Below are 115,612 nucleotides of genomic sequence, written 5' to 3'. Positions count from 1 at the left end.
AGCATCAGCTTCTGATACAAACCAAAACTAAACTACTAGTGCTGCTTCTAGACAACTGTCCTAAGCACCTGATGAATTTACCTTGCTGTGGTGCCACAATCAGCAATTAAAACCTGTAACTGAGAGGCTGCTGCTGTAGAAGGCACAGCTGCTGAGTCTCTTGTCCAGAAGGGTTTGAACACCCAGTGGCTTCAATGTCTCAGATTTGGTGTGGGTGCAGAGGGCCCCTCCTTACCTGGTGGGAACAGCTGCCTGTCCTTGGCTGTAGTTCAAGATCAGAATAGCAAAAAGCAACTGTTGAAGGGTATTTTATTTTTAATTTACACCACCCAGGAAACAGAGTCAACTATGCTTCTGTAATTGACTGTAAAGGATAATTACTTGCAAATCAATGTGCTGTTTTAATTAGCCTGGTTTACAAACAGCTCATTCTGTTTGTAGAGCAGGGTAGGGCTATTTGCTGAGGCATCAGCTGCTGCTGGGTGTTTGAGATGTCACTGCAAGGGAGCCAGACGAGGGAGAGCAAACTGATGGGACATCGTCGTTTTATTCTGTACATTTACATACAAAGTTCTTCTCAGTAGGTACAACAGATGTAACATCATGCAGACATTTAGCTTGTAAGACTGTTTTCAGTACTTGATTTAAGCTTGTGCTATGAGGAAGCACCACCAGACTATTCATGATCAAAACATACAGTAACAAGATTCTTTAAAACTTCATCAGAAACTGAAATGGGGAGGGAGATCTCGCCCACTAGACAAAACACACCGTACTCCTTTCCCGAAACATTTTACACAATACATTTAAAATGAGGTTTGTAATTCAATTTTTTCTTAAAAAAAAAAAAAAGTTACAGTGGGGGAGATCGTCCCCCCACTCAATAGTGTTGTCTTATGTGCCGGCTACAGGCGCAACTTGACTTGACATTCACAGAGTTCAGTTAATGGCACTTCTGCTTCCAATTTGGTGACCAATAAAGTGTTTGTCTCCAGGAAATGGCAACAGTTAAGTAAAATACTTCCACTAAAAAGGACAACAAAAAAAGCCTGCTCAGTGAAACCCAAAAGTAAATCACACAACCCCCTTTCAGAGTGGCCACAAAACACTTGCAAACAGATGTTATCCATTTGCAGTGTGTCCAGCAACAAAAGCAGTAGTGAAACCTTACAAGGGGGACAAAGCCCCCAAGATCAAGCATAATGTCACTTCACATTTTTGTTTGAACTTACAAAGATGGAGAAAGCCCTTAAATGGTAAACGCAAAGAAAAATCTACTGATGGGCTTAGAGGTTACTGAAGGTTCACAGAAAAAGGCCAAAAATGGACAAGACAGCTTGGACTGCTTCTCCTGTTGTGGTGGCCAGAAAGAGCCACCTGAGAAAAGCCTTTCCTGGTGATGGCTGCAGAGGAGACATGGCCAAAGAGCCAATGGTGCAGCAGGCTGGGACCCCAGCAGAGAGTCCTGTCCTGCTGCAGGACTAGACAAGGCAGGGCAAGCATCCCCACGCTTCCTTTCTGCCCTGCTGCATCACCTGGTACCTGGCTCCTCCACAAAAGATAGGTTTAGTGAAAGCTTTCCAACTCCGTGAGCATGTGTGGAAGAACATAATCATCCCAGAAGTGTTCATGTTTTCAGGAAAAGGAGCAAAACTAGAACTGCCAAAGCAGAAGTTAGTTTTTACTTTATTGTGACAGAGGCAGAGGGCCAGACTGACTAGAGAAGCTGGGGCTCCCTTCATTGCAGATCAGTACCGACTACCTGGTTTCAAGCAAAAAAGCAGCAAATCAAATCAACTTAATAAGATCTTTTTCTTAACAAAACAAACAAACAAACAATCAAAAATATTGCTGCATTTTCCTGTCATCTAATGTATTTATTATCTAAATGTTGATATGTTTAAACAAGTATTCTTTTCCCTGTGCCTGTCTGTCATCGGAGAGCAACCACCAGAATAGGAAACGATAAAGCGCTGTGGACAACAGCGGTGAGCTCACCAGGACCACTGACAGTGCTGGAAGCAGCCGGGTTTACAGGCCTGTGGATGGTCTGCAAGAGCTGTACCACAGCTTGAGCACATGGGCCACGAAGAAGACCATGAAGGAAGGAGCCACTGGCTCCACAGCACGATGGATGGCAGGGTGCTGCTTTCTGCCTCTGCGCTTGCACCTTCTCCTCTCTCAGGCCCTTTTTCTCTTCCCTGAAGCCTTGCTTTGCTTCTTCAGCTTTTTGTCGTGAACCCATTTCTTTCGTCCCCCGAACATGTGTGGCTTGCAACAAGCATCTCACATTGAAGGCAAAAGGTACTGCACAAATTTGGTGTGTGAATACTGCACGAGTGGGGAAGGGCTGGGTTCTTTCCTCAGGTGAACACAGACTGCAAAGGTCTCGGCACAGAACAAAAAGAAACAGCTGCACTCAAGCCTAACAATAAAACTTGAGTGTAAGGAAGATCAGGCTCTTGCTGTCACAGCAAGTTTAGCAAAGGTGAAAAAAACCAGTAGTTTAACCCTGGGCGAAACTACCATCAACTGGTCCAGTGTTTCTTACCAGGCTCAAGAAGAACCCAAATGTCCACATCATCCTCTGTAAAAATTAGCAGCTTTAGGACAACATTGTTACTCTGAACACAACCACCTCTGTTGCTTCTGTAGGTCTGCCTGTCCCCTTGCATCCGTCAGCGTCTGAGGCTGTGCTACTTTACTGCATGGCCTGCCGGGGAGCATGGCTCTTTGATTTATTAGGAACTGTAAGAGGACATCGGCAGCCTAATGGAGGATGGAAATTGTTAGGTACAGCAGTTAATCGACAATATATACAGCAAGGGAGGAAGGGGGAGGGAAGGTAGAGGAGGAGAGTGCAAATGAGCACTTTCCCTGCATACGAACGCAAGATGTACATCAAACAAAGTGGCAATCATACGGACACTCAGTACAACACTGACATCCTGCTTCTCTGCTTGAATGTCTGCACTACCGAGCAATCACAAATGGATGGCCTGAATGGGAAAGGACAAGAGGGAGGGAGAGAGGGGAGAGTTAACTACAATTCAAGAAAGCTGTTTACAAGGTCCTTGCATTGAACTAGATCCTCACGTTTGAGTGAGAACCAAAAGCCAATGGCCAAAGGAAATAGTTTGGGGGCTGGAGGAGAGAAGTCAAGTGGCCACTATCGAAGTGCCATCTGCACAGCAGGAGGTAAACTGGATGTTCACTTTGTATAGAATTAATAAAATTTAAGTAAACTTTTTTTCCTGAACTAAAATCTTACAAGAGCAGTTGGGAAAGTGGGGGAATAAGGGTGAGTTCATTGTATATTCTTGGGTCAGAACCAGAACACATAAGAGCCCAAGACAGTTCAGTAAGTCATTATTCACAGGCTACTAATTAATTCCTTTCCAACAGTCATTTAAGCAGTTTTTTCCACTTAAATTGAAAGCCCAAACCCTGATTCTAAAAACATTTAAGACAATAAATACCAGGACACTCATTTCCCAGGAGCAGAAATTCCAGCTATGCTGCCTTTTGGAATAAAGGTATAGATCATTGCCCATGCTCCTTATTATTTGTCACTGCTGATCTGTGCTTTTTTCCTGGAGCAGTCAGAGATCCTGGGCCTCCTGATAATTGTAACCATTCTAGACAAAACTAATTTTTGCATCATTAGTCAAATCATTTGCATCACCTACATTATAATTAAGGACCAGTGGCAACCACCTAAAATAGATGAATATATTCTTAAAATGCAGAAAGCTGATTCTTATTGAAAAACCAGCTTGTTGGGGTAGGATTTTCTCCAATGCATTTAGTGAAAACAAAAAGGGACTAATTTAGAGAGTAACTTTTAGGTGCACATGGGCTATAAAGACAAATATAAGCTGCCTAAAATGCAGTCAGAGTTTGAGTCACAACAGTTTTTGCTTTGCTTTCTCTTTTTTTTTTTTTTCCTTTTTTAGTGTATACAAACACAGCAGGCAATCTGGGCCTTTCTAGACAGGCAGAAGAATGTTGCACAAGTCTAAGTCAATTCAACTTTGCAGTGAATCCCTCTTTCCTTTAAAGAAACACAAAAACAAAACAGAAAACAACACTCCCCCTCCCCCCATGGTTTCTTTCTTGGAATGGCTGCACCTCTTAAAAGATGGCTTCATTTTTGTGATCTATGAAAGGAAAAGGAAATAAAGTGCTTCTTGAGAATAAATCAAAATAAATATACATATTTAATGGCAGGAAAAAACGAGTTCTGAAGGGCTACTGCCAGCCAGGTCTTTTCTCAAATGAGTCTTTTCCCCCAAAACTTTTCAAGAGTAATCTGCACAACTGTTGAAGATGCCAAAATTTGCTTTAGTAGCAGAGTTGAATTCCTCTAAGTTTGTGTCTGCTCCATCACTGGTTTGTAAAATCTGTGCAAAACACCTTTGCCCGAAGTGCAACTCCTCCCGCACAACAGCATCAAATAAAATACAAAAGGAAGAGAAGAAATATAAGAAGGGGAAATAAAATAATTAAAAAAGAAAAAAAGGAGAAGGAAAAAATCCACCCAGTTACATCGACTTCATCCCGTTGGCAGTGGTGTTCTCCGAGATCCCGTCACTCACAGCTGCTGAGTCATGGAGGCCAGAGTAATCCTTGAGTTCAGAGTTTGTCAGGAGCAGGGGCTGCTCCCCCTTCTTGTGCGGCAGGAGGGGCTGCCGGGTGTAATGTTCCCCATCGGGGATGTTCTCAGGCAGGTTCTGGTTCTTGCTCTCGGGCAGCAGTAGGATGCAGATGATGCAGATGAGTGTGCAGCAGGCAAAGATGACGTGGTGGAGGAAGTAACCCTTCTGGTTGTGGAGCTCCATGATGGGGGCAGTCAGGCGGCCGAAGCCCGCGCTGGCCAGCACCAGCCCCAGCCCGCCTCCCCTGCAAACACAAGCAGAGGGGAAATAATTACACTAAAGTATCATTTCACACCCATTTAACTGCCCCCATATAAGAAGAAGAGAAGCTTTACCATGTGAGTGTGTAGCTCTAAAGTGCTCCCAGTCCCAAGTATTCCCATGTTCGGTGAGGGAAAAGCAGATTTTGCTTAGCATGCCACCCTTCTCCACTTGGACAAGACACACCAAGGAGCAATAAGTGCAGAAGTCAATTTTGGCTGCCTCTAAAGTATCTGGCACCATTCAGCAGTGGAGGCAGGAGATTAGACTTTACAAGCCACTGCCTTGATCCATTTTACCAAATACTGAATACTGGAATATTTTTCTACATAAAATCATGTTATGGCTGGAACTTCTCAAACATTGGAGATCTAACAAAATGCATAATTTTCAGAAAAAAAAAGAAGTGTGAAAATAGACTCATCTTCCTCCAGCTAGAGGCACAGAATCTGCTTGTGAAAGGCTAGTTCAGTGCTCTCTCCTGATGCTTGGCTATGCAAGCAAACTCTCTTGCAATTCCTAGTCTTGCTCATCAGCATCTCTCCAGACTCTGGTGCAGGAGGCCTGGCACACCTCACAATCCTGGGTCTATCTCTGCTGGCTGCCCCCGCAACAGAAATGGCACTGTAGGTGTTTCTTTGGGGTGGGCCATTCCCTCCTGCTGTGACATGACTGAGGTCTCCTGCCAGCAGAGTGTCATCCTTAAATCACTCATTTTAACAAAAATCTGTAAGAGTGGCAGCTCGTCCTTCATTTTCCAAAGACTCTGCTGCCTGCAGAGGGAGACCTCCCTGTGAGTTTAATCACTGGCACCCTGCTTCCCTACTAAGCCTGTGAGGGCAACACACTTCCTCAGGGAGATGCCATCTATTCCCAAACCCTCTGCAGATCAGAGGGGTTCAGTTCCTGGCCCAATGCAGAACTGTTCCTATCAACAAAAACTGGCCCTTACAGAAGACCACTTGCAGAAGGCAAATGGACTGCTTTATGTCAAATATTTGGGAGAAAAACAGTTTCCCTGACTATTAAGCATCCTGGAAATCACTGTACAAATAAACCTAAAAATGCCAAATTCACTCAGCCAGCCATAGTGTTAAAGCTAATCTTCACTCAATCCTTTCCAAAATCCACTGCTGCTTACTTGACAGCTGAAGTACAGCAAACATAGGTTTCAAAAGATGCTCTTGGGACGCTGACTGGATCAAAAATTCACGTATGTATGTTCCAGTTCTTCACACTCAGTAGAGCATCTTTCACAGACAACAGCGACTTCCCCAAATGCTGCAAAAGCCCTTATTAAAAACTTGCCAGCTTTCTGATGGCAATTTAGAAACCCAGCTGAATGCAACTATTGTGCAACTGGCCTCCCTGCAACTTCATTAATACACTCACATGAGTAATTGACACAACCAGTCCCAAATGCATGGCAAATCTCTCTCCAAGTTGGCTCTGGAGCAACAAAAGCCTGGCTCATTTACATCAGTGATTGCAATGGCTAAATTGTATCTCAACCCCCCTGAGAAAGACCTGAGGTGAGTTTTAAATGCTGCTGTAGAAGGACATCAAGCAAGCTGAAAGAAAACGGGAAAAGGCAACAACAAAGACGGCTCTGTCATTTATGGGTCAAGTGGCTTCAGATTTACAGGGGGGGGGAAAGTTTTTCCATATGACGTCAGTAATCAGAGTAGGCATTACTTTTTCCAGTGCCATCAAAACCTGGCAGAGGAAGGCTTGAAAATACATTTTGGAGTGTCCTAAAAGGAGTTTCTTTAAGGTTTAACTGCACTGTAGATGTGAAAATGTGAAGGGAGAAAAAAAAAAAAAAAAGAAGAGAAAACTGAAAATACTGTCAGGAATTTTTTGTTGTTTCTGTGCACATCAGGAAAACAGCTATAGGGCAAAAGAGGCAGCACGCTCATGATTCACACTGTTTTTGCAGGTGACAAGGGGCAGCAGGTGGAAAAGAAAAACATTCTGAGTGCTTTGGGGCATTGCTCCTCCTCAGCACAAGGAATCCCACGGCAGGGGCCAGTGTCTGTACTGCAAACACTCCAGATGCAGAGCGGAGCCTGGAGAGGGAGTGCGAGGGCTGCTGGCACCCATAGCGAGTCTCAGCTTTCTCCCTTGCACCTCTGCCTGCCAGTGGCTGCTGTGGGGGCGCTTTCCTATGGCATGGCCCCATGGATGGTCAATCACACCCACTTTTCCAACTGCTGCCCACTGACAGTGGGGAGGGATGGTTTGCATGAGGTTTATGGTCCTAACGTGGGCAAATTGCAAAATTTAAAATTCTGTCCTCAGAAAGGTCCTGCTTGTTCATGGGGTAGAATTTCCTTGCTTGCTGCCTCAGTGTTTTGCCAGAGAGCAGCAAGACATCCTCACTGACATCCTAAGGGAAGGGTCTTGTCCTTCTCAGCACTCCTCAGGAGAGCAGAGAATTGCTACTCCTGTCTTCAGACAGCATGTCTGCATTGAGCAAATGGGTCAACACACAACATGGCTCAGAGTACAAGTGAGCCGGAGAGATGCCCAGGCTAAAGGAGGCTTTGGGAGAGCTCCTGGTCCAGCCTCCTGCACAAAGCAGGGCTAGCATTGAAATCAGATCAGGTTTTCCACCTCAGCCACTACTCAAAGTCAGCCTGAAAACCCCCACAGCTTTTCCCTGCCCATACATAAGGGACATTTTGTGCACTCAGTCCTAGGCCAGAGATTCAAGTAATACACCAGCATACCCTTGGCCTCATGGAGCAAGCACCACCTTTGAGCAGCCAGGCCTTATTCAGGTCCCAGTAAACAGCTCTGCATTCCACTGTGTTGAGGAATACATTCAGTGCAGGTAGCTGGGTGGGCAAGATGTGGTGTCAGCTGCAGATTGAGCCCTGGGGGGTGGGACTCCAAGATGAGAGGCTGTGAACTGGTGCAGAGCCTCTGTGTGAATGTGAATGAGCAGAGTGGCTCCTGGATGGTCAGACAGGAAAGTTTCCTCAACAACTGGAAATTTGGCTTGAGGCAGCTGTTGATGGGAAAAGACCCTAATTCAGCCATTGCTGCCCAGTCTTTGGCTGTGTGGGCACAAAAGCAGGAGACTGAGAGAAAAAGCCAGAACCATCTTCTACTTGATAGTAACTGAGTATGTGGAGGATGAGGAGAGGACATGCTATATTTTGTTTAGCCTATTCCTATTTAGTAGACATACAGGCTGTAGTGGTGTGAAGATTATTCCATGAGGATTATCAGTGAAACTTGGTGCTTCAATTCAGCATTTGCATGGAGGTCTGCACTGAAGTCCCGGGACAAAGAAGGGTGGCTCCTGATGAAGCCCCTCTGCCTTCTGCCAAGAGACTGGGGTGCAGGGCACAGATCCCAAGGACCTCTCTGTGACACATGACAGTGTGGAACGTTCATGTTGCTGGAGCAGGTGTCACCTCTTGGTGATGAAGATCTGGCTGTTCTCCTCCTGGAACTGTTCATCTCAACACTACAGCAGCAGAGATCCATGGGTGCTGTGGATTTGCTATCATGCCACTGCTACCCCAGGTAATGGTAGTGTTATTTTCCACTCTCAGGGATTTGCAGACAATGGATTTGATCAGGGAAACCCCAGAGACAGCCCCAGTGCTCTCTTTGCCTTCCTTTTCCTTAAGGTTGCTTAAGATCCAACCAAAAGCATATTAGTATCATACAATATTGGGTTGGAAGGGACCTTTAAGATCATTTAGTTCCATCTGCCAAAGGGTATCCATGGTGGCATTTTGGAAAGCAGGTTATGAGGGAGTAGCCAGATCCCACCAAAAGGCAAGACAGAAGGCAGCTTAAGCACACCTCTGCATGAGACAGATTTATGCACTGTCCTGAGTTACACCTCCTAATTACAGTCCTCAGGGGATCATATTGTGGTGGTAGGATCACAAAGCAGTGCAGTGTGTCATCATTTCTGTAAATAAACAGGGACCCTGAGGCATATCTAGCTGTTGTCACTCGCCTGGTGTCACCCAGCAGAGTCAGGAGAAGCAGAATTTTGGCTCCCAGCCAGGATTTCATCCCCCTCCCTGTAGCAACATAAGTGATTTAGGGGAAAAAAGCTTGCTAAGTTCAGACTGCACATCTGACCCTACTTGGCAGATTCTCTTCTGGCTGACATGGTCAATTCCTTATCTGTGTGTCTTTCAAATAGAGCCAAGAAGAAAATTAAAAAGGCATAAAAACACCAAACTGATTGACACACACATAAATAAATAGCTGTTAGTGTTTCAGGCTGCTGTATAATCTCACTCCTCACACTGCCTTTTCCCATGGAAATAATGTTATCCGTAAAATACATTCACAAATTTAGATAGCCTGAAAAAAAAGACCACAGAGCAAGGAGACTCTGGCTACTCAGATGACAGTTTTGCAGTCATACTTTTGTGAAGTTATTGAAAAGACATATTATTTGGAGGAGACCAAAAAAAAGTATCCTCTTTCCTTCACTCTCTCTCCCTTCCACCCATATGACCTACATTCCTGAGAAATTCAGTGAAGTCAGAGCAAACTCCTGAATTGCTGTGGCATTGCTGAAAGCATAATCCAGGACACAGAAGCACAAACTTTGTGCTGTGGAAGATAACAGTGCATGTATAAAATGATACAAACCCCTGACCATACAAAGATGTGTTATGGGAAACTCTCCAACAAAGACCATTTGTCTAATTTTTCCTATTTCCCAGGATGAAAGTGCTCCTCTTTAGAAAAACTTTGAGCCTCTGCTAAGATAGGTCTGTATGTGAAGAGAAAGATAGTTTTATCTGAAATAAAGGCAGAGAGGCAGGCTTGCAGAGGATCTCTATGCACAAAAAACATTTATACCACATGTTTGAACACCTTCCTTCCACTGAAGCATCCCTGCAGCTGTCCTGGTTAACCTGCCCTATGGAGTCAGGGGTTGCTGGCACCTATGTCCTCCTCTGCACAGTCGTGGAATTTCTCCTTCAGTATCAAGATGCAAACTAACCTGATTGCTGCTTGAACAAATCCCGCAGAGTTAGTGAAGCAATGACAATGTTCAACTGCACAAACTGGTTCAGCTGAGTATTTTAAGACCCTACCAAGCTGCAATTCATGTGCTGCCAGGCCTGCTGATCATCACCACGATGGGACACAAGGTGGAGCCATGGAAAACAAAGCCTCTCTATACACAGACACGCATTTACTTTGCACAGACTGACTGCAGCCACTGCAAAAAGCAGCCCCTAAGTTGCTGTGAGGTCTCCAATAACGTGAGGCTTCCCCTCCCATACAATGTGTTAAGTCACACAGCCCATTATGGATTAAATGAAGATAATTTTGTCCCCATCTTTTGAGGGGGGCTTCAAAGTCTCACCTGATTACTGTGGGTGTGATTTCAGCACAGAAGAACACGCTGAGGCTTCCAACAGCATGCGAAGAAAACATACCCACGATGGAAAACGCAACAGAGAATTTGTCTTTGACACTGTCACTCATACCTGGCAAGACAAGTGTGTTCATAAAAGGTAAGAATGAGGTCAAACTTCTAAGGAAGAAAACAATCAATGAAGTTTATACTACTCTTTTCCCTCAACAGGAATTTGAGTAATTTTGTAATATTAATTTAAAACTGGTATTTATAAAATCCGTTACCCAAACACCTGAGATACAAACACACATGAAAAAAACCCATAATGTCATGCCAAAAAATGGCAATGATCTCTGATTTTTTTAGGTAAAACCCATGAAAAACCAAAACCTTTGGCCAGTCTTTTAGGCACCAGCCTCTTCCCTCTCATGTTTGACAGACAAGTGGAGGCAGGTAGTGTTCCTCAAGCTGCCAAACATCTTGTACAGTGGGGCTTGGGCACTGGAGAGGCTTCCAGGACAAGAGAGGAAAGAACTAGAAGTGCTCCCATCTCTGTGCTAAGCCTCTACATGTGATCAGTCTGCAACCTCTGTTGTAACTCCCAGCTTGACAACTCCGGGTGAGAGCAGCCGATGCCAAGAACAGGGAGGCACTCCTTAAGTCAGGACTGTTTGCTCAATCATTTCTTGGCTGGATGGCAACAAGGTTTCCAGGAGCAAACAGTGTCTATCAAGCACTTGCAGAAACTCCAGTAAATCTAAACAAAGCTCAAGGAAACTGTCTCTGGCCATGATGACAGTACATCTCTCACTGAATCCCTGCTTGCCACCTTCTGTGGGCAGGGGTGGGATTTCTGACCAGGGTCGTACAAGCTCACGTGGCCTGTCCTGGCCAGTGAGGAGGCCACATCGCTCACAGACATTATTGCGCTATACAGGGGGAACACATCATGCCTGACAGGAGCACTGGGGAAAGGACTGGAACTTTGCAGCCAATGCTCCCTCACCTTTCTACACACATGTCCCAAGGTCTGCCTGAAGAAAGAACTGCTTTGTGCAGTCCCAAGCAGGCATGCTGTCTGGGTTGGATCCAGTGAAAATTAACACCTGCTTTTGTTCTTGCTGAATATATCAGCTGTCAGGAGAGCAAAAGGTATTTGGGAGCTCTTTGGTTACATCTTCTGAAACTACTAGCAGGCTACAGCCTGCTCAGGGCTAAGCTCTTTCTGCAATGCACCCCAAGTCTGGGGGAGAGAGCAAACTCTGCCAGTTGATGAGGATGTGGGCACAGCACCTTGCAAACCATGGGTCTCTGGCCACTCTTACATAGCAGGTGAGGCTACACCATTGACCCCCTCAGAGAGTCATGGCTGCTCAGCAGAACAGACCTTGGAAAAGCTGGGCAAGGACAGGTCCATCAAATCTGATACACAAAGGTAAATTTTGTTCCCCTGTAGTTTGTTACTGCGCTGCTCCTACAGTACTTCATCTTGGGAAAGTATTTTTAAAGGTGTTTAACTCCCCTTATCTAAAGAGTCCTTAAGGTGTTTTAGTTCCCTATTCTTTTCTGGAAAAAAAAATTCTGAGATTCTTGAACTGGGAATGTTGCTTCTCAGGAGACTTTCTGAGAAAGCCTTACCCTGCATATCAAACCTTGGGGGACCTCTGCACCCTCTCTTGACATGCAGAGGCGAGCCTGTATGGAGGGGATGCTACACACAGAGGCTGTGCATAGATGAGCAGGCCTGCCTGTGAGTGGGGTCTCAAGGCACTGCACAGAAGTGGATTTCCCCCTGCGCCCCTTTGTGGCAGCAGCTTTGCTCTGGGTGCTTTGGCCCAGGCCTTTTGGATCTACCTGTTCCTGGGGGAGTGCTTCCCACGTGATGCAGATTTGTCTGTAAACCATACCTGAGTCTGGAAGTTGACTGTATTTTCCAATCACTGGATCCAAGACCATGGAAGTCAGAAAAGGATGAAAAAGAGAAAAAAACCCAAGAAATATGGTTTTTATATGTTTATTCATCTGAAAAAAAAAAAGGGTAAATCCCACATGCCACCCTAGCCCCACCCTCTGACTCCAAATCTGTTAATCCATGCCAAAACCATCACATCTTTCCCTGGCCACCAGATAGGACAATCTGTTTCCAGGCACATCTCAGCTGGAGGACAGCATGCTAATGAGACAGTGATAACAAACCAGCAGTAAAGCATATTTAAAAGCCCCAGAATTACCACTGGGATTAACACAAAGGCCTCTTTGTTGTTAATGAAGGGGGAGAAGAGAAAATGCCCTCCTGCTGCAGCCCTGAGGGAATGGCCAACAGAAGCTTGGGTTAGAGAGCAAAATCTGAGCATCAGTGCTGTCAGACTGGTGGGAGACCTATTCCTCTCCAAAAACGTGAGCTTATGGTCCATGTGTCACAGTAGCTACCAATCCTAACCACAGAGGAGCAATGGCAGCACTGGGCAGCAAGGGGAAGGGCATCAGCACAAGCTGGGCACAGCTCTGCTGGTCATCTCCCACCCCGATTCTGTGACTTTCCAGGTGACACTCCAGAGTTCAGAGGAGGGGTCAAACAAGGAGAGCTTCCAGGTCCACTGCAGGTTTGTGGCTGGTGAAGAATACCCCTCTCTCTCTCTCTCTCACCATTCTCAAATTCTGATTTCATTTTCTGAATACACCCAAATTATGCTAAATTAAAACATGAAAGATGCTGTGACAGGTTTCATAATAAACAGGCTCACTGCTTCTCCCCAAACGACGTCTAGTTCTTCTGAGGAAGAGGTGGCCATGGTCAAGAGTGGGGAGAGCTGCTCTGAAGTTCGAGGCTGCCTTTGCCTACTCTTCTCACAAAGAAAAGAGTGGAGTCAGAAAGGCTGACAAGGGCACTGCATTGAGAGTGCCAATGTAGCATAAGTCACCTAAAGCCATGCCTGATCTTAGTTCTAGCAACTTGTCCCATGAAACCACCTAAACCTGTTATGGAAAAGGTTGTAATGAGTCCTACAGGGTGCTGCCTCCCACCTCCCTCATACATTGTTTTTGAAAAAACGCAACCAGATTTTCATGGCTCTGGAGCAGACTAAGGGCTCTTACACACTCTCTCAACTAAGCAAGAGCGTGTTTATTGCCTTGACATCCTCAACAAACATCTCCCATCCTTAAAAACAAAAATTAAAATGGGCAAATTCAGTGTAGAGACACCCTGATGGACACCCTCAGAAGAACATGGAGTTTTGGGAGGTAGCACACATGCACAGTGCGAATTTGCATGTGAATGGTCTCAGTCCATCAACAGACATGGTAAGGTGCAGCCATGGGGCTTCTTCCACTCTCAGCTGGGATTGCTGGACATGGTAAATATGTGCTCAAAGGGAATGTAAATATCTGTGCCAAGCTGGGAGCAAACACACATGATGCTGGAGTTTCCTCCAGGCCATGAAAGAGGATTCCTGTTTCCCTCCTACACTCCCACAAATAGTTTGTTTGCTAAAGGCGAACTTAGTAAATGCCTCTGGGAAACAGAGTCTGTAAATATGAACAATTCCTGTTGGCTCGGAGCTGCCCTCAGTATGCAAGAATGTGAAAGCTTTCCATCCTCAATGCAAAAGGTCTTTCTTATTCAGGCCCTCAATTATTTCTAAACTTAGAAATTAAAACCAGCAATAACCAGTGTTCTGGTGTTCGTCTCACATCCAGTTTGTCCAAAGTATGTCTCAACCCTCTTCCCCCTTCCTTGGGGTGGGGTTTTATGGGACAGGGTCTAATGATTAGACACTGTGAGAGTGGCAAAGCACATCCCACATTCCCTCTGCTTCAACACCTCTCTGATTCTTTAAGTTCAACCTCCTCCACCAATAAAAAATGAAAAGAATGAAATAAAATTGAAAAAGGAAAGGGAATATTTCTATAGCAGTTTTAATAGCTGAAGCAGCTCAAAAGGGCCAGATGAAAGTTACTGCCTGCAAAGGAAGAGGTGGGACACTCACTTTTTGCAGGAACAACCATTTGAAATGCTGTGTCACTTCCCAAAATCATGTGTATACGTTCACATGGACTATACATACACAGCGTGTTAAAAGCAGGGTCTTTCATCTGCATGATTTCTGTGCTACCTTTTTATTATTTGTTCATAGCAAGATGCTAAGAGCAGGCAGAGGACATACACCTACTGCTCTAACTGCATGGTTTAGAGGCCACTTGAGAAGTAGACTCGAGTGGGAAAGTTTTCCCTTCCCAATCTCGATACAGCTCTTTCCCTGGCCGATGTTGCACAAAAACAAAATTGAAAAAGTTTCTGGTTTCCTTGCTTGTTTTTTTGGTGACTACCCCGGGTACAGCACCAAAGTTCAATAAGCTTCGCCATGGGAATCATCCAGAATACAATGCCTTTAGTTAATGAGCCTGAGAAACAAGTGTTTGGGGAAACCTTCAAACAAATTCAGATTCTAAAACTATGCAGGTGTATCACATGACAAATCTGGGAAAGGCAAAGGAAATGCTAGTATTTCCTGGTCCCTTATTTGCATGTGAAGCTTGCATGGTCCTGAAAAGCTCTCATCTCCAACTTACAGTTGAGAAGGCCCAGCTGCAGAAGTGATGCCAGAGCTGTAAGTATCATGAAGAGTAGGAGTCCTCCTCTCCTCCCCAGAAACCCGACCACAGGGCACATGGCCAGGCAGGATGCCAGCGCAATCCCAGCCATGGTGTAGTAGTCCGCATAGAAGTTGTGGGTAATCGCCATCTTCGCTTCATGCCCCATCATACTTTTTGCAAAACAGTGGTGTATGCCATAACCAGTCAGCCTGGGGGAGACAGGAGAGGGCAAGAGAGACCATTGCTGAGAGGGCAGAACACACACTGCAATGTTTTTCAGTGTGGGGAGGCATTAATGCAGGAATACAACACCTTAAGAAACTTATCTCTAGGTGCCACTGTGAAAATAAGCATTGACAAAAAGAAGCAAAAGAAAAAAAGGTTCCGTTCAACCAAATATTTGTTGATTTTATTCATATAGCTGCTGCTCGTGGTATGATCAAGGCACGGGGAACTTTAGAAGAACTCCTAGTGCGTGGTAGGTTTTCCCATTGTATTTGAGAAATCCCATTCCCAGAGCAGCACATATCTCTGTTCCCAGTGCACCTGCTGACAGCTACAGAGCCAGCACTGCTGTGACAAAGTAGCCTCTGTGCTTGGACAGCAAAACACCAGGAACACCCACCTGCCTGTGGCATTTGGTCATACTAAATACAAGCATTACACCTCACTTCCCAAGCTAGCCTGTTAAAACTGAAAGCCCCTGAGAAAGGAGTATTTGAAGTTGTATGTGCTGCAATGATTATTGCAATTATGAAACAATAAGCTCTAATTCAGTCTACACATTTACACCACCCTTCATAGCAATGTGTCTCCTCCTCTTTAAAAGGTTTCTTTGAGATGCCACTGATCAACATCTTACCGTCACATTTCACACATCTTTCTCTTGTCTCACCCTGTGCCTCCAAAAAACAGAAGAGGGAAAAAAAAAATAAAGGGAAGAAAGAGCAGGGGGCTGGATGTACAAAAGTCAGATGAGAAGCCCCAGCATCACCCCTGATATGGTATAAAATAGCTGCAGGGGTGCTACAGGAGAGGTCAATGCTCTCAACTGCACCCATCACAGCTCAAGTACCTCTGTCAGGAAGAACCTCCTGTCCCTGGCACCTATACAAGACAAATCTCATGCCACAAATTAACAGTGCCTGAGAGAGTGGGAGGCACAGATCCAGGTCTCAAAAAAAAAAAAAGAAAAAAGAAAAGAAAAAGAAGAAAAAAAGCAGGTACATTACACTGATACATTTCTATACTTCTGAAGGTCAGGAATTTGAAGCTCTGTCAGTGTAAACTGGATACCAAAATAAGCATAGAAACAGTGGCAGGGATATGCAGTCCCTGACTGCATGACAGCCCACAGGGATATGCAGTCCCTGACTGCATGAAAGCCCTGAGGAGCTTTTCTTGCAAACTTATGAATCAATGCTCCAGTTCAAAACCCCACCCTCAATACCAAACATCTTGCCCCTGATAAAATCCTAATACAAGCGCTTGTTGTTACACAAAAATGACATTTGCTTTGATTAACTAGATTATAGCTGACTCCTCCCATAAGAAAACTATTAATCAGCAAAACAGTAGTAATAAAAGGGCAGAGTTAACCAGCTTTTCTTCTGTATTTCTCTTCTATGCCTGCAAACACAGTTGCAGAAGTTGCTATTGAGGCCATGACCTATAAAGTAAATTATTGTATCATTTGGACTTTGCTTTCCAGCCTGTTCCCTAAGAATTACTGTATTCTCTTCACTTGGTGAGCAGCTTAGAATAGTTACTTTTAAAACTAAATCCTTGTCTTCCTTAATTTCTTTTTGTTCCCTGCAAAAAGTTCCTTCTCCATGTACTAAAAATTCAGCACAGCCCTGTCTAACAGGAATAACAGAAGTAAAATTAAATATTTTTTCCACCCCTTAAAAACAAACTAGAAATCTATTTCCTCAGACATATGTCTGCTTCATGCTCTGCTTGGATGGCAAACAGCCTTCATGTGCTAATGCCAGAAGTTATTTTTTTGACTGCCTAGTTCTGATTTAGGGAATTTCCAAATATACAGATTAATGTGGGTGAGGGAAAAGGGGAGAATTCCCCATGTAAACAGTTTTCACAAATACATTTAACACTGTCTCTTAAATGTACTTGGTGAGCTTAAGGAGAAAGCACTCTTTCAGAACAGAGGTAGTCCCTCACTTGTGGGTGGAAGAGAGACACAAAACTCATAAAACCAGAGTTGATTCTGCAGCCAATAACACTGGAGACTGACCCCTGAAGTCTGTGTGCTTCTGGGTGACTACTTGCCCAGCATGGGGGCTGTTCCCTCTGGGTGATGACTGATCCACAAGCCTACTAACAGGAGTGAGAGCTGCAGAGTAGTGCCCCGAAGTGAGGAAGAAAAAGCCACAAGAGGCCGACATACTTTGAAACTTAGCAGAGAAAGGGGATTCCCAGCCTTCTCCAGTCCCACCTCCCATTTGAAAAGAAAACCATGAAAAATTCAAATGGGCATTTTACAAGACGGAAAAATTAGAAAATGCACTGCTGGTGGCCTTCCAGAATTTTCAAGCCAATGTATTTCCTCTTTACAAGGTGTTCAGTTCTGGACAGAAGGTCTCAGAGCCTGTAACCTGCAAAACCCTCAGGCTGATGCTTGTTTTTTCCCATATTAGCATGCCCAAACTGAAGCCTTAAGAGGCAAGCATCACATCGTTTCGTTGGAGACTGCACATTCTCCCTGTGACCCCCTGCGCATAATTTGGAAATGCTGAGGCACTTTGTAATCTGCCTTTGAAGACCCACCAAGGACAGCTGTTATACGAGGGAGCAACTTGTATTTACTGACAAGCAACTTTTTCCTCTGCACCACAGCCCTATCAGATATAAACAACTTGAACCTGTACTCCTGGGGCATGAATGGTTTCAAAACTCCCACCTGGGATGCCAAGCAGATGTCTGCATGCATGAGCACCTATCAGCACGTGGCCACACGAGACCACTAGTGACAGCAACAAAATTGCAGCACGGCACCTGAGAAGATGCAGTTCTGCTGCCTGAGACAGCCAGTGAGCTCCTCCATGTTTGCCGTAAAAAATATAGTTCCCTGCAACTGTTGGTGTTTTTCCAGGATCATTTATCAGAGATGTTAGTGAAGGGTCCCACAGTAGGAAATAGTGGAGCTCCCTCATCACTTCCCATTGCTGTTCTAGTTCACTGACCACACAACTATTTAAACAAAGAGATCGGACTTACGAGTTGACACACAACACTACGATGTTTTTCCACAGGTTCCTTGTTCCCACCACTTTAACAATGCAGACTTTCTTTGGTCTCCTGGTGATTTCCTTTTCCAGCTCTGAAACAAACCAAATCAGAATTATCATTTCACTGAGGATAATGAGAAGGTTTACTTGTGAACTAAGATATTCTGAGGGATGTTCTGGAAAGCAGAACACTATTGATTACATTTACAGGAGCTATTAAAATTCTGAACTGCCTGCCTAAAGTCCAGCACAGGTTCCTCCCTTTCTTCCAGGCTTCCCTTCATCTTCTTGGGGCAAAAGAACTAAGAACTCCTTCATACTCCAAACCTTCTCCCAGTTAAAAATGTGTATGTAAAGTGGGAGCAGTATGGAGCTTGACCCCAACAAGCATGATAGCAAATTTCTTGAGGAGCTTCAGGATTCTGTTAATTTTTAAAGCCCTCCACAGAGAGGACTGCACTCGTGCAGCTACAGGCTCTGCTACCTTTGTGCAATGCATACCTAAAAAGCCATGGAAAGGACTGGAGCTCAAACTCATTTTTCATGGATCATCTTCTGAAGTTTGTTCAAATGCAAGTTTCAGAATGAAGTGGCTAGGACATTATGTCAGCTCATCCATCTTCCACTCCACTCCCTTTTCAAATGTTTAAAATTTTTCTGATGGATGTCCTAAACTTTAAGAAATTTCCTTAAAGAAAAATCATTGGGCATCAGCAGCTGTGGTGTCTGCACTTCAGAACTAAAGCCCCACCATGTCTTTCTAGTGCTGGGCAGCTTCAAGTGAACTTTTCATTGCAATGCTGAAATAACACACAAGCCTTACAAATGGTGCCTCTGATGCCCTTGTTGGCATGGGACAATAATGAAGGGCACTGCTTATTTCTCAATTATCATTAAGTTGGAGCTTGAACACCTAGCTAAGCATGCCAAAGCAGCCACTGTTTCCAAGCTACCGGATCAGTGAGCAAGTCCAATAAAAGCAGGAGAAGCTGCCGCTATAAAGAAGCATCACAAAAATAATGCCCACCAAGAGCACAGACTAGGTCTGTTTTTTGAGGTAAAGGCTTTCACTGCTGCTTTCTAGCCTGACTGTGTTTAAAGGCAGCAGCGTGGCCCTGTTGCAAAGGGCGCACAAGTTCACTTTGTGCATACTCAATGAGCTCCGGTGTCCTCAGTCGCCCACACTGGCCTGCCCTGACCTCTGCCTTACTCTGCTGAATAGCAACTTCCTAAAGAGATGCAAGACAGGAGAAAATAAAAGCAAGCTGGGATGGAGGAGGGGGTTAAAAAAAAAAAAAAAGTCACCTAAATTTACAAATGAAACAAAAACCACAATTGCCAGCTATTATTTGGAAAGTGGACCACAAAAATAATAAATCAAACAAACACTATTTACATGCAAATACTTTATCTATTAACTGCTCACACGTCACTCCTGGTCTTCTCTCTAGAGTAACTACTGGGAAGGCTTCCGACAAAAGCAGCAAAGGGTATTTTACATTACTGATTGCATTTAGGCAGAATATTGCTATACTACTTTCCTGACAACCTGATAATGGCCATTTTTCCCCAGATTCTATGCAGCATGAAGCACACAAAAGCAGAAAAACTAAGGTGGAGCAAAAGAAAAAATTTGTTAAATTAATATTTGTTAAAATATAAATTTAAAAATTGCTTATATTAAAATATAAGCAATAAAATTTTAATTTAACCAATAATTAATTAAATTATTAATTAATTAAATTAATAATTTAATATAATAATTGCTTATATTAAAATATAAGCAATAAAAAATTGGAGCCTAATCTCAAAGAACAAGGTCAAAATAATTTTTGTAGCAAGATTCTAGGAAGAAATAAGTGAGAACAAAATAATTCAGAACAATGGAAGCAGTTAGACAAAACATAATTGTAAAGGCCATGATTGAGCCCAGGCCAAACCTTCTACAACAAAAAAAGTCAAAGCAAGCACTAGAAGAAGCACAAGGGTTTTGAAAGGCTGTTGGTGGGTGTTTACTATTTCAGCTGAAGGGCAACAATGAAAATCACTACCCAAACAACACATATTGCACAGATTTCATGTGGACAAAAGGGTTCACTCTCAAACTAAGAATAACCAGATCTGGCCTGTAAAGTAAAACATCTCATCATCTGTCAGCAGAAGATACATATGCCATATTCTTCAGATTTTCTTAGTCTGATATGGTTTTTTGTTTGTTTGTTCCTCAGAGAAATTTTTACTTTTTTCTTTCAAGACAGAGAGTAGACTTGTAAATACTTGCTGTATTGAGCCACAACTTAATAAAATCAAGAGAAGAAATGATCAACTTGGTTACACTTTTCTTTGCAACGAAACATTATTTTGGCCTCCACTCCTCCTTTGTTCATATAGCTGGGCTTTCTATAATCCATATGTTCTTTGTTTATTGTCATGCATCCTTCTCACCTGCACTCAGATCCCCCCTTTTAACCTTTCTTATAAATCAGTGCTTCTGAACTAGTTCCCTCCAGTGTTTTTCACTGAACTGCTGTTCTGCCCTCAAGTTCACTTGGTTATGTAGACTGTCAAATAGCTCCTGTGTCAGCTGCAGTGAGGATCACACATGACAGGGGAGCTCACCCCTTCTCTACCCTACTTGCAGCAGTCTTTCTGCAGTGGACCCTTGCTTCTGCTCTCATGGGGGTTATACTCCATGGATACATCGCAGCATTATACAAAAATGTCTCAATTCCAGATGTAACAGCATCACAAGCATTACAAAAAGGGGGAAAAAGGGAGGGGAAAAAAAAGAGGGAAAAAAGAATCTGGTCTCAAACCTTACACCAAAGAATGTAGACAGAATCTGGCTTTTTACTGAGAGCCTTGTGACTCCACCAGCTATTTACACCTCCATCCCTCTACGACGTTGTTAAAACTCCAAGTCTAAGTTATCTGCTTTAGATGAATGACTTGTCTCCAAGTCTCTAACAGAATCCCTTTTCTGATGGCTTTCTCTCTCCCTTGCTTCTAAGAATACTAGTGAGATATTCACCAAAAATCCCCACTGCACTGCAAAATTAATGACCTGCAATAACCAAAATATAATTCTAATAAGAAAAAATAAGCTATGTGACTTGCAAAAAAGTCACCAGCTACAGAACTGCCTCTCACTTAGGTGACCTGCTGTCTTTGGAGGGAGCCTGTCTGCATGAAAGGACCTGCTCTGACTTTGATGAGCATCAGGAGAGTGACAGCTCTCAAGCTGACTGACTTCATAAGTCAAAGTTAAGATAGTAAAAGTCAAGCCAAAGCCTATTAAAACCTCATAGAAGCAAACTATTTTGCTCTCAGGACTAACACCAGAAAAACTCCCTGTACCCCAAACTTACTCTTCGATTTTACACAGAAGTCACCAGTACAGAAGGAATTTGCATTAAATGTTTCAGTTTTGATCTACCAAAAGGGAGAGTGTGGAATATAAAAATATTTCTACCCATTTATTCAGAGGTTCCTAGTAAGTTTTCCCATACTCCAGAGCCTACACACACTCTAGGCTTCCTATTCAGGGACTCAGTAGGAAAACTGTCAACAAGCTAACTCTTTATATCTCAGTGGAAATTAGAACTATTCACTGGCAGACTTTAAAAGTCTCATGGGAAGGGGAACCCTACCAGCTCCCAGCTCGCAAAGCTGCTGAATTCTCAAAGGACCCTCTGCATTTCAGGAGCATGCCTTTCAAAATCAGAAAGTATCTTTAGAGGCTTTAGATGAAGCCACCCTTCTCTGCATCACTTGGCATAGACAAAACAGACAAAAGCCCAAATCAAGCTGCTGAAAAATTATGTCCAAAATGACAAGTGTCCTGTGGTGATGGACTTCTGCTGGATTTTTCTGGCTGCTAAACGATACTGTCAGTAGCTCTTTGAACATGAAAAGATCTATGGAAGCCTAGCACAGAGACTCAATCAATCCCTGGAGCATGACAGCTCTGCAGCAGGAGGTGGACCAGTCTGAAACACAGAGGTGAAGCAATCTATTCTCAGGCAGGCAGAGTTACTGGTGCACAGGTTTATTTATACCTTCCAGGACTTTTGTCCAGCTCTCAAGCCATATACAGAAATTATGAGGTAGGTAAAATACTGACTGATGGGCAGAGAGCAATAAGGGATAGAAAAAGAGAAATCATAAGTGGATGACAGGACATTAGTAGTGGGATGACTCATTTTAAAAAAATTCTTGTTTAATTATCTGAGTAGTGAGCTTAGTAAAAACCTCAGAAATGTACCAATAAGATCTGCTGGTGACAAAGTGAGGCACTACCTTACTATCAAAGGTAAGTACAATGCAAATGGGGTGTCAGAGGGAACTGGGTGAGCTTGAGATCCAGTGTGTGGCAAAAGCAAGTGAAAATGTGAAATACAACGCAAATGCAAAATTCTCAGTGATGAAGGGGAAATGTTTCTGGTGGAAGATAAGCAAGACCTGTGTTGGACTTGGTTATGTACTGCTTGAACACAAGTGACTACATAGCACCAGTTTAATGCAGCCATGAGGTATTTGCAATTCAGACAATGAAATACTGGAATTCTTTTACAATTCTGATCATCAATATTTGAGAAATTAAAGCTCCGGCAAGCTGGAGTATTGTGTTTATAAAAGGAGAGGAGACAGAGGAGAACTTCATCTCAGTACAGGAATAGGACTGCTCTCTTCTCATATAGCATGAGGAAAAAATGATTTAAGACAGGACCAAATGGGAATGGGAAAAAACAAACCCAGACAGCTATAGTGTATTTGAATTGAATGCTAAAATGTATCTGCAGTACAAAAGGAATATAGAGACTGGAATGGCTTTCTAACAAAAGCACTGGACATAAATACTAACAGCATTTAAAATGAACCTCCTTTCAGGAGAGCAACTCTGTAAGTCTAGGGGTATAACAGCTAAGGACTGATTGCAATGATTTAATTCAATGCTCTATTTCTAATTACATTCAAAAAAGACCGAAAAGTCAGACATAAGGTTGCTGTTGCAATCTTCAATTGCTCATGTGCATTATGGTACAGCATGTAGATCATCACACATTAGTTTTCCCCCCAGAACGTTCACTGCAGTCATCTAAGGGGCAGGTATTAAAGACATCTCTGCCTTTCCCATTCAACATGTATCCCTCAGCCTCATTATCCAAACTTCCCAGTGAGTCAAAAAATCATAGATTTCCTTAGAGACATTCCTACAGTGCTGTCAGAATATACGTGTATTTCATAAATGCAAATGAAATAATCCCTACCACCTTCTTTTAAGAGTAAGGGCAAAGATTACTCCTGTTTTGGAGGCAGGGAGATAAAACAGAGAGGACTTGTGTCCAGAATGAGAAAAAACCATGCAGCAATATCCCTTGTAGGTGTTGATATAAATCCTCCCATCTTTCTGCAAATCAAGCCCCAGAATTACATGCTAGAGAAAGACACTGAAGAAATTGGGATTAGTGACAGCACTGAAAGGGCCTGATTCCAGGGAAATCTCCATCATCGTACAAGAACATCCCTAACAGACCCAGAGAATGAGTACAGCTCTTTGGGAGGTTTTCAGCTTCATTTCCCCAACACTGTCCTTTTTCTTTCTGCAACCCTCTGCCTCATTCACTACACACCTTCCAAATTCTGCAACAAATGAGGTACAGACAAGAGCTTCATTCCCACATCATCGTCCATCCTATGCACTGATTCGTCCATCCTATGCCCTGTGGAAAAAATAGGTTGTAATCATGTTATTAAAGGCTGTATCATCATGCTTTCATGCCAGGAGGCCAAGCGGGGGTTGCCCAGGCAACCTGACTTGCATTTCCCAGAGCAGAGTTTTCTAACATCATCAGTGTTAAAAAAAAAACCCAACAACAACACAAAGAGCACCTCCAATGTCCTTGTGTGGACCTGTGGCCATCGAGAGACTGCAGATACCCACACATGCATTGCTGCTCTCTGTTGTGGGAGCTGTGGAGGGAACCTCAGCAAGCTGAACAAGTGAGTTGGGTAGCAGGGAGGGGGGAAGCAAACATTTTAGGAGTGGATTTTGCAAAAGAAGAGCTCTGAGAATGAATCCTTGGGCTTGACAGCTTGCTCTGGCAGGAGGGGGAAGCAAATGATTGCAGTCCCTTTGGTCTCCATGCTCTAGCATGTTCTTCCTCTACAGAATGTTCTTCCTCCATTGCTTCTCCCCAGTCCCTTGCTGCCCTTGCTTCTCTAAATCCCCTCCAACTATCTTTATTCTTTGTTCCCATAACTTTTTAAAGTCTCTTATTTTCTCTCTTCTCTGGCCACTGGTTCCCTCTTACTGCTCTCCACTTCCACTTGGTTCTCGAGGTCTCCCTCCTACCCTTCACATCCAGTCCACTCCCCTCTGGTGCCCGTGGGCTGGGGAAATGCCAGCAGCACCAGGGCTTGCTGCCAGCCCTCTGCACTTGGATCCTGCCCTGTAAAGCTGGCTCCTCTGGGAGCATAGGTAGCACTGTGCACAAAGAGCCAGTGTGCCAGCAGGGCACAAATCAACAGGCTGGAGTGCAGCCAGCCAGAGTCTGCAGAGGACTCAACTAGTGAGAAAGAATCGTTCAAACTGAAATAGAGGCTGACAGCCCCCTCTCCTTCCTTTCTTTTTTTTTTTTTTTTTTCCTTTAAGTTTTCTAGCATATTTGGCTTTTCCCAGTGGCATCAAAAGGCACATTCTCACCCTTTCCCCCCTGATCCCCCTAAAACCTGATAGTGTCATATATCACTGCTACCTTTGCTAAGGATACAGTCAGGGCATGCATGTGCTCTCCTCTTCCATTACTATAGACCCAGCCAGGAGAAGAGGACCTAACTAACCTGTTTTGCTCTTGTTAATCACTATCATGTACAGTACACCCTGAAAGAGTTGCTCAAACTCCACAAGTTCCTGCTACTGGACAACAGGGGCCCAGCAGGAGAAACGCAGACCCTCCTGAAACTGATTTAACATACAAGAGGAGAACAGAAATCACTGACTGGGTATTTTTTTTTTTTTTCATTTTGAGATAGAAATCTCTGTGGCTGACACACAGCCTTCAAGCAGCACCTTGAACTGTTTTAACTACATTTCCCACATTTACCTAACCACCCCCTGGGAGCTCCATTAAGTTAGCACCATTAAACACCCAAGAAACAGGATCTGGCAAAGGAGCACATCTGGCAGGTTTGTACTTCACTATTGCATGGAATCACCTGTATTATAGAACCAGGAAACTTGCTTTTCTTCTCCAGCTAATACATTCCTCATCTATCACAAGCTTTAAACCAGTAGTGTAGTGATAGGTGTGAATGGTCTAAGGATATGAGTAAAGCTTTATAGGGAAAGAGACTGACTTTCAGACATAAAGCATTTTCACCCTTTCCCCTGCTATTTACCCAGTGGAAAAGGAAAATACATATAATTACATAGATTCAAGCCTCATGCTTAGGGAAAAACCATATATGTAGCAAAACAAAACAGAAAAATAGCTTATGTTTAAAGAAAAGTAATGGCAGCATGTTGTTCAGCAGCAAGAAAGGTGAAAGATAATTAGTTTTTTTCTTCAAAGGGAAACTCCCCGAAAACCACAGCTTTCCTCACTGCAATCCACACACATACACACACAGAGTACTTATCACCACCATACCCCTGCACCTTCTCCATGTTGTGCCCTGCATGCTAAAGTACTGCCATCTATTTGGCTGCTTTACCTTTGCTGTCCACCTTTTGTGATTACATCAATACAATTTCTCAAAGATTAGAAGGGATTTTTGGGAAGGAAGAACTATAACCTCTCTGCCCACATGAGCATGGCTAGTTTGTGTTTCCATCCAGAGACGAGCAAAAAGGGAGCTTTGTTTTTTCAAAGCTGGCCAAGCAGTTATTTTCATGTTAAGGAACACCTGAAATGTCTCCTCACACAGGGGAAGCCAAAGAGAACTGCACAGAGGTGGGTTTCCATGGAAACATCATGTGTGACACTTGGGTAGCTGCTGATACGGCAGTGTCTCGAGTGGAGCATTTCCAAGCTGAGCATTTCCCAGGATACCCAAACATGGCAGGGCTGGGTGCTGGTGCAGCCAAGGTCAGCTTGCAGCAGAAAATCTGTTCCAGGCAACAAACAGACCCTTCAACCCCACACAAAGAAAAAGAATGCATTCTATACATATAATGAAAACCACCTAAAGTGTAACACACCTTCAAAAGGTGTAAGGATGGTTGGTGCTTTACGATTTCCAATTCCCCTAAACACTCTTTTCTCCTGTTTGTTAAACAATCTTCATACTTCCTTATAATTTATGACACTAAGGTCAAAATGACTGTCCCGCAGCTGCACTGTATTTTATGTTTGCTTCTTGTTCTACAGGGAAACAAGGAAGAGATGGTGAAGTTGCTGGAGAAACTGGTAGTGAAAAACCTGTACTGAATTAATATTATCAAAATATTTAATTTGCTTGTGATTGAAGCTGACTTTTTTTGGTAATGCTTTGAAACATTTGTCAACAAAATTCAACAAGCCTGTTTTAAAAATGACATTTCAAGACACAGTTGAATAAAAATAATTTCCCTGATGCAAAAACAGATTTAAACTTTTATTTCTAAAAGAGGGCAAATTTTAAAGCCAACTGGTGAAATTTTGAGTCAAAACATACTAGGGGTAATTTAACCAGGTCTAATTCACCTGTGTTTCTTAAGCATTAAAGAAGAAAACACAACCACATAAACCCAAAAATCTCATTATAAAGGCAAATTATTCCCGCCCAAAATCACAAGGTACACCAAGCACTCTAAAATAAAGCCACTTAAAGCTGCTAAGGAAAAAGGTCCCTTTATGGAATCTACATCAGCCCTGGGACAGGCTACTGAAGATAAGGGCAATGTAAATTTACAACACCCTAGACTGCTATCAACACCCCTTGTCTCACTTTAATTTGTTTCCCATGTAAGCACACTCCCACTCCATCTTGCTGTCTGGGCATTGCCCATCAGCTTCCCACCCTCATTTTCTCCTGGCAGGGGTTGTTACAGCAGCTGCTGGACCTTTCAGCTGCAGCTGGATCACTGTATGGACTTTTAGTTGTTGTCTTTAGAGACATCTCCCAGGAGAGCACTGGCAACCACTCCAACCCAAAGGACTTTCAAAAACAGCAGATAAATTTTGCTTCCTTTTTCCCCCCTCCCACCTCACACAAGGGTCACCTCCCCATGGAGCAAAGAGACCCTACAGATGGTTAGTGGCACTCTCCACTATAGGCAGTGTAGCCAATGGACAAGCAAAAGCCTTCAGAAGGCAGCAGAAATGGTGCAATTCTTCAGAAAGGAATATCAGCCTGCTCATTGCTCAGAGTGCAATTCAAAATTAAATTTTCTTGCATCCCAGAAGTACTTTGAAATACCTCTTGAACACTTCTTCTTTTTACTATGGGACTCATATTAAGTGCCAAAATAGGTATATATGAAAGAAACTCCTGTAACTCCTGCAATGATCTGTTATGTCGGATACACTAATTTGACTGGTATGTATGAGCAAAATTACAGTGGGATTTTCAGTTGGAAGGGACTGCAAGTGAGCAGTTTGTAATTTAAATGCATTGGGAGTAATTCAGTCACAGGAGGCTGTTACAACAATGCAGCGAGAAATAATAAACAGCAACACAATGGCCCCTAACTAGAGCAAAACAGTTTCTAGCCTTTCAGATGGAAAACAAAGAATAAAACAAATCACAAACAAAAATCCCTCCACACGGATAGGAAAGCTCAACAATGGAATCAAGGGAAAACAAGGGATATCTTCTTCAGGCTCAATGGCACCCTTTCTCCCACACAAGTACCATTTTTTTACCCATTCCATGCTAGAGCAACTATGGGCATGTTATTACAGCACACAAGAGCAGAGAAAGGGTTCCTTCTCCTCCCTGACCCACTGCAAGATACAAGGCCTGCAGCTTGATCACATTCTTAATTCAAGAATCCTACTGTTTTCCTGTCCTCACTCAGACCATCAATACCCCCACGCACCCAGAATGAGAGAGGTGGTCCTTCCTTCAGTAGTTTGTAGTTAATCTTATTTAATTCTTTTGATACTGCTCCTCTCTTACTCTTCCTACAGAAACACAGCTTCCCTCCAGGGCTGCATCAGAAGAGCCTTTAAGTGTGGGGCCGTAGAAAGAATTTAAAGAGAAAAAGTGAGGGAAGAAATAATTAAAAAACCCAACAATGTCATCATCAACAAGGAGGTAGAAATGACCATGTTCTGAATAATTTATGAATTGCAAATGGTGTTCTACTGACAACTGCTATATCTAAATGTATTTGCAGTTAGAGGATCCATAGTATCAAGGGGTGAAATAATGCTCTGTTTTTCCACATGGAAGGAAGTCTCCTCCTTAAACAGGAGTGTACTCCTACCATGAAACTGCTGAGAAAAGTAATCAGTCACAAATAATAGTCATAAAGCCATTTTGACATTTAGCATTCCTCCATGGGCAATATCATTATACACGGCTTAAATAAATCCCTCTAGCACACAGTTGTGTCTTTATTATTCTCCTTAAAGGAAACACAGGTAATTAGTTTTTTCTTTCCCCTAAAATACATTTTATTACATCTGCAAATTCAAGAAGCTGACTGACAAAAGCCAAATTTAGGAATTGGTTGGGAAACCGCAAGGCCAGTTGTTGGCTCAGAGACCCATCATTTCTCAAGATCCATCATTTATTCCAAGCAAGACCTGCAAGAATGAGGTGGGGGGCATATCAGCAGGTTAATGACAGCTCTCACACTCCTAATGTTTTTCAAAACTTTACCAGAAAAACGGCATTTACATTGCAAAGCCATGTTGTGTGATGCAGATCTGTAACCCCAGATGCACAACTACATGCAAGCCAGCTAATTAACATCAGTGTGCTGACTGCATCAAAAATCACACCAATGACCTGGATATGTATACCAGAGATCCTGAACTGGGCTTTCCATCTGTCATTGATGGAGATTGCATTATTCATTAGGCACTGATGTTAATGGTGACAGTTTCTGTCCTGGATTAAGCCTGTTCCAGTGCTGACTGATGGAAACTACAGTTACCCCAGAGACCTTTGACAAGGATCAGACAAGTATAGGAGCATCACTTCTACCCACTGGCACAGCTACTGGCTGAGGTTCCCCTGCAGCCCCTGGGGTCACAGCAGGTAGTGTTGGAAAAGTGAGGGAAATGTTTCCACCATTTTCTGACAAGTGGGTAGTCCGATACAGATTGCAAATGGCAGTGCAAAATGGGTGTTTATGGGTAGAATCAAGCCTGTGAGAAGGAAAAGCGGAGTCTGAACCAAATCTGGCAGGTGCACTGGGGAGATAAAGATCCAGAAGCTCTTCGCCTTTGTTGTAATTAGACAAACACACATACACACACACACACAGAGTCTCTTCTGCACAGTAATCTGCAAGACAGGATCTTGGCTATTTCAGTGACAATTTTGGTGATGAGGGGAGCCAACTCTTTCTAAAAGCATCAGTAAACCAAGGAATTGATACTTTAGACTCTCAAGCAAAAACTGCACCCTACCACTGTCACTTGCAGCAGCCCTCCATCCCTAAAGCAGCATCACTCAGATGATGCAGGAGAGGAAAGCAAAACAGCTCTTGGAGCAAAGCTTTAAAGAGAAACTCTAATGTAGTTTAAGTTTCCCGGGGGGCTGGCACTTTAGAAAAGGGGGATTGAGTGCTGCTGCTTCTCCAAACCAACAGAGTAAGTGCTGGGTGATGGGCAGGATCCCAGCAAGCAGCTTCCTCAAAACACAGTTTCCAGAGGCACACAGAGCTGAAGGCGCACTCTTGTAGCCATGGTAAAATTCTTCAAGAGATGTCTCTAAAGACACACGGCACTGCAAGACAAGACTATAATTACTAGGACTGTTCAACAGGCCATGTAGTTTTTAACACAATGCTGGAGTTTGGAATGGATTTTCCAGAGCAGAATGAATGAATGAATGAATGAATGAATGGATGAGATGATTTACAGGCAATAAATAGATAATTTAATTCCAGGCAGTAATGCCATGTGCGGCCCTTCGAGAAGAGCTGGGGGATTTGCAGTTGTCTGTCCAACTCACCGGGCACCACTCCTTTGATGTCGCTTTCTGTGTTCATCCTGTTCTTGTGCGTGAACTGAAGGATCAGCTCCTTGGAAGCCTCAAACTGTTGTGTAGCCATCAACCACCGAAGAGACTCTGGGAAAATACTTTAAAGAGGGAAAACAGGTTAGGGCTGCTTCCAATTTTCTGTCAGAGGATGAACTGGTAGAGTTTTAGCTGCTCATTTAACTACTCAGAAGCTATGTAATTCAAAATGCAGAAGAATAACTTATGAAGCAAAAAAGAGGGAAAACAGATTCAGAATGTGCAAATTTATGGTATTTTCTTTTACCCTGATTCACAAATCATAGAGCAAGTATCCTATCACATGGAAATATGACACATTGGAATTTTATAACATATTACAGGTGCTCTGTCCATTAATATAACTTGAAAGAAATGAGAGGAAGAGGCAGTGCTGTCTGCAATAGACATTTGATGCCAAGAAGGGAGTGAATGAGATGAGCAGATCACACATGGTAATTCAGACCAAAGAAAGGAAAGAGCTGACAGAAGTAATTTGGATTCCCTTTTAAAGACAGAGGAAAGACAAGAACTACTTTTTAGGATGATAAGCTTCCCTGACTAAAGATAATTTTTTTTTTTAGTTGCCTTAAAAACATATACATGCATGCAGTTTAAAAAGTCCATTTTCCATCCAATTGTTTCTTTCAAGCACTCATATTAACCAGATTAATGAGCTTAACTGGTCACTCTCCCTTTTTTTTTTTTTTTTCAAATGAGTTTATTTTTAATGCAAAAAAATGTACATAGTTCTTAGAACAAACCCCCAAAACCTCCCATACTTCTATGGACATGAAAACTTTCAGCTCTCACTCTATTTTTTTTTCATGTAAAGACCTCGTTTTTACTACTCTTTCAAAAGACCTTACTAAAAACAAATTTAACAACTACTTTTAACTTCAAATACATACTAAACCCTCAAATTTCCTTCACAAAGCACTGATCTTTGCTGCAGATGCTGCCCAGTTCTTGGCCTTCTAAGAAGTCAACTGCACAATTATCGTACTATCTCTTAGGGCTGATACAATTTGGAAGACACCTTAGCAAAGCCTCCAACTGAGACAGAGAAAGTATTTTTGGAAGAAGAAATAAAAAGGAGGGAAATTAGGCAGACTGCAATCTAAATGATATCAGCCAATAAAAATATACAGCTATGATGACACCCATTCAGTTTGACAGCTTATTTACCACCCCTTGTGCTGCACAGATAATTTGGCACATCTTCCAGCAGAAAGTCTTGTAAAGAAAAAGCATTTTTTAAAGTACTAAGAATTTTTTGAATGCAAAATCTCTGCATGCTTGGCCCTAGTGAGGGTACAGCCTCAGCCACCAACCTCTAAGTTTTAGATTTTCAACAGTCTGCTTACAGGTTTTAAACAACAAGTCATGTGATGACCACCCACACCTAGGGAAAGGAAAGGAGCCACAAGGATGGGCTTCACAGGCTGGGGACAAACATGTTTCTTATCTTCTGGGTCCTGGACGTTTCTCAGACTTGGAAGTGCTGAAGCCTAGCATCTTTCAGGTGCTCCATCACTCAGTGTGAGCAGCGAGACTTAGGGACACTTAAAAATCTGTGGGCTGCCTTGAGTCCAGGTCATCAGTCCAGTTGCATTCAATAAGAGTTCCCATGGTCACAAATTCTCAAACAGTGTGACACACTAAGTCTGATTGCACACAATGGACTCTCATGGCCAGAGCAGAAGTCCACTCATGTTCAACAAATCTCATGCCAGATGCAAAAGTGTCACTTACTGAGCAACAGGAATGCAAGTTCTTGGGTTGCTGGTGATAAATATGTTGTCTGAGAAAGCACACACCAATAATACTCAAAGTATTGAGTACACAAAGAATAATACAGCCATTGACAAATGCATTAAATTGTGAGATGATGAAGTAGCACTAAAAGTATGATCACAAACACAAGCTTACTTTTTGAATTTCCTGAGGAAGCACTCACTATTGCTGAGTGTTCGAGTCTTACACAACAGGTGGTGAGAAAGGAGATAGGTATAGACTGTCAACGGTCCCAGGATACAAAGGTGAAGCCACCTCTGACCTCCTTCCTCAATTAAGCTACATTCATAATGTTTTCTTTGAGGGAAGGGAAAAGGTAAAGTTACAGGTGATGTCATTTCATGTTTAGGCTGGAATTTGGGTGACTTCAGTCATTAGCATATGGGGGGTGTGAAAAGTAATACATATTATTGAGTTAATGTCACAAAGTTCAGCTTTTGGTCACCTTTTGGGTCATTCCTTTGGCTTACAGTTCCCATCAGCTGCATTGTTTTAAACAGAGCATGACCACAACCCTTCTGTGCCACTCCATCCTTTGTTTCCTATCTCCCTTAGAGCAGTACACCAAGCTCCCTCAGTGTTCCTGCTCCAAGGTGTGCAGACAGTTTGCTCCTGGTGAACCACAGCCAGTGCATGCACTCCTTCCTGCTGACCTTTGGTTTTCAATATTTTCCTTGCATAGCTGGCTGATAGTCTGCTACCTCCTCCATCAGGAAGGAAAGGACCATGCTTTCACTGTCAAGGAAAGAACAGGGGGTGGGGTAGGGTTAAACTTTCATCTCCTGTTCCACAGCTGCTGCTGCTTGGGAGAGGAGAGGAGGATGACTGGAAGGCACACTGGGGAACAAAGCTGTTAAGTTTGAGAAATCCTAAGAGGAAAGAAGAATCCTTTATAAAGACCAGGAAGGTACCACATGTAGCTGGAAGGAGAACTGTGATTCTGTGCAGATGGATGGAAAATGGATGCCCACGAAAAGGCTGCAATGTGCTGTCAATTAGGGGTCTGCCTCAGGTCAACAAGCACAGTTATTGCAACTTTGTGTCTTGGTGCAAGTAAATCCTATCTAAAAGCACCAGAAAAGAACCAGCCACCTCTTCCCATTTCTTCAGTTTTGGTTAGAATGAAGCAGGAGTTCATTTCAAGTTATTGATACCTTTACTGACATTCATGGATTCATCCTGTCTGGAGCTTCCTTTGTTCAAAGGAGAAGAAATAAGGCCTGTATAACTAAAGTTCCCCTTCCCTTATGGCTCTAATACACACACACACACACACTTGAAAGGATTCTAACTTCTATTACATTATCTTTATACACCTGTCACAAACCCCTGTGCCCATGTCTGAATTACATGGGTGCCTTTCTGCCCTTCCAGAATGACCTAAGAGCCCAGTAGGGGTATCTGCTCCATAATTTTGTATCCAAGCCCATCTGCCCATCCCTCCTAGACAAATCTGCTGCCTCTCCCTTTTCCCCCATCCATGCCCAGCTTCCCAATCCACTCAGCCACGCACCTCCTGGGGACTGTATAGCCTGCCATGTGCATGTGGCCGACAGAAGAGCAAAACCATAGGTGGAAAGAGGGCTAAGCCCCAGCCCAGAGGGGCAAACAGCACTCTCATAGCAGGAGATGGAAGTAAAGAGAGGACAGAGGAAGGAGGAGGCAGTGCAGGGGCTATTTGCAGCATCTGTTGACTCACTGCTTTGGGTACACGATGGGAATTAGCAAGCAGTGCAGTTTTCCAGTTCTTCTTTTATTACCAATCAGTTAGTTTTCTTCCTTTATCTGTAACACATGCTACGGGTCCATGTTCCATTTGGAAGGAAAGAAAGAAAGAGGTAATAAAATGGTAACGCTTCCCAGAGAATGTGCAACAGATGGAAGCAAAACCCTAAGAGAAAAGTACGTACTGTACTGACAATGTAATTAAAGAGGCATCCCAACCAAGGTTCATTTCTGCAAATGCAAAAAACCCTGGGCAACACAAATCCTGATCCTCTGGCTATTACCACTACTTATCAAGCTGCTATGCTCCACAATATATAAAGGGGACTTATTTGCTTGGTTTGCCTGCCTTGCCCAGTTAAAAAGCCACAGAGCTCTTGCAGATTACAGAATAATTTTTAGCATTTCCTCTCCCTTTCAATGTCACTCAGGAATGACCTCTCAACATGTGTGAAACCCTGCCAAAACTACCTGAAAGATATGGGGCCTCCAGAAGACTGCTGAGTTCTCCATGCCATCCCCCATGTTCATTAGGCATCTCCATACTACTGTACCATACTTTTGGACACAAATATCTCTAAATATTCTGTTTGATATTGTGTTTTATCTAGTGGTGGACATCGGGTATTCCAGTTGGTGGGCATTACTACATGAAGCTTTGGAGCAGACCAGCATGTGTATAACATACAGCAGGTAAGGGAGAGAAGAACAGCATCGTAGATTAACAAGAACACTCTTCATTATTCATTGAGATTAACACTGTCAAGATGACAGCTATTTAAATGCTGTATGTTGGAATACAGGGGCAACCCCCCACCCCTGCTGTCATTATCTTGCAAGGGACTTGTAACTCTCCTGAGTGCACATTTTGCCCATGCTGAAGCACGTCTACCTTGGGAATAAGCAGTGAAATCCCCACTGAGGGTTACCACGGTCAACACAGGAGGGCTCTGTAAGAAGTTAATACAAAAATACAACTGTTACACACTGTAACAAGTTTTTACATGTTGTAACTGGTCAGGCATTACAACTAGCAGCCTAACTCGCCATGGTACATAACAAGCTTGGTCCTGCACAGAGTAGTGGTCTTTTCCCTCATTTTTCTCAGTGTACAATAACGAAATATTTTAGACTTGTTAGTGTTCTTATTGTTATGGTTTTATACAACACTACTCTCATAAGCCTCTGTTGTCTTATGCCACCACTGCGTGTCACTATTAAGACAGAACAACAAAGAAAGATTTTTTGGAATGTTTATAAAGTCATGGTGGAGATGGACCTGGCACTATTCCCAAGGTGAAAGCCATCCTACTTCTCTCAGGACAGCCGTACCAACACCACAGTGCCACAGGCAGAGAGGAGTGGGACCGCTTGGGAGCGGGGAATTCCTTGTAGGAACAATCCCGAGTCACTGCCTGGCACAGACCAGCCACCCAGACTTCAGCATAGCATGTGCTAATTTGGGCAAAATCAAGTCTGGTTCAGGGCTGACTACCTCATGCATACAAAACATCCAAGTGTGCTTGTTCCAGGGCTGACAGATGTTATTTGTAACTTTTCTTGGATCAAAGGAAACAGCAGTGTCAGTCCAGAACCACAACATAGGTATTAAGGGAAAACATAGCCATGCAGTCACAATCTGACAACAGCTAGGCTGGGATGCATCCTCTCAAGAACTATTTTAGTCTTTAAAGGGGACATGACAGCCAGAATAATAACAAAGTGCAACTTCACCTCCGTGGAAGGGGACTGTCTCCCAAGTGCCCACCGTGTTGCAGGGTATAGCATATGTGCATGCTACAGCAGATTATAAAGTTATTCTGTCTTATTTCAAAGTCAAGCTTTGCACAAGGTGAGTGGAAGAGCAAAGGGAAAGGCTCAAATGTATTGTGAAGCACACACGCTTTCCGACAGTGGAGCATCTCCCAAATCCAACAAGGAGTTCGTTGGCAAGAGGAAGAAATACTTACACCCAGTAAAACAGCATCAGCAGGAAGGGACAGATGATGACTGCCTGGAGGACCTGCCAGTCCCTGCAGAGGGCAGCCAGCCCGGGCATGAGGAACTGCCCCGCCATCTCGATGAAGCTCGCCACCATGGTGACCATGAACCGGTGCCCGGGAGGACAGAGCTCTATCCCTGAAACACAGAGTACACAGACAATCAGCCCCCATCCGCAAAGACACCCCCAGAGCATCTCTAGGAAACTTTAAGGGAGTTCATGTCCTTCAGGAGCTCTGGTCAAAGCTATGCTGAATCAAATAAATTTTGCTTCCTCCCATAATTAGGCTCTAGAGAAGCTCATTAACAGCTGTCTGTGGTGCAAACATTGCAACTTCCATATACCTGCTGTATCCTCATTGCCAGATTTCCTTCAGTCTTTGCCTAAGGCAGAGAAGTATTTTACCTAACAATAAGGTGTTTATTTTTAAAAGGGAATGTATAGTTAAACACAAGCCAAAGATCTTGGGTCATGGCTTTTCACATTTCTCAGAGACACCATCTGCCTTTCCAAACAGTTTGCTGGGAGGTGGAAGAGCACAGCTCTCAGCAGGATGCAGGCACCCAGGATGCCACCTGCCCACACCTTAATATGCTCTGACTCAGCCAATTCCAAGCTGGATTTTGCTGAGTGTGTTGTTTCTGGGTTTGCTTTTCCCAATAGCTTATCTTGATCAACTTTCAGAGAGGCCAACCTCCCATCTGTCTTATCCTGCCTTCCATCCTTCTTTTTGCTGTGGGGCAATTTACCATCACCACTGATATCTTGGTTGCCTCAGCTGTCTTGTGACAAGTGAGTAGATAAAACACAGTTCACTAGATCAAATGTTTCCTTAAACCCTGAATTCTGGCTAACTTTATTCAGTCAGAAGATGAATTTATCAGAATCACAGCCAAATAACAAAATTTTTAAAAGTCACAGAAGAAATAGCAAACACAAAAATGGGACTGGCTTGTGGAATTTTTTTTCTCCAGTAAGATTGTAATAGAAGTTTCTATATCATATTTCCCATTTGCCCACATTCACTTGCACAGACTAATACTTTAGCTCAATAAACCTGCCACAAATGTTGTGTAGCACTTATTGGAATGCTGATACAGAAAGAGGCCTGGAAACATTAGTGATATGTTGCCGTCAGCATTGTTGCTTTTCTATGGGGTGTTTCCTATGGTGGTTTTAAATTAGAATTTAATGGTTATTAAAATTTTTACTGAAAAGCTGTAAGAAAATAGGAAGAGATGACTGTTGCTCCTTCATTCACTCTCTAACCTGCAGTTTGCATTTATCACTGTAACACAGATTTAAACTAATAGACCAGGAATTAGCTTGTAGATCAAATGTAGGATTAAACGCCACACATTTTGCTCCCTTTCTTTTCAGCCAATACAAAAACTACCAGTGGATTTTTGCCAATACAAAAGGAAACTGTGTCTGTTGTCAAGCAGCCCAAATTTTCATTAGCCTAACCACAAACACAGCAGCTTTGGAAATGAAAGGGGGAGAAAAAGCTCTCAAAGACTCTCACATGCTATAAAAGGCTTTTACGTTTTAATTTGGTAAAAAAAGATTAAAACACAGAGCTCCTTATGACATTAATATGGTTTCATTCTTACTAATGAAGTATCCCAAGCTTAGGAAATTTTTGCTGTTCTATGCAAAGAGGTCACTTCCGTTTTATTTTTCTAATCTCCAAATATAAAGTGCTTCTGTTTGTTTTTCAAAACCTTACAAGTAACTCACACTCCAATATTCCTTCTTTAAGTACAAGGTCGAGTTTTGTTGCTATAGAAACAGGAAGTCTGCATTAGATATGCTCTAGCATTTCAATTGCATTGCTCAGGTTAGTAGCAGGTAAAAAGAAAAATAAGCGAGATATCAACTTTTATATAAAGTCAGGAAGCGGTGACCAAATAATAAAAGTATATTTTATTAAGACACTGGTGCACAATAAAAAACTCCACATGCAGCAGTTATTCATTCTATAGAAAGAAAATAGCTTCAGAAATTGTTTAGCATTTATTTTCTTCTCTGGAATATCACATGCATGTGATCAGTTTCTGCCCTTTCCTCTAAGAAAGCTGGAGATGACAAGAAAATAATCTCTGCTCTAGCTGGGTGAGTGTGGCTTTCAAGCAACATCAGCAGCATATGAAATACCACATCTTTCTTGAAATGCTTAACATATTAGGACAGCCTACTGACTTTCCAACATACCTGGCTTCAATTTTATATGATAAAAGATTCAGCACTGCAGTTTTCAGCAAGCATCTGTCTGTCAACCCTTTCCCACCTCTGCAGCAAAGCCACCCTCACAGCAGCCTTGCCCTAGCAGCAGGAAAGGCACCCAGCTGATGCTCACACTGGGGCCTCGATGCACCCAGGCACAAGGCTCTGTGGTTGCAACAATTTCCACCCAGTTCACATGACAAAAATACTGACTCAGATAAAATCACTACAAGACTGAGATCAGCTTTACCCACCCATGGCAAATTGAGCAAGCAAGTTCCAGCTCCCTGAATCAATGAAAAAGTTTCCATATCAATTACTTTATGGAGCATGGAGCAAACCCTCATCATACACACTAATCACGGAAATTACCGTCAATACCAAAAACTCCCAGATACATCCATTTGCTCTACTTGGAAAATTTTGTGTGGGCAAGGAGACATGCATATGAAGGATTTTGCTTCCTTGCCCAGCATTCCTACTCTATGCAGCTCGGTCAGAGCAGCAGATCCACATCAGAGACCTAATTTCCCTAAGGCCCAGGTAAGTGATCTTATGGGCAAATGGAATCCTGCATGCAAAGCCATCCTATAGCACTCGGGCAGTGAAATCAGGCATGCTCAGGCCACATGGGGCAGACTCTCCCATGGTCAATGGGCACACAGCAACACTGGACAAACAAGCTGGACCCAGACAACCCCTAAGGCGAAACTGCTCCCAGCCTGAGGGCAGCTGTCTTGCCACAGGTGTGATCCAGACCTGGGCCCCACAGGCATCCCAGGCACAGGGCACTGAACACATGAGACTCGCTGCGCAGCATTATTGCACCTCTGGCTGGGAAATGTGGAAACCGGCTCCTGGGGCCAGATGTGTTATGCCCACGAGCACTCGGGTTTGCTGGGGTGTGAGTGAGGGAGCTACTGAAGAAGCTCTGGGGGCTCAGCCCCACTGCCTTGTGCAGGTCAGTGCTCTGGGTATCACCAGAGAGAGGCAGGGTAAAACCACAGGTCAGACAACAGCTTAACCAATGCAAATGCAACAGATACTGGTGACAAGAGGTACAAGTCTTTACACTAGAAAGGGCAAAATGTCTTTGCTAACAGCTTCTCTCCCTGGCACTGGGATGGATAAACTGGGCTGGTGTCCTTTACAACAGTTTTTCAGGCAACCTCTTCTGCAAAGAAGATGGGAAAATGAGATAAAACCACCATAAGTATGCCACAGCCTGACATCTGAAATGCTGACCTCTCCCCTTTCCAACTGGTTTTTATCTCCCATCCTCTCCACCTGCAGCTATGGAAGGAGCAGTCTATGAACGTACAGACAGGACACTGGGAAGAACTGCAGTATTACTGGGTTAACATCAGCTCTGTAGCCACAGAGCATGGCCCTGCATAGCCCACCTCCTCCAAATCCCACCAGGCAAGCTGTCACTGCCATGGAGGGACTAAGAGACACATCCTGTCCTTTCTCACTCGATCTCGCACTTGCACACTGGTAACAATCTGTTTCAGATTTCAGAAATCCTCTCATTTTTCTTAGAAGGCTGACATTTATTCTCAGAATATTTGCACAAGGATGAAAGCCAAATACTTTTATTTTAAAAAAAATAAAGAAGTTAAGTCATTTGCAAATAGCATATCAAGAGGAAAAAGAGGCAACATTGAAGTGCTTGAACAACTCTCTAGCATCCACTCGCCCATCTCCAGACCCAAAACACAAAGCAATTCTTGTTCTGCAGCCCAAGTTATAGCTCCATCTGAAACCACAAGGTAGCAGCTTTTTGTGCCTTTCCAGGGTTCTCTTCCTGCCCAGTTTCCATCTGTAAGCTACCAAGACTATAATTATATAGGAGTATCCCTTGGAGAAAATGGCCAAGTCAAAGCATCTGCTGGCCAACAGCATTCACACTGAAAAAATCCCCAAGGAACCAGTCTGATTCTAGATTCACATTCACAGTTGCACATTATATTAAAAAAAAAAAAAAACAAAAAAACAAAAAAACAAAAAAAACAAAAAAAAACCCCACAAACAAAATCTCCTAGTTTCTGTCAGTTTCCCTCATATTACTGCATACCCAATACTCTTAATTCCTTCCATCTAAGCACCCCTCTGCTTCAAAAGGGAGGAAAAAATGAGATGCAAGTAAACAACACTCATAATTTGAGAAGAATTCTCTGGCAACATAGCTTTAGGAGTAAAATGTGGGACACCAGAAATTCCCAGTGGCAGTAACAGCCTACAGCACCAAGGCTGTGTTTGCCTCAGCCAAAAGTCAAGCACAGGATGTGACCCTAAGAAAGAATTTTACCTTTGGACTCTGCTTTTCATCAGAGCACAAAAGGAAAGAAATGCTCGAAGAGTATTTAGTTTCCCATGCTGTTCAGCACCTCCAGCATGTCCCACCACCTCCTGCTCCCTGAGGTCACCCTTTCGGCACGATGAGCTCTGCCACCTCTGTCACAGTGATCTTGAAGACTGCTGGGAGGTGACCCTGTCCCTGCTGCTGCTGTGTTTCCTAATTCCCACCAAGCTTGCTCAAACCTCTGGGATCTTGTCTTCCTCCAACACTCTCTGTGGGATTTGCCCTCTGCTGTAAACAAATTGTCTCACTGGATACTCCTAGAATAACATGGCCCCCAAACTAGCTTTTGGCTAGCTGACCAGATAAAATTGCAGCAAAAACTATCAATAACTCCTAGACAAGTTTGCAGCTGGCTGCTAGGGGGACAGGAAAATAAAATCCAGCATATCTGCTTATATACACTAATTTCCCTTTGGTTACTAGACACAAATTTCTAAGAACTGCAAGCCCTACCTATGGGCTATGTACACTTCTCATCTCTCAGCACACTTCTGATTCAGTCCTGGCTGAAATGGCCCAGGCTAAGCCAACACTCACTCCTGCTTGAATTTATACAAGGAGCACATTATCTTGGTTGCCTTTGCTGTCACCAGAAGGAAAGAAGCATTATGTGTAAATACAGTTTATTAGGGAACAGTAAATGAAGTAACTTGTGGAAGTAAAGGTTATCACACACGCTGCAGTGCACAGACAACCACCAATTGATGTAAGCACAGGACAGAGACAGAGTGAAAGGGAAGGAAAAATCTAATTTCCTCTCTGGAGAAATCCAATCCACTGCCAAGAAAAGAGAACAGCAATAGACTGAACCTCCAATGGCCGAATAATAGTATTATTTTCCCCTAACAGCACATCGGGACAGAAGTTACTCTAAAATACACCTGTGAAGTGACACAGGCGGTCCTTCAAAGGTACTTTTCTACACATCATCGATTTGGTGAGTTCTTTTAAACAGATGGTAGCCCACCATTTAATTAACACATTTAATATGTGTCAAATCAGTTGCCTGAGCACTGACATAAGCTGAGCTGACGGAGCCGTCAGGCTGGCACCAGGGCAGGCAGCCAGCACGACACCTTGCCAGATGTGCAGCAACACATTTAATTTCTGACCTCAATAGATTGCCTGGATCTACTGCATGGAGCTATCTTGATAGGGAAATATCTAATCAGAACAGAATTCTTTCTTATCAAAACTAATTCAGATGACCATTTGGTATACAAAGACCAGGATAGTGCCAAAACTGATGCCAGGCAAAATACCCTTTAGATATACTGTGCAGTCTCACAGAGAGGCATAGCAAGAAAAAAGTAAATATAACTACACCTCTCATGCAAAATCCAACTAAAACACAAGGTGCAACCTTCCCACTCTTTACTTTCCACATGCCTGACTTGCTCCTGTAAGGCACAGGTGAGTAACACACCATCCCTATTTCAGGCCTGGTACTGCTCAACTCTGTCAGGGTATTTTAGGAGGAGCTCTCCTCTGAGTTGCAGACAGTCTGTAGCTACCCACAGGCGAGGGTTTGGACCACAAGCACAGAGCCAGGTTAGATTCAACGCAGGGTGTTTACTCAAACCTCATTAACTCGGTCGCAGGAGCTGTGGACTTCCCAGACACAATGTATATGCAGCACAGCAGGGCAGGGCAAGGCTGACCTCAGCTCTTCCAGGGACAGGAGACCCTGAGCAGAAGCTGCCTGACCAGCGTGTGGGATGCAGAGATGTCTGCAACCATGCCCTGGATGCAAGCTGTTGCCCAGGGAGCATCAGTGGCAGAGAAAGAAACACGTGCCATTCCTCCATTCATCCCATGGCATCTGTATTTGCCAAGTTTTACATTGCACAAGACAAACAACATCTTACAAAACAGATGGCTGACTGCATAAGAAACCTTTAATACACCACGCTGCCTGCCATATACAAAGCAATAAACCCAAAGAAATGTTAAATCACATTTGAGGTGCTGCAGTTGCCATCTATCCTACTTCCAGAGGAAAGCAGCAGCAGCATCTCTGCAGCTCCCAGCCAGCACTGACTTTTGGTGACAGTTCCTGGATGTGAATAACAGCATTCTGGAACAACACAAGGAGAATGCCCCTGGAAACCTAAACAGCAGTGACAAAGAGCATGAGAAATGGGTAGATACAGAAGATACTGATTTCAGTATAAAGATGGCTTAATTGAAATGCAATTTAAAAGTGATTTAAAAGCTTTACCATGACATATGTTTTCATCTATGTTAATTGCCATCTATAAAAAAAAAAAATCTCCCCCACCTCCAGTCTAAAATTTCCTACCCCTCTTAAGATACTCTCCAAACCCATATAAATATTCGAATATTTCTGCAAAAAACTGAGATTGCACAGAAATATATGAGACTCTTTCTTGTTCCAAAAAGGCATCTTTCTCTATAGGAAATGCACAATTGGTCACAGCAATGCTTTGCAAATCTAACACCTCTGCTGTTCACAACAGCTGGGTGCCTTTTCTCTTTGCAGGATCTAAATCATTATTGACATCTTTTTGACAGGAGTGCATATGAGAGGAGCTGAAACAAAAACTGATGTGAGATACATCAGAAGAGCTCATTTTCTTTGATGTTTTAGTTGAAAGGGATCTGCATCTGTATTTGTTAGTGAATTTTTAACAATATTGTAGCTATTTAAAATAAGAACAGAGAAGAAATTCAATAGCTGGAAATCTGCACTTCTCCTAATTTATCAACTGGCAAACAATATTCCAACAGCAGCTGTTTCCAAAGCTCAGTTTGCAGCCTGCAGATGGATGATGGTCCTCAAAGAAGCAGGAACAAAGAAGTAACAGCGTAACACCTTGTTTCAGGTCTATTAAACACTTCCCAGCTCACTGAGACAGCAGGGCAGCCCCTCTCTCTGCAAGCACTGATCTCACATGAGGTGCTCCTCCAAGGAGGATTTTTTCACCATTACCATCATGCTATTGGATGAGTGAATAGATGCACTGAGCCCTGGCTTTGTGCACACTGTCAGCAGAACTGTATGTTGCTATCAAGAATTTGACAACGGGAGACTTGAGTTGGTTGCAGCCTAGCTTATCAAACAGAAAGGACAAGAATGGAAGAAAAGTAAGTGGAGGATCAAGATACGTACTTGGTACTTTTTAGGTCATAATAAAGCTTTGCTTACCCTGCATCCCCTCCCTCAGATCAAAGGGAAACAGCTTGCCTGAAGCACCTCACACCCAGAGGCACAATCCCTGGAAAGCACTTTGCTCCTTTCACTCGTGTCAACTTCATAACAAGCCCTGAATGGGACTACATCCACAGAGTCTAAGCAAACACTGGGTGCTGTTTATTAAACTCTCATAAATACAATTGTAACCCCATACACATGTGCATATATATAAACTTAGATGCATATTTATGGATATGTGTATATATACACTCTGATATAACTGTAAAGGCAAAAGCCCCTAGTTCCTTCTCCTCCCCTGATCCCCCTGTGATGTCAGAAGCAATTAGTGGAGATTAGGGTGATGCCCTGAATAACCCATCCCATCTCAGAGGACCTGAATTGCTCAAGTGGCATCACCACGTCGGAGAGAGCCCGGAACAGGGCAGTGCTGGCTGACAGTGCGCAGTGAGGGCCAGCAGAAGTGCAGGCAATTAAATCAAAAGCAATTAGTGAGCCTCTCTGTGAAAGGCTGTCACACATTTGGCCCCCAGGGCAGCCTTGTTTTTAAAGATTTATGCCACACACTCTGGATAGATATTTAATGAACACTGTGAAAGGGGAACTGCAGGGATGCAGAGCCAATGAGATGCTGTATTTTGAGTGCTTTAAGCATGCATTCACATGCATTCACTGGAGAAGGAGATGTCACTCAGACTAAGGGGTGACTTTTGCATTAATAATTCTCTGTCTCCAGGGTTCAGCATTAACCCTGACACAGGTCTGGGGAAGGAAAAGGCAGGCAGACAGAATTGGGACACCCACCCAACAGGAGAGAACCATGCCAAACACTGCACACAAGAACAGGCAGGACAGCCCCTGGTCAGATCTCCTCTAATTTTAAGCATAAGAGGATACAAAAAGGAAAATGAGGCTGTGGTAATGCAAAGATGGTGAGAAAACTTCTCCTGACACAATAGCAGGTGGTGCACAGTTAGAAGTAGTACAGATATTGTTCTTCCTCTTCCATTTCCCAATGAGCTTTTATCTTCCAAGTAACATTCCCATAAGGAAAGAAAAATATATATTCTAGGGAAAAAAGAGGAAAGACCAGTGAAGATTTCCTTTTGGTCAATTGATTTTAAAGTGAAAAAGATATGACATCCAACCTTGGGAGAAAATCTGCTTCCTGAAGCAATGAAAATTCTATTTTTCATTCAAAGTCAAGTCTTCAGTATCTGGTTACAGGCTTTTATTCCTTATGTTAAATACATGGTCTCTGTGCTGTAGAGAACACTTTCCACCACTCTGTGCACACGGAGTGCTCTGTACAGTGGGGTCTGCTTGTGACTGGTTTGTGGGCAGTTCTGCAGTGAAGAGTGTGATCTAATGGGCTCTGTGACAATGCACAGAACTTGTCAGGGAAAGAGCATTCCCTTTCCAACCCTCTCCAAGCACATCTCTTCAAGCCAAGGGGAACTCAGCAGGTTAGCACCTGTGGGTGCACACACACAGAGGTGAGCACATCCCTCACTGTGCTGTTGTCACATACAACATAAAATGACCTCAGGATTGCCAAAGCTTAAACATTCCTTAATTTTCTTCCTTGATATCTTTAAAAATACCAGACAAAAGCTTTTGTGAAAGCTTTTTTTCCTGTTATGTACCAGAATTCTTTGATTTGGTAAAACCTGATTAGACAGGGAAGAACAATAAAAAGGGAATTGGCATTACAATGCCTCCAGCATCTCATATTTGCATGTAAATTGCTGTGCTAAGGATGTCTGTGCAATAGCAAACCAGACCACCCAGAAACATCCATTGGGATTCAAAGTTTATCCAGAATCAACCCTGAAAAATGTGTGAGTTTATTCAAGAGTTTCTCACAGCCAAGATGAATATGTAGTTTCAAGTAGTAATATATGCTGTTAAAACTGGGGTAAGAAATAAATGTTTTTGCTGAATGGATGGAAAACCTCCTATTGCTTTGCAATAACTTTGAAAAAGAGAAAGACAATGTTTCTTCACATCTTCTTTCCATGGAAGCTGGCAAGTAGGCTGGGAATAGATGGATCTTCCTGAGTAGAAGCCATCCTCCCATGGGTATGTTCGCTTTTCTGTGGTGAAAGACCTCTTTCAAGAAAACTCCTGCCACTTACAGAAGAGTTCAAATATGGCAACACTTGCTGAGTTGCTCCAAATAAAACTAGAATGAATTGCTGAGCTAATTAATAGCCCAACATTAAAAGGAAACCAAGCTCCTTGGAAAGAATCCAGCTGCAATTCACGAAAGCGGATTTCACTTGTTTCGATTACAACAGCAGTAGACTTTGTATACATCACAGCTATGGCTAAAATTGTGAAGATATATGCCCATACCCACACCTTGAGAAATGAATGACTCTTAGCCTTCTCTAAGCAGCACCTAACTATTTCTCTATGTGATTTTCTGTTTCAAATGCAAGCTCTTTGGCTGTGCTGTACCTGTGGTGGTACAAAGCCAAAGAGAAGAGCTGTGCTTAGGGGTAATGCTGTCTAGGAGACCACCCAGCAGAGCCTGGTGTAGACTTCACATTGCCTAGGGACAGTCAAGCTGTACTCTTAAGATCAGACGATCTTAGGGAGGTTCTCTCTGCAGTAAGTTCTGCTACTGACTTTGAAGACAAATGCACACTACAAGCAGTTTCTCCATTATTTGTATTTTTATTTGTGCATCAATACTTTGATTGCTTATAGTACATAAATGGCAACATGAATCTTATGTGATATTTCCTATGCAAGAATTGTATCATGTGTGGTGTTAGATCATCCCCGCTAAGGGAACAGTTTCGGGTACTTCAAAAAAAACTCCTATATTTACCACCCTTTTGTAGCAAGAGAAAAATGTATAGAAGGTGGGAGAGTGAGAGAGAACGACAGAAAGAAGATTATGGTCATGAGAGGGAAGAGAGATAACTAACAGAAGGAGTGCCCCTGGCTCATCATATCAGATTTCCTTCCCACATTCAGCTTTGAATAATATGTGTCAAGCATTGCTTGACACAACAGAAATAATTCAGTTACTGTTTCCAAATTTTCCTTTGTATCTTCTTGCAGAGCCAGCAAGGGAATAAAAAAGGACTGAACTGAAAAAGTACAGGAGATGAGATACAATTTTCAACTCAAACACCAGTTTGTTTCCTAACCGTATTCAACCATATAAAGGAACATGGTAAACTACATGAGAATTCCTATCCATGAGAAAAATGCTGAGAGATGGGAGGAAAAAAGCCTTTGTGGCTGATCCTGCCTTTCCTGGTGTGACAGTGGATCCTCAGCACCCCCATGCAGGGTTCAGACACCACCACCTCCCAGGGCAGGTCCCTGTACCTGCAGGCACACAGCAAACCTGAGCACACTGTGGGCATGTGTTCCTCCTGGCATAAACAACACAGGAATGTCTTAGGGGCTTGAATATTTCCCAGATCGGGTAACCACACATCCAACAGAACAGGAAACACTCTCCAGGACTCCATAGCAGCACCAGGCACATGGCTCAAAGGCAAAGCATCCCCAGGAAAGGAGGGCAGAGCCTTTTGTCAGACTATTCACTCCACAAGCTTACAAACTACTTTCTCCAGCACTTGTGGGAGCAAGAAGGAACTGATTTCAGGCTACAAACCTATCTAACAAGTTGCACAGTCCAATTAGGAAAACCGCCTTGTAGCTTATATCCAGATTTCACCAAGTTAGCAGCTAAAGAACTATATCCAAATGGTATTCTGGGTTACATGGGAAGTAAGCATAACTAAATCTTAAAGATCTGTTTTTGCTGAAACAAAGTCTGTGAACACATAATTTGAAAAAATAAACATACACAAATGTAAGTGAACATTAATTTTATGGAAGCAGAGAAGACAAAAACTGCTCTCCCATCTTGCTGAGTGATGTTTCTAATCAAAATTAGAATTTCTCCAGACCCCTAGAGAAAGCTGCTGCACAAGGCTGTCCAGCACTGGACAGTAAGCAGGTCTCTTTACATATCCCTGTCCACTTGCATGATATTCCCAGACACAGGGAAGGTTTAATCACTGTTTTCTCATTTAAAACAGGGCACAGACAGAGGAACTGAAAAACTAGGAATTCAGACTGGAACCACTGAGCACTTGGTCTGCTCCAGGTGGCTCCTGAGGGCTTTGCACGGGGAACCACCTTCCTTCAGCATTGCCTGCCTCAATGCAGAACACCATATTTTAGCTCAGGTTTTTAAGAATAGGGCCTTCTTTTATTATCACTATTTGCTTAATTTAATAGCAATATGAGGCTATATTTGGCCTATGCCACAATGAAATATAGAATTTAGAAATCAGAGCTACAAAATTAATGAATAAATAACAATTCAGTTAAGCCATTTCTTCAGCCACTTCCTCCCATTTATAATTTAGCCAGATGTTTCACATGGAAGCAGGAATATCTTTTCTACCAAGAGCATGAATAGATAGAAGTAAACAAAAAAAACACCCTTTTCTAAATAAACCAACTTCCTTTCCAGCTCTTGCCTAAAGAAGAGGAAATGTCAGGCATTCACAAAAGCTAGGTGACATAACACCCTGAGTTGCTCCAGATGAGTCAGTTGCCAGATATCTGCATCAGAAATCACAAATGTGGGAGCAGCCCAAGGCACACAGAACCTGCCCAGCTTTGTATGCAATCTCAGCACAGTGCTGGGAGAGGGCACAGGTACCACCTTATCCCAGAGCAGCAAGCAGGGAAGACTCCTGTTATTTTGCTCGCTCTGCCTCTTGCACCCATTGCGCAGAACCAGTGCATTGGTGGTGAAATAAAAAATTACCTTTCATGCAGAAAAGAATTGCAAAGCAGTTAATTAGCTTTTGCCCTCTGTTTCACTCTGCAGCAAGAGACTGTCAGCTTCCAGGGCACCAGGATGTGCTGTCATACAGTAGAGCTCACTCCCCTGCCCTCACCTCCCTGCTTGTATTTTCCAGCATTCACTGCCAGAGGGTAAATTGCCAGTAAATACAGTGGATGAGTACTCCAACAACACACAACCAGCACAACAGTTTCACTACCAGCAATGAGTTTCCCTCACCCCAAAATCCAGACATCACACACCCGCACCTTTGTCTACATAGAGTTATTTGTATAACCTTCACCCTGGGGTGGTTTTTCTTTTAACCTGACCAGGAGCTGTTGCTCAGATCACTTTGCACCTGACTGCTATGGGGCTATAAATAACACATCTACATCACAGCCTTGTACTCACACGCATTTGATTAAAATAAAGTCAACTAAAAGGCAGACCACCTCTGAAATGGAAACAAATGGATACAGAAGGGCTGAGGAGTTGAAAGACAGAATTTCTGAGTTAGATTATTGTCAGGCTGCCATCTCCATTGCTGTCTGGTATCACCAATTTCTGCATAATCACTTAAACAAAAATCAAAGCAGAAAGAAAATACTAAATTTTTAGAGGGTGTGGAATTGAGGACAACACATCAATATAATAGCAACAATACCACCACCACCCCGAGACAACTTAACCACGTTAATATATTCACTCATGACTGGCAGAAAGTGGTATGCAAGCCCCTAAAAGGAGAAGACAAACACTGGTAAACAAAAATGGAGCAAAGTAAATGATCAGCCCCTGCCTTGCCCCAGGCTGGCGGTGCAGTTCACTGGCAGCTGGAGATGGCTGAGCCTTGTCACTTGTGGCCTTCCTCCCTTTAAGAGAACTCAATTTATAACCAATTTTGGAACTCCAGATATGAGAAATTGGAGGCACTGATGGGTTTTAGGCAGCATAGCTTGGTTTAATATTGACCCAGCTGACTGGCAAAGTATCATCTGCAAACAGCAAGGAAGATTAAGATCTGAAGTGCGGCAGCAACTTCATTTCCAAATCCTTCTGCAACACAGGAAAACTCCCTGTGCAGTTCACCACACAGAGGAGAGCAGGGAGCAAAAAATATCCAAGCTGTGTTCAAAGAAGGAAAAGTGTAGGCGTGCAGGGCTTGCACTGATTTATTACTGGCTTATCAGTAGCTAACATATAAAACCAACTATAAAAGCAACAGATGTAAAATATTTTCTGTTTTAAAAATCATTGCACACTCTTCCTTCCTAGAAGGTACAAAGACTCAGAGCTGACTTTTCAATTTGAACAGATGCCTGCACAAGCATAACAAAGAGGGAAAAAATGTTAAGGAGGAAGGAAAAAAAAAAAACAACCCAAACCCAGACTTGCTCTCCCTCACCTAATCACAAATAACGTAACAAGTGTCCTTGCATTCAAGTACAGGTCCTAAGTACACAAACTCTAAGTTTCATTTTTTGGGAAACTGAATTCATTGAGAGGCATGCAAAATAAATAAAAATGTTTGAAATTGTTTCTAATAAGGACATCTTCTTGTCTAAATATTAAAAATATTTATATCACATTTAAAGCTCTAAGCCTAACCATTAATTTTCATACATCACACCAGATTCAATTCTGTTAAAAGGCTCTTCCCTTTTACTCAGCAGTCAATTATTCATTAACCTCCTAGAAACATTCAAAGAAGGCACAATTTATTTCAGAGACAGATAGGAATTTGTAATTTTAAAGATATCTGAATTTAATTTTTTTTTTTAATGACAAAAACAAAACATGAGGCAACAAGACACTTAACTGGCCAACATCAGGATGAGCTCTGTAAAAATAACTTTGGGCACGATTTTTGATATTGAAAGACCCATATGATCACAGCATCTGCAAACATTTTCAGCTAATGAAACTATGCCCAGAAGGAGTCTTACATTAAAACCACTCCTGCAGCCTCTGAAACAAGGACCTGGACCCAACACTTCAGTTATGCTTCCACTTAGTCACTGACCACACTATTTCTGCTTCAACAAAACATGCTGGATGTTAAAGGAGCCAAACAGATATTTGTACCACTGCAAGCATCACCAAGTGTAACAGACAAGGCTTAATTAAAACAAGAGTACAGTGTATATCCAACCACCCTAAGAACATGTTTCTCTTGATTATATCTCTCACCACCAGGTATTTCACATCAAACAGGAGAAAGTGTCTCTGTTCCAACCCCTTCCTTCCATGGTTTCACACATAAACCACTTAATGACTATGTGCTGCAGCATATGCGGTCAATATTTATCCACACTTCCACTACCTACCTTGTATCACCAAAGGACCCTAACACAAAAACTACTGACTCTCAAAATATGCTTCAGTCTTTTTGCTTAGGGGCTGCCAGCTCCTGGGACAGGGTAGAGCAGCTTTGCACAAATCCATTGCAATAGTTTCTTTCCAGCTCAGAAAAGCAGCAAATTAAAAAACAACAAAAAAAACCCCACCAAAACCAACAACAACCAAAAACTAAAAAAGAGAAAAAAAAAAAAAATAAAAAAAACCCCCATTATCTGCAATGAGATGGTGAATTTACCTAGGCATGAATGCAGCTTGTAACAAACCTTCACTATGAAGTAGTCTGGGTTTCTTTCTCACGTCTTGCCAGAAAGGTGGTGGGCTGAGGGAAGAGTATTTCATCTTCATGTCCTGACTTTTCTGACTCAAGTAGGGCAACTACAACTGGCCCATGGATTTTGGAAAAAAATTATAACACTTCAGAAGAAGGGGAAACTACACATGCTTCAGTATCAGTAAGCATCAGAATGCAGCTGACTTATATTGCACTCTCCAAAAACCAGGTAATTAAAAATATCCAGTCTCCTAAAGATTCACAAGTTGGGCCCCACAACAGCTGAAGCAAGTTTTCTAAAGTTCAGATGGGTAGAAGTTGAGAGCAACAGGCAATATTTGAGACATGATTTCATTCTAAATTCAACAGAACTAAGATATTGTATTAATTAAAAACATGTCTGAAAACAGCTAACTGCAAAATTCTCTGGGGTGCGATTAACATGGTGCTGTTTGCTGCTGGGACACTCAGATTATTTGATCCCCTTTACTGGAACATGGACTACAGTTCTTCCACTTGAGTGAACTTCTCCCCTCTCTCAAATTTTTGTTGCAGTGAGAACAGAAAATTGTTTTGGCATTAAAGAGGGATTTTTGTTTTGTTGGTTTTGTTGCTGTCTTTTCTTATTAAAAACAAACACAAAACTACTGCAAGCTTTAAGCAGTGATAAGTAGGAGCAGGAGTGGGTAGTCTCCAGCAAGGGGGTGGCAGATCTTTCTGCAAATGCATATATCTAAGAACACCTTGTGCACGCTAGACCTGGCCAGAGGTTGCCTGGAAGAAGTCATGCATGGCTGTGGTGCAATGAGCAGCAATCCTCTAGCACAGGAGTTTTTGGATATTTGCACAGATGCCAACCCACTCAGGGCTCTCATCCCTGCCCCAGATCTTGGGGCTGCTTTGACACGAGGATGATGGTGGAGGCCATGTGGGGAACAGAGCATATCACAGGAGTGGAAGCAGGTATGGCAGCAACCAGAGGCACCTTCTCTAAATATAAAGAGGAAAACAAAAGCCCTAATTTGGGGCTAACCCTGCCACACCACATGCCACTACTGTCTCAACAGCAAGCTGTTATGTCAGAAAGACTGCTGGTCATGCAGCCCTGGGGAATGATGTTTGTCGACAAAGCACCACAGGCACAGCAGAGGAGACACTTATGTTCATGAAATATGATCCTCACCACATTCCTTGTCAGGTGAGCAACCAAAGCACTGAATTCCCAAATACACATGCAAATGTAGATGAGATGGGGTGGATAAGGTCTGGTTTCCATAATGCTTTAAGATAACTGGTGATGTCTGCAAGTGCTATAGATTTTTAGATGAAGCACTTCATAAAAGAAATCACAAAAGTCTAGTAGTACCAGCATTTCCCACACATACTACTCCTTGAACTAACTGATCCCTATAATAACTTACACACTGAAGGGTATGAAGATCCAAAGCCCAGGGTCTAATGCACTTTATATAGGATTAGAAAAAAGCAAAGCCATGACTGAAAAACTTAAGTTCTCTGTGACTGCATTCCCCATGAGAAGCTCACTACAAAGCACTGTACAAGCTCCAAATGCAAATGTCTGTTGGAGTGAATGTAACAGACTGGAACACTAAGGGGCTTAACATCTTTGGAACGAAATAAAGAGGGGCAATAGAGAAATAACTTAGTACATTTACAATGCTGGCAACACAGCAGATTCCTGTATCTTATATTAGAAAACAAAGGCATACCAATCTGCGTTACAGACTTAGTGTCGTGGGCCAAATCTGCTCCTAATCCAAAGGCATAGATCTGAGTCTTAATAAATAATCCCCCAAAACAAGCAGCCTGACCTGCCCTCTTTTCCTCTTCCTATTTGCTTCTGTGTTAGATGCTTGATGGAATTTTTCCCCAAATCTAGCCTTGCCATAGCATGCATTGCAAATGCTTCAGCAGGCACCACCAGATGCTTCTTTGAGAGAGGCCAGAGTCTCCTCTGGGACAGCTCTTTCAAAGAATAAGATCTTCCTCCCTTACATATCATAAGCACACAAATGCAAGTGACTGAAGAAGTAAGAATTTGGAGAACAGTAATTTCTTTCTCAGGAAAAAGATGAAGGATGTATTCTGCATGGGAAATCAAGGAGCAGAAGTGGTGATGTGAAGGAATTAAGGCATTTCTCTTCCTTAGAGATACCAGCAAACAAAATTTGCCTATTTCATTGGTGCAGTCCTGCTTATTTCCAAAACCAGGCAGTGTATCAGGTCTGTGCACTGAGTAGAGATATGGAGTGAGCAAAGAGAAGCATCATTTTTCAGAGATCCTGGTTCTCTCTTCCAAAAGAACTACATCCCAAGCAGCTTGGCACCCAACCCCTTCCCACAGCCAAATACCGTACACCTCAGACATTCCTTGCTTCTGGTACAGGCTTACCACCCTTTGTATCAATTTTTTTCAGCTATGGCTAAATTGTTTCCAGCATCTGAGAACACTTTCTATTCTATTGCATCTTCAAGGTAGACTTTGACAAAGATGCTTTTAAATAGTGTCTAAAGCTTGCTGAAATCTAAAGCGCACTGAAGTAAGCTGGTGACCTTTGACTTGACAATTTCATTCAGACATCTCAAAAGAAAAATTAAAGCAAAAAAATTAAATTCAACAGTTAACAGCTAACAGGAACAGTTAAAGAATGGGAACAACACTTAAGACTGAGACAACTTTGGTTTTTTTTCCCCCAGAGAAATTCAATGCATAAAATAAAATATCCTTATAATTTCTTCTTAAATCACTGTTTTTCCTTTCCCCACTGGGTACACACCCATCCACTCAGATAAACACTGACCTTTCTCATTCCCAAACTCCTGACAGAGGATTTGTGCCAATCTCCCTGTAAACACCACTCAAACAGCCTTCCCCAATGCAAGACCTGCCGCACAGCACAGGACTCAGATAAAGTACAAAGGTCAATTTAGAAAGTCAAATACATTGAATGACATTTTTGTTGTTGCTCTTGCACACCCTGAGGTGACCCAGGCATCCTGAGATGGAGTGAGTGATGTTCCTTCTTATACAAGCAGCAGGATGCTGTTGACAGGCTTCAGTTTTAACCTGCTGGCAAAGTGCACTGCAGAGATACCAGACAGCCCAGGAAAACCTCACCTTATTTTAAGACATACCCCCCTTCCACTTACTTTTTATTTCCAATACTGTGCTGCAATATATAGGACTAGTTTTTCTTTCTAGAAAACTCATTCAAGTGTGTGGCTTTTCATCTGGAGATAGTTCAGATATGACAGCTGGCTGACTCTTATTTTCAGAAAAGGTTAACAAGCTAAGGCAAGAGCTGCTAGGGTGGGTGGGGGTTTAGGAAGTGAGTGGGAACCCTTTAAATACAAATCACACTTTTCTGCACTTTTAAAGCTGGAATTATATTAGCTCTATTTGAATCTCCAAATGAAATCCTTTTAATTTTACATTTGCAAAACAGTACCCTTACCATGAATTAAATTAATTCTAAACCAATTAAAACTGTATTAATTCAAAACACTGTTCAAGGAAACAATGGTTTGCTTCTCAAAGATTTCAAGCAAGGCAGACACTGAGCTTGCAAAAGCTACAGACCAATGCTCTGAAACAAGAGTTTGCAGAAGGTCAGCTCCTGACAGCTAAACTTTTCCCCAAATGACAAAAACACAGTTTGTAAATGTAAGGTTGTTTAAATAAATGTATTTCTATGGGCTCCCGAACGTGCCACTGAAAGCAAGCTATGGGAATTGGGAAGTTTCAGGATGTGGAAAGCTTATGTCTCTCTTCCCTCCGGCATCCACTATGTTATCTACTCTATCTCAACTCTGAAGGACGTGATGACCAGAAACAAAAAACCACAATGCTTCCTTTGTTTAATGACAGGTTAACTTGAAAGAGCAAAACCATATTTTGGTAAACTTCTATTTTGCTCAAAGAGAAGATAATTTGAACAAGCTTTTGTTTCACTAATAACTGGTCTTTAAATGAAGTGCTTTTTAATTTCATTTTCCATCCAAGCTCATCTTGGCAAAGACCACACGGGAAAACAACCATTAATCAGGGATCTGAGCAAGTGCAAGTTACAACTACTTCAGTGAGCACATGTACACATCCAGCATGCACCCACCCAGTTCTCCAGGAATAGTGACAAATGAATGTGACAGCCATACTTAATTACAAGTCAACACATTTGAATTACTACCAGCCAGTGACCACCTACTTCCTCTCAAAAAGCATCTTAAATAATGGATTTCTGACTTTACCTTAAAGTTTCAGCCTTGCTGTCTGAAGGCAAGAATATAAAATCTATAGCCAGTCCCTGACTTTCTGCATACTAAATACCTTGTCTACTTTAAGATGCAAAATTGGGATTTCGGAAGCACAGGAACCACCTCATGCACTGACTAGCAGACACTCTGCAATTTTGGGTATTACATGAAGCACTCTGTCTACTTCACTTCCTCCATTTCCCACCAATTTCTTCTTGAAGTCTGGCTGACATACAGAGCATTCAAGACCTTTACATTTTAAAACTGCTCTGGCCATCCTTTCATTACAGACAAAAATAAGGTTTTCTGGCTCAGATGTTGATGGTTGTCTCTAGCCATGTTAAAAACCAATCAAGTGAATCTTTCGACCTTGCTTCATACAGCCAGCAAAGCCTTAGTCTTAGGACTAAGTTAAAAAAAAAAAATAAAATGCATCAACATCACAGTCAAATATGCAAAACCACTCACGGTTCTCTTACAACAACCAGCCAAGTTCAGTGCTGGACAGGCTTGAATAATATTGTGCAAGGCAGGACAGCAATATCTCATAGGTAGAGTTACAGTGGTAGACAGATGAGAATGGATCAAAATCATCTTCTGAGGAGGAGGCAGGGTATTAAAAAAAATAAAATAGAGTTCATATGTTCTAGTGCATGCAAAAGAGATTTGTCAGAGTGAAATTGTCCTGAATAAACGTATCAAGCCCACATGGTTGCAGGGTGCCTCTGATCCCACAAAAGCCATCTTAAATCCAGATTTACTGAATCATAAGCTTACAACCTTAATATTCTGGGCCACTGTAACTATATTTTATGGATATGAGTTTTGTTGAGACAAAGAGCTGCGCAGCTATGGGGCAGCAAGGGGAGGCCTGACCACTGCTACAACTTCTTAAAATTTTTTAATGCTAGAAAAGCTCTCCCTCAATTAGTTTGGAGAGGGGAGTGAGGAGGGCTGTTTATTTTACTGCTTTGGCTTTTTTATGTTTGGAGATATAAGAAAGACAATGTTCAGGAATAACTCTGTGTGAAGCTTTAAATGTGCATTAAAGGAAAAAAAAAAAGAAATAAGCTCATATCTCAGGGGCAAAAATTGATAGCACACATATAAAACCACACAAAACCAAGATAACAGGTAAAATACATTTATGGAGCTAATTATAATTTTGTCCGAGAGATTAGATAAATATATTTAAATACACTAAATAAAATTTAAATTGACTTGCATGTGGGTTCACTACAGTCTCCCTCTTTAAATATATCCCTAAGCAGATCCATTCCATTTCCCAACACAGAGTCTTACTGCGAGACGCATAAATTTATGATCATGACACATTCTTCATATTTCTCATCCTCTTGTTTAAGGGGAAGTCTAAAGATTACATATCCTCACAAACAGCCTGCTCAGGCAGGAAAAATGTGGAGTCCTGGAGTCCTGTCAGACAATGGTCTTTGCTTGGAGGATGGAGACATCTCACTGTGACTGCTGTGCTGCCCCTGGCTCAACTCAGCTGCCATGCTTGGATGTATTTTTTCAACAGGCACCAGCCACCTCTGACCAGTGGATAACCTCCACCTGCACCACTCACCAAAGCTCCAGAAGACTTCATATGAGCCAGGTATCTCAAGTCCTGCATAGCATGGGTTTCAGTCTCCTGCGAAACAAGTCGCAAGAGCCACCAGCCTCAGAGCTCTGCACCTACTTATTTAACCCAAAAGGAGAGGCCACTTCCTTTCATCTCCAGGCTGTGCTACTTCTTTTATTCAGCTGCCTTTAGGGGACTCCTCTGCTCCAGGAGCAGGAAATATTTCACATCACAGCAGTTTGTCCAGGAAGCTCTGAGACACTCAAGCATTTTCCAGCCTTGTCAGCCATGCAACAAGGATTGATCACTACAGTGTAGTTCACAGAGTCATTAGGTCAGTCATTGCCTTGGTTATACACAGGCATGTACAAGGTTCTAAGTGAAACTTCAATGGCCACCTGCACAGGAGGAGAGTGTGGGCTGAGATCTTATTTACAGGAGCACTCAATGTTCTAAACATGTGGAAACTTGGCAATGGTGAGCAAAGCTTAAATGCCTTATGAGCTTTTACCTATTTAGCTAGCTACTTTTAAAGCACATGCAAATGCCTCCTCCTGCCCTTGAGCTGAAGCTGAGAGCCCTCTAAAGGTGTCAAATGCCAACAGTGTTGGAGTTGGTGGGATGGTATTGCCCTGAAACAAAACACAAAGCTGGGCCAATATACTTTGCTCTGTAGGTCTGCTGACCTCTCCGGTTCCAGTTGAACCTCCTCTTTGATTTCTCCTTCTGAATTCCCCAATTGTCAAGCCTGGTTTCAGAAAGAAGGCCAAGGTAATGAGGAGGAGCTGCATGCCAGGTTTGTGGTGTGTTGCTGGCAGAGATCCTTGTAAATAAAAGAGGCTGAGCCAAATCCCCAGAAAGGATCCATGATTTATCGTGGTATATATGGTACTTGGGGCAGCCCACATTGTCTTGTCTGAAAGACCAGCTCCCACTCCAAGCTAGGGCTTAGAAGAAGGCAGGCATTTTCTTCCTAACTGTGCTGGCCCTCTAGTCCTATTCTTCTCTCTGAATGTCTTCTGCTGAGCAAAGAAGCTACCTGTAAGCAGATCCACTAACAAAGCCTGAACCATGCCAGGTCCTTCCTCCACTCTGAGGAAAAACCTTGATTTTGTGTGACCTTTGTCTTGATTTTGTGTAACTGAATCTGGTCAACAGGCTCAAAACTGATGCAGACACAGGGTAAAGGAGAAAGTAGTGAGGCAAGGAGGAGGATACACTGTGACTCAATGGGCTGCATGAGTTAATTTTTCTTAGGATAACTAGTTTTTAAAAAGTTAAGTTAAATGGAATGGCCTAGAGGCACAGAAAATTTAAGGCAAAGTTGTGATATTTGGAGTACTGTTTTAGATTGTGGTCTGTGGTAGAAGCATACAGCAAGACTTCATTCAGGATATTTACTTTACTCCCCACCTGATGCAGCCACAGAAGACAAGTTACAAAGCTGCTTTTAAACTACAAAGCCAGAGAAAGGATACTGCTAGAAGAAAAGCTCATTGCTTTTGTGGGAGCTGTCACACCTTCAAGACTGAGTGCTCTGCCCTTCTTGGCACATGGAGACCTGTTGGAGCATTTAAAATGGCTCTTCTGATTAACACTAATTTACTCTGTCACCAACTTAAGTAAGCCGCAAAACTTACCTGAAAGAACCACATGAATAAATTCAATTGAAGATCTGTGCTGCTAAAATCAGCTACCAACCCATTAGAAATATCAATAATTTAACCTTGGTGCAGCAAGGGTGGGTATTATGCTCTGATGTCCACCTAGTCTTAGCAGGTACTATAAGCTGCTCATGACTCTTCCCTTACATTCTCTACCTGTTTTCTACTGGAAGATTTCATCTTAAGAGTATAGAATCAGTTAATATAGAAAATGTATAGAAAGCTTCAATATAGCAAAAAAAAAAATTGTTTTTCCTTCAGGTCAAGTTGGTTTGATATTTCAGAAAAAATCTGGAGTTATTATGCACAATATGAGATCGTATGTACTATGGAGAAGGGAGAATGTGTTGGCAGCACAGAACATGAAATGATATGGGCAATTTGGCTGACAGCAGGAAAGATTGTTTGGATTGAATAAAAAGAAGTGTTGAATGTTTGCCTGTACCAAGAAAGCTTGACCCTTGCTTTTGAGAGGGATATATAAATTGGTTTAACAATTTAACAAAGTTTCAGTTATGCAGTAGTCAGTGCCTGGGAAAAAAACCCCAACACTTTATGTTGCTACTTGCAAACTGCTGAATCTCTGCAAACATGTTTGCTCAACACTCTTAGCACTGCAAACACAACACCAGGAAGAACTATTTTTTCCTCCCCACTTCTGCAGGGGTTCTCTGCCTTCCGCAGAGTTTATTCAATATTGTCACAGTCTATCGGTTCTATCTGGCACAGGGCAAAATGAAAGCGAAACACAGTATTCTCCCCATTCTTTCCAAAGGTTTAGTGATACAGATAAACTAGCAAACTGGATTTCACTTCAGCACCTGAGAAGCAGCTTAGAGTAAACACCTTACAGTAACACACTGGAGAAGCAGTGCTCTTTGCAGTAAGTTGGGTGTGACAATGCCCAAAAGAGTATGGAGAACCTGTAGCACTAGACAAATCCAGTCTGATATCTGTATTTCTGCATCAATTCTGTCAGGCCCAGTCCTTCTACTGGTACAAGCAGCTATAAGCATTTACCCTGAAGGAGTAACAGTGCTGCCTTACATAAATAATGAACAGTTCAGGTGGAAACAGAGCTCAGATAGGGAATCAAGATCAAGAACAAACAAAACAAAAGAAAACTCCAGTGAACTAACATGCTTTGTCAAGCTGGCAGCCAAGCAATCTGTCTTCCCTGCACTCCCACCTTACTGTCAATTATCTGATTTCACTGCAGTTACTTTTACTTCACATATTCCAGTGTGTCACCTCCCTGCTCACAGGTACATGATGATACCAATAAAAAAGACATGGGAAATTCTGTTAAATAACAGAAGCTCAGTATGCAACTTGCTGGTCTTTCACAAGGCAAACTGTATGACAATAAACAGAGAGAAATATATATCGCAGCAACAAGGAGAAAACCCACAAATACACAGCCAACACACATGCAGTGGGAATCTCTGGGAAGCTTTTCTGTGTTTTTGTAGGGTTTGTGTGGGCTTTTTGTAGGTTTTCTTTTTTTTTTAGTTGGGTTGTTTTTATGGTTTTTTTTAAAAAGAATTTTTCCTTTCTTGTTTGCAAATAAATAGACTTGAAGTTTAGAGTTTGCTGATACCTCTCAGTTTTGATCCAGAGCTACTTGTCCTCCCCATATGTAAAAAACTTCCAGTGGGCACAGAATCTCACCCTGAGCATGAAGAAACTGCAGTTTATGTGTACCTCAGGTCTACATGAAGCAACCTGCCAGTTTGCATCCAGTTCCTTCAGATGACTCTCATACTTGCCAAAGAGTGCCCAAGCTGCAGGGAGTGAGGAATTTCACACACTCCATCAGATCACTGCTTACAGGCTAGCACAACAACTCTACTGAAATAACAGTGTAAATTTTAAAGTTAAAAGAATAAAAGCTATTAACCCTTCCCAGAGTCAATTTAAGGAAAGGTTTTATGTTTGAGATGACAGTCTTCCTTCAGAAGCTCATCACAGTTTTTCTGAAGGAGGAGTGGAATAACCCCAAAGAACAGGTAAAAATTAAGCAAAACTGCCACAGTCTGGTCTACATCTTACTGATTCTATCTTAAAAAAAAAAAAACAACAAAACAAAACCAAAAACTGAGTGACAGTACAACCAAGAACATTGTCCTCCTACAAGAGGAAGAGGACATAAACAATTATTTGGGCCACATGAACAGTAATGGACTCCTGTGCAGAAGAGCTAAATGTGATGGAAAACCAGAGCATTTCCAAATTAGCTGGAGCACAAACTGAGAGCAAGGAGCCAAAACTACTTTAGATAAGGAAGTGCCTGAACTCAGCAGATGAACAGAGGTAAATGAAGCCTCCTGTGACTTGAAAGGTACAAGAAGTGGACCAGGCTAGAGCAACCAACTAGAGTATTGTCCCAGGACATAAGATGATATGAAAATGCAGAAGGACCAGAAAGATGTTTGAAGGACACAAACAGAAGGTCATCCACCAAAACCAGAGCACTTCAGAGCTGTAGCAACACAAGATAACAAAGATAACTATTTAGTTATTGACAGAGCCAGGCACATATCTCAGAAGTGGTAGGTAGGTAGGGACAATCATTTTGGGGAAAGAAATGTGCACTTGCTTTCCCAGTTTCACATGAAGTCTCTGCAATATCTCCCAGGCTACATGTAACATACAGAAAAAACAGTGGCTTCCACTGTAGGTCCTGGATGATAGTCTTTCTCTTTGCAGAAAGCCATTCACACTTTATTTGTACACCTACCTACACCTCCCTGCTCTCCCTCCTCCACTGCTATTTTTCTGGTTGAGAATCAGTCTCTCCTGCAGTGTGGAAATCAAGATACTGCCAAGAAGCATCACTGAATGTAAATGAATTTATCAAAAATGAAGGAAGCCTAAAATACTATCACAACCTGAATGTTCCAAATAAGAATTTCTTATCCCTGAATCAGCATATTTTACAGTTCTCTGTATGGCTTTCTTTTCCTGTTATTGCTTCAGATGAGCTCTGTGTCATATGAGATATTTGTATCAAGTACGCACAGAGCGGCTTATCAGGAAAAGTCTTCTTTCACACTTCCCCCAACCTTTCCAAGTATATCTAATATAAATCCTGTCCAAATTGTTCGGGCTTTCATTTAAAACTGAAATTGATTTTCATTCCTCAGAGAAAAGTTCCCTCTCATTTTTTAAAGTTTCTGTTAAAGACTTTTTGCACACATTTTAAAAACAGATCAAGCAAATTCTAAATTTAGAGTTTTAGCTCAGATGATCTTCCAAAAATATTCACATACATTTTTCTATTCATGTCTCTGTCAAAGTTACTTGGAAAATAATTAGCAGTATCTTTGTTGTGGCTGTCTAGGAGCTGTATATACATGCACAATGGCAGAAGTTTCCTGGGTCATTTCTAGTTCATTCCATTTTTGGTTCTACAAATGCCCACCCACACAGTGATTATTATTAATTAATATAAGAGAGAAAGAGAGAGACAAGTGGGGTCAGGGGGAGGGGTGAACAGAGAAAGGCACAGAAGAGCATTGTCATCCTAGCAAACACATTCCCTTACAGCTTCAAGCGTATTAACTACTACCCTGAATGCAGACTGACTTCCACTCAAGCCCTAGCACTTCTCAGAATTAAATCACACTGCTCTAACATCTGAGCTTGTCCTCAGTTAAGGCAAGACCTTCATGTTCATGAGTTCATATATTGCCTGAAGCACTACTAGTGATAAACAGAGAAAGCAGACTTAACAGGATTTTAAAAACCTTGCTAAGACCTGGTTCTTGAACCCATCCTTTCCACAACAGCATTAAAAAAGACCAAAATAAACAGGAGGAAAATCTTGTCACTCAGTCATTCAAAAGCTCTCAACACATCATTCACCTTTGCTCTGAAATGCAGAAGATGCATGCCAATCGCTCCAGCAAGAGAGGCAAAGCAGTCACCTCCTCTAAAGCAGAGCCAGAAAATAGGCTGTTGAATAGAGATGATCAAAAAGAGAGAGGCTGTGAACCAAAAGAGGAAGCCATCAATTTTTAAAAAACACTGATGGAGACAGATTCAAGCATATACGATTAACAGCTGGAGACAGAGCTGGTGCAAAAAGGGGCACAGAGGAGGCCGACATTACAGGAAAGCCTGATATACACATTTACAGGACAAACAGCAAGGATAAAAACAAATTAGAAAACCTGGAGGAGTTATAAGACAGCAGGTGCAAAGAGGTTCCAGATTTACAGCACCCTATTAGCTGGCAGTGCTGTTACCTATTGCTGATACAGACTAAATCCCATTTTATTTAAGCTGCTGGAAAACAAGTACAAAGTTGACGAACGCCTGGCATTATCCTTAGGCAGAAGGTGCTGTATGCACTCAGGCAGCTGCCAGCACCGAGCTAATTGAGAGTGTGGTCTTGCCCCAAGACCACAACTATAATTTTAGCTCATTACAGCCTGCATTGGGGTATGCTCAGTTTACATCTTTGCATACTCTTCTTTTAATATTCTGATGAATAATTTAGTTCCTATGGCAAGCCCTTTCACATTCAGGCATTTTTTCAAGCCTGTCGATGTGGTTCCAAAGTATAGAACTGGAAGACACCCAAAAGGGGCTGTATCTGTTCCTCCCTCCTCTTCCTGTATTTTCCCTGTTCTGTAAAAAGCAGAATGCAGAACGCAGGGCAGCCGAGAATCTCCAGCAAGATGCGTTACCCTAAGGAAACTGGAAACATTGCACCATCCTGGTTTGAGTCACAGTGGAGCTGAACAACAAAGGAAAGGCAAAGTGCTTTTACCTCCCTGAAAAGCATGCTCGCATAATTCATCTTCCCAAACACCCAGCATGCATTTGAAGGCTTGCCTGAAACAGGGTCAGGGGGTGCTCACAGGGGACTCAGCTCCACTAGGAGCCAAGTGACAGATCTGTCAGGATCAGCCCCAAGACAGCCAAAGGAGGCTGCGGGGTTTTCTCTTGCTGCCACTTTGCAGCAGCTTCCAGCTGTGCAGGCAGGTCCTGTTATGGAGATCCAGCATCACTTCCACTCATGGGTGCTCCCTGTGTGTCTGTTGCTGGCAGCTGGCACCCGGCTCTTCCTCTCACCCCTGGCACTCCCTTCCCAGTAGGAAAACTTACCTTGCAGATGACAGTACACATCAGCATTTGATATAGCAGTGAACCAGCTGATTTCTTGCGCCACAGAAGCAAATCCTCTCCTGCAATGTACAGGAGAGAGTCTACCCAGTCTTCTGGCCTACTTCATATGGCCAGAACAGAGAAGGTGTTACAAAGGCATTTTTTTATTTATAAAAAAGAAGGTACTATTACAGCATATGCTTGGTATAATAAACACCCTTCCTCCTACAATCCTGAGGTAAGCATGAATTTCTTCCATAAGTGCGTGGAAAAGAATGTCGTGAATATCCACTTTGCCATCTCTAGCATAAAAAAAAAAAAAAAAAAAAAAAAAAAAAAAAAAAAAAAAAAATCCTTCACTGCTTTATTTGTCAGCCTGACCACAAGGAAGCTCTGCACTTTGGCTGCTGAAGTCCTTCACACACACACACACACTCACATACTCCCTGCAACATGAAAACTACACCACATTTCCAAATAGCATCACAGGTTGTTTACAGAGACAGGCTGACTAAAGATATTTTTATCCTCATCTCCCAAGACCAATTTATAATTAGTACAGCCTTTGAACAAGATGCACTTGCAGCACAGCATCAACACGCTGACTCAAAATAGGGCTTCTTGTAGTGCCAGTGGCCTCCCCAGGACAGCTCTGCTTGATGGCTTGTGGCACAGAATGCTGGGCCACAATAACACAGACATGGGCTGGCTCTGGGGCACAGCATGGCCAAGGAGCTGGGCAGTGAAGGAAAGCACCTTGCTGCTAGCCCTGAGAAGTTCCCCAAGAACTGGTATTCCTTCTGCTAGTGGACAATGCAGCTGCCACCACAGCTCTCTCTGGCCTCTGTACCACTAGTCAGATGTCAAAGAAGTTTTTCCCATTTCATGGATATCCTTAGACTTGCTTTGCTACTCTGCAGAAACACTTCCACAGCACAGCCAACCAGTGTGTTTCCATGCAGTTCACATTACAGCATCCTTCCTGTACCCCTAAAGCCTTCCTACAGCTCTGCTGCTCAGCTCAGAGGGTGCTGACTCTACAGATCCCCTCGGAGACATCCCCAAGCACAGTCTCAAACATAGGCAGCTGCCACAATGCTTTTCACAGCATTCAGATACAGCACTCCAGCTAAACAAAGGCTCTCTTGTGCTACTGCTGCATGGCCTGAAATGGGGTGAAAAGAGCATGCCATGGAATATGACTGCCAGGAAGTTAGGGAGAGGCATGAAGGGGTGGGAAAGCAGAGGAACACAGCCAGATGAGGGTGAACAACAGGCAACCTGGATCGAGCTGCCTCCTCCTCCTCCCCACAGCTTGGTTTGAGTGAAATACCCACAAAGCATGGCACTTTCCTTCCCACTCTGCACTCCTGAACAGGATTGCTGAAAAGCTGTAACACAGTAAGAAGGGCCTTCACAGTACCACGTGCTCTGTGGTGCTCCTCCTAAGAGATCTCCCACTGCTCCGCGGGCAGGGAACAAGCAGGCACCACCCAAAGAGCAGCATCTCTTCCTGCCTCTGTCCAGAGGGAAAGGGAAGCAAAGATAAGGCAAACCTTTCAAGTCTCATTTGTGAGATAATAAAATTATAACCCTTTGTTTGCCCAGGACCATTGATTGTCAAGGCAGATAGTTTCACCCAGCAGTTAACCTTCCCAAATAAATCTATGCAGAAACACACAAAGAAAGAAAACAAGTGAAGTCTATAGACTGCAGTGACATCCACCTTGAATTCTTCTCTTCTTAAAAAAGAAAGTCTGTGGGCCTAAATGCGACGAAAAATATTGATGACAACCTAACAATCCTCCCAGACATAATTAGCAGTCACATTTTATTCAATTATTAGGTCATGGAGGTTTCTTTCTATACTTCACCAGCTTTTGCTATGGGAAAAAAAAAAAAAAAAAGCAGCAGAAACCTCATGAGTGAAGCCCACATTAAGTTAAGTTGGCTTCTTGGATTCCTTGGGCTTCAAATAAACAAAATCATTGCCTAGGGACAAAGTTTGACACCTGCACTCATGGCACTCTAGGAGAGTTTCAGTACAAGTGAGAAACCTGATTGAAACAACCACTGAAGTGACCTGAGAAACATTGTCCAGGGAGAGATGCTTAATTAAGTCGACCCACACTCTTACTGGGAAAATGTTGTCCTATGTCCATAAAGCAGGCATTTCCAGACCACTGAAGGTAATCCTTCAACTCTGCCTTTGCCCTTCCACCAAGCCAAAACTTGCTTTACTCTGTTCTGCTGTCAGTTAACCAAAAATTAGTACAATCACCTCCTACAGCACACTCTGTAATCACAAACCAACACTGATCTCTGCAAGTAAAACCCTCACGTTTTCCAGGAAGACAAAAGATTAGTTGCATATGTGCAAGAGATAGCACTTACTATCTGCCATGGATGGGGCAGTGTGCACTTCTGGGCTGCAAATCAAGGTTTCTGAGACCCCAATTAGCCTTTGGTGCCACAAAACCAACCGTTGCATTGCTTTGCCTAAACCATCCTGACTATAACAATTATAAAAAAGAGAAGTAATCCCGTGGAAAACACTGGCCAGTTTCCAAGACAAATAAATAGTTATAAGCTGAGAACAGCTCAAATACTAATTACAGACAATAGTAAGTTGTGTGGTGCATGTGGAGTAGACAGAGAGAATGGATAAAGCCTCTAATGCGAAGGGAAGCAAGAGAGGACACCTTATTACCCCTACAATGCAGATGGACTACAGCCAGGGCAGTATAAAAAAACCAGTTTGTTGTTTCAAAACAAACCTCTTGAGATTCTGTGGATGCTGTACACAGAACTGGCTCCCTAAGAGAAGCTGTGTCTAATCCCAGCACAAAATCATCCTCTTCAGTTCCTGGAAGGAAGAGTACCTGAGCCTGTGCTAACCAACTCACATCACCAACACAACTAAGCTCTGAGCTATTAGGGTTTTGTTCTCATTTTATACAACTATTCCTTACAGAAAGCTAAATTTCAGAGAATGAAATTAGTAATCACTGTTTATAATGTAAAATCCATATGGCTTTACAACAGAAAAGCAATATTTCTGATGGTTTAAAGTGTCACTGCTACAGCAACAAACCAAGGTAAATTGTGTAACATTGCAAATCTAGAAACTTGTGTGCTCAACCACAGTTAAAATAAAATTAAGAATCTTGTATTTCCATGATTGCCATGGGAATGGCAATGACTTGGTTCTGATGCAGCACCCTTGCATTAGAAGCAGATATTTTGCTGCAGACTGACCGAAACGAGGAAAGAAGCACTCCACACTCCAGACTGAAAAATAGTACCAGTGTTCCTCCCAGCCATCAATTGTAGCCAGTGCTCCTTGTGTGTGTAGTTACAGCAGCTCCACAGGGAACAAAGCAGCACAGGCCTGGTTTAAGTGAAAACTTCCCCACCAGCGAGGCTGGACAGTACAACCATGCTGCTCCATTACTTCTAGACAATCTGTATGATGTCATTTGGAGACTGAAGAATGTCCTAACTGAATTAAAAACAGTTCAGTGAGGCAGAAAACCATAACTTTTTGCCTCTGGAAACCTGGATTAAAACCATGGCTTCAGCCATGAAGGTAAACATCATGTGCTCTTAACTGCATTGGCTGCTGCTACAAATAGGGAAAAAAAACACCACTCATCAAGGAAGATTCTGCTAAGATGCAATTGGAGGTGCTGAAAAGACCTTCAGAATCAATCTTTGCATATATGAAAAAATTAAATGCAAACACAACAGGGAGGGGATCTATTAAAAAAGGATTTATTGGCCACTAAGCAGCTCCACGTACTAGCTGGAAACAACTCTTATTAGCAATCAGGACTCCACATTTTCATCTCTCTTTTCAGTGTTTCAGAAATACATGACAGAGTCAGAATCCTGTTATTACTTTTTTCTATCCTAAGTTTCCTTGTCCTTCCCTCTCCCCAGTGCGCAGATGCAGCTTCAGCAGCTCCTATTTCATTCCTTCTGCTTCATCCGCTCTCCCACAGAGGTATCCCTCTATTCATAGTTAGGAGGGCTTGCATAACTGGCTGCCCCAAAGCAATTACCTTCATCAAAACATTTCCTTCTTAGAAGCACAAAAACTACCTTGAGAAGAGTGTGTTTCCTCTGTCCTTCTCCACACTTCTGTTATCCCACATCCCAGCCTCACTTATCTTCTTCCCTTTATCACGGGGATCAGAAATACATCAAACATACCTTAAAGGATAAAAGATATTTTCCTTCATCCCATCTTGCCTAGCACAACACTGAACACACAGATGGAGATTCTTCCTCCTGAATGATGCATTGGAGCATGCACAACATTCAATCCACGGCAGTCATCATTTACATTTGATGGAAATCAGAATGGTGAACAAGGCAGACTGTGAGCATGGCACACAGTATTGATTCTCCACTTGACAAAAGAGCTCCTCATTTCAGATAATTCCACCAGGAAACTTAATGGGATCTTCACAAGCAAACGGGAGTAGCTGAGCATCCTGCTTCACCCCACTTTCACTGTGACAGACATTACATACTAATTCAGCACTTTTCTACACCAACAAGACAGGAAAGGAAAAACACAAAGCGCACAGGCACCAAAAAACTGCAGTGCCTGCTGACAGGTCTGAGGAACATCTCACCAAGCAAGGTCTCTCCCAAGAAAGCACGGAAAAGCCCTGAACTGATGCAGTCATTGACATGGGGGAATCCCATAGGCAGCAAGATCTGTGTTTAAAGGCACACATTTCCCCACTCCTAGCTGGAGACAGAAGTGCAACAGCCCTTTCAGTCATGCACATGCCTTCTTTCATAGCCTAGTTCAGAAAAACCTTCCATTTACCATTGCTAGTTGCTAATGCACCAGCCTGCCAAGCTAATGTAGAAGAGATTTGTAGAGCAGCACTGGAGATTTTTGTGTCTGAACCTGGCAGCAGAGAGGGATTAAAAATGCTTTCTATGAAGACCTACGAGCACACGATCAAAGATGGAACAAGCCCCCTGCAGCAGATTCTTGCGGTACCACTTAGCTTTCAGGACAAGGTGGTAGACATGGGGATGTTAAGAGTGCATTAATCCTAGGCAAAAAGCCTGCAGCTTCCAAAGGGTAGATTAATTATTAAACCAGCAGCAATAAAAATATTCAGCAGCTCAGAGACATATACCTATATTATAGACAGATAAGAGTGCCAATAACCTTGAACTTCAATTTATAGATTCACTCCTCCTTCCCTGTAGATAGCAACAGTTATATTTTCTAAATTGTTCTTACAAAGGGAAATTGATGAAAGTGGTGGTTTAAATTGGCTAAGAAGCACAGTGTACAAAGTAGTAGCATTTTCGTCCATTTTTCTATTTTCTCTCCTGTCAGCACCCAGAAGAATAGAGTACGTTTGGTTCCCTGACCAACAAACCAAAAGAGGGAACATGACAATGATTAAGGGCTTTTAAGTACATCTATTTTTCTTTTAAAATAATTGGGATGGAAAATACTGGGACATAAGAGATTCGGCCTGTTGGAGTTTGAAGAGACACTCCTTAACATCCTTGCCTTTCTAAAGTCAGGTTAGTCAAGTTAGAACACCCGAAACTCAGATATTCAGAATAGGGATGGGCACGTGTGCCCTCAAGACATTGTAGTTTTGGGGTTGCTGATATGTACATGCAAAGATCACCCAGTTTTGTCAGTGAAAGCAGAGCATATTTTGTGTTTGAATGAAGAATAGTTGTTATCAGCTGACAGGAATTAAGTTTCACCTCAGTGTATTCAACCCAACTGAACTCCAAACCACCCATTTATAGATAGGAAATGCAAAAAAGCAAAAATAATGTTTTACAGTGTTTGGCTGTGAGTCATTGAGTTGAGCAATTCCAGCTAGCAGTATTTAACATGGTTAAATGAATATGTTGGTAGGGAGGCTGGAATCTCAGCAATTTCTCAACAGATTAATTTACTGTATTGTCTTTCAAAGGGAGGAGCTTGAAGTCTCTAACGTGTGTATCATTATACACTGAGTATTAAACAGGAGAGGACAAACAATGGCCAAGCTGGCTGTCCTCCAGTTAATCATCCTGCTTTGACTCAGATTCATCTGCGAGTTGCTGTTGAAAACCAATTGCTTGTTTAATGGAGCAGAAAGATGAAATAAATTTCAATATGCATCTCTAAAGTGTCCCTCTTATGTAAAAGTGCTGCCTGAGGGAGCAAGAGACACATACATTTCCTTCTGTTTGTGCCAGTTTTACTTCCAATTTGCTATCTCTACAGGTACTGAATTCTAAAATTTTGTGGAGAAAGAAGCTGCAGCTGAATGCAAACTGTCTCTCTTTGGTTCAGGGCATTCTCAAGACACAGACAGAGCTTCTCCGGGGAGGTGACAGCTATACACCCAAGTGAGATTAGTTAACACTGACTCATCAGGTGTTTCATTAAGGAGCTGTGTCAAGGAAGAAACCAAGTGCGGTGAGCAATGCTAACGCCAGCAGCGCGGTGCTCTGGGGAGAAGTGGCGGCTGCTGGGGTGGAGGACGTTTCAGGGACAGACGACACTGGCACGGCTGGGAAAGTCAGCCCAGGCCTGTCTCCAAACCAGCAAAAGCCATTAAGTGGCACTGCCTGGAAATTAGGATCAATAGTAATGCAGAAACACACACACACACACATTATGTGCTTTTGGTCAGGTGAGGAGCATTCAAACCAGATCAAAATGGATTTGTTGACTGCAGGGCATCCCATAATCTTTTTCCATACCAACACTTAAAGGCAATAGCATCGTTTGGGACTTCACCTTTTTTTCCTCTTTCTTTTTAAACAAGAAAACTTTCTTAAGCTGAGAAATAATTCAATTTTACATTCTAACTTGGAAATTACGAGTTAGAATGTTAAAAGCATTAACAGAGAACACAGGACTTTGCTGTTGATTTTGCTGCTGTGTTTTTTTAATTATGATTTTATGACAGAACATCCACACGTGCACAATTTATGTGATCCTTTGCTAACGTAAACCAGAAAGCAGAAATTTATGCTGCTTTAGGAAAGCATAAGACAGACCAGTCTGGACTAGTGGTCAAAACACCACCTCCACAACCCACCCACATGTTCCCTGTGCTTTCTAGCCACATTCCATTTAGTCTGTGGCTACCATACAAGGAAATATTCCTGTGTCACAAATGCCTGTGTAGCCGCTGGCCAGGTACTGCACTGCGCGCATCTTTACACACAATTTCGAGGTGCCAGCCCAACTTTTGCAGTTACCTGGAAAGCAGACATTCCCAGAAGCATGGCTAGCTCCCTCTGTGTCCCTCACCACAGCTCCAGGAGCAGCCCCAAGGTGCTTGAGGCAACGCAAGTGACAGTGGACAGTTTGCCAAGGCGTTAATGTCACAGGCTCCAGGTTCACAGTGAAGATGCTTGATGTGCTTGGTGCCACCGTAAGCAATTTTCATCACTCCAAAGCCTAAGAGATCATGCACATACAAAAAAGTCTCCTCTTATGTCACATGCAATGCATTAACATTACAAAAGGAACCAAGCACTCAAATGTTCCAGAATTAAAAAGCCTGTGTTTACTGCTTGTTAATTGACCGCCTGATCTCATATAAATTTTATCATCACATGAATAACTAAGATTACACTGTGCTTTTTCACCACACTGTCTTAAGGGGATAAGGTACAGAAAAAGACTAAATGCTTCCAGCTCCCACAAAAAGGATGCAATAGAAATGAAGAAAACACAAACACCAGTACTTGGGAATTTGTTTCAGTAAATTCCAGCAGTGTGCAGGACACTAGGAGTAATGTCTGCAGATCTGGGGAGCAACTGCCTCTCCCACCAAATGTCCACACTGCACACTAGTATCAAATCAGACAACATACTAAGCTGGAAGTGACCCACAGGATCGAGCCCAACACAGCCCTGTACAGGGCATCCCCCAGAGTCAGACCATGTGCCTGTTCCAGGCCATTCTGGATTACAGTGTTTTCTGAAAGCCGGTCTCTGGTCACTAAGAACTTGATGAAGAGGAAGACAGGTGAAGGAATTGCGTGGGAGGCTATGCCAACAATAGATTATACATGCTATCTGTGTGGGATGAGGAGTTTCTGTCCCAGGAGAAATTTTAATATTTTGACATCTGCTTTCACCAAACCTGTCCATGTTGCTTAAAGATTCCCATGATACAACAGACTAGTTTAGCAAGGAAAGAATCTGCAATGAAAACATAATCCAGGAATCCAGAAATGAGGAATAAAACGCACATAGCATTTAAAAGTAACACATTATCACATTTGAAAGTAACACATTATCTCCAGAGACCAAAGATATTAAATGTGACCCAAAACAAAACATCCAAGGTTTCTCCAAAACAGGGAGATGTCAAAGAAGCCAAATATTTTCTGTAGAAAATTTCTATTACAATACAGTTTTCAAAGAAGAAATGTGTGTATATGTGCATACATATACATACACGTGTGCATATATATTAATTTTTATTTACATATATTTATTTTTAGGCAATCTTCCCCTCCTCTAAGATACATACTCCCATACGCTATACTTTTCTTTTAGTGCTTCATCATGTGTCTTTGACCAGTTTGCTTCCATTCACTCACTCATCTGCCTTTGGTAGGTCTGCTCCTAGTATTCCAGAATTCCAAATGAAAAAACGCCACAACTTGCCACTAAAAGCAGTTGAGTGAGTCTCTTCCTCTCCCTGACCTTTTCATGGGAGGGTGGCCAGCTCAGCTGCAATCCATACATGCACCATTCCTTTAATGGGGGTTCAAAGACTGTAGCCATGTCAGACAAGGTTGTGTGATGCCATAAAAAAATTTTACACTTCAAGAATTCAATTTTCCTCACAGAGGGGTGCTCTGATTTTTTCCCTTTTGATTTTGCTCCATCTGAAGTGTACTCTGCAGTACACAAGAAACTCATCTAAATACATTTCATCCTGAACACAGAGACATTGTGGTATGAGCAGGAAAGAGCACACTACTGGTTATGGTTCCCTTATCTGCACCAATTCCACTGCTGTTGCAAACACACAATAATCCTGGGGTGGATCTGTCAAAAACACAGAGCAGAGAAATGAAGACTGGTGGGAGTAAGATTTTGAGAAGTATTTTTGATTTATTTTGTTTAAGCCACATCACCTTGTGCAGTTGATTTTAAGTGCAGCTACAAAACCAGCCAAATTGGCATGTGGCAGAAAATTCTGACACTGGCAGTGTTTTTTGAGAGCTGTAATGTATGGCTACGCTTTGTTCAGTTTTCAGATTTAGCTTCAGGAGATAATGCTGGCCAGGATGCAGTTTGTCACTCCATCACAAAAGTCCACCTTCCAGCATTCTCACCTCACCTGGCATTTACCTCCAACATTTGCATATGTTTGCTCTCCAAATGATATTTCAACAAAAGAGCAGAAAATCGGCTCAGCAAATTGAATTTTTCTTAATTTGTTGGCTGGATTATGTGGCTGAACTAAGCCAGCAGAGAGGAAGCAGATGCAGAGTGGAATGCAGGTGAGCAGGGCTGCTCCTCCCTGCATCAGCAGCTGCTGGGATTCTACCAGCTTGGGAGTTAAGGTGCAGTTACCTTAATGCAACCATATTTCTCCTGCATGGTGACCACATTAACAGGAATATCCTGTTAACAGCTATATCAAATAATCACTGAGCATCAGAATCTTAACAGGATCACATTTGCATCACAGATCACAGTTGCAGCACAGTTCCCATGCAGTAAGACTTTTCCTTGAAGACCTTCAGGGGAGTGCCACTACTCTGAGGAAGGGGCAAATGACCACCCAGGCAGCAGCTCTGCTGGCCCCCAGACTCACACCACACTGACAACCCCTCTCTCCACAGGTACCTGTGCCAGGGCAGGATTAGGCTGATTCAGAGGTACCTGTGCTGCTGCCAAGATCTCCAGGTACAGACAACATGGAATGGCTTTGCCAACCACATCCTATTCCTGTCCTCATTCACCAGTTTGCAGAACAAACAGAAAATGGAAGTTTCAACAAATTGTATGTTTAGGTTACTCAAATATGTGATAATTTTATATTTACAGTTAAGTGAAATTACACCTAATGAATTTTACACTGAAGGCCTGTCTTGAAATTGTCTCAAGGTTTACATTTCAAAAATACCATTTCATACCAATTGCACATTGTACAAGTGTAACTGCCATACAGTATATTAAAAAAATCAGCTTAAATATTGTTTGCTTTGGCATTTAGCCTTCTTGCAGTAGTAGCTGTAATTTAAGTCACTAAAATTCTGTTTGAAATTAGAATTATGCATAACATTTTGCAGACCAGTATTCCAATTCAGAATCATCAGGAAAAACTTGTTTTCACATAAATCTTAGTGAAGACTCCTAATATATTATAACAAATGTTGTAGTGTACCTTTCTCATAGATGTCTTCTCCAAAAAATAAACACTATTTCATTCTACTGTTGAGAAAGTGAAACTCACTTTTCAGTGAGTACAGTTTTCAGTACTGCCATTTATAACAAAACAAACAGGAGACACAGCTGAAGCCTAAACACATAAATCCAGAAACTTCCTTTTGTATTTTCTACTTCACACAGTACATTTAAAAATAGAAATGGGCATACTGTAGGCAGACATTCTCAGGCAGCCACCTAATCAGCAATCAAAAATTAATTCAGAAAGCAGAAATAGTAAATTAAAAAACAAAAGAAAACAACAAAACCCTGAAACCACAAAACCCAAAACCAAACCAAACAAACAAGAACACCCACATGCTTTGACAATCCCAAAGATTTTGAAAATGTTCTGATTAAAGGACCAAGGCTGTAGGAGCTTGACAGATAATTCAGCACAGAAAACATCTTTCATCATCTTGGCCCCCCCAGTTCAAGACCTAATCTTTATTATCCCAAAGCCAAAAAATAAAATTTAGTCTCATTGAAGGGTGAAATTTACTGAGTAAAACTGATGGGACAGCAACAAAATGACCTTTTCAAAGCAATTCTTTACAGTACTGAAATATCTGATTGATGGTTTACTTTTCTGCTCTTCAAGGTTAGCACTGCCAAGTTCATGATCAAGATGTTTTAGTCTGAATTACAGATTTTTTGTTGTCATTGGCAGACTGAAGGGTTTTATTTATTCTCTAATTTGGATGTTGCTAAGAAAAGTCAGCCAGAAAAGTGGAAATCTTGTAACTAGGATCTCGTAACTGATCATATTTGGTTCTCCAACTGAGCTTCAGAAGTTTTCAATAAATCCAAAGCCAGGCTTCTCACTGTAAAAGCTTAAATAAATAAAGTTAAAGCCATACAGATCTCTGTAAATTATTTTTAAGAATTGCTTTTCTCTGCTGCCAGTTTATCTGCTCTTCTCGAATTTAGTCAGTGCCTAGAAAAGGTAGAAGGACTTCCATCTGCTACTAGTTCAAAGACAGCTATCCCGAAAGGAAGCATCAACCTAAGACATATGTTTCTCAATGTATTAGACCTGCTGTCTTTGCCAAGATGCAATTAAACACTGTCTAATCTTCAAAAAGCCTGCGAGAAAAAAGTTTTAAATTCCACATTTGAGAATGACCCACACTGAATTAAGTCAAGCTTCACCATGACTTGCAGCAGACTAATCTGTTTACACCAAGGGAATTTCCTGACCCGAGGTTGCTGCAGTCAACTTGCAAGAATTGAATCATTTGCACTTCAAGCAAGCTGCAAGGGGTCTTAAACTGTTTCTATAGGGGCATTATGGCAAGGCAAATTTATACCATGGCCCTTGCAGTCCCTCCTCTCTCCTTGACTCCCCAGGCACCCTCTCTCCACCTTTGTCTGCCTAGGCTTATTCCACCCTGCAGTGAGCTTTTGTGAGGAGAAAGACCATGGGAAAACTGAGTTAAAACCAAATGAAACAACCAAATCAACAGCTTTATGCTTGTTTACACTGTTGAATCAGTTCACTGTAGGACCAGCAATAAGTGGGAGCACCAGCCAGGGAAGGATGGGCATTCCCAAACCAGGCAGAGCCAGGTCAACTTAGGCTGTCCCTGAGCAGTTGCCAGATTCTCCTGCAGGGGAACAGCTCAGCCTGTTCCTCCTGCACTGTCATTTAGAGATTTTAACTGCTCCCAGAATCAGTGCAGAAAGGATCAGACACATAAACAAAAGGCCTTGTCCTGCTTGGACTGGCAGGTGGGTTATTTCTCCCAGAAGGCCACTCCTGCGAGGTATTCCACCTGCACCGCGCTGCCATGGGCAGAGCCACACGGCAGCTACTGGCTGTCACCTGAGCAGCGCTGGGCAAGCAGGACATGCTTCAGGCCCGAAGGAGGGATAGAGATTATAGGCAAATAAAAGTATCCTAGTCAGAAGTCAAATCCAAAGCTCTCCTGGCAGGAAAAAGCACTGGTATGCCCAATGCAAGTCCCAGCAGGTACTAAAAACTTCCCTGCCAGGATCCCAGCAAAGGACAGAACCGAGGCAACAGTGCTACTCACATTCACACATGCCAGCATGATGTGGTGCCAGCTTTGTCTGGCCATCTTTTTGTTTCCAAAACAACTAGGACACAAAATCTTTAATTGCTGCTCTTATTCTTCATTGGTTTGGAGCAGATTTCTTATTTTAGAAAAATATCTGCCACATTGTCTTTTATCACAGCATGAGAGAGGAGGCAGTTGTGGTATATACTGTATAGTCTGTCTTTATTTATTTTTCCTTTTTGGGTCATGCATTAACTATTCTTCTAATCTTTGGCATGTGTTACTAACCTTAGACCCACACGAAACACCTATCCTCAGGGAAAGACCACCATTAAAGAAAAGGTCAGGACGGGAGGAAAGGCACCTGCATGAATGCTTTGTTATTGAAATATTACGCTCAGTTAAAAAGGATGAAGTCTGTCTCCTGAAAAAGTCAAATCCATCAGGTTAAAGGTTTGCAAGATGCAGACTGGATTTTGCATATTTTCTTCCAGACTTGCACAGACACTAAAGAAAAAAATTAAGCAGAATGGGACAACTGATTGGACAGAATGGGACAACGGCTGATTCATTATACTAAACTCACATGTGACACCTGGAAAGACTAATATGAGTACAGTCAAGGTTGATGTAATCAAAGCTTCTCCTGCCCAAATTCCAAAGCATTGGAGTTCAGTAATTTGGTTTCTCCGTTGTACAGATACAAGAGAAACAACTTTTTTTCAACAGATGACAAACACTGACAGTTTTATTTATTTATTTAGCTTTCAAAGCAGAGTCATTTTTAATGGATGTATAATTCAAAAGCTCTTTAATTAATTTTCCTCAAGCTTCCTAGAGAGACAGATTTGGCTTTTTGCATTGAAAAACAAGTCAGTCAAGTTCTAGGCAAAGAACCCCAACCAAACCTTTCAAAGTCAAAGTTATAAATGAAACAAAAATGGGATGTTATTAGGATCACTGGTTGCAATTTCACCACATAAGCTACTTCCAGTATTACACAATCTCTAAGTTGCTCTTATTTTTCCTTCCTGTCTTCAATCCATTTTTGTTTGTTATAATAATAGTATAAATCTCCACAGAAATTCTTCCCTTTTATTGCTTTTTGCCTCACCACATTATTGATTCTGCTTTCTGTGCTTTTTTTGTTACTTTACTTTCTTCTGTTTATCGAGTGCTCCATATCCAGGAGACAGCTACAGTGTCTCCAAGTACAGGACTGAAATCTGAGTGAAAGCAACAGTGGAACTGGAAAAAGTCCCTGAAGAGCTGGCAGGCTGACACTTTTTTCCTTCTGGACAGCAGTTTCACATCAAGCAGAAAACTCTAGGGATCCGTTTATTTATTTATCTTGGACAACAGCTCTGGTGCTTAAATATCTGTTGAACTCATTGCTTCATAGAGAAAATGCCCTCCTCATTTCCCCATGGAATTAATCTCAAGTGTCTGGATAAGAGCAACATAAAGTAACCTACCTATGTCTTAGTACCAGGACACACAGGTTCTCCAGTCTGCATTTTTAATAAAATCACAGTTCCAATGCACAATGCTCCAGCAGAGCTTGCCCTCCTCCACTGCACCACGGCACTTCTCAGGCCCTAGCCCAGCCGAGGCATGCGCAAACACTGCTCTCCCCTGCTGCTTCTGCCAGAGATTATTCTCCTCAGAGAATAAACAACAGCAGAATGAAATGTATGTCCTTAACCTAGTACAATGATTATGTGAGCTAAGCCACTGATGGAGATGCATTTGCACTTAAATCCTGACTGCAAGGGAGAGGGCTGAGGCATCGCTGCACAAGAGGGTGGTCTCTGCCATGGGACCAGGGCAGAAAGGAAGTAGTGGCCACAAGAATTGTTAGCCTGCTAAGAATTCCTCCAAGCACAAGCCAGGTAGAGAGAAATGCTGGGACATCCAGGAGCTGAGGATATTACCCGGAGAGGTGCAAGAACATGGATCTAAAATTTCTGATGCAAGTACTGGATTGTGCTTTCTTCCACAGTTCAGCACAGGCACTACATCAAGGGACAGCTATTTTTCCAAGCCACTGAACCTTCTTCAAACACCCTTTTTCTCTAGTATACTATCTGGGGTTTTTTTACCAGGCCTAAATTCAATAATTGTCACAAGAAAAGTTGGAAGTTTCCATATTGAATGTGTACATGACTAAAACAGACATACAGCTTATATATCCAAAACTAGTGTAGTGCAAAGATTTGCACATCATTCATTAAACTTCAGTAAACTGATTTCTTCTCTCACAATTCATACCAACCCCAGAATTCAAAGAATGTGAACAAACAAGTTTCCAAGATATTAGCAAGCACTTAGGTCTCAACTTATCTCTAAAAACTACAAAAAGTGTCTGTACAAGTTACTTAAGAAGGGACCAGATGTTCTCAAAAGACAAAAACATAGCTCATACTTTTAGGTCCATCAATAATTGCAGTATATAACTTATGAACAAATTCATTCACAATGCTACATCAAGGAGTTTTCTGTAAAAAAAAAGAAAAATGAGTGATATGAGAACTGGTATGGTGTGTATGATTAAATTCTGTACACTGTCAACAAATAAAATGAAGAATTAAAACAAAAGTGAACTTCTTATTGTATCTGACTAAATAATACACACTTGTAGAATTACTGCAATGAGCACTGCCTGCATATTTCATGCTTTGAGTGAAATTTAATTAACTTGAACTAGTAAAAATCCCACAGGGTTATATTATTTGTAAGTGAGAAAATAGGAGTCATGTCTGCGTGACTAGGAATGGGAATTTGGGTAGCCTTGCTTAATTATGGTTCCTCTTGAAAGGCACATAAATATTTATGTGAATTTGTGCACTGACATTTGTTGCTGGACTTGAACATTCAAAGTCGCTACAGATAACTTCTATATGTACCTTCTACATAGACACAGCTTTTCCTCTATGCACATCCTGTTGCTATAACTTGGCTTGTTTTCCTGATAAGCTAACCTGTAGGGATATGCAGGAAAGGGAAGTAAAGCACTGTTCATTCCTAGGTGATTTATGAGCCTATGTGTCCTTCCTTCTGCAGCAGAAAGTTGGCACACGCACACACAAAAAAATGTGTGTATATCTGTGCCCTCACTCGAAGAAGCATCTGGGGGAAAAACAAATCCAGCCATGAATGCTGCCTGTCTTAAGTTCAACTCCTGAGAACGTCACTGCTCGTCTCATTTCCAACACTAGCCCATCCGGTTTTCAAGTGCTGCCAAGTGCTGGGACACAGATGAGGAACAGGGCAACTAAGACTCAGTAAGCCAACAGTCTCAGCAAAATGAGCCTCATACGTACAACTTCTCTCTGATACTCTCTGCAAAAAATTTAGCTTCCTGCTAGGAAAAATTAACAAGATTTAAAAAACCAAAGTCACTTGGACATGGCCTGCATGGATGTGTGCACATGTATTACAGGAAGCTTTTACTACCAACCACCCTACACAACACAGAACATGAGCTTGGATCTATGTAGCAAGAAAAAGCTATTTAGCAGCTGTCTTACAGCAAGAGGGAAAACACCCAACAAACCAGCAGAGGGAACAGACACTTCACAATTTATTCTTACAGTGAGGCTGTAACACCAGCTGAGTCAAAGAGTTGCAAGTCAAAGGCAACTTTTTGGATTTAACTATCTATTTTAAACATTCCCTTATAGTCTAAAGTCATTCGTTCTATGAGCAGCTGAGACAATGCAAAGGAGTTTGGAGGAGGAAGAGAAAAGCCCGTCTCATTTCCTTTTAGTGGCAGCAAGCTTTCAGCTGTGCAACAGACTTATGAATCTATTTGACATTGTTCAGAATAAAAAAAACCACCAATTAAAAAAATTCCTAAAAGTTCCTTACAGTTCTGAACAGTTACATATTTGCATGACAGAAGGTAAGATTTTGCAGACTGAGCATACCCGGAGTGTTAGAGCTGCTCTGGAACAATTAAATGACAGACACTTTAAATGGTAAAAATGCAAGCTGTGTTCTGAGCTGGGGAAATTGCAAGTGTACTCTAATCTCATCTGGTTGTCATAATCACAAGTGCAACAACTGCAGTGTTCCATCTTAATTGCATTCACAATTGACCAGTCATACAAAAAGTACCTCAAATAAAATTAATTCCTTAGGCTTTTTGTCACATTGACAACATACAAGATTTTCAGCAACTGAAATGGAAAAATTGATTAAAATTGTATTTGCTGCAATACCTGCATCAAGCAAACATCTTCTAACCTTCCAAGGAGCTTTACAAAGAGCCTACTTTTATTCTCCTCTGGCATACTTGAAGACTTGGTATAAATTAATTTCAAGTGGGCTGCCTTCAATGGTACACTTTTTCAAGGATTCAGGACAATATATTAGCAATGCTTCAAGGGCACCTCTGCTCCAGAAGACATTGTGTAGGAGTTAAAATAAGGATGAGGGTCCATGTGCCCTAATGGCAGACATTGTGTCCTTCAAAAGGGCACCTACCTACCTACCTACTCTGACCATCAGAAAAGGGAAGGAAATTCAGCAGAAGTACTGAGGAAAAAGAGACAGACCACTATGAGTTGTGATCTGACTATAGTGAGGGAAGCAACATAGAACAGGAAGATTTATACTTATAAGGAGAGTACTGTAATTCCAATAATCTTTTCCACTCTTGCATAAATTGAGCCCCCAGGCACTTGATAAAAGGCATGCATAGAACTTTTTTTGAGCAGCTGGAGAGCTCCTACAGCATACTACTTTTTTTTTTTTTAACAGTTCTCCCACAAAGCTATCGAAAATTGTAGCAGTGCTGTTTCCAGAAAATTACATCCCGGCTCAATGATAGAACAGCCTGTGGTGGCTATATAAACAAAGCGGTTCTGTATCATTTAACAATTAATGGTCACTTTAAGGTGAACCAGTTAACATTTTTTGTTCAGCGGATCCCTCTGAGAGCACTCCTACCAGATCTGCATCAAGTGACTCAGACAAAGGAAGGCTGGTTACATAAACAGAAGGTAGGTGGCTTAACAACCTTGATCTTATCACAGACCTGTCAGTGGAGAGAACTCCACGTTACTGCAGAGCTAACTCACATGTCAATGCACTGGAAAGGAATTAGATATTTTCCACATCCTACAATTTGGGAATGCTTTGCAGGGTTATTTATTGAGCCAGTTCAGATTACACAGAATAGCTTCAGAGCCTGCTGTTTCCAGTGCTTCACCTGCCTTGCCACGGCCATGCTTGCTACTGAAGAGTCATGAGAAGAAAATGGAGAATGAAATCAATTATAAACTTGGAATGCTTCAGGATTCCAGAGCCTATACACTTTTGAAAAATAAAGGAGAAAAAGAAAAAAGCATAAATCTCACCCTTTCTATTAACACCTGACTGGAGGCAAAATTATTTTACAAATCTGACATCACTACAGCCCAGCACTCAGAGCAGCTCCATTTTGGCACTTGCTTATTCTTCAGCCAGCAGCAAACTTTATAGCACTCTGCTCTAGCTTTCCAGGACACACGTTAAAAAAAAAATCTTAAGAAGCCACATTTAGCCTCTCAGATCACTGCAATTTACAGGAGTAACAGGTTAGACTGACCTAGCTATAAACGAGAAAGATACATCACAGCTGGACATCCTAACTGAAAGCCTTTGCCAAGCTTCCACAGGCTTTTGAAACACAACCTATGATTTTCAAAAGTGTTTCTACCTTTTTTCTCCCAACAGTGAGAGAGAAGAAACATGCCCACTCATTCTGCCAACTATGCATTGGAGGGACACCCCTGCTTCCTTGCTCCAACCTTAGATGTCGTCTTCTTTCCAGCAAAGCTATTTCTAGAGTTTATTTACCAGTTCATTCAAGTCTAGACTTTCTAATTTTGCAGCATAATCTGTAGCTCAGTCACCCATGAAACTGCTGAACAGCCTGCAATTGTGTGCAAATCCACACTGCGGCTTGTGCTGCCTGAGCTCAGGTACAGTCATTAGTGACAGCACTTTAATGGGAAGATCTTTAAACCTGCCAGGAGCATTTGCCTGAAAAATATCTCTTCCCTTCCTCTTCTTCGCCTTAAATAGTTTAATTAATACCAAATACTTCGGCTCCAGAAAGTGACAAAAGCAGGGGAACTTGACCATGAAACAGATACAGCATAGGACAAGAACTGGAAGGGAAGGTTTTTTTCCCTTCATTCATTTAATGGCCCTGCCCAGTGTGAGCCACCAGTCCCACTGTATCCCCCAGGCCCAGGCAGCATTGTGCCCAGTAGATCTCCCAGAGGAAGCAAGGGACAAGAGCAGAGGGCACAATCTAATGACAACGACACGCTTGGTGGTCTCCAGAGGGAAGGTGGATGGCTTGCCTGGCAGAGGGCTCAGGCAAAGGCTGGCACCAGCCTGACTTGGGCAGCAGCATCTGAGAAGAGAGGGCTGAAGGGGGAACTCCTGCCCTCAGCCATGAGAGCTCTGGTGTCAGCTGATGGCAACGAGCCCTAAGGAAGGGAGCTGTGCTGAGCCAGCCAAGGCATCTGCCCTTCCCCACAAGCACCCAGGAAAAGGCTGCTCTGTGGTCAGGGCCAAGGCAATGACCCAGTGAGACAAAAGTGACCCAGATGAAACGCCCTCCCCACCCTCAAAGTAATCAGATTTGCTCTCTCCCATGACTTCCACATTTGCTGAGTGTACTTGGTCCCACGTGAGTTGCAACAGCAAGCAGAGCTATCTGCAGTAAGACTGGCACGCCTTGCCTGCTGCTGCAAATCCACAGATACCAGCAAAGGCATTACTCAGGTACCCGTGACCCTGCTCAGGGCCCCCACACCTCTTCCTCTCCCTCTCAGCCTGTCCAAAGGACAATTCCTCTCAGGGCCATCTTAGGGCTTTCCCCACAATGGGTAAACTCAAACCTCCTGTCCTTGGGCTGGGCAGCAGGCTGTGGCACGGTGCATCCATCCGTGCTGAGCTAACAGGGCCAGAGTGCTCATCCTTCCTCTCTGGATATGCACACAGCAACAAATACCAAACAGAAGGCACTCTGAGAAAAAAAAGAGTTTTTCCCCTGCCTTCTCTTAACCTCTCTTCCTCCAGTCTCCAATCTATACTCTCTTCTACGTTTAGCTGCTGGGCAGGCCATACATGCCCTTCCAGCCACCATGGCCAGAGCACTCCTTTTCATCCCGTCACCATTTCTCTCTCCAGGAGATTTTGCCACTGGTCCCAGCACCCTCCTCCAACAAGAGGTGGCCCATTACTGCAGAAATCAGCTAAGTAAGGAGAGTAGGGGACCCACCCAGCATACCACAGCAGGCTGTTCCAGCTCTGTGCATCACATTGCTGCTGAGTGTGGCATACTGGGAGACACTGTACCCTCCCTGACCATACAAGATGTGTGCTAACTGCTGAGAAGCACAGGATCCCATGAAGATTGGTAGGAAAACCCATTTCCAGCTAGGAAAACACTTCTGGAAGACAATAAATGCTCCTTCTGTTCCACATCAGCATGAAAGAAAAGCCTTTCAAAGCTGAATGTGTTTGCTTAGTGGAATAGGATCTGCTGCATTTCATTCTCCTGGATGATGCAAGGACCCACAGCAGGCAGGAGGTGAAAGTCCTGGGCTCATTGCTCCTCTGCTTCCCTCCCTCACAGCAAGCACCATCACCTGCACAAAGCCTGTCTCTTCCTGCACCTTCACTAAAAATTTCACCTGAAACACCTCTTCCAACAAAACTATGGCAGCTGCAGGAAAAAATTTCAGTTTAACAAATCAACATCCCAAGGTGGCTCCTTCACATAAGGCCTGAGCAGCTCCAAGCAAGAAGAGGCTGTACTTGGAGGCCTCAAAAAGTGAGCTCAGCACAGCACTGAGGAAAGCCCGCAGAGGAGCACAGCGGCTCCATGCTGTCCCTTCATGGAAGGCAGGGCTCATCCCTGGCACACTCTGCACCTTGGAGCATACAGCTCGGAAAACAGCACTAGGTTACAAAGAAGAGTGTGGTTTGGATGGTAAAGGCAACTCAATCTTGGCAGCTCTCTGTTTTAAAGACAGCACTTTGGTGTTCTTCTCACTCCCAAAGCATCCTGAACTGTTATTTACAATTTCCCCCAGGCAGGCCATAAATCCAAGCACAACTAGCAAGCTCAACACAGTGTAAAAGGATCCCAGAGGCAGACTAATTACCTTTGCAGGCTATGCAAGCCTATGCAGTTTTCTTCTGCACAGTAGCTTTGGAAATTTTGGCTAATGGCTGCCACTAACAGGTCAAACTTTCCACTTTCCATTGTTCTGTTCAGGGCAGCCAGCTGGGAGTTCAGGGGCAACAAATCTCCAGGGGAAGAAATCAAGGTCATTAAGGGAAAGGGAAGAGAAGCTATGAATCATAAGAATACTCCACACACTTTTCTGATTCCTGCAGAAAAGATATGAGAGGAAGCCTAACAGATTTTATGAGGACTAAAATCTAAACCACCACCAGACAGAAAACCCTACAACTCCCATTCTCTTGAGACTTTAGGGATTACTGCTCTCTGAGTACTCTATAGCATGGCGACAACTTCTTTTTTGTTTAAATTACTTAATACAGTAAAAAGTCACTCCCCTCATCTCTTGAGACAGAAGGCCAGGGGATTTACCAGAGATACAGGTGCTGCATCTTTCACATTTTCTCATCTCCACAGAAGTGTGCTGATGTTCAGCCTGCAGCTAATTTCACATGGATCTCTCCTAACTCCTACTAGCTCTGTTTCGGCATTGTCTATCCAGACAGTAGTGGTTATAGCGGACACTTGAATTTTAGAGGGGGTGGGGATAAAATAGCAGACTCAAATAATTGCTCTGGACAAAGTAGTGCATGAAGCAACCAGAATATGCCATTTTCTGAATGAAAGCCTGGGCTGACAAGCTATTGTCTGGTCTAAAGCAACACATACACTCTTTCACTCCAAGTGAAAGACCATCATCAAGTAAGAAAAACTAACGTGTTGCAACTGGGCTGTGAAAAATCCTGACAAGCCTATTGTCCAGCTGAACATCACACAGGTAATTGCTGAAGCCCCCTCCCATGGAAGCCACACAGGTTATATTACTTCCCAATAAAAGTGTCAAGTGTGTCTTCAGTGGTAGTTTCATTTTTTGGTATAAGATTCTCACTAGAGATTACAAGAGCAAAGGCAAGAGAATTAAAAAATAATGTATCTAGGGTACCATGTCAGGTATAACAATGAAGTGCAATACAGAACAAACTCTTGTCTGTTGCAGTCAGGCCTCTCTCCCCATGGCACAGACCAAAAAGAAAACAAAAACTGTGAAATTTAATACTACAAAATACTCTGTGCAAAGTAAGGATACTGTGCTAAATCTTGATGGGTTAGATACCATCCACAATAGGAAGTAAATAAAATTTTATGAACATCTGTACAGCAACTTCCAGGATATAATTAGATAATACTTTTCCAGAGCCATAATAAAGAGGAGAAAATTTTGTGTTTTCTTTGGTTGGTGTGGTGCTACCTGTTAATTACAAACAGCCAAGGAAGCAGAAGATGCTCCCTGGAACATATCCAAGGGACACAGATTAGGCTGGTGGCATCGTGGATACACCTCCAAAGGCAAGGCCTCCAGAGGGGGTTTTCAAATGCTCTGGCCACAAATTTACTAGTCACCCCAGATGGGAGAATGTAGATGTTTCTTACAAGCTTTCCCTCAAGTTTGTCTCAGAGATTTTTTTTCCCCCTCATGAAGCAGACAAAAACAACAACACCGCCCAAAAAAACCCCAAAATTACGCAACCAAAAAAATAAAAAGGAGTTGATAAAAGGACTTCACGTTCTTCTAATACACTTTTGTTGTAACTTTACAATCCTGAGGCAGGGACATGGGATATTTCTGCAAGTTACAGAGAAAGTTCTGAAAAAGTGCCAGAGTACAAACTGCTAGAGGCAGCCAGAGTGGTCAGTCTCCCATTGAGCTCAATACTGCAGGGTGAAATCTACTCCCATTACACATTATGGCTATGACCCAGGTAACTTCTAGGTTTAAAAAACAACAGACAAACCCAAACCACCTTATAACTTTTAAACTGAACTCTGAGATAGCTTCACAGACTGCTTTGCAGTAACCTAAAGAGGCAGCTGCACAATCCTCCTTAGCAAAATTCGGGCTAAAGCTTTTGCAATCAATATGATTCTGGTTTGATCTGTTTGAACAAAAGCAGGAAGCCAGAGAACAGCAAACTGCATTCTCGATAAAAACCCGTTTGTATGGGCGGTGAAGGAATACTCACGCAGTGCGTACAGGGAGAGGACTATTCCAGCCAGGCAAAATCCCTCGAAAAACCTGAGTGTGCTGAACATGGTCACGTTCACTGAGAGTGCCACAGTCAGTCCAAATATCAAAATGAATATGACAGAGAAGAGCAGTACAGGCCGTCGACCAACCCTAAAAATAAGGAAGTATGGAGAAACAATGTTAAAAGCCAGGATGGACATAATGCTGGATCATTAAAACTGGCAAAGAGTCAGGCAAGTCAGGCAATCCTTTCCAAATATTGCCACCCATTTTTTATGTTTGTTCATTCTTCTCTGTTTTTTTCTTACTAAATCCCAGATTTCTCTGCCAGCTTTGCATTGACAAGTCCATCTCAGAAAGGATAAAGCAGCACATTGTATTGGTGCTTGATTTAACCAGCATTTTCAAAACAGTAAAGATAAACAAGGAAGCATCTAGGAACTACTGTAAGGCCATAAATAAGACCTTTGGAGATGAAAATCAACTTCTCAGAGTTTTTTGTAGTAGCACAGAAGGATATATGGTATTATATACTGCATGGCATAATATATTTTTAGCTGCAGAAGTCTCCTCTTCCCAAGAGACATGTACTTTTCAGACTCATCTACAAGAGCATCCAGCTCAAGAAACTACTTTTCTTGGTCTCATTTGTCAAGGAGAAGCCTAACAAACATGGACTGAACACAAAACAGGGCTCAGGTCACTTCACTGAGCCTTAGAAAGTCGATAATAACACTCTCAGGAAAATTGTGAGCTCCAAGTCCCTCCCATGGTATGCCCATAGCCATTGGAGAGACCTACAAAACTAGCCTGACTGGAGGGTAGGGTGAGGAATAAACCACTTCAAAAACCATTACAGGCAACAGGGGCAGAGGACTTGCAGCCCTCCTTTGCAGCTGCAACCTGTAGTTGTGTGTATTGGTACAGTGCTGATGAGGAGGAAGAATTATGCTACCACTGAATGTGGGGGCAACTGCTGCAGAGTTTGGCTCTTTCATGTCCAAGGAACATGACTTTTTTAACTTCTCTTATTCACATGTTTAGTGTTTATAATTCCCTTTTCTCTCCCCTCTTTCTGAGCAAGGAGAATGATATGAAGCACCAGAGCGCATGGCTATTTTTAAGCAAGAATTGGATCATTATGTGGAGATTTCCAAAATTTTTCAACTTGTCACCTCCCACAAGTTTTCCAGTGGAACTGAGGATCCCTTTTAGTCAGCTCCATATGCCATTTTCACAAAGAATACATGAACTTGCTTTTCGTAGGCAGCTTTCACAGACCCATTCAAAGCAGACTGTCAGCTGCAAGCCAGCCATCAGGTTGAATGTCAGCACAATAAAGAGCATTTAAATCTCACAACTCAGTCCAGTTTCACATGCTGTAGCATTTCTATTCAATTATTTCAGCAGATTGTCACCAGCAGTTATAAAATACATTATACATATGCATTCACAATTAGAACTCCAGATTTTGCAGTACTTAAAATAAAGTAAGGAGTGAAGGGCTGAAAAAGAGACATCATTATAATTTTTTGCATTTTTGGGAAGAGTGCACCAGTCATCATTCAGGCTTTTTCAAAGTCACACCTAAGAAAGTATTATCAAGGCTGCTTGCATGAAAACAGGTTTATTATTATTTTCAGCTATAGCATCATCTGTGAGGCCCCTCAAAGATTTAACTTGTTGGCATTAGACATTCAAAGCTTTTAAAACAGAACCACCATGCAAGCTGGAGAAAGCAAGGTCAAAGCAGGCTGCTCTCCATCAGGTTGCAAGCACAGCACCCTGGAAGATGAGCTGCAGTGGGGCTGAGGGTGGGAACACCATATCCTTGGCTCTGTGATCCACAACATACTGGGGACATGCTGGGCATGGGGAGTGACTGCTATCTGTGCTTCAGATTTTGTATTTATGGAACATAGCATTTGGGCAGGGAGGGGAAATACCTCATGTAAAACCTCGAATACAGAAAAAAAAGCCTATGAACTTTGTATTATCATCTATCTGCACAGACTTTTGCAGTCCCATTTTTGTTATGCCAAGCTGTAATTCATACCGATTAGTATTTGTGGAAGTGTTTTGCAGATGAAAGGCATTATGCAAACACTCAGAATTATGAACTTAATTCTCATCACAAGCCTGACCTGCCATTCCCTGATGTTGATTGAAAAAGACCTCATGCTTAGCATACTTCAGTTCCCTTCTGCCCCTCCTCCCACCCCCTGTACTCAAGGTTACCCAACATTAGGACACAGAATTTCTTCTACCATTATACAAGTTACAGAAATGAATGGTTGCTGCTAATGAAAAAAATTTTAAAAATCCAAGAGCCTCATGAGCCCTTAAAAACCAACTGAGGCCAGAAAAGCCCTCTGATAAGAGGCATTTCCCCACAAGCACAAAACTAGTCATCTTCTTTCACCAAGGCATGCAGCACATTTCTCAAAAATCCAAAGCTCCAGGGCAGCTATAAGCCATATATTTGGTGATCCAGCAGTGTTTTGACAGGATGGTGTCTTAGAGCATTAAAAAAAAGCCTTTTATATGCAGACAGAATTCTGTCTAACAGTACATGGAAATGCTTGTGAGAAATTAAACCATACACAATTTCCCTGGTAAAACAGCCCCAGGATGCTATCTGCTGCCATCCAAACTGTTCCAGAGAGAGATTATCACAGAAGTCTCAACCTACACTGCATGCTGTTATCTAGATCAAATGCTAAATGCTGCCTGCACAGGTAAATAACAAGGGATACAAGAAACCCCGGGCCTTTGAAGAATCTGCAGCCCCTACACAGTATGATAAGCAAATACATCAAAAAGATATTCCTAATGTCAGAGTTGCACTGCAGGAGGAGAGTGAATGGGCTGAGGACAAGACCTGCTCTTCCCATACTCCTCTGCATGTACCTTACCACCCTGAGATAAGCAAGCTTTGCTCTCACAGCTGATCAAATGGCTCTTCCCATGCCATTCTTTGCAGGCTCTGTCTTGCCTTTGGGACTGGAACTACTCAAAGGCTCCAAATAGCACCAAAGTAGGTACAAAGCAGGGGCACTACAGGGCAATGAGAGGTACAGACCTACTGCCTTGGTGCTACATGAACAATATGCCTACCTGCTCCAGGAGGAAACTTTCCACACAAACCTCAACAGGCTCTGTCCAGAGCAGGCAGAATTGCCAGCAGCACTCTTTGCCTGTGGAACAAGTAACTTATTCAGGCATTGGACACAGCTGGCCTTCCCACAGCTGAGCATATTTGCAGACCTTCCTCCTATAGATTTTCCACACAGAGCTGTCCCAGTGTCCACACCTACTGTGTTTTGAACACGGAGCACTCAGTTTACTTAGCAAATTGCCTTAATACACTCTATGGCTTGGCCTCGTTCAGCTTTAAAAGCTACTTTCAAAGAGGAAAAGCAAAGCCTCTAATGGCACAAAAACCCCAAAACATCTTCTAATTATCTGAACTGGAGAGTGGTATATAAGTGAAATGAAAGCAGATTTTGAAATTTTATAACACTTTTTAAGCATTACTGTTTAATCTCCCTGGCTCTTGCTTGGGACTGACATCCTTTTTCCTTAATTTTCTCTTTCTACCAGGTACAATCGGTACAACCCCTATGTATCCATCCCTTTACACAACCCACACCTTAGCAGAAATTCAAGCTGTGATTAAATAGCAAAGTAAATTCCATTTAGGTCTTCTTTTACCAGCCCCAAATGCTACTGCTAAGCAAAAAAAAACCTATTGAGCACAGGAGTCCTGCTCTGTCAGGTGCATTAGCTGGCAATGTGGACCAAATAGGAGTATGAGGACCAATTTTGGTGGCAGCAAACCACGTCCATTCTAGTCATCCACAAAAGGGTCACTGTTCCCTCCAGCCACCAAGTTGCTTTTTCGGCTTTGCACCACAGCTGGAAACCAATTCTCTTAAATTCACTAGACATTTCTAGATATTTGAAAATCAGGGTAATTTTATGCTGCATTAGCTCAGCTAAGCAGCTTGCAGAGGGGTCCAACAAGCTCATGTGGCAGCACAAAGTACACACTGGGGACAGAAATGGATGGAAGCACAGGATGCTCCTTTTGGTGGCAGAGAGCTATTAAATCCGCTTACTGCAGTTCTCTCTCCAAGCCAGTGCCTTAGGCAACAAGTTGTTCACTTATTTGTGGCTTATTTGTCAATTATAGCAGCACTTTCCTAACTTGGTAATAAGTCTGCTTTCTCCACACTGATTCCATTTTAGGAAAGCCAAGCAAGATCCCTCATTCATTTCCCCTCTATACTTTCTATGGGTTCTTAGAGCCCCGTTTTACTGTGGTATTTTAATCAGATTCAACTGTATTTCATGCATGTTCCCTACTTCACCGAAAAGTCATGATTTGTTCTCTTGCCCAAAAATTTTCAGTGACTATTCAGGAATTCAGATGCAATTTTGCTAGGAATGCTTGATCCAAATTACTGCAGTGCTGCAAGGGCCTTTTCTCTCCCAACTGGCTGTCAAGTTGCAGAGGTTTTATAAGATTTCCCTAAAAGGCAACTCTTCTTCTTTTCCTGTTTTAATGAATAGCGAAAGAGTTAACTTGGCGCCATTAAAAGCACCAACACTGGCAACTGTGCTGGAAGGCACTGGAGTGACTGGGACAGCACTGTAGAGCTATTGCTTCAGATGCTTCAAGTTTCCACTGAAATCATTTGAGTCATTTTTCCCCCTCTTCTGCAGTACAAGACCACCTTTTTAAATTAAAGCTGAATCCTCAGCATCATTGGGGTATCCAATAATGCTTTAACTGCCTCAATTCAAGGAATTGCGATCTACTCGTTTTAAGTTTAATACCCCAGTACTAGCAGCACATAAGTCAGCGTTAAATCCTTAACACTACATCACAATGTTAGCCTAACAAGAGCTTTAAAACAAGAACAGTTGAAAGGTTTGCAAAAAATGGCCTTCAACTCACCAAAAGGTACTGTGTAAGCACAGGGCTGACATTACACTAGTCATGTATTCAGTGAAATCAATGCTGCTTCCAATTTCTTTTGGTCCTCTTGCTTTGTTAAGAAAACAAAAAACAACCCTAAACTAAAGACTTTGCTTGTATAATTAGAAAATACTTAATTCTATACTAGCTTTACAGCTGCAATAAATTGTATCAGTGGGAAACAAGTAAGCCAAGTATCAAATAGTTTGTGCTACTTAGCTTGGTATAAATTACTCAGGAACAATTAACACACTTTTACACTGTTTGCCCATCATGATTGTTTTAGAACCTTAAAAATCGTTATGCAAAGGTTCCTAATGAATATCAAGTAGAAGACAATCAAAACAATATTTAATATTGCTATTTATTTATAGCTACATTGCATTAAAAGATTTTTCACTTACCAGTCGGCTATACATCCTGTTATCAAGTGGCCAAAGATTAATCCTACAAGCAGGGAGAACTTAGCAATGTGGACTTTCCAGGCAGAATCACAAACAAGATCCCACTGGAAGAGAAAAAGAGATAGATAAATTGAAATAAATTAATATCTCAGACATGTTTAAACATACTAATATGAGGTAGAGCTCCTTCCAAAGGTCAATTCTAGCACAAGTGCAAGGAGATGGCAGAGGAAAGCTTTGCCCCTCAAGTCTAACCCCAGATCCCAAGAAACAATGCAAGCATTCATTTACCTCAGTGAGTTTTATCAGATCCTTAATTATAAGATTACAATATCCAACAATTAAGGGTCCCCCTCTCTCCAGGCCACAGGAGGTTAGCCTAAGGGGAAATCTCCATCAGGCTCTGGCAGTACCACTGGTGCTGCTGGAGCATCTCACCATCCCAGCCCCAGACACCTATTACCAGAGCCCCAAGAAGGCCACCAGCAGCAAGCCTGACAATTTAAGAGCAAGTGCTCCAATTAATCTCCTCAGGGCTGCTTGAAAACATGGGGAAAAGCAGCTCCTTTGCCACAGACCCCTAACAGCCAATTGCTCCAGGCTCTCACAGTGTCAAGATGCTTTTGCTTTCAGAAAAGCATCTTGATTTCCCTACGTGGTGGAAGGGAGATGAAGACTGAATAAAGGCACAGCTTGTCAGGACAAGTCCTGACATGGAGCCTGACAGAGCAGCTGAAGTCCCAGCGCAGCCGTGCAACTTCTTGGGACAGCAGCCCCACAGTGACTTTTTCACAGCTCAGAGACCAACCAGACAGGAATTAAACCTCCACAATAAAGCAATACTAATACAGAAATTAACCTTTCCGTCCAAAGAAAGGGGAAATGGACCATTTCAGGCAACCTGTTACTAGGTAGGGCACTGCCTTATTCCCAGGAGAAAGAGAGAAACAACAAGGTTTCTAGTGAGGCTTCCCTAAACTCCAAGCCATTTTCCTCTGAGGCAGAGGAAACCAGAAGAACCAGACTGCATTCCTGGCTTTAGCCCAACATCCTCGTTGCCCTCAGACATGTAACGTAATCTTTCTTATGTGTAAAGTGCGGACAGTTACTCTTATACCCTTGAATAAATGTAAGAAGATATGTTTGCCCATGGTTTGTGAAGTGTTCAAATATTGATGGTAATGGCAGCCACACACTTTTCATGACAAATAAGTACAGCTAACTTTGGAAACTCAGATACTCCAGAATTGAAACTTTGCAGAATAAATGGCTGCTTGCGTGTAATGTAATAGTAGTGGCCTTTCTGACACCAGTAACTGAGGTTTCATAGTATGAAAAAACACAAAGTATGCAATTTATTTTTAAGAGTCAGATGCAACTTCAAAAAAACTTCCCTCAAAAGAGTTCAATTAGGTGCATTGCACTTCTAAGCATTTCCATGACGCACAGCCCTTCCACAAACAAGGCAAGACTCTGGTCCAATACCACAGATGTCCTCACTACAATATACACCTCACCAAGAGGTATAACAATTTTGTGGCCTAAAGAAATGTGCCAGCACTCAGGCTCAGGCTTTTTGTTGTAGTTAAATGTATTTTGAGTTTTCTACTGCACTGATTTGTAGAAGTTGGGACATATATGTCTCATCTTCCACCCTACAGACTGGAGGCACTAAAGAACTATAAGCAAGTAGTATAAGGAAGGATTTTTTCCACCAAATACCTATGAATAATTTGCAGCAAAGAACTCAGCAAGGCACGGTGGATTGTCCTCCAAAAATGCTGACTTTTCAGAAGCAAGTAGAAGAAATGCAATTACCAATACTAACAATCCTAGAACCAATCTCCAGCTAGCAAACAAAAATATCTGCCCAGCGAAGCTACAAACAAAACAAAATTCAGAAGATATATCTGAGGCAGAGGCAGGCTTTAAAATTCTCCAGATTCATTTTCACAATCCAGAAGGTGTATATGCTGCTTAAAATGGAGAAATATTTTTTTTTTGTCAAAAAAAAAACTTTATTAAAAATATTCATATTTATACAAGAACAAATTTAAAATTTCAATAATTCATTTTTATATTAATTGATGTCAGAGGAACAGTAGTGTCCTCCAAGTGCAAAAAGAAAAAGGAGATATCCTGGTGCCTTTCCATTTTCACAGCTTGCTGTTGCTAGCCAGCCACAGCCGACCCTCACGCAAGCCCCAGGCAGGGAACGTGCAGTACCAGATTACATGTAGGCAAAGGCTCATGGCTGGAAGAGCCATAATCTCATGAAGGGCTGTTGTGAAATTTTGGTCCAGGATAACAGATGTCAAACCCCTCTGGCACACTGGCACAGAGAGCAAGAGTTTAAAAGCAGGAGAAAAGTCAGTCTATCAGCTTGTCCTTCAGTGGTGCCCAAAACACACCCACTCCTCTCGATAACTTATCTGCAAGTCCTCCTTTGTTTGTTTGTTTTTGAGGCTATTGTCCAACTCCCCAGCTGCTCTGAAAACAAAAACATCTATTTCCTAGCAAACCCTGCATCTGGCCCTTTCCTGCTCTCTGTTAAGCCTCACTGCAGGCCAGCAGAAATCAGAGCTGATCCTCCAAGCCCACATGGGCAGACTCTTGACAGACCAGGCAGCCCCTGACCTTCCCAAAATATCTCCCTCTGCAAGACCCTCCAAATTTGTAAATACACAAATAGTGAAATATATCAAGTTGTTTAAACACGCAGTTCCGGAGAATCTGCCATGACCCGAGATTACTTGCTCAGTACTAAGAGCTGAATTATATCCTGATTTCTCCTCTGGCAGCTGTCACAAAACAGAGAGGGGTCACCATGAAGCAGTTACCCAAAATAAATTTGGCAGGACAGCTGTAGGTGCCACCAGGACATTCAACTTGCAAAGGGAGATGAGAATAAAGAGAGGGAAAAAAAATGGATGCTGGAGTCAAAAGTAGTCTCAGGTAAAGATGACATTAATAGGACAAAATACATATTTAATAGCAAGTGTATCATTCCCACATATCTTAACACAGCAGCAGAGCAAACCAGCAAAGCTTTGTCATGCTGAACACACAGAGATTTTTGCCAGAGACCTGTGTTCCCCCTTCCCTTCCCCATGGAAAAGCCTCATCTTTGAAGAGCTAGAAATAAAGCAGGAACCTCTATACAACAGTGCTGCCTCTCTCCTTACATACACCTGGGCTCGGCAGAGCAGGACAGAGGTGACATGTGCCCACATGGCACAGCTGTGCCCATAACCATAGCACAGCTGTGGCAGGTCCTGCTCCAAGCACCAGTAGTTTCATCCTGCAAAGATGACACTCAGATTTGCTCCAAGGAGAAAGGAGTGACAAGTTCCCATGCAGAACAAAACATTGGGGTGGGCAGAGCTGATGCCAGTTCAAGTGGCACTCCAAGTAAATCTGCACCAGGAGATTGTTTTGGCTGGAGATTGGACAGTAATCCTCTGCCACCTCTTGCAAAGGGTAGATTAATCTGTTACAAGCAGGGAAACCATTAAATCCTATAACTGCTCTGGCTGTATCCCTGGTATCCCACTTGGGATCTGACAGTGTCAGACCTGAAGAAAGAATGCTTCTAACCTTTCCTGGGATTTCTCTGTGTGACTCTGGGTTTTGCATGTCTTTCTGTCTTCCATCCATCCTCCCAATACAAGAAAGAGATCAGATAAAGTGACTTGGTAAACAAAAAGAAAACTGTATTGTAACACTGAAATAAAAATAACTATATTTAAAATGTATTGGTGGAAAAGGAACATTAAAGAGCAAAAGCTTCTTTTTTATAGCACTACAGCATAGAGAATTTGCCACCTATGTAGATGTGCAATGTATTGCAAGTGTTTTCTCACGCTGTGATATTGTAAAATATAGGTGAATTTAATGGGAAGAAATGATGATGTTTAACATTAGTTTAGAAGGTTGAATGATTTTTTTATTATACCTATGTTATAATATATTAATATACCATATAAAGGAAGATACTAAAACTACATATTTTTTTTTAATTACTATATTTAAATAACAACTTGTGACTGTTCTTGAGAGTTTAGACACAGGTGGACCTGATTGGTTATCAGGCTTAAATAACTCTCACTAGAATTTAATTAAGTAATTACTTTAGGTAAACAATTTTCTAAACATATTTTATATCGGAAAAACACAAGGAGCAGAAATAGATTTTTTTTTTCCTCTCTGTGCACTTCTATAAAAATCTTAAGAAAAAGAGAAAGGTACTTCTACATAGTGACAGGGTATTTTGGTCAAAGCTGAAGTAGTCACACCTTCAGGAGCCTAATGTTTAACTGGTATCAGTGAGTCACCACCCATGTTGTGACTCACTATAATTCATGGCAAGATGGAGGACTATTTAAAACATGGGATTCTTGGGAAGACACCTGGCAAAAGGTAACACACCCAAATAGTAACCATCACGTAACTTCTTTACAAAGGGTGAAAATCTGGACAGGGCTCATGCAGTGCATCACTACTTGCACTGCTATAAGCTGTAAAAGTAGTCTGCTGCGTGTTTGTAACTACAAACACAAGCTGTCTGAATTAAGGGCTCTTGTCTCAAAAGCCCTTGTGCTCCAGTGGCCATAACGCCGTCTGTGGTACCTAAGCACACTGAATACTCATGGCTAAAAGGTAAGATGAAGATTTGGCTGCTTCTACCTTCACCACCTTATCATGAGGTATGCAAGGCAAACCCTTCTGTCTTAAAAAGGAGCAATGAGAAAGCAGGAGAGATTCTCTGGTACAACACTAACCCAGAGTGGCACAAAAAACCCACGAGAGGGGCACTGGAAACACCTCCCCACCTCTTCCCACGCTGTGGTTTCACAGTCTGCTTCCAATGCTCAATGCCCAGATTGTTGCTGAAAGAAAGCAGCCCCTTCCCCAAACAGTCTGCAGGTGGATTGTAGCTCTGCTGTGACTGCTCTCTGCAGTGGTTTCAGCAAGAGGACACCAGAGGATCACCAGAGCTGCTGCCGTGGAAGGCCCTAAGCTGGGCACGAAGCTGCAGCCTTGGTCCTTCCCCAGCCAGGCAGCACCTGCCTGCTGTGTCAGCCTTCGCACTCTCCATCTTGATGTCTCACACACCACCTATGACCTCCCAATCCCTTGAGTGAAGGTACCACTTGGGGAACCTTGTCCTCTACGTATCATGTATGCCACAGCAGCATCAAACCCTGCCTGGGGAAAAGCCACCAGCTTGCCTGCTCATTAGGGAATGATTTTAGGACAAATAAATGAAAATAAGAATCAATTCTTCATCATTGAGGTATGCTGGGTCTCTTCCTTTGTTCTTCTCCTTCCTGTTCCATCTTTTTATAACCAAACCCTGTCAATTTACCCTACACAGAACTAGAATCCATCTTCTATACAAACACCTTATCTAGTGAGACTTTAAATATGTGATGCCTTCATATTATGTCAGAGTGTTTTTTTCCCTAAAAAACCCCAAAACCTGAACCAAAGTTATTTTAAAATATCATAAAATAATAATAAAAAAATACAGTTCTGTTTCTCATACAATATACATTTAAAAAGGCAAAACAGTCTCCAGGTACTTATTCCTGGAGGAAAAGCTCCAAGTCAGCAGACCAAGCACTATTAGAAAAAATCCCCAAAAACAAATAAGAAAGCAAAGCAGTCAGTAGTTCTAGTACAATATACCTACCAGTAATTCCTTTTCACAGAACTGAATAATCTGAGCAGTACTCATAATTACAGCCACAGGACACCACTGTACCAAGATTTCCCTCTAGACTGCTAAAGGACATAATTTCCCTCCTCCCTTCCTCAACCCCCCACAAACATGACACTCTGTCAGCATTTATTCCTAAAGAAAGTACATGAGACCCAGAAAGTGGTGTGATGCTCAACTCTGCAGGAAATAGGTGTGCAGTAAAACCACACAAGGGAGGTTGCAGAAGAAACCTCCCAGAGGAATGCTCCAACTGCAACACCTAAAACTGGAGGGGGGTGGGGGGTTTAGTGCCACAGGCATCTCTGTATCTCCTTCTCATCCATGGCAACATGAGACCATTTCAACTATTTAACCTTCAGGGTTCAGAGTAAGGGTGCCTCTCCTTTGAGATCACAGCTGGGCAAAGTACCCCCGATCTGTATTTTAAGTGTCAAAAAAGTGTTCTTGAGGACATGTGGCATTTTTGTGACCGTCAGTACAATCAGCTGCGTGGAAATATCAATATCACATTAGAAAATAAGAAAATTAAGTAGAGTAAAAAACTAATAAATTTAATTCTAGAAGACTTGAGAATAAGGTATAAAAATTAATAATCTTATCTTCTTTTTTACCAGCCACATTCAGAACCAAACCGCTCCAAACAACAACTTTTCTTATGTTTTCAATCAGACACAAATGGACTGTAAACCAGAAGAGTCATTAAAAACACAACACACAAGAAAAACAACAAACCAGTTACTGAGAGGTTTTGTTTGTTTTCTTAGAACAGCTACTCAAATAAACCTACACCACACCTACGCTGGAGTGCCTCAACTCAACAGAGCACACAGTCAACACCTGACTTTCAAGCGACTTCTTCTCTGTATGATGCTAGACCTCTAAAAGCCAAGTACATCTAGCATTGCTCAGCTTTATCATAAGTGGATGCTTTTGCTGAAATCTTTGACCAGTGCCTAAGTGCTTAGAATCTCAATACTTCAAAATAAAATTTTACTGAGCAAGTACACACTGGTATTTTGAGAGGTTTATAATCATCTGGATTTGCAAGAACTTTTACTCAGGTGGCAAGATGAATATTGCTGGTACCACAGTATGACCTTTAGCTCAACATCTGCCTTCTTCCCACTCCTAACAAATCTGGGGCTCCTATCCCCATACACTGGAGCTTGCTAACTCAACAGATGTGAGGGCTTGTTTGGTTCAGCTTCTTATCCAATCTGTCTTTCTTACATTGGAAACAACGCTTTCTGTACTTTTCACTTTCAGAAACCAGAAACCAGTAAACCATTTCTGACCACAGCAGACACCTGCCAAGGAAAACTGCAGCCCAGAAAAATTACTTGTGAACAGTGAACACAAGGTCATGTACACAGAAATTGTCAGATTGTTTTAACTACGGACATGACTGACCACCTGGGCAATGCACCATTTGAAAAGTAAAGCAAAGAAATAACTTTTGATGCTACCACAGGGACAAAGCTTTTGAGGGCATGGGGAGGGAGAGGAGTGAGGAGAAAAAGAGGGGGTGGCACATGAGCCAGGGGACATGTGCTTAGCTGTCTTCCAAGGAAGATATAATTAGATTGGGCAGCATAATATGAACCTATGAAAACAGCTTCCATCCTCACAAAATAGTACAGGACTGCATAACCATGGACTTAACAAGTTTCCTTAATAGTTCCTGTAGTTTAACATAGTTTAAGTTGCTGAAATACATCTCCTTGAAAACCACAATTTTCTGATATGCACGTCTTAGCTGTGTAATTTCTGCATTAATTTTTTAAGTGCATATTTTTTTAGTCTGGTATTTCAGCCTTAAAAATAAAGCACAAAGGCTCGGTGCCACACATTACTGTGTGAACACTGATACAGAACACAGCACTTCCTCCTGGTGTGAAAACTTTGACTCTAAGGCACAGGTTTCCTTAAGCTGCTTGAAACTGGTGAGGCAGATACATGGTGTCTCTTATATTAATCACCTCGGAGTAAGCAGGCTGTGCCCACCGTGTCCCACTGGGAGATGCTGTCCCACTCAAAAGCATATGAGCCTGGCTCCATTCCCCCCCCAGGCAGCTGAAAGGCCTTGCTAAAGCCTTTCAGTCATATCCCAAGCTTGAAGAGAAGGCTCAACCAACATTGCAGTCACAAAACAAGCTTGGAATTTCAAATATGCAAAAGGACACAAATTGACTCCATTTCAATGCCAGTAAACTAACTTGGAAAAGATTTTAAAGTTAGTGTTCTGCACTAAATCGTTCCTTAGTGTATGCCATAAGCAAAAAAGACCCTCCAAGCTGTCCACTGGGCACGTCAAGAGAATCCTAAGATAATGCCCCCTGAGACAATGCAGAGCTGAAAAATTTCATCTACCCTTCAACTTCACACTTTAGTCAGGAACAATTAGCTCTTTTATTCCCAAACTTGCTTTCATCACAGATCTGGTTTTTTCCCCCATTAGGAGAGGGAAGAAGGAAGTTTGCTAAGGAAATAATAATTGCTAATATGCTAACAATTAAAATATGATTTGTTAATCATATGACAATCTTCTGAATACTCAACATGATTAAATCAACTTTAGTAGCATCCACCTACCACCCACTTCTCCATCACTACTTCTTTTATTTTCAGTAGGAGTTCCCTTTATTCTGAGACATTTAGATCTTTTCCAGCCTTCGCCATCCACAGATTAGTCAACTAACTTGTTTCTCAGCTGATGTGATCTGCTTAGTTTTTCCCAACTCCATAATGTCATCTAACATCAAAGAGTTGGGAGATACAAAATCTTGCTTGCAGCCTTCCTGCACAGTATTCATAATACTATATTCATAATTTTCCACAGAGTAACATCAGGATATTTCAATATCTCTTTTACATCTCTGTCCTGCAACTAAGTAACTTTTCTACGTGTATTCTGACATGGTTAGAGGACTTCACCACAAAACTGACTTTAATTTTCAATCTAGTCTTTGCTGTAAGACCTTGTAGCTGTTAGTCTCCCTCTGGCTGCATGAAAAGACCATGAGCAACCACGCCCATCCCTAGGACTGAGATACATGCACTGAAAAGTGGCATTTGAGTGCCATTCCTCTTGTTTTCTGCCAACAACTAAGTGTATTCTGGACGAGGTGTGTGCCGCGGGGACTGACTTCACAACCAAACAAAAAAAGTTAAACTAGCTATCAAATTTGTATTTAGAACTGGTCTAAGCACTAGAAATAGAAGCCACATGTAAAAACCCTGCAACATTGTAGTTAAATATTAACTTCCACTATTATCTCATTATCAAAAATAAGTTAGTGCTTGTGGACTGGTATTTTTCAGGCTGCCAAAACACGCACACACAAAATATGTTGCAGGCTTGACAAGGTTGACATGGCAAAACCTAGTTTACTATCTAGTTGGGCTTTTTTTAAATCCAGGGAAAAAAAAAAAAACAAAACAAATTCAAACATGGTATAAAACTCTGAAATGGGGAAGGGTGAAGTGGTAGACAAGAGGAAAAAGTCATTCCTCATGAGAAATACTTGCCACCTTAGATAAAAAGATCAGACACCTTAACTCTGACATGCAATTATTGCTGCCATGACCTTGCCCTCTCATCATTTGCAAACTATGGCTGTTGCAACTCAGGCAAGAAGAAAAGGAGGGAGAAAAAAAAACCCTAGGATCTGGTATTAATTCAGACCTAAATAAATATTAAGGGTAGGGAAGAAGGGAGAAAAATATTCCACTTGGTTTACAAATCAGAGGGTGAAACTGGCCTGTCAAGCTTGTATTGTTCAAGCAGACAACATTTTACACAGCCATGGAAGACACAGCAGGGAAAAGGTCTTACAATTTAATTTACAGTCCCTATTCTTAATAATATTTGTCGGGTGGATGTTGCAACACTGTCTTCATGATCATGGACTTTGGCCTGAAGGCCAGGAGGAAAACAGGCAACTCCAGAGTGCTGCAGAGTAGCAGGGAGACAGCACTTGGGCCAAAATGAATTCCTCCACCACTGTCTGGAGGCAAAGAACCTTTTTTAGGGAACCAGACCATCCTGCTCTGAAAACAATGCACAAGGGTAACTATAAATCACTTGCTGCTGGAGAAGGGGAACACACTGCTTCCCTGCATCTCACAAGCAGCATTCCTGATTCTCACAGCTTTGCTCCTGGGGAATCTAGATAGGCATCCCAGAATGAAGATCAGGATACATCCACTCACCTAATCTTTTGTCCTTGTTTTTCAGTGTTAACAACCAGCAATTGGGGCTCCCCCAGATTATAAGAAAAAATAAAAAATGCTAACAAAGCCTTGCACTACCCACTGAAATTTCCTACCCAGCCCAACATGCCCAGAGCACATTTAGCCCCTCCTCATCAGCTCACAGGACAGGCAGGAGGTTCCACCCCAAGCATGCCAGTCACACGGAGCACAGCACTGATCCTTCTTTGTGGGAATAGCTACAAATCTATTGCATGTTCCCAGCAGGTATGACACGGCACAGATCAGCAGGAACAACTTAACACACGCATTAAGCCCTGCTGCCTGCCAGTTTTTACAGGCTAGTGTGGGGGCAGGCTTCCCAGCATCAACACTGGGTGTGGACCAGAGCAACTCCAGTAATGCTGAGCAGTTATCAAACACTAAAATGCGGTTTGCCTGGAAACCTCTGCAACACACCTCAGATGACAGGGATTGAAAGGGTGTTGAAACTCCTTTCTCCCTCCTTCAGGTTCCTTCCTTCCCCTTTGACTTTAAAAGGGAATTCAGAACACACACAAAGTCATATGCTGTCAAAATTCAGCTGGTAAAAATATAAAAATAAATTACATTACAAGATCTAAGTACACGTTTGAGTAGAGGTGACCAAAATCTGAGAAAAGCTGTTGTGATGGAAATTCAGTGCAAGAACTGAACACTCAGCACTGCTGCAAAGCTGCAGCTACAACAGGCTACTCTGATCTTCCACACATTGTCTGCAGCAAACCCCAGTCCTTTGTTCTGTAGCAAGATCTCAGCCTAATTAATTCCACAGTTACTTGCGGGTAAGCCAGCGCCAGCCTGGCTGCACTGAAGAAGAGTGGGAAGAGGAAGAAATATGAAAGGGATGGAGTGAGAGTAGTTGTCCTGAACAGGGATGACAGGTAAGCAGGAACAAATAGCCTGACAGAAAAAACAAAAGATACACAAAAAGTATCAAAAAAAGCACTGTATCTCTTTCAGCATTTTCTAAATCTAGCAGCTCTCTAGAACTGATTTGTTAAGATTTAAGACTTTTCACCATTAGCATGGCCAAAGTCTTGAAGTTCATAAATCTTGTGCTATTCCAGATGTTGTTTCATTAAGAAATGAGCCCCTGAAGTTTGGCTGTCCTGTAAGCCTTATCTCAACATTACCGTCAGAACTGACTCCAAATTATATGCTTTCCTGAGTGCCAGTTCCTTTCTTTGACAAATGCTTTAAAAAAACACGAGGTCACCTTTTCTAACTGCAGTATTGTAGCCAGGGTAAGAAGAGGTAAAACTGTTAGTGCACTTCAGAAATTTGGTGTTAGACTGCCCGCACAGCTGGTAAACATTCACCACAGCCAGCAATTACTGTCACAACATGGGCAGGGTCGGTATATTAAAATTACGTGACAGAGATACAGGATGTATTAAGGAGTGGAAACAAAAACAAACAGAACCCCAAGCATTTCAAACATCACATCTGTCCAGGAGGTTTAAAAAAAAAAAAAAAAAAAGGCAGTTGTTTGACATATATACAAAAATGACTGATATGAAAGGCTCATTTGGAAAGCTGAGAATGTCTTAAATAAATTTCAATACGGAATTACCTTCCTGAAGGATCATTGTTAGTTCTAGCAATGCTACAAACTATTTATGGTAAGTTGAAAGCAGATTCCTGTAACTGAGACGCTTTATCTTAAGGGTGATAATAAACATGAACTGCATGTACATTTCCTGTAATGAAAAATAATCTATGCCAGACAAAAACTCAAAACGACCTGAGTTCTGATGTCAGTAGCAGTCTTAATCCAGTCTCTGCTTTCTAGACCAACTACTTTAAAAGGCTTTGGCCAGTACATAACACCCCCAAATCAGTAAAACCAGTATCTATGCTCACTAAACAAGAAGCCTTGTGATATCACACATGGTTATTTCAAACATCGGATTATTTACTGTTTGCAGGCAGAGGAGAGTTCTTCACATGGGAAGTTGCAGGTGCTGTTCCCAAAAGAGCCATCCCCTTCCTTGATGCCCCTCAGCCAGAAACTCGCCCTGTTTTTTCAGGGTGTTGCTCACTTGCGCCCTGATAATCAGGAGGCTCCGTCACCACACTCAGTGTGTGCAAGCAGGCGTCAGGGCAGCTGCAGCAGGACAAGCCAACAGCTCCCCTTTGCCTCCTTTTTAACAGAGAGATTTTTTTAAGTCTGTGAATGCTTAGAGCAGTAGCCACTGACTCTTTATCAGCTAACTTGCAGTGGGAAGAAGGAAAAAAATAGTTTGGGATCTCTCGTGTAGCTGAGGAAGCCATGAAATAAAATAGTAGTAGATGTTTGCTCTGGTCTGGTAGTGTTTCTGGATACCTCTGATCACAGGGACTTGTTGAGCCCTTCAGTACCCATTAGAAGCTGAGAGTCATTCCAAAGCCTTGGTTGAAAGAAATTTAGAACAGACTTTCTGCCCTCTGCAAGTTAGGCCTTGCACTAAGGTCCCTACACCCCTTTCAATCTGTTCAGTGGAAACAAAGTGAAGTAGTAGCTTCAATATTGCCCCTTTGACCCAACTACCGCAGTGGGTACAATAACTCAAGGTTTTCATTGATTTGGGACTAGGTAGAAGCCAGTCAGCCAGGAACTAACATTGACAAATCCTGTCCGTTGCAGGGAAAAAAAAAGAAGCATCAGCATTTCTAAAGTCTCTTTGCAGAGACCAGCCAACTGGAGAATATGCAGAAACAAATGAGATTACAGGGACAAATGGGAGGAGATAAGGGTGGCACAGTTCTTATTTTGGGAAGGACCTTGTCAGAGGGATCCCTTCAAAGTAATTAATAACTATATTCTGAAAGTCCATTTAAAATGTACACCTATCCTCTACCACAAGAAATATTATTCTGCAAACCATGCCAAATTCATCATCGCTATTATCACAAAGAAATTTGTTTGTTTTATCATTTCTGGCTACTTACAGATACCATCAGTAATCCCACAAGGCAACACCATAGACTAAAGCACGTGTTACTACACAGAACAATTTATCTTCTATTAACCCAGTAGAACACCCAGGAAAAGAAGAAAAAATTTATTTTACGAAGAAGTTTTCTACCTGGTTAATAAGCTGAATCAGATGAAGGTGTGCCCAGAAAAGTGCCAGAACTGCAATAAAAGCAAGGAGAAGGAAGATCGGTTAAGCATAGACATCTCCCCTTGCAGGAGCAAAGAGCACCAGTCACAGACCAAACCAATCCAAGTTCAGACATCCCTGCTCCTGGACCATTTGGCTCTTCTGACTTCAGCTCCGCTTTTTTTGGCAGGGACAATTTGCTAGAGGCTCAGCCAAATTGGCATGAGAATGTTTGAACCAGTGGCAAATAGGTAAAACGATTGCCATGTCACTTTGGAAAGAAGATGACTCAACCCAAATCAAGTGGGAAGTTGAGAGCCAAGCAAACAGCATTGCAGGAAAACAGGGCATCTGAAGCATAAAAGCAGTCACAACAGGAATTCCCTTGTGACTAGACATGGAATATTATTACATAATTGCTTCAAGTGATTAAACTGCAGCCTTTAACTAACCGCTTCCATCTTACGCCAACCCTAAGAGGTGGAATGATCTGGAACATTGCAAGTGCATACAGAGTGATGCTGTGCCATCAACCTCTGCAATTTAATCAAGTGCAGTCCTTGCCCATCACCAGCTTTTGGTCTCCATTATACAAATCAGCATGCAGAACAGCAAACAACCCCACCACTTAATGCAATCAAACACAGAGGATGGGCCATCCTAGTAACAGAGTGAAAAAACCAACAACCATCAATCCTGTAACTACGAGCTTCCATAAAAATGTTGTCCCACGATAACAGCTGGCTTTGCAGATGGTCAGAAGATGCAGGTGCTAAAGAAGTTAGTGAGAGATTTGGAAAAGTCCCTGCTGAGTACACACTCCAGCTTCCCACTAAGCTTCATGGCTACAAATATTTAGTTGTCACAATGTTGCTCATTGTGTTAATGCAAATCATTTACCTGAAGCCCTTTGCAAAGGGCTAAAAGGAGAGCTCAGGCTTCCCCACGGAAAAAAAAAATAAAAACAGTGTTTCTCAGCATCTGTCCTTTGGAGACAGGTGAGATGATACATGGACAATTAAAAAGACTTTTCTAGCCTTTTGCCTAAGGGCTGGTATAGGATGTACCTCTCAAGAAATACACATGCACTCTGTTTATAAGAGTATGGTGATGTTGATGTTGTGATAAAGAATAGATGAAAATCTTCAAAGAATCATTTAGCAGTGAAAAAGCCTGGCAAGTGCATTGTGCTACGGGAAGATATTTATGTACGGTCCAAGCTAAAGACCAAGATTTATGTGCCAAGTCAGGACATTAGCTCAGAAGGGTGATTTAACATGGCCACTGGAATCCCTGTGGTTAAATTATGCATCTGACCTCTTCAGTACATGTATTTCAGCAGTGTTAAATAATAAGCACTATGTCCTTTATTACCATTTCCAGTTCTAATGACTGGCAGCACTATAAAAAGCACCGTTCTCAGTGACTCAGTCAAGCAGGTCAGGATAATGACAGCGTCTGAGACAGCGATGCCAGTCTTCAAGAAAGGTGCAGGGCCACCGCTGGCTCCAGCAAACACTCCGAGAAGTGGGGCTAAACAAAGCACTGGGCAGGGCTGGAAATAGCAAGACCTCCACTCCATCAATCCCAAGCATGACATAGGCTGGGGGAAAATAGGCACCAAGGAGGGGACAGCTGAGAAAGCCTGGACAGGGATGCAGCATCTGATGAAGGGGGTACCATTAGAAAAGAGGCTGTGGAGACAGTGGAACTTGACACAGTTTAAGGACAGCTATACTACCCTTGAGGAATGGGGGAAACAGTGATGTCTCATATGTACGCACATCAAATATACTTTGTGCTAAATAACTAGAATTGTTTCATTGTTTCTGAATACAAAGCAATGATGGAGCATCCAGCAGCTGTTAGCTCAGACCACTGAAGGTAAGTACAAGAGGATTTACTTGCCAAACAAAAGTACATTTTTTATTAATATACTTTTGGCTCTCTTTATGATATTTCAATATAACCCCTGGCTACTACACTGATGAGCATATATTAGACTAAGATTTAATAAAACTCTATTTAGAAAGATGAGAACATTGCATAATACATTATAGAAATAAATATATTTTTGAGAAGAGTTAAGGGTGATGTGAACATCCAGTCTCTTGAATTCATCCAGAGCAGCTTTTTCTCACAAAGGACAGTGAGATGCTTGTAAGAGGAGTAAGCAGTTACAAGAATTGCTCCCACAGTATCAGAGCTCCTGGGGATTGATAAGAAATTAAGTCTAAATCAAGCTATGATGATGTGTTGTCTGAGTTTTTCCTCTCTTCCTTCATTAGAACAAAAACAGACAGCACCCCCACCCAGAAAACCCCCAAAACAAAAAGCACAAACTAAGGAGGGATCCTGACCCCGAGAAAGCAATCTAATTATAATTACATGGGATTACAAATCAAAGCAAAAAAGCTGCCAGGTTTTTGGAAGTGAGCATATAATAAAAATAAAAACTTCACACTGGAAAAACCCATAGTCTCAAAAGATGATTATTATTCTTTCTAATAGAAAACAAGTCAGCAGGGGCCACAGATGTTTGTTTATCCCTTAAAATTGATCTGCCCTTTACAGTAAGTTCTTCCAAGGAACACTTTTTTTATTATCTCTAAAGAAGCATGCAAGACAGCAAACTAACTCTCCCTTGACCTTTTGTGGCCAACTTGATGATGACCTTCAAAAGACTCAAGCATTTCCAAAATTTTTTTTTAAAGTTTAGACTAAAAAAAAATTCCAAGATAATTTTTTCATGCTAAAACTTCAGTGTTAAACCCCCAAACATATGAATTGCTCAGTCTCTGTATATAAAGAGAAGAAAATCTGACCTTATTAAATGTCTAATTTTCTTATACATTTCTGTGTCACAAACCAATCAGATCCAACATGTGCCTATGTTTCTCTCATGAAAGGAATGTAGCTGGGTTACCTTCCTTTTTAATCCTTTCTAGATTCAAGGTATTGAGGGATTTGCTTTTTCCCTGTTGCACACTCTTTCAAGTAACACAAAGAGAAACCAAAATGATTTTCAATGATTCAATATAAGTGTGTGCTGGCTGACCAAAGCACAGTTATGTTGCTCATCTGATTGTTGCCTCGTTTCTTTATCTCAACTAGATAAACACAGTTAAGCCAAAACACTGCTCCCAGGCAGGAAGTAATTTTTGCTGATCTTAGGAGGGGGTCTTGAGATTAAGGGAACTACTTCCCTGGTGTAACCATTTCATTTTACATTCCCAGGAGCTCCAGCTGCCTTTTAATATCAATAAGGCCCATCTGCAGCCAGCAGGGCTTTTGCTGGGCTGATACTATAAACAAGCAAAAGCTTTCTGGTGAAAAGGTAAGGTGATTTTTTGATATGCACTACTCAGCAAATACAAAGCAAGAGCAGAAAGTGACACAGTCTCTTCACTAGAAATTTTCCACTTTAGTCATTACATGGGGAAACACAAACACAGCAGCATGCACTTTCTGCTTCTGGAGTAAAACAACTTTTGTGAGACATTTCTTTAATTGCTCTGCCAAGACAGTTTTCAAGAGAATACCAGAAGAATTTGGGAGAACTTTTGGCTTATTTTACTCACAACAGTCACCATTTTTTCAGCTTCCCCAAAAATCAACCTGGTTTTTGATGCGTAGGGCTGCTTTAGCATACTTGCACAAAGATCAACCGGAGCCCCCTCCGCAACCCTTTCCCCTTATCAGCTGCGGCACATGCCTACAGCATCTTTCCCACAGACACCCAGAGACAGCAGGACAGCACCAGGAACTCAAAGAGATACACAGGATCCCGTTTCAGGACGTAACTTTGCAGCTTAGTGCTGCAACCAGTGTGCGGGTACAAATCCACAGGCTGGACACCCAGTGTGACACCCCGGGAGGGAAAGGGCTGCGCGGATGTGGGATTGATTTTCTCCAGGTGGGAGGCTAACCCACGGGGACTCGACAGACCCAGCTGCAGCACGCAAGGACAGATCCGTGTCGTGTCCAGCTGCTCCCCTTGCCTTGGAAAGAGCGAGTGTCGAGAGGGTCCGTGAGGGCTGGACTGGACAGGGAGGGGGGCCGAGGGAAGTCGCCTTTCTCACCTTGCTCACGACGTTTTGGACGAGGCCGGCTCTGATGCGGTAGTGCCACTCGCGGCAGCCGCACTCGCTGGCGTTGCCCCCCGCGGGGGTGGGCAGCCCGGGCGGAGGGAAGATGCTCCCGTTGCCGCTGTGGTTGGCGTGGATCGGCGCCAGGGTCCCGCTCCAGTTGCCCTGCCCGTCCGCCTCCCGGCACCAGAAGTCGGGCTGGTCCAGGAGGAAGGAGTCCGAGAACTTGCTGAAGCCGATGACGAGCGCCGGGACCCAGGTGAGCAGCACTAGGGTCCGCTGGTACCGGCCGCCCAGCCCCCCAAGGAAGGGTAGCACCGAGCCGTCGTAGTCGAGGAGAAGCGGGCTGCAGGCGGCGGCGGGCGGCGGCACCGGCAGCGCCTGGATCTCGGCCCCGGCGGCGTTGGCAGGGGGAGGCCCCGGGGGGGCGGCGGCGCCCCCCCCCACGGCCCCCGGCACCGAGCCGTTCTCCTCGGGCAGCGGCCGGCCCCCGCCGCCCGCCTCACGGCGTCGGTCTATCGCCATCCAGCCGCCCGGGGAGGCTCACATAGGGGGGGCCGGGGCAGCCCCGGCTCCCTCGCGAGTCCTTCCCTCCCTCTGCTCCGCGCACACACACACGCACACCTTGCAACGTAAGATATTGCACACACGCTCCCAGCCGGACCCGGCAGGAGACGGATGGGGGAGGGAGAGAGGGAGGAAAGACAGGGGCGAAGAAAGGGGGAGACACCGAGGGAGCCCCTCGCTCTCTCCGTTTCTCACCCGCAGCCTGCGGCCACGAACCGCTGCAGCTGCCGGCGGTGCCCCCCCGCTCCTCGCCTGTGCGTCAAACTGCACTCATCCCAGCCCTCCCTTCCCCCTTCCGAGAGGCACCGCCGAAAAGCAAAGGAAGGATCCAGCCGGATCCGAGCATGCGATGGGCCAAAGGAGAGGAAGGGAGAAGGCGGGGAGGTTGGAAGAGAAAAGAGAAAAAAACAAAAAAAACCAGCCACCCTGAGAACCAAACCCTGCAACAACAAACCAAGCAAAACCGGTGCAGCAAGGCACCGAACACGCCTCCTCTCCCGGTTTTGGTGAGGAGGGGGAGGAGGGAGAAGAGGGAAGGCAAAGGAAGGAGGAGAAGAAAATAACAGCTCCCGACACGGCTTCCCCGCTTCCCGCACGGCTAAGGGCTCCCCCCCGGCCGCGGCAGCAGCGGCGGCGGCAGCCCCCAGCACCTCCCCGCCGACCCTTCGCAGCCCCGCGTCCCGCACATCTGGCTCTGCAGCAAGGGGCCCCGCCGGCCCCTCCGCGGCCCGGGCTGCGGACGCGGTCACCACTGCTACCACCGTGCGCCTCCCGCGGCAGCCCGCTCGCCGCGCCGTGCCGCCGGCCGCACCTCCAGAGGCGGGCGGGCAAACCCACCCGGCTCCTCGCCCTCCGCCTCCTGGCAGCCCCCACCTGCCGGCCCGGCGCCGGCGCCACCGCCCCCCGCTCCGCCCCCGCGGTGCCGGGCGGCCGCACCTGCTCCCGCCGCGCCGCCGGCCCGGCCCGGCCCCCCGCCAGGGACCCGCCGCCGCCGGGGGCGGGCCGGCGCCGCGGGGCGGGGAGGGCGCGGGGCGGCTTCGCGGGGGCTCCGCGCCGCCCCGCGGCCGCGCCGCGCTCCGGCGGGCCGGGGCAGGTAGGGCCGCGGGGCGAGCAGGGCGAGGGTTGGGGAAGAGGAGGAGGCGCTCCGGCTCCGCAGCGCGCTAGCTCCGAATCAATTATTTACACGGTTTTTGTGCCTTTAATAACGCAGCGCGGCTGCAGCGGGCTGGGCGGGAGCGTACCGCATCGCCGAGCCGCAGGAGCACCCTGTGTGGCTGAAGAAAGGACGAGACTCAGAGGGAAGAACTGAAAGGTGAAGGAGGCATTTCTGAGACCCATAGGGCGGCGAGGAGACGTGCCTGCATCGCTTCAGTCAGCCTGTCACATTAGTACACACTTTGAAGAAAATTATATCCTGTTAGCACCTGACGTTAATTGTAAAATAGGCATTTCAAATTTGTGAAGGTTATTTTTATGTTAAGCTAAATTTACTTCAGCGTGTAAGTGCCTCCGACTATTTTCATCGTAGAGCACAGCCCGTGCATTACTGTACTGTGTGGTTATTTTTTCCTTTGTAAGAAGGGAAGGAGAGAAAACAGATCAATATACGCTTGTACACGTGAACACAGCTAGTGAGCAGAAAATGCTTGTGTGCATTAGAAGAGGATGGGTGTCATTGCCAAATATAAATGGAAGAGCAAGTTGTTGATGGAATTTCATGTACTTGATCTGGTCTCTGCTAGCAAATTTTGGTACACCATTAATGCCTTAGATCTTCCTCTCTTTAGCTCTTTGTCTTACAGGGGACACCAGAAAGATTTCATGTCTACTCCACTTCAGTGTGTCTCTGTGTCTCATTTGTGGGGCTTCCCTGGATTCTGCTCTGAGAAACACTTAGTACTTCAGAGGCCATACAGCCTCTCCAGGTGACACTTTATCCTCCTCTCTGAATATTCCTTGCTGAAATGTGAATGTGGTGGTCCCTGCCAAGGGAAGTCTCCTCTTTCTGTGTTGTAGTGTCCTTTTACATCTGATGGCTGCTATCACGTCCCTGTGCAATGTTTTTTTTAAGAGGACCATCTGCAATTTTTCTGACTCTGCTGCAGTTTCTTTGGCCACTGACTGCTTGCAGCTCTCTGGTCTCTCCTCAGCTGGTGTCTGCAGCCCGTGCTGAGCAGTGCCCCAGCCTCTGTGTGTGCAGGGGGCAACCCTGCCTGCAAAAACAATTCTTCTCGTTGCTTTTCAGTCATGTCCTTTGCTTTCCAAGCAACTTCTTAGGGTTATTTGGAATTACTATTTCATCCTCCGATGTGTTTACAGTTGCTCACCAGTTAATGCCAGCTCAGAAGGCTGGTAACGAAACACCCCCTTTGGAACTGCATTTATAATCCACCCTCTTGCTTGTAAAACACTGACAGCTGTTTCCAAACTTCTGTACCCCCTGCCCAAATTTTTCAAATAAACTGAACTCCCTTCCTTGTAAGCACATGCATAGAGCCTAACTAAGGCACAGATGAGTGGAGTCCACTCTCCCCTCTTCCATAACACGGTCTGTTCTTCATTGCTTAGGGAAATTTGCCCAGATTGTCCCAGTTTCTAGCTGACAAGTTCATATTAATAGTTGCTTACCCTATTGTTTCCTTCTACCTGTCTACGAATTGTGTGTCTATTTGTACTAGATTTCTGGGACAACAGTCTGGCTTATTTATTTATTTTCAAATGCCACTTTTAAGGACGGGCATCAGTTTGTTAATTTCTTGCCCATCTTCCCTGGATTCTCAAAGATAAACGCTAGTGTTTCCAATGCTGTTTGAGCTACTTCCTTCACTACCCTGGCACAAAGTGCAGCCAGACTGTTGCTTTGAACATCTCGATGTTACCTTAGTACTCTTGTAACTGGTTCTGCCCCAGCCTGGGCTGAAGCCTTATTCCCTTGTCATTAATGTGTATCACATCAGTCACCTGATCAAAAGTGACCTCTTCTAGCCAAGACTGGTGCAAAGAAGGCCTGAAGCAGTCTGAGCCCTCTCTGGCATCAGTCAATAGCTTTCTCTCTCTGATGAGTAATCCACTTGACTTTGACTTCCTCTTACCACTGATGTACTTATCCAACGATTTCTCATTACTTGGAATGCTCTTGCTAGTTAAGTTTTAGTTGTTGTATTGGCTTTTTTTTTTTTGTGTTTGTCCTTACCCATTCTTGCCAAGCAGCATTTCTGCACTCATCCCATGGAAAGATCTGCTTTCTCTGTGCTTGCTTTTTGTGAGCTCATGATTAGGCCAATTGCTTGCCTCCTAACATACCTAAATTTCTTCTGAAACGTGATCATTTGTGACAGGTCTTCTAGAAACTCCCAGCTACCACTCACTGTCTTTTCCCACTAAGGGGAAAAGGCCTCATCATGGCTTGGGGCTGGCAGGTTGAAATGTTGAGGGGAAGAGAACTTTAGGAATGGAGGTCTCAAGTTGAAGTTCTGAGGATAGAGAAATTTGACTGAAGAAAGCAAAGAATTGAAAACTGGGGAGAAATGGGAAGGAAGAGTCCTTAGAGAAGCAAGTAGGTGTAGTAGATTTGTAGAAAGAGAATAAAGTCATACAGTACAATGAAAAGCCTGTAATGAGAGGTTACAACCCTTACTCAAACTGATCAAATATTTTTATCCCAAACACCTTTTCTGGGCTGCTTCTACATCCTGAGTTTTTGTTTGGAAGGGAAAAATTTCAAAGGTAGCATTTTCCTGAGGGTTACATATTTTGCATAGTAGGAGTTCTGCCATTGAAACAGTGATCCTCAAGAGACTGTTTCTGAGTAGAAGAAGGTTGCAGACAAAAGAGGAAAGAAAACACATTTCTAGGAGCTAAGAAATAAATTTTTGATGAAGTAAGTTCTACTGAAGCAAAACATGGGGAAAAATCTTTCAAGAAAAGAAATGTCTTTACATATTCCTGTGAAAACTGTTTTTGGTTTAAATGAAGAAATGAAAGTAGTTTTAAAGGAATATTCCAGATGGGTGGTAGACCCTACACAACAACAAATGCTGAAGTTACACATCAAGACTCTCTCTCCTGAGCAAGGCTTCATGAGGAGCTACATTTTGTGATCAAGCAAGGTTTCTCCAGCAGTGCCTTTTTGACCTGAGAGAGAAGAACCACGATTGGGGTAATCCTTCACAAAAATACAAAAAGATACAGTTTAAAAGATAAGTTGTATTCAAGAAGAAAACAAATCAATATATTTTGATTTCTTTTATCCACCTTCATTGGGTTATATTAGAAAATTTGTGCACCATTTTGACCTGGGTCATCAACAGTTTGCAGTGGAGGAACAGAGAAGGTGACTATTACCTACTCTGACAGGAGCAGTTTGATTGCCCTGTTGCAGAACAAGCCTCCTGTTGCAGAACAAACATCCTGTCTATTGGCACCCACTACAGCTTAAGAGGGTTTCAAGCCAGGACACAGAGAAATATTATCATGTTTACACAAAGGAAGGGAAAAAAAAAAAATCAAGCTCCCTTAGCCGTGGTGTTAGCATTTTCACATTGTTGGAAGGCCAGCCACAGTACTTTAAAGAACTCCTGGCATAAATTCCTGGTTTATGAGGAATTTGCAGCAACTTCATTCCATAGCAACAACCATAGCTATATTTCATTGTTTTATGGGATGCATGCTTCATTGCCTTTTTTGTCTAAAGGAATCTTGTACTGTAGAGGTGGAATTATCACAGTGTAATAAACCAAAGCTACTTGGTACAAAGTTTGATTAATAAACTTACCTATTGGAATGAAGACTATTTAAATACCGGAGAAAAGCATGGTTTCTTCATAGGATCATATGAAAATTCAATTTGAAAAGGAGGTCTCTTGTCTCCCCTCCTCTTCAAGCAGAATTGGCTATGGGGTTGGATTTGGATGTACAGTGCTCTATCAAAATGCTACAAGGGATTTTTCAGCTCAGGAGGGTCAGATGAGTACTGTCAAAGCTGGAAGTGAGGTAAGATAAACCAAAAGAAAAAAGAATGAGTTGAAAGTGGTAAAAGAGGCTAAGCCACCTGAGGAACAGCTAGAAAAGCCTGTGCTTATTTCAGTGTGCTCTCTTATAATCCTGATTGAACCAACAACACCTGACTTCCACTGTTGTTCTGATGTCAGCAAATATTGCTGAAACTCACTGGCAAAATGTTCTGCCCCTCCTGATGCTGATGCAAAAAAAAAATGACAGCAAATTATTTGTGTCATTTACTCAGCTGGCAGAGGTATGTACACCATATGGGGAAGCATGAAGCAGGAGAAGGGTTCCCATCCCCTGTCTCCTACAGAAGTGACTGAGGAATGTGGATGACTTTGTGTATTATCCTAAAACCAGAGAAAATTATTTGTACACTAATTATTGGGAAAAATCGTATGTGTTGCAAAGTCAAGCAATGTGACATTGGTAAATGCTGTAACTAAGATTGCTTGGGCAATGTCAATTTGTGCCCTAGATCTGGTGCATGTACAGTCTGATGTGCAAACTTTAATGAATAGTGCATTATGCTACAACCTGTAATTACATAATCGCTGACAATTTTTCTTGCAGATTTCCTGTTTTGTTCAGTTGAAAGTAAATAAAAAACCAATAGATGCTCACCTAAGAAGCTTGATTCTCAGCACTTAAAATACCTTTAAGAATCTGTGTCTGAATGAGAAGCATTTCAATACTTTGTTTTCTCCTTGTTTGGTATGGAGCCCCATGACTTATTTAATGTATTATCTTCCACCCTGCCCTCATTGGACTTCTTATAATTCTCCCCTTTGAAGTATCCAAGTGCTTCTCAAATACTGATGCATTTATTTTCATGGTGTCTCTGTAAGGGGAAGGTTTATTACCTTCTTTTGATGTTGGTAATCTCAGAGGCAGATAGGTTAAGGTAAAATCCTTGATGTTTTGGGTACTTGCAGCTCGTAGCAGTTTAATATTCTAGAGCATGGTGAAGCATTTTGCATTTTTGAAGCCCAGATGCTGTTGGCAACTGTGATTGTGCAGTGTTTTTGCAAATCAAATTCCAGAGTCTCAAGGCATGCACTTACAAAATTAGACAAATGCAA

The 115,612-nt window shown here is 42.7% G+C and overlaps 1 protein-coding gene and 1 long non-coding RNA gene across 5 annotated transcripts; one reads left to right on the top strand and one right to left on the bottom strand.

Annotated features, from left to right (window-relative positions):
* Positions 1–528: 528 nt before the first annotated feature.
* On the bottom strand, positions 529–109,864 carry SLC22A23 (solute carrier family 22 member 23). Of its 2 annotated transcripts, XM_053985737.1 has the most exons (12): positions 108,954–109,864; positions 91,807–91,910; positions 86,414–86,568; positions 35,768–35,936; positions 30,231–30,358; positions 23,750–23,839; positions 18,106–18,208; positions 14,845–15,077; positions 12,180–12,212; positions 10,279–10,402; positions 4,549–4,902; positions 529–4,436 (listed from the first exon to the last, which is right to left on the bottom strand). In XM_053985737.1, exons 1-12 carry the CDS (start codon positions 109,482–109,484, stop codon positions 4,367–4,369), a joined length of 2,094 nt encoding a protein of 697 aa, XP_053841712.1. In that variant the 5' UTR covers positions 109,485–109,864; the 3' UTR covers positions 529–4,366. The 2 variants fall into 2 exon arrangements, with proteins under 2 accessions (XP_053841712.1, XP_053841722.1); XM_053985747.1 differs by lacking the exon at positions 23,750–23,839.
* Positions 8,361–13,997, top strand: LOC128811831 (uncharacterized). Of its 3 annotated transcripts, XR_008438494.1 has the most exons (4): positions 8,361–8,456; positions 10,304–10,429; positions 11,602–11,707; positions 12,817–13,997. It is a non-coding gene; the product is annotated as an uncharacterized LOC128811831 (long non-coding RNA). The 3 variants fall into 3 exon arrangements; XR_008438493.1 differs by lacking the exon at positions 11,602–11,707; XR_008438492.1 differs by lacking the exons at positions 11,602–11,707; positions 12,817–13,997 and adding an exon at positions 10,639–10,918.
* Positions 109,865–115,612: the final 5,748 nt, after the last annotated feature.

The sequence above is a fragment of the Vidua macroura genome, chromosome 1 (assembly GCF_024509145.1).
Source record: "Vidua macroura isolate BioBank_ID:100142 chromosome 1, ASM2450914v1, whole genome shotgun sequence".
NCBI lineage: Eukaryota > Metazoa > Chordata > Aves > Passeriformes > Viduidae > Vidua > Vidua macroura.
The sequence above is the reverse complement of the archived record's forward strand: the minus strand, read 5'-3'. Positions and strand labels throughout refer to the sequence as shown.

Bases quoted from the DNA above. Each gene is read 5' to 3' on its own strand.
- SLC22A23 (XM_053985737.1), bottom strand. From the start codon at position 109,484: ATGGCGATAGACCGACGCCGTGAGGCGGGCGGCGGGGGCCGGCCGCTG. The intron at 18,209-23,749 runs GTGTGTAGTGAA...GGTTTGTTTCAG, and splicing joins TTTGTTGCAGAATTTGGAAG to AGCTGGAAAAGGAAATCACC. The intron at 10,403-12,179 runs GTATGGTTTACA...TTGTCTTGCCAG, and splicing joins CAGTCAACTTCCAGACTCAG to GTATGAGTGACAGTGTCAAA.